Source organism: Castor canadensis, chromosome 5 (genome assembly GCF_047511655.1).
Source record: "Castor canadensis chromosome 5, mCasCan1.hap1v2, whole genome shotgun sequence".
Taxonomy (NCBI): domain Eukaryota; kingdom Metazoa; phylum Chordata; class Mammalia; order Rodentia; family Castoridae; genus Castor; species Castor canadensis.
Window position 1 is genome coordinate 11,499,102 of NC_133390.1, and position 141,968 is coordinate 11,641,069.

The window sequence follows — 141,968 nt, forward strand, 5'->3', positions numbered from 1 at the left end:
GCATAGTGAACATCTGTCTTTCCTGATGTCCCAATCATAACTCAAGTGCGTCCAAAGGTTTTCCACTCTGCATGATGATTGCTCTAGACTTTGGGGATATGCAGTCAAGTTAAGAAAGTTCCTTCACTTCCTAGTTTTATGTGAGTTTAAAAAAAATGTCATAAAGAGGTACTTTTCAAATGCCTTATTCATGTCTTGAGCTAATAGTTTTTTCTTTAATCCATTAATGTGGTGAATTACATAAAGAAGATATTAAATCATCCTTTTATTTCCTGTCTTCTCTAAGTGCATTGTTGGATTCAGTTAGCTAATGTTTTATTTACATACATCTATGTCCATAATTGAAATAAGTACATCATTTTCCTACTTTGTATTTTCCTTAGCTGTTTTTTTTTTCCCCAGTGATAGGGATCACATGCTAGGCAAGTGCTCTACCACTGAGCTACAGCCCTGGCCCCTTGGTTTTGTATTTAAGGTTATATTAGCCTCTTAAAAGACATTGGAATATTTTACTTCTTTTCTGTTTTGTGGAACAAAGTGAATCAGGTAGGATTATCTGTTTCTTAAAAGACTGTTAGAATTTATCCGAAAACTTATTTTTGTCTTAGCTGGCACCAGTGGCTCACACCTGTAATCCTAGCTACTCAGGAGGCAGGGATCAGAAGGATCACAGTTCTAAGCAAATATTTCGTGAGACCCTATTTTGAAAATAATCAACACACAAAAAAAGGCTGGTGGAGTGGCTCAAGTGTTAGAGTGCCTGCCTAGCAAGTGTGAGGTCCTGAGTTCAAGCCCCAGAACCACACACACACACAAAAGAAAATTATCTGTATCTTGGGAAAAGTTTATAATTTTCTTTTAGATTGCTGGTATGCCCAATTTTTCTACTGCTTATTGTGCCAGTTTTTGGATTTTTATCCTCTTCCAGAAATTTGTGGGGCCAGAGGTGTGGCTTAAATGGTAGAGTGCCAGCATAGCAAGTACAAGACCCTGAGTTCAAACCACAATACCACAAAAACGGAAAAAAAAAAAAAAGAAAAGAAATTTGTGCATGTCTTTTAGTTTTGAAAGTTTTTAGAATTTATAATTTTTTTATTATTTTAAAATGTATGGTGTACTAATTTCCTCTTTTTTTTTCTTTTTATCTTCCTAATTCATCATTCTACAGGTTTGTGTATTTAATCTCAAAGACAGAAACAACCAGCCATCCTGAAGATTTATAAATTTTCCTTAATGGTTCTCCCCATTCTTATGTATTTGATTTCTGCTCTTATTTTTTATTTCTTTTTCTTTTTCTTTGGGTTGGTTCCTATTGTACTTTTTCCAGTTTCTTGATTTGAACATATATAATTAGCTCATTTGCTTTCAGTCTTTTTTGCTTTCTGATAAATGTTTTCCTCTAAGTGCTGGGCCCACAGATTTTGCTATGGAAAGTGTTTGCTTTGCTGTATTCCAAGTCTAATAGCTTAGGTTCTCCAAGGATCATTTGGTAGAAATTCTATCCCTCACTCTAGATTAATAGGATTTAAAAAACCCTGTCCTCCTATTATCACATCTTATTGTTTCATGACTAGGGAACATGGTCTGTATAATGTTGATGTTTTGGAATTTATTGAGACCTCCTTTGTGGTCAGTTTTTATGGCTGTTTCATGTTTGCTTTAAAAGAACATGTATTCTCTGCCGGTTGAAAAACTCTCTTATAATCTATTAATTTGAAAACAGTGTTATTCAGATTTTCTTTATATTTTTTTAATTTTTGTCTAATGAGTAAGTTGTTAGTCCAATCTACATATGGCTTTGAAATTTATCATTTGATATTTCAGTCTCTAAATTGGGCACAGCTTTTACTACATTTTGCTGTACAAAGAATCTGGTCATCAACTTAACAACCTGGTATGTCTGAGTGGTCCAGTCTGAGACCTTGGATATCAACACAATACACATTTATTGATGATATAGTGGCATTACCTTTGCAGGACCAGTGCATACTTACTGAATGGATTTTAAAGTATATTTTAAAAATTGAGACATGTCCCAAAGTCGTAAAACGTAGCATGTGGGACAGTGGCTGGAATTCACAGGCATGTTCAGAAGTTCTTTTTCTTCTTTGGCCATGACATACCTTCTTGTTCCCTTTCTCACCCCTATTTAATGCCACAATGACTAAAACACAACTACTAAAAATTCATTTCTAAAAAACGAGAGCCATTGCCTGTACCCGTCGCTCGGGTTCCCAGGGCGCCAGCCTCGGGTGGAAGGCTGGGTCACCGCGCCGGGCAATGCGCGTCCATACAGCCTGTTTCCAGCAGTGCTGCGTCAGACCAGACTCCTGGCTTCTGAGTCCTTCACCTCGCTTGGCCTTGACACCAGCAGTGCGACTTCGCAGCTGTCACTTCGCCCCCGCCTCGGCCGAAGGTTAAACTTGAGCTCTTTTCTACTGGTCTTTTACTTTTCAGGCTCTTGGTCTTTCTGAAAAATCTGCAGGTACTTTAATGCTGGCAATTTAAAAAGATGGGAATCTTCGACAGTTGTCAGAGGATTACGACTGAGAATTCTGAAAAATGCAATGGAATTAAATGGTCATTTTCAATATCTATGAGACTAAAAAAAAATAAAAATAAAAAATAAAAAACAAAACAAAAGAAAATGAAAAAGAACAAAAAATGAAAATTTCATTTCTGAGGTTGTGAATTCCCAGTGTTCTTTTTTAAAGTGTAAAAATATTCAAGAGTAGGCTGCAAATTATTACTGTTTTCCAGCAACATACGGTGAATTTATCAAATTTCTTTATTTTCTAATGACTAGCTGAGAACACTTGTAAGGGAACAGGGGGAAAGAAGAGAGAACATAATGTAGGGAGGGAGGTGGGGAAAAGAATATGTCCACGACAGCTATTCCCCAGGGAGATTAGCTGTGGGAGCACTGTGTCAGTGGGATTGTGGGAAGATGGAGGAAGCAGGAAGGTGCTGTATGCAGGTGTGGGGAGTTGGGTGGGTAAGTAGAGTGGGCTTGGGGGAATTTAAGGAAACAAACTTCATCTAGACCATGAATTTTTTCTTTGAATCAAAACCAGCCTCATGCTTATAGCTATTTGATTCCGTAATGAATAGGGGGGACATTTTCTACTCTTCCTCAAGTTTGGTTGGTGAGAAAGGAAACAATAGACAAACTTGATGCTTTTATTTTTTTCTATTTTTTACTATCATTTCAGTAAGAAGCCTACAATGCCATAACTTGATTATACTAACATGTGTCCAATGCTCAAGTAATTCATTTCATTATCATGTGGCCTTATAACATTTCATTTTGGCTTCTTGGTTCAACTGTTCATTTACACTGAACTTATCAGGTGTGTCACATCCTCAATGACACTGCAAGTCCTTTTGGGGTAGGTATACTGTGCTATACTTGCTTAACTCTATTATGGTTGGTTATATAAAATCCCCATATAGCAGATATTGGTGGATATTGGTGTCTTGTTGACTTGAACTGAGGGGAAGCTAGAGGCTTACTTCTCTTTTCTAGCCCATAGATACTATGTCCTTCACTGGGGTTCATAGCTACTGTCTTCTCCTTGCTAAACAAGCAGATAATTAAACTGTGTTGAAATCAGTAAGGGTCACACTAAAACACCATCACTAAGGAGATTAGAACTTGTATCAGAATGGAGAAAGGAGTGGTTGTATTAACAAGATTTTATTCAGGTGAAATAATGCAGGATAAAACTATCAAGATAACTTCATTTTAGGACTGGGGATTAGCTCAGTTGGAAGACAGCTTACATTGCAAGAGGCCCTGGGATTGATCCTTGCACTACAAAAAACATTACTGCTACTACTGATTCCATCTAGTGTATAAGAATGTTGTATTTCTCATATTCTGAGAGTCTATGATAAACACAGTTGAATTTGGACTTGATATGGGTTCTGACTGAGCTTCTCCTTTTACCTCTTTTCAGAACTTGAATTTAACCTTATAAGACTGAACTGTCTTACACTTAACAGGTGTGAATAAGTGTGGTCACTGGAGATGAACTAGATGAATAGTAAAGGTTGGGCATATCCTTTGGTTAATTCACGATAGTCCAGAGACCAATTCAAAAGCTCATAGATTAAGCTGGATGTGGTGACTCAAGCCTGTAATCCTGGGTACTTGGGAGGTAGATATAGGGAGAATTGGGGTTTGAAGTGAGTGGGGCAAAAAGACCCAGGTCTTTTTTGCAAGACCCTCATTTCAACCACCAATGGCTGGGCTTGGTGGTGTGCACCTGTTATCCCAGCTACATGGGGATGATCCAGGCAGGCCAGGCATAAAGCGTCTCAAAAATAACTAACACAAAAAGGTATGGTGGAGTGGCTCAACTGGTAGAGCACCTGCCTAGCAAGTGTAAAGTCCTGAATTCAACCCCCAGAATTGTCAAAAAAAAAAAAAGAAATTGTATAGACTGAGAAACATGCATCCAGTGGATTTTGTAAACCTGCCTCTTAGGATAGACTTAAAATAAGTGAAGTCAAGACTCTGGTGTATGTATTCCTTCATATTCATATCTATATAGACATTTATTCATTCAACAAATATTGTTGAGCTCTATGTGTGTTACAGACAGTGGAAATGAAGCATTGGACTTTGTTTTGTTACTATACAGTGTACATTTTGGAGTTTGACAGAGAGTATCTAATATCACCCATAGGTGACAAAAGCAATACAGGAAAATAAAGGGTAAGAGATACAGTGAGGGATGAAAAAGAAGAGCCTACATGAAGTTAGAATCTGAGCCACTTGAGAGCTGGCTGAACCTTCAAAGGCCCTGGGGAGGATACCAGCTTAGGATGTCCTAGGAACAGTGATGCTCAGTCTTCAACAGACCACACCATACCTGGGGACAAATAATACAGGGCTTTTGTACAGAAAACTGAGTCACTACTTGGAGTTTGTTTGGTGAGCTTGGTATCTGAACAAAGGCATGAATGATTTAGGGCACGGGCCTGAGTTAGTCTGAAGCATCTATCCGTATGTCTGAGCTATTACGTGCCATCAGGTCTGTCTGGCTAAAGCTAGGATGGGCACTGCTTATTTCTAGTTAATTTGGGGCTAGGATACATTGAAGGAGTCCTAGCTCCATGTATAAGCTGGGTAGTTCTGGCAAGTTCCTCACTCTAATTCTTTGGAAAGTGAACTAGTCCAGGGAGATGGTAATTTGCCCAAGATCACTAGACAGAAACTGAACTCAAGCCTTTTGACTATTTCCTAAACCTTCCTGCTGCTTCTGGATATGCCCACCCTGGCAGAAAACAAATTTGGTGATTGTCAATGAATCAGAGAGGAGGAACAGTGTGGCAATTAGTCAGAAGTCTGTCCATATTAATGAATGTTGCCCTTTATAGTCTAAATTTTGAACATATCCTCTTAATATTGCTACATGCCCTTAAATCTACTGGGGCAACTCCTTCTGTCTTACTGGCCTATAATAAGGGCATTTTTTGCAGGTACAATAGTCTTGCTAGGACATAGGCCCAGAGTCAATACCATGTTTTTTGTTTTTTTAAAAAAAACTACAGACTGAAATCCCAGTAGGCACACAAGGCCACATCTTTCAATGTTCAGAACACATTTGTTTACAAAACACAAGACCGTGTTTCTGCACAGTAGAGGACAGTATGACAGAATTCCAGGAATCAAATTACTCATCCCATGAGCTGGTTCATGATTTATTTAAAAACATACCCAAGAATTGTTGAGGTCATGTATAAACTAATACACCTGCCTGCTTTTATTTATTCATTTAAAATTCCATGTTATTTCAGAGTTTTTATGCGGCTCATCAGTTAATAGCAACTTACAAAAACACTGTGCTTCTCCCCCCCACAAAGCAGTTTCCCTAGCATTGCCTCATTAGCTGCTCACGACAGCCCCAAGGGCTGGGAAGGGCTGGCTTTGCTGTCACCATCTTAATAAGAGGAACTTAGGTGTGGAGGTCCTGCGCTGTGCAAGGAGGGTCTTCACAGACGTTTGCTTACCGGGTTTGATCCTTCCCCAGCATCCTGCTCTCCCCTCTGTTTGGGGAAGCGTGGGATGGAGGTCAGTCTGCGGCGACATCCCACCAGACAAGCCCTCCGGTTCGGGTAGTGACATAAGCTGGGGGTCAGGATTAGGGACACCGGCACAGCTCTCGGCCTGGGTTCCTAGGAGAGCCAGGACTTCCAGCTGTAAGCACGCTTGGGATCAGGCCAGCGGGGAATCCACTCGGGACACCACGCAGAGCCTCGAACTGGCAAACTGTCGACTCCGATCGCGTGCGAAACAAGTTCAAGCGACACCGCTAGTCGCTGTCAGGCTAAAAACTGAACTTTGGGAGGCTACCGCGAGCTGGGGCCCGCTGAAGGAGGTCCTGAAGGCTCTCGGAGTGCTTCCTACTCAGGGGTCCAGAGAGCGCCGCCCGGGGCCGGGGCGCAATGTGCCGCAGCCCGGAGGGGATGTGGTGGCGTCACCGCTCGCTCCCGACTAGCCGGTTGACGCCGATGACAGGCACCAGGGTAACCGCCGACTCCTGTCTCAGGGGGCCCGCCCTCCTAGGCTCCGCCCTCCAGGGCTCCGCCCCTTCCGCCGGCCCCGGCCTCGGGGACCCGCCCCTTCCGTCTGCCTCTCCTCCCAGGCCCGCCTCTTCCGCAAAGTTCCGCCCCTTCTTTTCCGCGTGTGGGGCCTGGAGCGCTTCTGCTCTGCCTGAGTCCTCCGTGCAGGAGGTTGGTGTGTGGTTTCCGTCGTGCCCCCGCCACCTCGGCCATGGGGGTCCCCAAGAGGAAGGCCTCAGGCTGCCGGGGCAGCACAAGTTCCTCCGCGGGCGCTGCCAAGCGAACCCGTTCCGAAGAGTTCACAGGCGTGAGGTTCAAGACTCAGTTGAGGGACCCACAGGGCGTCAGGCCAGGTGAGTGCGGGGCGGCGGGCCCGGGACAGGGAACACGTGCTTGCGAGGTGGCGTCCTGGCTGACCACCATCCACACAGCTCTCCTTTCTGCAGCTTTTGGGTCACTGCCAAGCCTCTGGTTTGGAGGGCAATTGAGGCCCCGATGATTGGGCGTCCAGGGCCCCCAGCCGACGGGGCAGCTCCAGGACTGCGCGCTGTACTTCCTTGCCCCGGGCTGTCATTGGAAACCAGAGGGCCCCGACTTGATTGCTTGTGACATAACATTTCATGTAGTTGCACATTTTCCCTTTCGGGCAGCAAGTTCTAAAACTTCCCGTTGCAGCTGTCAGGAAAGTAAACGAAGGGGCTTCATTAGAATGCTTATTGAGTTCTTCACTGTGAGCCTTCCAGGGCAATTCAGTGAGAATTACCGTTTTCTACGGCTTCCATCCACCAATACTTACACTGACCTGACGACAAACTGCAGAAGCCACCACAGCTACTTGTCAGATGGTCAGGATTGGACCAGTGACTGAAATAGAGCAAAATCTGTATATTAATTGAGACTGATCAGCTTAACAACTACTTGTAGCCTTCTGAAAAGAATGTAGATTAGTCGAAAACCCACAATTGAACATGCTGCCATGTCGAAATATTGGCGCTATGCTAAAATAAAACAATGACAGTGTTTTTCCAGGTTAAAGAAATCATTGACAGACTGTCTTCAGCTAATGATTTTTCTCCTACAGATTTTGTTTTTAAACTTTTAATGCTTGCACTTGCTAGCTGGTGCTAGGAAGATGGTACCTCCTTTAGCACAGAATTATACATTTTACACATTTATTCATTATTTAATTGGGACTGTTATTTGTTATAGTAGAACTAAAATGGTGAATAAAAATTTGACAGAGGCCCTGCTGTTGTAAGTCTTACAGTCAAGTAGGGAAGACAGGCAAGCACAAACCCTCTACAGGAGGTGTACATGGTGCCTTGAACCTAATCTGGAAGATCAAAGAAGACTCCCCCAAGAAAGTGGCTTTTGAAAAGGATTGTAGGATGAGAGATAGGAAGCTTTCTGTGGGCAGGGTGTGTTTCGTTATTGAAAAGAAGCAACTGTGTCCATATTTTATGGTCCAAACCATAGAGCAGCATTCATGTGCTTCATTAATTGAACAGGTATTGGAAGGACAACCTGGTTGACAGGTGATCAGCGTAGGTAAAGTAGTTGAACGACATGGCAAAGCTAAAGTCAGTGAGTGAACACGTTCATCCCTGTGTGAGGCTGTTTTAGATTTGTGTTTAGATTTAGTCTCTGTCTCGAATTTTTTTCTGTCCCTTTTGATACACTTTCAATGTTCTGTGGTTAAAATCACTGGAAGATCAGGGAAGTAGAATTAATGGATAGATGCCAGGAATTTTGTTTTTACGCAGGCATGAAGGAAGATGTCTGGTTATGGTGCCTTCACATAGTGGAGGAAAGAGAGCCATTGGGTTCAATAGGCAAAGGGTCCTCCGTGAATCAATGTCAGCATTAAATTGATCATTGGTGGGATAGGATTCCAGATCAAGAAGGGGTCTGCTTCAAGCCAGTTCTTTGAAAGTTTTGACTGTTAATCCATGGATGATAGAAATGGTCATATTGTAAATATGAGTATGCTAAAGGTTAAACATTTGACCTCCCTATCCTGGCTTTGTTTCTCTGTTCCCCATTGCAGGAAGGGTTAATTCCAGTCACCTGGGTGTTCCTGTGCATACTCTGGCCTTGGTGGTTCTTTTCTTGAGTATCTGGAGACTGTCTGCCCCCCCCCCCCCACCTCCTTCTTCATCATTCTGGTCCAGGCACCATCAGTCCCTGCTGTGACAGTGGCCAGGGCTGCCCAGGATTGTCCTTTTTTCTAGCTCATTTTACTCTCAGCAGTCAGGTAACCTTTTAAAATTGCAGATCTTATCATGTCAGTCCTCTCATGTCATCTTTTGGTGGGATCCCACTGCTCTTAGGATAAAATTCAAAGTTATTGCCACCACCTCATCTAGCCTTGCCTACTGCTCTGTCTTCATCTCAGGCCACCCACCTACCCATTTGTAGCCACATGTATCCTTGGGACCTCAGCTGTCCCCAAGGACAGTTTTTGAAGGAAGAGCATGGACCCTGGAGCCAAACTGCCTGGGTTTGGGGCCTGGCTCTGCTGTGCCCCAATTCATTATAACCAATGTCAGGTTCAGCCTTACTTTTTGGAGAAGCTTTTCCAGCTTTCAACTCTAAATCACATTCCCCAGTTGTAACTACTACACCCCTGATTTTTGCTTCAAAGCACTTACTACAGTTTGTAATATGTATCTATTTAAGTGACTGTGATAGGTACTTAATAAATATTCATGGAGTGAATGTTGCCTCTGCCATTGCACTTTAAGTACCATGTGCGTGGAGACATTTCCAGTTTGTTCACTTGCATATCCCTGGCACCATTGGAATGCCCAGGGCATTGGCGGGTGCTAAGTAGATGGTGAATGGAAAGGTGAGCGTGGAGATGGCACATATTAAAAGCCAGCAGTTTCTTCCCTATAACACCCTGGACTGCCCAGGTTTATATGTTAGAGTTTGGCAAGTGACTCCTTAAAAAAGAGAAAGTATTAGTGCTACTCTCTTTGCAGTAGCATCCTTTACTGTGTCTTGGATTCTGTGTTGTCTTGAAGGAGTGGGGTAGAATATTGTGAGTGACTCTAGGGGATCCTGAGGATTGAGGTGTGATCTTGGGCCACCTCTGTCAGATACCACAACCCTTTCTCATTATCTTTCTAGGCTGTGCTATGGGTGCCTGGACCAGCAGGGCATTCAGTGAGTGTTGAAGGGCTGAGTGACTGACTGCTAGGGAAAATGCTGTGGTAAGGCCTAAAGAGGGTCCAAAAAGACCTTGCAAGGCTAGCAGAGGGCTGCGTGTGAGCTGAGGCTGTCAGGAACTGCTGTGCCTTGAAAGGTTTGCCTTGTAATAAGGTGATGCCAAATGTGTTACATGTGAATTAGCCCCTTTTGCTTCATGCCAGCTCAGTTAGTAGGGGCCGTGCCTGCCTTCACTTTTTACGCAAGGTACCCAGAGCTCAGTTTGGTGACTTGCTCACCACCATACAGCTAATAGATGACCAAGGTCGGATTCATCCCAAGAGGAGTTTGCATTCTTACCTGGCATGTTCATAGTGTAGGGTCCTGCTCCTGGGTCCCAAAACCCAACCACACTTTACAGAACTGGGTAGCACTATGTGTACTTCAGGATTCAAGTCAGATACACACAAAGTGGCTGTCCAAGAAAGATGTGTTGGTCGACTGTGCTCAGCAGATAGCTTTCACCCTAACCAAGTCCTCTTCTAGATCTGATACTTCAAGGGGACATAGATAATGATCTGAACATGGAAGGATCTCGAAACTGTAATCTCTGGAGAGAGGCTGAAGGAGGCATTTGGTTTTTGGAGGTGCAGGCTCTAGGGATGGTAGCTGGTGTGGGACAGAAGGATTCCATCTACTGAAGGTGGTCACAAGGTAGAAAAAGACGGGAGCTTGTGGGGAGGCTGGTGGAATGCCTTGCCCTGCTATTTCCATGAAGATTTGGGTATTCTTAAAGGGCCGTTGGTGTTTTACATTTTATTTCACTGGTAATAACTGTTTTAATATTTTTATTAAAACACAGTTAATTAAATATTTAGTTCCTCCCATTGTTTAAAATAAGAATAAAGGTGTGCTTCTTTTAGTTTGTGCTTTCGTGTATCTTCCTACCAGCCGTTGTGCCTATTATCCTGGTTTGGAGATGTGTGGCCTAAAAAAATAGATCCAGAGGAGCAGTGTTGTAGAATCCAGACTCCAAAGAAAGAGCCCTCAGGGAGCAGGCACATGGGTGGCTCTGCGGTGGTGTGGCACTGTGGCAGGGCTGCAGCTCTGCTGGGGTGTGTTGTTAGAGGAGATGGAATGGAATCTTCAGGTCACTGGGAGGAGGGAACTTCTGGGAGCCTCACGGGGAAGCACTCCTTCAGGCTTTTGAAGAACAGCAGGTTCTGGGCTGGCAGTAGGCCAGGCCCTTTGTGAACAGCACCCAGGTCATCTCACATAGAGTGGCAGTGGTTAGTTCTGTCAAGTGGGCAAGAACTGTCCTGTTTTTGAAGGAAAAGCATGGATGCTAGAACCAGACTGCCTGGGTTTGGGACCTGACTCTTCCAGGACCTTAACAAGAGGCTCAGTTTTCTCATTTGAAGTGGGAAAGAATACTAGTACCTAGGGCAGACATATGCTATGAGAATTAATTGGTGTAACACAGGAGGGGCTCTTGGTAATGTTCCCTTACCATGGTACAGATCTTTTCTTTTTTTATGTCTTTTTTTATTATATTATTGTTGTACTGGGAGTACATTTTGACATTTATGTAAGTGCTTACAAATATCTTAGTAAGTTCACCCCCTCCATCGTTCTCCTTTTCCCTCCTCTCCCCTCCCCGCCCCCCGCCTCCTTATGTTATAGATCTTTCTTTTGCAGTCCCTATCTCATAGGCGAGGGAATGAAAGGTAAGAGGGTCCAGGTGAATACCAGCTAAAGCTAGGATGAAATCTGTGAGTTTTACCTCCTGGCTGACAGCTTGCTTTATTCCTGTACTGTCTTCCTTGTTTTCAGTGTTTTTGTCACATCCAGATGGATTCATCTGCCAGGGTTGCCATAATAAAATATTGTAGACTGGTAACTTAAACATTTATTTTCTATGCTTGTGTAGACTAGGAGTGTAAGATTGAGTGCTGGCCTGGTCAGGTTCTGGTGAGGCTCACTTCCAGGATTGTTGTGTCCTCGCATGGCCTCTCTTGAGAGAGGACTTCTCTGATGTCCTTCTTCTTACAAGGATACCAGTCCTATGACATTAGGGCCCCAACCTTATGAGCCCATTCAACCTTAATTACTTCCTAAAAGGCCCTACTCCCCAATACAGAAATGTGGGTTTGGTGGGGAAACAGTACAGGCAGTTGCATTGTGAGTAGCCTCTGTAGCTGTGTAGGTAGGTTGGGGAGGGTCACAGAACAGGGGAAGCAGGGCTCTGTAGTAGCTGTGATTGTTTTTGAGGAGACTGCCCTTGTTGACCTTTGAACATAACTCTCTTTTCAGCCTTGGAAGCATTTGTGTCTGCTGCCAAGAAGCTACCACAAGAAGATGTGTGTGATGTTGTTGAAGGGTTTATAAAGATATCTGTGGAGTGTGCTGAAGTCTTCCAGCTCCTGAGTGGAGAGAAGCGGCCTGAAAGTGAAGTATGTTGTTCCTTACCTATGAATGTCACTATGGTGATTAGCTAATATTTGATGACTGGTGTCTGAAGATCATGGATTCTTTCTTTTTTCTTGTGCTGGTACTGGGGAATGAACCCAGGGTCTCATGTATGTTAGGCTAGCACTCTACCACTTGAGCCATACTTGTAGTCCTTTTGTTTTTTGTAGTGCTGGGATTTGAACTCAGGGCTTCATGCTTGCTAGGCAGATATTCTGTCACTTGAGTGATATCCCCAACCCCTTTTACTTTACTTTTCAGGTAGGGTCTTGTACTTTTGCCTGGGACTGACCTCAGATAGTGATTCTCCTACCTTACGCCTCCTGTATACTTCTGCTTGTTGGTTGAGATGGGGTCTTGTTAATTTTTTGTCCAGTCTAGCCTCAAACCACAATCCTGATCTCCACTTCCTCAGTAGCTAGGATTACAGGTGTATGCCATGGTATTTGGCTAAGATCATAGAGTCAACCTGTTTTGTTTTAACAACAAAGAAACTGGTAAATGCTTTGTGTTGTAGACTAAAAAAAAACATGCAGAATTGATTTTGGTTCCAAAGAGGGTGAAAATTTAGGATATTTATGGCACTTGCGATCTCAGGGTCATTGTTATAAGCCCATAGAACTGAGTATCCTCAAAGCAGGAAGGCCTTGTCACTAACAGAGTTTTCTCTCATTTCATTTTCTGTAATTGTAAGCAAATTATGCTGTATTTCATCTTTAGAGCTTGGGTCCTAGCAGGTGAGCCTTCAGAGCTTTCCCCTTTCCATCTTTGCTGTGTTGGGCTCAGGATCTGGGAAGGTTTAACTCTGCATAACTCTGACTTACACAAGAGGAGCACGTGTGTACGCGAGGAAAAGAAATGAGACAGTTCATAGCATTTCACTTCCATCTTTGCAGATGTTGTTAATATTTCAAGTTTTCGAGGCCATATTGTTGCGGACAGCCAGTGATCTCTCACATTTTCATGTTGTGGGTACCAACATTGTGAAAAAACTAGTCAACAACCACATGAAGCTCATCTGTGAATCCCTGTATGCCTCGGGTTACAGGTAAGCTGCCTGCTTCTGTGTGGCTAGGGACTGGCCTCTAGGTTTGATCTGTATTCAGCCCTCAGCAAGCAAGGGGCCCTTCACCTTTGCTCATTGAGGAGACCTGAGCTGTTTCCAAGACTGTTGTGACCATGCTTCTGTCCTTTCTCCCGCTGTGACCAGCAGGGTCATTCACCAACTCCTGTCCTACCATGTCCCTGCTGCTTTTCCCACTGCTTCAGGAACAGCCCAGACATGCCCTACATAGCTTGTTCCTTCTGTCTCAAAGGCTCTTCTCCCAGATGACATGGGCTGTCTGTACCCCAGTGCTTTGCAGGAGTGTCACCTCAAGGGAACCTTCATTGACCAGAAACACTCCCATGGTCTTTTCTGTCCCTTTAGCCGGCTTTAGTTTTCTGCATATAGACAAATACCTCTGTAGTTGACAGAATAGTCTACATGTATCTGTTGACTGTCTTCTGCCACTTGAATGCAAGGTGCATGTGGCCCCCTGGGACCTTACCTGTCATAAAATGCTGCCCTCCCAGCATCTGGAACCGTGCCTCATGTGGAGTAGTTGTTCAGTGAAGAACCCATTGCGAGTAACCACAGAGCAGAAAGGCAAGCAAGAGCTCACTTTTGGAGACTTCTTTATGAAGAAGTTGTCCTCTGCCCTGCAGTCATAGGGACTAGATTTGTTCTCTCAGTCACTGATGCTTTATTCAAGAGATAAATTTTCATCTTCTTTGTATCTTGATCCTCTTCAATCTGTTTTTTAGTTTCTTTTGAAGTTTTTGCTTTTTTTTTTTTTTTTTTAAAGAGAGCATGCCTCTCCCTTTCTTTTTCTGCCTTGAGGTTACAAATCATACAGTCAGGTTACAAATCATACAATCATACAAATCATGACTCCCTGGTGAGGTAGCATTGTGCTTCTGCTGTTCCTAACACACTTGGTTTCCTTTGTCTATGCAGGATGGCTCGAGCCTGCCTGGACCTGATGGCTGCCATGGTGACCCAGGGTCCCGAAGCTGCCAGGGATGTCTGCAGCCATTTTGACCTGAATAAAAAGACTTTGTACTCCCTGGTGACCAAGAGGGATTCAAAGGTAAGAACTCTGACTGTTCTGTTCCTCCTATGTCTCCTTTCTTCCTGGAGGGCTATGGTGGTTTATTTTTCTTCATCTTTTGCCTTGGTCCATGCCAGGGTGTGCCTTGGCAGCCACTGGCCTCTATGAGAAGGGTAGGCCTCACACCTGGCTGACGATGGGGCTAGTAGGACATCTGTGGAGGCTTTGGGGCTAAGTGATGAAGAAGAAACTGACTGAGTGCCCAGTGCCTCTCGCTTGTGAGGACGACCTAGCCGTTAGCATCTTCTGAGTAAACAGAATAACCTCCTGTGCCTGACAGCTGTGAGCTTGCATAGCATCCCAGTCCTCTGTTCCTTCCCATCCATTTGGAGAATGCCCTTCGAACTCTTGAGCCAGTGACATCCTCAGAGAGGGTCCTTCCAGCCCTTTGATAAGTGGCTCATGCATCCCAATTATGATATTGTAATGGGTAGGGGCGGAGCTGTGCTAAAGAGACTGAGAGTGTCAATGCTTAGCTCTCAGAACATCTGTAAAAGAAAAGTTTTCTGGTAGTTCTAGAGCTGTTGCTTGGGTTTGGGAGGGCTCTGGTGGGGTGGGCACAGCCAAAATGCCTGTGTCCAACACTGAGCCAGCTGAATGGTGGGGAAATGCCTCTTCCCTCTTGCCATATCGGCTCTTTGGCACTCAGCCCCGTCAGAACTCTCACCTGCTCGCTGAGAGCATGAAGACAGGTATGCCCCTGTCTGCTGAGGTGGAGAACCACTTTAGTAGCCACCTCTGTAATCACAGGCCATTTTGTTCTCTCAGTATTCCTGGGAATTAAGCAGTTTTTCATTGCCAGGAAATAGACTGAGGTTAATAATAACACCAGGTAATATTTATGGGTCTGTGGGATTGGCCTGGTGTTGAGGGCTTTACTGGAATTACAAATAAGGTAGTCTCTGAGGAAAGAGTCCAGGTCTTAATGTCTCTTAGATGCTATGCTTTATTAACATGTCAGCAGATTCCGTTCAGTGACTAATGGCTCCTGACATTTAAATGCATTTCTAATGAAAAGAATGTGTGTGCTGTTTGCACACTAGGGTAGATACCATGATTCTTTGGTCTTGGCTGGTAGTAAGTCTGGTAGTAATTATCTGTCAGCCCTCCCCCTTGCTCTACCACCCCGTCTCTCTTGACCTCAGCCATCCCAATCCTCTGAGTAAAATTGATTTATGTACCCAGGCCGCCCACCGAGACTAGACAACATAGGAAAGCCCACCTTGAGCTTCCCTTCCCAGCCTGGGCTGCACCAGCTGTATCATCTCAGCTCTCGGGGCAAGATATTTTACCTCTCCAGGATCTGTAAAATGGGAGTCAGTGTCAAGTTGAAAGTGTTTTTACTTTCTTTTGTGTAATCTTCTACATCATCCACCTTAAATACTTTGTATGTTATAGACAGTGATGTCTAGACACTAAAATTTTTAAAACATGTATAGGAAATGTCAGGGACATTAAAAAGTAGAGCAGCACAGGGGACCCCTGTGTCCCAGCTTCAGCCACTTGTTACCCTTCCCACTTTTTCAGTTTGCTCTTACAACAAATCCTAGACAAAAGTCCTATTTCACCATAAATATTTCTGTATCCTTAACATAAAAAGATCTTTAAAAAAATACAGCCACATAATGTCACAATTGGTAATTGGTAATTGGTTTGGTCTCTGGATTTTCTTAACTATCTCAAAAGTATTTTTATACTTTGGATAAAAAGTATAAATCCAGGTCCAGACAAGGTCGGCATACAGTATTTTTCAAGTATCTTTGAATCTCTTTTGAATCTTCGAGTTTCCCCTGCCTTTTTTCATGCCACTTAGTTGTTGAAGATTCTGATAGCAATTTCTGTTTTTTAAGGACTATATCTTAATCTTTGGGGAGGGAATTATTAAAGCTCCCTGAAGAAAGCAGATTGTGGATTATTCATCCAGCCAAAGAAAGCTTTGTAAGAATCCTGTGCCAAAGAGCAGTTTGCCAAATGGCGTTGTGGTTTATTTTAGGAAGTGTTTTGCAGAACAGGCTCCAAAGCGTCAGGATGTTTCCTTCCTGACTGTCACCCTGCGAGGTCACAGTGGGGATGCGAGGTAGGCACGTGGCCTCTTTCAGTGGTGGTGGACGCCTTTGAAGGAGAGTACTGGACACAGATTGAAGCCCAGGTGCCTTTGCAAGAGCCATGGTAGTGATCATCCTGGAGTGGGCAGGTGCCATGTTGCTGTAATTGGTCTATTCTAGTTACTCCACTATGTGGGCACCTGAGCTTGGGATTGTTTGGGATGCATAAGATGGGAGCCAGTAGGAGAAAACCAAGTTTCTTTTCATTTCGAAATTCATTGCTAGAGGGAGCCACAGGAGAATTCAGCCTAATGCTGCTGTGTATAAGCAGGCTAGAACTAGAGTGGTAAAAACTTGGACCAGTGTTCCAGGGTCCTAACCCCAAATACTGCTACTTCAGCACCCATCCCTCCAAAAAAAGGAAAAAAATTGTGTAACCTTTGCACTAACAGGAAGAAAATAGAACCTAATTTAATTTTTCATGGCAAATTTAGCATTTAACCAGCATCATTCACAACACAAGGCATGTAGAGGCCAGTATGACAAGTGAACTGTTCTTGGATTGGGTGACATGTTTGAAAGATGCTATATAGCCTAGGAGTGGTGGTTACTTTAAGCCTCCTGAGGGCAGAGCCAATATCTTAGTTTCTTTGCATCCTTTCAGCCTAAGATTATAGCATCTTGAACGTCATGGGGGTTTTATGAACATTGAACTGGTAAGTGAAGGCACAGGAGTATGATTGATGCCTCAGGAATGCAGCTTGTTCTGAACCCTAGTTACCATTGTACCCAAACTCCATACAGTGAAGATGCCAACAGATGGGTCCCCAGAGCACAGAGGATCGTTTTGAAGACCTCAGTATATCTGGAACACATCAACATTGGTCTCATAAGGTCTCGCTGAAGTGCTGAGTGACATGGTTCAGCACTCAATAAACACAACAGATGTGCAAGCCCTGGTCTTTGTGTTTGCATATCATTCCAAATACCCAACAAATCAAGAAGGAATTGGTTAAAATGCTCTCACAGAGATCTAAGTGGTACCAAATATGGTCCTTGCACCTTGAGAAAAAGACTCTTGGGAGCTTTGAGAAGAAGGGAGAACTTCATTTTATTGACTATAAAGCAGCACCTTGGTACAGTTATTTCTTACTATCTCAGGTCTGGTTCTTAGCTGTGTGACCTTGAGTGAATTTTTTTCTTTTGCAGTGCTGAGGTTTGAACTCAGGACTTCACACACTTGCTGAGCAGGTGCTCTACCATTTGAGCCAGCCCCCTTGAGTTAATTTTTAAAGCTTCAGTTTTCCCATCTGTAAACTGAGGGAGTTAAACATCTCCACCTCAGCTTGTTATAAGAACAAATGAGAGAACAGATGTGCATCATTTGGTTGAGTTCCTGCCATGTAGTAAGTGCTCAGTAAGCTCTGTTGTTGTCACCAGCATCATTGCTACAACTCCTCTACTTCCACTGCAGAGTAGGACAAATTTGTCTGGAAGGCAGAGATGACTCCCTGGTCTTTCTTCCCAGGCATTTAGGGCAGTAATTCTCTGTAATAAGAGCTTATTTCTTAGCAGTGAATTCAGGCACCTTAGAGTAACAGTGAATTAAAGTTTCGGCTTAAGTGATGGAGGATAGAAGCACATGTGCCAGTCCTGGAACAGTTGACAAGAGACCTGCATGACTATATGCTTTGGCTTCCTTAGATGTACAATGGGGATAACGAGGCATGGATTTGTCTTAACAACCCTGAGAGGGAAAACTGATCAGACAGCCCTGGTGACTTCTCCAGGAGTGTTGGGTTGTCATGGCCTTAAAGTCCAGCTACACTAGGTAGTGACTGATGCCTGTGGATGGTGTGGGCTACAGTCCTGGAAAGTTTGGGCTGTGTGTATAACATGAAGCATCTGTGCTTTGGTTTCTGGTATGAGTTAATAACTTATTCATAATGTCTAATAAAAACCAAACATCACCACATTGCTTATCAAAAGCAGTACCAGTCTCTCCATGATCTCTGGATTTTTGAAAGCATGATTGGTTGTTTTCATTGGTAAGCAAGGGAATGGATTTAAACAGGTTAGGGTCTTCCGTCCTATACTAGAACAGCCCAAGAAGTAAAGAAATTTATGTGCTGTAGTGGGAGGAAGGGACATAACTGTTTTTACCCATACTTTTGAATTGAGAATAGGGCTTCAAAGAGAAGAAAAAATAGGGAAGACCAAAGAGTAGGGGAAAGCAAAGGAAACCTTTTCCTTTTCATAGAGACCAAGCCTTCTTTTGGGACAAGAATGGGAGGCTGGTGACAACTGTGATGCAGAACCAGGAGGTGTGTGCATGGTGCTATGTTCCAGCTTCCTTTGACTCTGTGAGGTGTATGTGACATTTGAATCTCCTTTGTTCCCCAGGGAATGCACGATGTCCGTCTGGCCTATATTCGGTTCGCCCTGTCCTTCTTAATTGCAGGTGATGACAGCACAATAGGGCAAGTGCTGGAACTGAAAGGTAGGTATTCCCCTTTGTTCCTTAGGAAAGCCTGTTTGTGATTGTTCAGAAACCCATTTCTTAAAAAAGCCTTCAGCCTTTGCAGCTGCTGTGTGCACTGGCATAAAGGATGTGTGGGAAGTAAAGGTTTGGACAGTGCTGTGTGCTGTCACTGATCAGTATGACAGGCTTTCCTGTGAATCTTCCTGGAGTCTGAGCAATGCCCTAACAAAGCATCACTGGAGACCCATACAGGCAGACAAGTGGCTTTATGGCTTTTGGCCCAGAGGACACAGATTCATAGCCCTGGCTACCCAGCTTTCCTTTGTAATTACATTTAAAAAATTAAAGTTTATGGGGCTAAGGTGTAGTTCAGTGGTATGAGTACTTGCCTAGCAGCTGCAAGGCCTCAGGATCAATTCCCAGCACCATAATAAATAAATAAAGTTGAATTATCTTCTTGTCTCTACTCCATATGACCAGACATGGGAACTCTAAGGAACTCTAATTTAACTACATTCTGGTGACTGTCTTCCTAGAGCAAGGCTTGGCATAGTTTATTCAGGCCACTTGTGTTTTATTAAGAGTTTCAGTAAGACATTAAATGACAGCACTAGTTCAGCACATGGCAGTTGCCCGGTAGGATTCTCAGAATCATGTCCTACAACCTTGCTGGAATGCTGGGGGTCATGCTTGGAGTTCTAGGGTGCTATAGCCTAGTGTGACCAGGTGTCTTTCCTTCTGCCTCTCCCAGGGCGGAGACCTGAACACCCTGGAGAATGTGAGGGCACAGGTGGTAGTCAGTCTGTGTGTTGTCAGCCTGATTGTGGCAGAGTGTCGTGGGAAAGGAGATGCACTGTCTGCCTGGTGCCACAGACATGTTTTTCCTGCTCATTGCCAGGAGCTAAGTTTAGGAGCAGTCCTGTTGCTAGGGCTAGGAGTTTCTTTGCCATTCCTCTGGGTTGTCTCAGCCCTCTGGGCTCTTACTGAAGGCCGGGACTTTTCATTTACACTGCCAGAGGGGTGTGGGTGTTGCCAGGGCAGTTTCATCCTAGGCATCAGAACTTTTAAGGTGTTTGACCCAGCAGTTCATGTGTAGTCGTTTGTCTAAGGAAATAGCCAAGGGTGTGAGTAGAGGTTTGGTGAGGGAAGATTCTTCTTCTGTTAGCTAAAAATCTGCCTCCCCTTAACTATGCCAGCAAGGAGTATATTGAGCAAATCAAGTGCTGATTGTAGGATGGAAGACAGCTATTAAAGATGTTGTAGGAATGTGTTCACTAACACCAGAGTTTTCAATGGTAAGTGGTTGGCCATAAGATCAGTTATAAAGCTGTATAGTGTGACATCATTTTACTAAACGTTAAACACAGCTGTGTGGAAATGCTGGAAGGCTAATAGTTAACTCAGATGTTAATAATGCTTGCTTTTGAGTAGTGGAATCAGCATTGCTTTTGAATTTTATTCTTTTGGTTTGCCTGGTATTTTCTGATTTATTTTGTACAACTTATGTGTACCCTTAATGGGAGCAAGTAAAGTTGATCCTGCAGTGCATTAGTAATGACACAGTCTCCAGCTGTGATGGCTGGCTGCCTCCCTGGATATGGAAAAGTATGAAGAAAAAGCAAAAAAACAAATAAGCAAAATCTATCACCAACCAGTAAAACGATGCCCATCACTTTAAATATACCTCAGAGCAAGTCTAATCAAGAGAGAAACTTTATAAGACTGCTGCCCCATTGTATGTTCTCTTTCAAATAGTCTGGATTAAGTTCACCTTACTTCATGGAAGAAAATGAAAGTAAAGAGGCACTGAAGAGTTACTGAGAAAGAAGAACTTTTAAAAAAGTACCTGGCATTGGTTGCTGTACCATGTTAGCAGCAAATCTCTCAGTTTTAAAATGCTCAGTTTAATGTTTTGAAACTTTTACTTTCAGAATTTATTCCTTGCATTTTTAGCTCAGGAGTAAAGGAAGACAGGATTTCCACCATCAACATCTTGTTATCCACACTGAAAACAAAGGTATGTGTTTGGTGGTCTGTGTTTCTATCACTTGTTCTTACGAATGAAGAAATGGTCCCTAGTGTTTTACAGGGCTCTAGAGTCTACCAGTATGCACATCGAGTAGAAAACAGCTTCTTGCACAGAAGCTTGGTCTTGGTAGAGTGAGTCCTGGGGCCAGCAAGTTGAAGAGCTAAAGCAGCTAAGACTGCCCTTTTGTGAAGGTGAAAAGCTGTTAGTTAGCAATTCACAGGAACCCAGTGTAATAATTTTGAGCTATAAATTGCAGATAATACTTCATTTACACATCTAGCCAAGTGGTAGTTTGTGTCATGTTGCATATTCTGTCTTTTTCAAGCATCTTAGAGAAATTTGAAAATTTGCTAAAAGGATCATTGTCTTTAATTCAGTCACATGTTAAATTAAGAAACAATGAAAGTTGTCAAAAGTCCACATAAAAATATCTGATAAATGTGAAAAGTTCACTTTCAGTAGTATTGAAACATTCCTTCTCAACTCGGGGCAATTTGGCTCTCTACCAGGAACATTTGGTGATGTCTGGAGACATTTTTGGTTATCACTACTGGAAAAACAACTGGCCCTACACATCCTTCAGTGCATAAAACAGCCCTAGAGTGTCTGCAGAGCCAAGGCTGAGAAGCCCTAACTTAAAGTGATACAAATAATGGCATACACTTTTTCCCTACCAAAATAGCATTGATCTTTTAGAACAACGATACTCAGTGCTAGCAAAGGTGTGGTGAGTCTAGTACTTTCCTGGAGCTGCAGCCCCTGCGTGGGGCAAAGGCCTTACCTATGTTTACGAACCCTATTTATGGTTGCTACGAAAGGGGCCTTTTCATCAGAGCCACTTAGGGATGCGTTTGTGGACCATCCGCCAGAGATTTCTGGGGTAGCTTTGGGTGGGGCTGTGAACTTGGGCCACAATTCCATTTGTAAGAACCTGTGCCAGGTCCTTGTCCCACAGGCGTGGAAACAGCCTGATTGTGAACTCCAGGGGATGGTGAAATAGGTTAGGAGCCACTCCTAACATGGAATGCTATTTAGCCCTCCAGAATGATATTCCAGAGGAATTCTTAGTGATAAGTAAAGGAGGGACAAAGCCATATTTAAACATATTTTCAGGCAAAAAAAACCTAACCCATCATCTGCATTGTTGTATGGTAGGTGGGGCTGAAAGGAAGCACACAGAGAGGTAGCTGACTGTCCTAAGGGATGGGCATATTGCTGAATTCTGTACTTCTGTATTTCTCTGTATACTTTAACTTTTTCTTTTTTTCATTGACCAAATTGCCATCAGCAAATGTTATTTTTATAATGATAGGGAAACAATGAATGCTATTTTAAAGGTAATTGAATTCTGTGCTTTATTTGTTTTATTATTGTTTTTAGGTAGTTCACAACAAAAACATCACCAAAACACAAAAGGTGCGTTTCTTCACGGGGCAGTTGCTGAATCACATAGCATCTCTGTACAGCTGGAACGGAACTATGGATGTCACTCCAGAAAACCCGGAGGATGCCAAGGTACTGTCACTGGATTTTAGTTGACCTCGTCATGGTGTATGATCCTCACAGTCAGGAGACAGAAGCATCTCAGTGCTTCTTTTTTCTTGTAGTTACATCACTTAATTAATTCTTTACTGGATGCAATATGATTTTTAAATTTTTATATTTCTACAATAAGATTTTTAATCTAATCTTGGAATTATGATAGTAAAATGACTTTTAGAAACTTTTTTGGCAGTACTGGGGTTTGAACTCAGGGCCTCACACTTGCTAGGCAGGTATGATACCATTTGAGTCACTCTATCAACCTGTAAGCTAACTGGCTGAGTGACACCCTAACTTTCCTCACAGTGCTCACCCCATAGATCTATAGGATTCCTCTTGGCTCTCTTTTCTTCCTCTCACTTGGCCTCTTCCTTTCCTTCCTTCCATTCTTTCATATCTGATTTTTGGAGTTGATTGACTCAAGCCCAGTGTACATTTTGCTTTTCTCAGGGTGGTTTCTGAATGTGGAGTTGGCAGTGGAGTAAAGGCTCTCAACTTTCCTGTTAACATTATGATAATGCACCTCTCGGGCTGACTATTTTGCTTCCTTCTATCTTGGAGACTTGCCTGTGTCCACTTGTTTTTAACATGTTTTTATATGCTCCTTTATAAGGAAGCCCCTCAGGCTTAATAAAAAACACTCCCAAATGTGGAATTTCATTTAAAAGTGCAAGACAAATTAAGTCATTTTTAAGCTTTTAAAAATACAGGTTTCAGCTTGCCCCTCCCTTTATCTCAATTAGCATATCTGTTTTGGGGGTGGTTCTTTGTTTGCTTTTGGGAATTATACCAAGTGTTTGATTCCAAGTTTTGTCTGGTGATACTGTCCTGTTTTTATTCTGTAGCTCTTACTGATGTTCCTGGGCTTGGGATTCTTTGAGTTTAGGTTTTTTTTTTTTAACTCTCATAGATGTCTGCTGAAGAAGCAGGGAAAGCCATGGTGAGGGAGCTCGTACATAACTTCCTGACAGATCTTTGCTGTTCGCGCAAGCACGGGATTAATTTTTATGATGCATCTTTGGGTACCTTCGGCAGGTAAAATATAACACTCTGGGGTTCCCCAGTGTATGTGTTCCTTAAAAGCCATCATATCCTGGCTCTCCAGTGGAAAGCAGTTAAATTATGTGGGCGTAATAAGCTAGAGTTGGAGTTGTGGACATTACCTCACTCATCTTAAGGGTGACCAGTGTGAGGCCTGGAGAGCTCTGGTCACTGCATGTCCCCATGGGTGGGTTTTAAAGGTAACAATATATAGACACAGAGAAAATGGTATGTTTCACCGGCAGAGGTGTTATATGTGTTTACCTAATAACACTGATGTCAGCTGGATCTGGAAATGCATCCCTTAAGGGACCCCTCCCAGGGAGGCCCTGACATGGGCCTAACAGTAATTCTAAAGTGGGTGCCATTGTTCCCCCCGATTTGCAGAGGAGGAAAATGGTTACAGAGGGGTCAAGGCACTTACCCAGGTGAGTGGCAGAGCCTGCATCCAATCCGAAAGCCTGGACAGCTCAACATCCCCATCCTTCTGTAGTGATAGGCTCCTGATGAAGTAGGCTGTCATGTGGTGGCTTACATTTTGTTTCCTGTTTCACAGTCATCATAACATTTCATTAGTATGGAAACAAAGTCCAAATTTACTGGTTTCAGTTATGTTCTTTTAGACTTTTGCCTTGTCAGATAACTGTGGTACATATCCACATAACTTTTAAATAAGCCACATGGACCACTGTTCATCAACCTGTTTTCTCTTTTGACAGTAAACATATTGTATACTTTCACCCCGTATTACCACCAAAAAAAGTTGAATGTATTTTCTCGTCACTGAACGATTTTTTTTTTTCCTACCTTGATGGCATAGTATTTTGCTGTAAGAACTCAGATGGTTTGATTTAACTTGTAGTTTCACACAGTTAGGAAATGCCTAATTCCTTCAGAAGGATAACCCCGTGAGAAGTCTTCTATCTGCTTGTAACTTTGGACTTGTTTTTAGATTTTTCTGATGTAACTTGTTCCATCATTTATTTTACTTTTTTTTAAACTTTTTTTTTTTTGGTGGTAGTGTAGCTTTTTCTCATCAGTGAGAATGGGCTCATTTTCCTGCTAAAATGTCTAACTACATACAGCCTAATAACCATACTTAAGACACATGTTTTCCCCCTTTTTCAGTGCATTTTTTCCCTTCATAACTACACCTGGAAAGATGATTACTTACTGAGCATATTGAATCAACTTGAGGGCATGGATCTTTTTGGAATAGGCTGTGGTTTATTTGACTTTTTGAAGCCACTGGCAAACAACAAGTGTTTGTGCTTAAGGGGGAAAAGGGGAGTTGTGGTTGTAGATTGTAAGGGACAGTTAAGAAAATTGAAAGGCATGGCTTGTCCCCTCATTTCATTCAGGTCCCTGCACAAATTCACTGGTGGTTTCAGGGAGGCTGGCCCTGATGGCCCTTTCTGAAATAGCCTCACTGCTTTCACTGTCTGGCCTAGGTTCCTGTGACTTCTCACCACTTTGCATAATTCTTTGCTTGTTCATTGTCTTCTTGGTGAGAACAGCCACTGGTCTGGTCTGTTTGGTTCCCCAGTACCTATGATGGTGCCTGCACATACTAAGTGTTCATTGAAAACAAGGAGTTAAGCCTAGAGCAAGGGTTGGCAAACCTTTTCTGTATAGGACCAGATGGTATCTTAAGCTTGATGGGCCATGCAGTCTCTGACTACTTAGCTCAGCCATTTTAGCGCTGAAATGCCCATAGACATGGACAAATCTGTGCAACTGTTCCAGTAAAACTTCTGTTTCCAAAGATGGGTGGGGGGCTGTAGTGCAGCAGCCCCTAGTATGCATGTCAAGAGAGCAGACTCTCAAATCAGACAGCCAGACTCTGATCCAACTTAACCACAAGGCCTTAAGCAGATTCTGCATCCTCTCTGCTTTGATCACATTTTCTGTAAAATGGAAATAAAATTAGTGCCTGCCAGAGAGGTGACACCTAGTAACTTCCAGGAACAGCATCTGGCATGCATTGCCACTCTGAAAATTTCAGTGCTATTCATTTTATTGCATTGTTTATTGAAATAATGTATGTGTAGTACTTTATCACTTTTGTGAATTTAATGTTCTATAAACTATATACACATTATATATGTGTGTGTATATATTATCTATGTATCATCCTCTCAGAAGAAAAATGCCTTACCTATACTTTTTTATACTCCCAAACATGTGCTTACAATAATGTGTTTTGTAGAAGTCAGTAGAATCTCAAAATGAAATTTGGAGCTGGGCACTGGTGGCTCATGTCTTGGGAGACTAAGATTAGGAGGATCTTGGCTTGAGGCCAGCCTGGGCAAATAGTTCATGAGACCCCATCTCCAAAATAACCAGAGCAAAATGGACTGGAAGTGTGACTTAAGCGATAGAGAACCTGCTTTGCAAGGGTGAACCCCTGAGTTCAAACCCCAGTCTCACCAAAAAAAATGGGAGAGAAGTTCTTACCATAAAGAAATGATAAATGTTTGAAGAGATAAATATGTTTAACTTGATTTAAACATTTTACACTATGCATGTATTGAAATCTTACACGGTACTCCATTAATATGTATAATTTTATATTTTTATGTATCAGTTAAAAAGTAAATTTTAAAAAACCAGTGGCAGCAGAGTGTTCTATTCTAAGAGCATAATTATTCAATAAATGTCCCCTGAATTGAGTGCAGAAAAAAATTTGGGAGAGATTCGTCCCTGCCAGTTTTGCTCTTTCTTAACAGTAGTCTTGACTTGTAGGCAGACTGTAGCTGACTGGGCTTATTAGAGACACTGGCTTTCCGCTTCCTCTTCAGATGTCATTTTGAACTCTGGGAGGGAAGAAGGGAAGCAGAGACAGGGGCAGGACAAAGTAGAGACCTTTTCAGTCACTAGAAGTAGAGGAGGGATATCAGGAAATTAACACCCTGTGGTGGAGAGCTGGAATCTCACAAACACCCTTCTTTGTGCCCTGGGGGAAATTTACCTACTGCCATGTTGCCTGGGTCCCTGAGACTGACTCCAGAGCTAAGTGTATTTGAATGTTCCTTGCTGACCCCTTTGTTTTGTCCTTGTCCCCAACAGAGGAGGCAACCTAACACTCTTACACTTCCTGTTGGGTTTGAAAACTGCAGCTGAGGATGAGCTGGTGGCTGAGCTTGTTGTGAGCATCCTTAAAGTGTGCCCGGACTTGCTGAACAAGTACTTCAAGGAAGTCACACTCTCCTTTCTCCCAAGAGTGAAGTCCACTTGGCTAAATAATATCAAGCTGCTGAACAAGGTACAAAACAGTATGTAGAATCTGTTAGCTAGGGGAGAGTGGAGCATAAGGAGTTGGGGAGAGCTGGGCATCGTGACATGCGGTGTGAAAACTTCCCAGGGATAAAAGGGAGACTTTAGGTGATGGAACTTGGATGATCTTGGCCACTGGAGCATTTTGCTTCCCCTGAGATAAGTTTTGAAGTTTGCTCCTTTGCATCTCTGGAGCCAGTTTGCCTTCTTCATGAATCTCAGCACAGTTAGGCTGGAATTAGTGAAGTGTCTGAACCATACGATGGTTTAACGATTGGATTCAAGTCCTTGGAGCAACTTAAAGCTGTGAAATCTTGAAGTAGATGTGCATGAATCCCCTCGTCTGCCAGAGCAGGTACAGGTTGAATGGCCCTCACTCAGTGCTTGGGACCAAAAGGACTTCAGATCTCAGAGGCTTTCAGATTTGGGAATATTTGCATGGACTTTAGTGGGTGAGCAACCCTGACCCAGAAATCTGAAATCTGAAGTCCAAAATGCACCAAGGTAGGAAACTTTACAGTGCCATCTTGATGCTTGAAAAGCTTTGGGCTTGGGACTTTCAGGTTAGGGATGTACTTACTGTATGTTCTTTGGTGGTAAAGCCTGGCTTGGTTAAGCTTTGTCTTTCTCTCTGATTTATGCCTGCCTACTGGTGAAATACCTGGGATTGTTTTCTTGTGCCTCAGTTTGGACCTGGTATTATCTGTAAACCAGCTTTATCCATGCAGCCTATAACTTTTCCTTGAGGGTCCCATGTGTATCTCCTGATGAGAAGGATGCAGCTTGCCCCCATATGAGGAGGGTGGTCCTATGGTCAGCTTCCTTCCTGAGAGCTGCTTCTGGTGCTGCCCTCCAGGGCTGGCAAGGGCCAAGTGTATGGTGTTTGCAGCCTGACGCCAGTCTAGTCTTTTCTTGTTTTTTACTAGCCACGTGGTCAGAAAAAAATTAACTTAAGTTCAGTTTTGCCATCCATAAGCACATTTTTACTGTTAAGTGTTCCTACTCCAAAGGGCTGTTGTGAAGCATTAAAAGGATGATGTGATCTTCTGGTGCCTGTGGGGCAGCAGTGACTGGCAAGTGAGACTATTGTTAGTACTAGCATAGTCCTGGCAGGGGTATCTTCTCCATCAGAGGATTAAGGGGCTCTCTGGATGCCAGCCATGCTCTGCCTTGGAGGCCACTGCTCTGGTCATGGCCAGCCTTGTGACCTGACTTACATAATCACTGGATTTGGGGGCTAATCTTTCAGAATCTATCCCTTGTGGTAAGTCTGATCTTTATCACTGTAATTATTTGATTACAGCAGCTTCACCATTAGATGCCTACAATGAACTTCAGGTTTAGAAATTTCCTCTGACACCCTCTAAGTCTCTTTTCTCCTTTTCCAGATCTATGAGGCCCAGCCGGAGATTTCCCGGGCACTGTGGACCAGAGAGTTTATCCCCTTGCCACGGCTCCTAGCAATGGTGATGGTGACCACAGTGCCCCTGGTGTGCAATAAGATCATGTTCACTCAAGCATTAAATGTAAGGGCTTGGGTTCCACTTGTGGAACTTTCTCCTGCTGAATTTCTGGCTGTGTGTGTGATTGCTTTGGGATTACCAGCCCAGCTTTGTTTGATTGTTCTGTCAGGGAGGCTTCCAGGACTGGCCTTCATTTAAAGTAGCCCATGAGTTCAGTTCCACTCACGTGCAGTAAACATCTTGAAGCACAGCCCCCTCCTTCCAAGGGTGATTGGTGTCATGTCCTCATCTCTGCTCCAGCACACGGTGGGGCCTGTACATCTCTCCACACTTCTGTAGTCCTGCCTGGGGGTGGGAGAATGTTAGACTCAAAGAAAAGGAAGTTCCTTTATTAAAATTTCATTTCTGGACAGGATGGGACAGAAATTTGCCAGCAAATCCTTTCTTTCTTGGTTCAAGTGAATAGTGTTAAGATTTCTGGGGAACATTTACTTTGAGGATCTGCTATTTTCAGGTATTTCTGGAGGACATGTTTATGGAAAGCTCCGATACTTAAATTTCACATCACTATTTATTTTAGAGGTCCCAGGTCCCATTAGAACCCACATTCTGAGGGGTTTATATATCTTTCATCACAGTATCCTGGGCGTAGGTGATGGCTATGAGTTGTTGGCACACTTTGGTTCTGGGCCTTGCTAGGTAGCCTAAGACATACCTGGGAAGATAAGGCATTCGGAAGACCGTCTCCATCCTTCTGGGGAGGCTGGAACAGCCATGGTGCACTGCGCAGGCCTGAGTGGCTCCGTGGTAGTCGAGGGCACAGTCACTGTGAGGTGGTGTGGAGTCCTAAAGCTGTGCAGTGGGATTTTTGATCCTCATCCAGGGTTTGTGCTGAGCAGAGAGAAGGAGGCCTTTGAGAGATTAGGCAGAAAAGTCTTTTGTTCTGTTTGCCAAATCATCATATGAAAAATGAGGACCTGGCTAGCTTGCCCATCTTTTTTGTGGGACATGCTGATATTTCCTAAGGGGCTAGTAGGAAAATCGCATTGAGAGGAACATGTCGAATGCAGCTCCTTTGAGGCTGACTTCCCCTCTTATGGTGTTGTCTCAGGACAAGGATTGTGCACCTTAGAGGGGTGTCCATACCCTGGATGGAGTTACTTAGAGTAAACAATGACTTGGCTCTCTCTGCTCCTGGAGGCTGCCGTCCTATGCAGGCCTGGGTCCATCGAGCCCCAGTCTTGCCCCTGTGCCCAGTGCCTTTCTCAAGAGCTGAGACTGTTTGCCTATGAATGGGGCCCAATAGTGCATGCAGCTCTAGGGCTGCGATTGTGGGTTGTTTTTGCCTTTCCTTACAGTGTTGCCTGGGAACTTTCTAACAGCCTACATTTTAGAACCGGAAAGAGAAGAGTTAGCTTATTCTGGACACGGGAAATAGGAGGGCTAGAGCAGGATCTCAGGCTGTTGAGCTTTGTGCTCTAGTCCTCTAGGTGCCGTGTGCACGCTTGTTGGTGCCTGCCACTGAAGGAGTTGCAGCACTGGAGCCATCATTGCTTAGAATATGTCATATGTCCTGAAGTGTTCAGTGTCCACATAAAGTGAAACTTGAGTTAACGGGCATGCTGAGGCACTGGGCTGTCAAGGTTCTTAAACTAAAAGTCAACCAGAAGGCCTGTTTCCATGTACTGTGAATCTGCAGCATCCCAGATACGGGTCTTATAAAGATGCACATTGTGCTTGAGTGTGCTGTGGCCAAGACTCTATACTTCTCTGTATACCAGGAGCTCCCAGAGCTGGCCAGAGCCTGGGCTTTTCCCTCATTTTGTTAATATCACAAGTTCTTAAGCCTTACTCAATCTCTGCAATCAGTGAGGATTTTGAAGACCCTCCCAGTTACCATCTGAATAGAAGTAGAGAACTCTGGGTATCAGAGGTCCATGGTATGGGTTACTTGTTGTATTAGTGCATTTTCTGTTGCTAAAACAAAATGCCTGCAGCTGGATACTTGTGAAGAAAAGAGATTTATTTAGCTCACAAATTTGGAAGCTGAAAGTCCAAGATTAGCCCCAACTCTTTGGTCTGTGGCAAGTGCCCCTTAGCTGTGTCACAGCATGGTGTTTCGGTAGAAGGGGAAATAGGGTATGTGCAGAAGGGAGACCATGTGTTAAGACAGAAAGCCGGCGACTAGTGAGGGACCAGACTTTTTGTAACTGTCTGCTCTCTTAGAAGCTAAGCAGGGTCCCATGGGAAGTACATTAATCTCCTCTGAGGATGGCACCCCCATGATCTAAGCACCTTCCACTAGGCCCTCCTCTTAAAGGTTCTACCATCTCTCGGTAACACCACATTGGGGACCAAGCTTACAGCACATGCACCTCTGGTGCATCCCAAATATAGCAGTTGCCTATTGAGTTGGGAGGTTTTTCATCCTGAAGAACCCGGGTGTCCTTGTGCAATCTCCCCACCTGATGCTGCACACTGATTTTAACAGTGGTGATGGGTTATGAGATCTTGGTGCTGTGAGTGCAGATGTCTCAGCTAGGTGGTGGGAGGCAGCTCACTGAAGAGCAGTTCATAAATCAAAACCAACTTCTTTCCTGGCAACTGCTGAGGAAAGGTACAGAGGGTGTCTGGGGGCAAGGTCCCCGGGGCTTCCTCTAACTGACCTAATCAGGGGGAAGAGCCAGTTTGCAGGGCTTGGGAAATCTGTCCTCTTTGTCCTCCCAGGTAACCTGTGGATTAACTCTCTTCTTCCCAGCTGGACAGCACATCGGTGAGACACACAGCTCTATCCCTTATTTCCTTCATTTTGAAGAGAGCATTAAAAACGGTTGACCACTGCCTGAATAAAGAGGCATGGCAAGAATCAGGCGTGTACACAGCTGGGATGATGGAAGAATTCGTGCAGCACTTCAGAGAAGCCCTGAGTAAGGTGGGCACAGGTCCAGGATTAGGTTTCCCCACAGACCTCACCATACACCACAGCAGGGAGGAAGGGCTGCACAGAGGGTGGGAGCTGAAGAACAGGTCTGTGAGGCTGCAGGATGGGAGAGGCTGGTGGGCAGTGTTACGGCACACTGCTAAGGATCAGCTGATAAAACTGCCATGCACGTGTGGGCTTGTGTGTGTGTGACACTTAGAGCACAGTGTATGAGTCCTTGGCTGAGATAGGAATTCAAACGAAGTGCTTGCTTTTCCATGGAAACAGCAGGGTTCTGGGTTTGGAGGGCTCTCAAGTATCATCAGAAGCTGTGTTGTGCCCCTTCCCCTTGCTTTGTGCTGCACACACATGTGAGAGGGGTCCGGATGGCTCAGGGAACCCCTTCTATAATTAACTGGTTCTGCTGCTAAAGAAGGCAAGGCACCTGCAAACCAGCTAGCCACTCAGTGTGCCCAGGTCAGCAGGGCAGTTTCCCTGGAATGGGTCGTAAGGGAGCTTTCTTCATCTCGATGCTGGGCTCAGGTGGAGGAGTTGAGTCCGTTTTCATTATCAGCTCTATTTTACCACCAAATCCTCAGTGTGTACAGTTCTAGAATTACACAGCAGAACAGAGCTTACAATGGCTGTGGGCATGTTCTCACCCTGCCTTTCTGTCTTTCTCTTGCACACTCATGCCCATGTGTTCTGCTTACATTAACACTCAGGCACGCCTAGATGTGCTTATCCACCCCCCCACCCCCACCCCCACCCCCGTTCAGTTCATTTATTCTCTTCGTTGTTTAATATGACTGACTATTTGCTTCTTTTTCCCATTTAGATTTTGCCAGATCTGAACACTATTGTGTGGGTCTGGCAGTCACTTAAAAAGCAAGAGATTAAACAGGATGATGAGAAAGGGAAGAAAAAAGGTGCTGGGACTCCAGCTGCCCATGAGGCTGTCCAGCGCAGTGAGTACTTTGAGGCCTCTGCTGTTTGGGAGAAAGATGGCAGGTAGCCTGTGGGACTGCTATGTACAGCGTCCTCAAGCACTCTTTGTTACAAGGTCCTTCTGGCTGTGAATGTATCTCATGTCCTTTTATGCTCAGGGAGGTAAATTAGAGTGGAATTGTAGATTGAGTTTTAATATATTAGAAATGTGCCTGGGCTTTTTACAGACATGTCTCTGAAGACTTGATGGCTAGGGGCCATGTGAATAGGCAGTGGGGACTCTTGTTTGCTCTGGAGATAGAGGTGGGCTGCATGGCCCCCTTGTATTAAAATGTACTATTGACTGGGAGGTAGTCTGTGTCTAGGTCCTGGTTAATCCTTAGAGCAGCCTGTGTGGGTGGGCCCTGCTGTGTCCCCACTGCTCGGATGAGGACATGAAAAAACAGGCAGGGTAGCTGTACTATGTCCAAGGCCATAGCAACGAAACAGAACTTAAACCCAGGTGCTTTCACAGTTCTAACCTTTTTTACCACATTGACGCCAATGTGGGGATCAGTCTGTAGCCTGCATTCAGCATTGCAGCTGACTGGGATGTGTCAGATGTGGCTTGGCTGCTACGTTGATGGAGGACAGAACAAGTAAGTTTCCTAATTCAAACTGTTTTTTTTGGTGCAGACGATGCAGAAACTATCCTTTTGAAAGCTGTTCTCCTCCAGGTCATATGTCTTTACCAAAAGGTGGTCCCCATCATGGTAATGCAGTACAACTTTGACTTCAGCAAACTCCTGAAAGGTGGGTCTCAGGAACTGCAGGTGAGCCTCCTCTGCATCAGTCAGTGGGGCTGAAGGAAGTGCTGATAAGTCAGAGCTGAGCCCTAGAGCCGAGAATCAGGAAGACTGGCTGGAAGTTTACCTGTGTGCATGATCTGCAGCCTGGTTACTTTTTCTATTCTTTTTATTGTTGTTGTTGTTGTGGCAGTACTGGGGCAGTACTCAGGGCCTCACACTTGCTACGTAGGCACTCTACCACACTTGAGCCAGTCTGTCAGCCCTAACCTGATTAGTTATATTTGGACCAATATTTTCCAAATAGCTGGGTTTCCATAAGTAAATATTATTTGAACACTTAACATAAGCAGTGACGGTGAGGAAAGGGAAAGCCATCAGCCTAAGTGCCCTTTTGTGGATAGTGCACAAACCAGGTCATATCATGCTTATTCTCAGCTCCCTTTCAAAGGTGCAGGGGCACAGAGTGTAGAGTAAAAAAGAGCCCCGTCATGAGGAGGAACTTCAGACATGGTTACCTTGAGTTTTACCTCAGTGAGTCATGTTCAAACAACATCTCATTATGCTTGTCTAATCATGGCTCCCTGATGGTCAAGTTTGCCTAATAAAATCGATTTTACAGTTGGGCTTACAAAAGAAGACTTGCAAAAGTAGCACTCTTGGAATTTTATATAAGCTCTTGAAACATCATTTTCAAGAGCAGTAATTAGCTTTGTACTCATTTGAAGGTGAAAGGTTCTCTTTTCAGTGGGAACATGAAATTTACAGTGTGTGACCTTTTAGGACTGAGTAGCTGTGTGCTTCCCAAACAAAGGAGAGACTCGGAGACCAGGCTAGAGAATAAGGCTCAGTGGCCACAGTCTGTGTCCACAGAATGCCTGCAATTTGAGCAGCAAGGCCTATGCACCATACAAGGGGCACCACCCATGTGTAGTGTGATTCTAGGTGTGGGATGGGATCAGCGTGGGCTGAGTGGTAGGGAAGGGTTATTATGAGCAAGAGTGGTTTGGATAGACTGGGGTCGGAGAATGTGGGTAAGGTGTGCGTCATACAGCTGGATAAGGAGGAACAGACCCACGTCCCTCCTTTGTCTTGTCTTCTCTGGGCCTGTGGGCCAGGGCAGCAGTTGCTGGGCATCCACTTCTGGGTGACTTTGTCTGTTTTCCTCACTTCATCCACAGGTGTCATCTCTGAGCAGGGCCTTCGTGAGGAGGTCCCTCCCATTCTGCAGCACCACATGCTGAAGGTGGCCCTGGAACTGCCTGCCAACAAATTCTTGTGGTTAAAGGCACAGGTAGGAAGCCTAGATCTCCAGTCTTCTGTCATTCTCTAAGCTGCTAGGATTGTTGGCTTTTGTCTCAACTCTTTTACATTTTTCTTACCATTTTAAAATGTTTTTAGAAAGAAAATACATTCTGTTACCTTTGTCCTCATTCTGGAAGGACTTAAGACAAAGATGAGAATAGACACTATGCCAGCAGAGAGCTGAGGCTGATGGAAAAGGCAGCAGATGTGACTGGCAGTGTCTGTATCTTCTGTAGCATCTTCAGGACTCTAGGAGAACACAATGTTGACTCGTACAGAGACGCTGAGGATGTAACCAATGTTCACCTGTGGCTGTGAGCCCCAGGTGCTGCACTAGTTGTTCTGTGCAATGAGGGGGAAATGACAACCAAACTCAAACTTGTCTTAGTGTGCGTCTCAGTAGCTTAGATTGTCCTTTAAAAGGTTTAATCTTATGTATGATTTCCATATGGAACCAGTAGCTTAGAAATGAGTGCTGGCATTTATACATGTGATGTTTCCAGAAAGGCCTAAGAGTGCTGTGGCACTGGCGTCTGTGGATCATCCCATGAAGTCCCCTTTCTCAGCTTCTCTACAGTGGAGTTGGGAATAGCTCCTACTGAGAACTTACACATTTCAGGGTGCATACATGTGCTTTGCATGGTGCCTCAGCTCACACTGTGTAAAGTCAAGACGCTGAGGCACAGAGCAGTTAAGACACTTCTACAAGGCCCCAAATGAACGTGGTGGGTCCAGGATGGGGACCAGCAGTGCTGCCCAGAGCCCTGCTCTCAGTACATATGCCATGCTCTGAGGTCACTGCCTCCATCCCACAAAGCAACAGGTGGGATATTGCTGATTAATTTTCATGCCAGCTGAGCTGGGCCAAAGGATGTTGATGATTTAGGTGGAAAGTGAAGAGAGGCCTCTTAATGTGGAAGAACTGGTATTAAGACACAGCCTGCACCCACATTATGATTCTGTAGGATGCATCTGCTGGTGTGCTCAGGTGCACCCAAGCTCAGGGGCATCTTCCCTGCAAAGCACAGAGAGTTAACAGTGAATGTGGGTGAACTGGAGCTCCACGCACTTCTCTGAGGCCTGTGTTCAAAGCCTAGAAGCCTTTTTAGGGGCCTATACCATGCCTAGGGAGTGGATTATATTCACTCTGGTATCCTGATGCATTGCAACTAGTGCAGATTTGGATGGTTTCAGGCAACCCAGGGTACCTCCTCATCCATTGAGTGCATAGTATCTGCACTGAGCTCGGTCCTCAATTTCCTCATGTCAGATAGGGTAACATCTGTGCCACCTCCCCAAGTTGAGGGAGGATGAAGTGAGTTGAAGTGAAGTGGTCAGGACCCCAGAGTGTAGGCATGTGGAGAGGGCTGCCTGTGCTTGCTGTTGTGACTCCATCACCACAGTGTTGTGTGTGGCTTTGAATGAGTTACCTCACCTTGAGGCTCCCTCTATGTATATCCCAGGACTGGGATCTGACTGGTAGTTAAATCAAGATGGGGTGAAGAGCCTGGGAGTGTTCTGGGCATGCAGTTGCCTGTTTGCTCCACAAGTAGTGGCCCTTGTTATTTTTATAATATGTAATTATATGCTAAAATTTTATGTATATAACTATATATGTTGAAGACATATAATCATGTTCAAACTGTAGGAAGGCCCGGATGCAGAAATTATTGGAGGAGACCGATCCGTGTTTTACTTACTGATGAAGATGTTTGTGACCAGTAGCCATTTACACCTCAAGTCTTCCACCAAACTTCTGATCGTGAAGGTCAGTGTTTTCTACTAGTTTCCAAGTCTGAACTTGTTCGAGTGGCTCTTCCTTATAGTAGCTTGAGTTCAGGATTTATTAGGACAGTAGTAAACTTTAATATATTTTGTTTATTTGCAGTACTAGGGTTTGAACTTAGGCCTCATACTTGGCAGGCAGGTGCTCTACTACTTAAGCCCTGCCCCCAACTTTTTTTGGCTTAGTTTATTTTTCAGATAGGGTCTCACAGTATTTGCCCAGGGGCCAGCCTCGGACTGTATTCCTCCTACCTCTGCCCTCTGTATAGCTGGAATTACAGGTATGAACCACCACACCTGGCCCCATAAATTTTTAAATAAAAAGTTTTAGGTTTTAATGTGGTGTATGTTAAACTTAATTGCATTCCTGAGAGGCAGCATAGTGAAGTGGTTAAAATCATGGGCTTTGAACTCTGATTCCTAGATTTGAACCTTGGTTTTACTCCTTCCAAGGTGATATTGAGAGAGGGTACTCTCTGAACTTAGTTTTCCCATGGTGAATGGAGGGTAATAAAACCATAGGGTGACAGAGAAGATTAAGTGTGATTAAAGTTGTAGCACATTACAGGCACAATAAATACTGTATTCCACTCTTTGGGGAACTGTTGTTAGCTATGCCTCTTCCCACATTCCTGGACTATGGGCCTTCTCTGAGACTTTTAGGCCTTTTGACCTTGTCTGTGACCCACAGGGCAGGTATTCTGAATCATGGAGGGAGGAGGACTCAGTGCGCTTGTCTCTTTTGGATACCGTGCTGTTTGGTTTTCCAGGGTTGTGGCAGTAATGCATCTGTGCCTCGTTTCTGCTGTGCAGCAGACATGTGAACATGGTGGGTGCTATATGAGTCACATTCACTATTTTTAGGATGCAAAGATGTGACTGTCACCTTTACTTGAAGAGCTGGTAATCTCATTGCCTTCCCCCCGGAGCTGCTTAAAGATTGTGGCTGCCTGAGTCTTTGCCTCCACGTTGCCTTCTCCTCATAGGCAGTGCAACTGTAGACCCTACCCCAGCCAGATTTCATGGCTGCTAGCTACAAAAGTGGAAGCATCGCATTCAGGGTTTTGATGCACAGTGTTGCTGCTTAGCCCCCAAGTCTCGTCATCAGGAGGTCATTAGCAGGGATATGGCTTACTCAACACTGCACATTCAGATCCTGCCTCATACCATGCTCTTTCTGGTGGAAATAGAAGCTTCTTGCCCACATCTGAGTCTTGAGGTGCCACATCCAAATGGTGTGATGTGACTAGCTCCTTGGAGAATTTCCTACAGGCCAAGGGTTGAGTTGCTATAAGGCATAAGTCTTGGACATTTACCTGGATCTTTGTGAAAATCCAGATAGAAAACTAGCCCTTCTGTGTAGCAACTGAATCTTTTCCCTTCTTACTACAAATTTAGGAAGTGAGGAAAAGAAATTACATTGTGATGGGGCAGCCGTAACCTCTTTCCCTGGTGTTCCTGGACAGTGGGGTTGTCACTTTGAAACAGCAGCTTGCAGAGTAATGTTTGGCTGCCATGCTCACCTCTTTGTGCTTCCAGGTCTCGTGGTCTGGTGTGGCATGAACCCCGCACCTCCCACTGAAAGTAGGTTCTGTGCTGACCTTTGCTCCACATCTGCTTGCTGACAGATTCTGCGGGATACAGGCGTGTTTGAGCACACCTGGAAGGAGCTGGAGCTCTGGCTGGAGCACCTGGGTAGCACCGTGGAAGAGAGCAAAGAAACTGTGATCCAGTTTCTGGAACGTGTAAGCACAGGTGCCCCAGCAGAGTTGCATGTCCGGGACAATTACACTCCTGTACCCTTGAGCAGAATTGATGCCCAGTGCCAGGAAGACACTTGTGGTGGCTCACGCCCTATGGGCTGAGTTTCATGGTCCCCTAACTTTGGAGCCTGCCAGACAGGAATTCGTTACTGCATGTCTGTTAAGCTCCTTTGCACGTGGGAGTAAGCGGATCCTAAAAGCAGTAGCATGTTAAGAGGAGATAGTTTTTGAACTGTGCAACAAAAGTTTTTTTTAAAAATCTTGGCAATAAAATTTTTGTTGTTACTAAGGACAGCCAACATGTTAGCACTTCCCTTGATCTGGAGCAGAAAGTTACATGTCACTTGTAACCATCTCAGTGTTTCTCACATGGCTCTTTCATGCCCAGGTTTTATTGACGCTGGTGGTGAATCCCTATCCATACACAGACAGAGCAGCTGACTTTGTCCAAGAAGCCAGCACACTGCAGGCCTCTGTGGGGAGGCAGGACACGGATGATGTCAGCATTCCCATCTCCCACATTGACGGTAGGTGCCTCGCCCTACTGCATGGCTGGTGTGAACAGTGAGCGTGGCAGCAGGTTAGACAGAACAAGAACTGCACTGATGTCCTCAGCAAAGTGCAGATGCCCCGTGTCTTTCTGTCAAAGGTCAGCCTGCTATGAAGATGGGTTTGCCTTGTTTGTTTACATAATGGGAAATGTGTGTAGAAACTACTTGCTGGATTATTTTTATTTGTGAAGTGTTTACTATGTGCCAGGTCCTGTTTTAAGCTCTTCACAAGACTTAACTCATGTAAACCTCAAAAGGGAGGAAGGTATTATTGTCCTCTTTTTCTACATAGCTAAGGCAGCTGAGGCACAGAAAGGTTAAGTAATTTGCTCCAGCTTGTACAGCTACTGCATAGCAAAATCAGGATTTGAACCCAGACCTGGCTGTGGTTTGTGCTTTAACTCTCTCACATTTTGGCTCTTTTGCCTGAATATCTAAAGTTCCTGGGCTGCTTCTGTCACTTGAAGAAACTTTATCCTGTTATCAACTGAGCTGAAGAGCCTGCATTTTATCAGATAAAGATTGTAAAGCCTTCATGGGCAATGCCTTCATCTGCTTAGGATCAAGCTGTATAAAGCATTTTTTTCCCTGAGAGAAATTTAGGTGTATTTTTTCTCTTTTTTTGCAAATATGCTCTTGCTTCTCCCTCCCTGTGGGCTGTTTATTGTGAGGTCCTTTGGTGACACTTGCCTCATCTGAACTCCCCCTTTCTGTGTCAGATGTGCTTGACATGGTGGATGTCCTGGTAGAGGGCAGCGAAGGCTTGGATGAGGAGATTGGGTTCTCATTAAGTGAAGACATGGTCCTGCTCACGTTCCCGTTCAGTGCTGTGGTTCCTGCAGCCCTGGAAGCCAGGAATAAGTTGCTCCTTGGGACAGAAAATGAAGCAGGTATTGTGTACAGTCAGGACACTCCAGCTGCAGTAGGTCAGCTGGGTCAGTGGGGGCTGGGAGATGGGACTCTTAATGGTTCGGGACACTGTCTGAAAACCCTCCAGAGTGACGGCTACCTGACCATGGAACTCACAGTGCAGGGTCAGATCTTGAGGCTGTTGCGAGAGTGGTTGCTTGAGGGAGGAGTATGAAAAATGTGTTTGCTTGGCTTCACAAACACCAGATGTCACACTGATGTCTCACTATCCATTTTTGATGTCTTGATGATAAGGCAAAAGGCTTCATATGCTTGTTGGGTTTTCTAGCCAGCTTTGACTCAAGGAAGCACCCATAGGCCACAGTAGTGTAATTAATTTGGTGAGCTTGGGCCTTGCTGCTGTAACAAAAAAGTCCCCACATATCAGTGATTTAGAGTTTTCTGATTTTTGTCAGTGTCTAGGCCAGGCCAGGTTTCTCTTCTGGGTGTTGTCCTTTAGGAGGTAGCCCATGAGTCCCTGTTTTATCGCTGTGTCATCTCAACATGGGCTTCTAGAGTCACTTTGGAAGAGAGGGAATGGTTAAGCAGGATGTTACTACTAGAAGACTAACCCTGGCATGTGGTTCTGCCCAGCCTGTAGGAGAGGCTCTTGTGCCATGCAGAGAGAAGGGATTGGTGAACCCTGGCAGGTCCTGGGTTTAGGATGCCTCTTTGATGCTTGGGACTGTACCTGTGGTCCTCAGGACTTGATGTCTGACCATGTATTGTCTGTTAATAAAGTGGAGCCTAGGACACTGTAGTAGCCCCTGTCTTCCCCTGTGGGCATGTGAACCCATGTGGAGTTGGCATGAAGTTTTCTGGGTCTATATTGCATTTATGTAGGAGGAGATGGTGTTGGATTCCAGAAGGGCATTTCTAGCAGGCGTCTTCCCTCATGCATCTTGTTCTTCTGCAGGAGAGACCATCGTGGCATATCTGACAGCAGTACTGACTGACCTCCTCCACACCCAGAGGGACCCCCTGGCTCTGTGTCTTCTGCTCCAGGCTTATGACAAGTTTGAGCCTCAAGGCTCACCTTGCTGCCAACAGCTCTCCCTGTTCAGCAGATACTACAGCCTCTGGATCCCAGAGCAAGCCAGGGAGGCCAGGGTGAGCTGCAGTCCCTGCTCCTGCCAAGGGGGCCTTCCTTGGCCAGCTGTGTGGCTAGAGTTGCAGGGAGAGATTTCTTACCCTTCAGACTTCCTCACTGTTGAGAGGAAGCTGAGTAGTATCCCGGCTGCTGCTCTGATGTGACTGAGACAAAGGACGATGCGCCATACACTTCAGTTTTCCACCAGCTCCCTGGTGACAATTGGCCAATCTGCTTCAGCTTGGGACAAGAGGTTGCCTTTCCTCTTTTTTCCTTACTGAACGATTTGGGACACATTTATCATGCTACCTTCTGCAGCCCTTGGCATATACCAAGTCTTACCAGGCTTAGCTGTCACACCTGAGGCCCCAGCAGGCTCCACTCTGTTAAAGCTGGGAACGCATAGTGGCTCCTGTGCAGCACATTTGTAGAATCATGTGGGGCAGAAAGTTAACTTTGCTGTGGAATTTTGTGGATTCTTTGAGTCAGCTGCACTTGAGAATGATAGCCCAAGGAAGATGTGTTTTGTCTGTTTATTTTGTATCATGTATTTTCAGCCATTTAACCTGCCAGTTGAGAAATAGGTAAAGACTCTCCACCTTTATACACATGGGGAAACCGAGGTGCAGAGCAGGGTTTGGTCTAGGCAGTTTGGCTGTTGCCACCTTCCTCCATACAGAGGCCAAGGTTACAGCCAGACTGCAGGTAGTGTGGAGCTGACGGAAGGTCAGTACCGTCCCTCCTGGTTGCTAAAGTCCACGTGTATCCTCTGGTGGCTCACCCTGCAGGATGTGTGAACCTTCCTAGGGAGGGTTGTTCACATTCAGCTGCTGGGCCCCATCCCCACAGTGTGACTCAGCAGGTGGGAGCCTGAGAATTTGCATTTTCACACCGTCTTAGGTAGTGCTGCTGCCACACCTTTCCTGGGACTACGCTTTGAGAACCACTGAGCTTCAGGGCACCTGTGACCTCAAGCTTATTAGTCTAAGGAAGTCACATATTTGGAGTTAACATAATAGGAGTGGGGGGTAGATTAAAAACAGTTTGGGATTATGTTAGAAGAGTGAACAACTTTTGTTTGAGGCAGGAATGCCTCAGAAAGTTGTCTTTGTTCTGTCCCTCTGACATTCTTGTCTTTTTTGACAAGGTATTATGACTGAGGGTCTTAGGGAGGCAAGTAGCTCACAGTGTGAGGTCCACTGGGAACTGTGGTTTCTAGCAACTCATCCTGGGACTTCTGTGATGAAAGTCCCACCTCTGAAGCATGGGACTCCCTTGGCACTGCAGGACCATTCCTACTTCTGCTGGGTGCCCTAGCATCCCACCAACATGAATGCACCCTAGTAAGATATGGTAGCCTGGTAGTGTTGGGATATTCACTTAAATAAAATGCACATGGCCTTGCATTTTCTAATTTGACATGATTACCATGTAGTGTCCCTTGTTGGGTGCTCTCCCCGGTCTGTCTTACCAGCAACCTTTACATTGTGATTATTTGTCTTTTCCCTCCTGTCTCTTGCTGTCTCCCTCAGGTGTTTAGTAGCCCTGTGCCCTACACTCCCCACTCAGCCTCCTGCTTCTCCGCCCTGCTTCAGGCAGCCTATGAGAGCCAGACACTCGGGGACGAGTGTGTTCAGACACAGCTGCAGGATGCCCTTCCGCACCTCGCCCTGCACCAGGCTCTGCGCTCTGCCAAGCAGGTGCTGCTCTACCTCAGAAGCACTGTGGAGAACTTCAGCCAGGTCAGCAATGTCCCTCCAGTCCCCATGCTCCTAACCTTCCACCTTCAGAGAGCATGGCTTTCTCTGAGCCAGGTCCACACTTAAGGACAAGATTTTTTTTATGGCCCCCAAGGCCTCAGGGCAAGCTGGTGACTAAGGAGCCTGGATTCCCAGCTCTGCTGCTCCTGCACTGCCCCCTCTTGTCCCTGAGCAGATGTGCAGGGACAAGGCTGTTCTCTCCACGTTGGCAGACAGGAGCCAGATGCGGCCTCTCCCAGCTTAAAGCAGGACAGGGCCCTTCCTGTGGGAGCCTGCATCAGTGACGTGGCTGATTCCCTCTTTTCATGAGTTTGTTAATTCACTAGGCGCTATTGAGTGCTTTCCTAATGACGTTTATAGATCTTCAGTTTAGGCTTTGAGGCTGGCCTGTTCGCCTCATTCTAGCCAAATACACCTTTGTATTTCATCAGGATTTGGGAAGATGAGTCCCTTGTTGAGAGGTGACTCAAGATGATGGAATGGGCACTTAGAAACACTGAGTGTAAGGCTTTGCCACTTCAGCTCACCTGTCAAGTCTCTTCTGATGACACAGGGACCTGGCAGTCACTGTTCTGATGACCATCAGTCCTTCCCAGCTAAGGCTCATGTGGCTCTCATCCCCACAGCTGGGCAGAAGTGCAGGCCCCCCCCTTCTGCAGCTCTTCCTGGATCTCCTCACTCGCCTGGTTGTTCACTGTGAGCAGCTGGATGCCCAGAACCAGCAGAAGTGTGAGGCTGCCCGTTCCCAATCTGACCTATTCTTGGACATGGATTCCATGGCCTCGCTGGAGTTAGCCAATGACCAGGTACTACTTCCCTTTTCTACAGGCAGCCTGTTCATCCTTTTCCCATAAAGTCATGGATAATGGCTTTCTCTCCACTTCTGATTTTTAAAAATGTGTTCACCAAAGAGCAATGCAGAAAACTGCAGCAGAGATACTGAAAGTCATCTGTGACCCCTGCCCAGGGATAACATCCATCCTCCTAGCAGCTCCTCACAGTCATTTCCCCTCCCAGGCTGCTGCCCCTGAGCCTCTGCCCTGAGCCTGTTGGGAGCAGGCGAGCACTCTCCTCTGAGTTGGTGCAGCCTGTGCTGGCTGGGCTGGGTGGTGGAGGCCTCTACAGACCAGGTGTGTGGGAAGCAGTCTGTCTCCTGTCACTCTTGCACAGCAGACTTAATTGACCAGGTGGAGATTTTCCTCACAGTGTGCCATGATGCTGTTTTACTGCTTCAGGAGACAAGTATGTTTTTCATTTCACAGTCTTGTTGAAATGGATACTTCTTCCTTTGATCTCCTCATTGGCTTTCTGGGAGGTGTCTTCTGTGTTTCTAGCTGCAAAGCTCTGTTGGGAAGGGTGATTGGCTCTTTCCTTCTCTCAAGAATGAATAAGATAAGAAAACCCATTCTGTCCCTGGCGACTGGTGGAACTTCCTGGCCAAGACTCATGTTGAGCAAGGCTGTGTAGGACAGCTGGGCCAACTCATCCTCTAACTGCCAAGGGTATTGGCTGCTTTCTGGTTAGTGCTTCAAACTCACTTAGTTGTTAAGGCCAAAACTTACTTCTCAGGGTCACTTGAGACCTGGTATTCTTCTGAAAGTGGTAACAGGATTAGCTTCAGTTTGCTATTGTGGACATTCTCAGTGACGTTAATCCCAGACGTGGTCTAAGCTGTGACCATTCTGCCCCACTTGTTAGGAGACACCCATGTCCCTTTGCCAGATTTTCCTAGGAGGGCAAGACCACCAAAGAGAGACAAGGGGTGACTGATTCACATTTTGTTGTTTCTACATGGCCTTTGTTTTCATTGGGTGGGGACAGCAGTCTTACCACACTGGTCCACTCCAGCTGGATTCTTTAGTCACTCTGACTTGGGAGGGGGGCACTTACCACATCCCATGATGGGAGACGTTTTTGCAGTCTGGCAGTTCTGCAGTGCTGTGGTGAGGTAGCAATCCAACACTGTGAGCCCCTAAGAGTTGCAGTGAACCTGGATGTGGAAGAGGTGAGTTAGCAAAACCACTTTGCTCTCTGCCTCACCAATAGCAGCAAACGCTTCCTAGTGACTGGTCTGTCCCTGGCTTGGTGCCTTGTGTGCAGTCTGTACCTGTCCTTGTCTTTCAGACGCTGGAGGACGTATTGGTAGCCATCCTCAGACACCCCACACTGGAGGGCTGGTTTCTGGCCCTGGAGCAGCAGGCCCTGCCCCCTCATATGCTTAGCCCCATTCTTGTGAAGCTTCTGGCTGCCCACTTCAGTGCAGGGGTCCTTCAGCTGTTGGTGGCAAGTGCCCCGATCCTCCGCAGCATGGGGCGGCTGGGCCTCCTGGTCAAGTACTTGAAGGCCATCACCCAAAGCGTGTTGCGAGAGCTGCGAGCCAGGAGCACAGGCCAAGCCACATCATCCTCCAAGAGCCTGCCACAGCTGGCGGCCCTGCGGGAACTGCATCCGTACATGGAAGGTGCACAGCTCCGTGAGATCACCCTGGCACTGTTGGGCCTGCCTGAGGTTTACCTGCTGACCCAGCGACCCCCAGAGTTCCCTGGGAAAGAGCGACACCTGAGCACTCTTGGGAAGACCCTGGTGCAGCTCTTAGCTAGCAGCCCCCAGGATCAGCTGCATAGCGGGGAGCTTTTCTGGTCCTCCGAGTATGTGCGAGGCCTCGGAGCTCTGCTCCCCGTGCTGTCCGTGGATGAGCTGGACACCACATTCCTTCACACTCTGCAGAGAGACCCCGTGCTGGCCCCCGTAGTGGCAACTGACTTGCTTGACTACTGCCTGATCCGGAGGACGCGAGCCACCCTTGACATTGCTGGCTTGCTGCTTCAGCAGAGCTGCACCCACTTGCTAAGATTTGAGCTGTGGTGTGGGCAAGCCAGTGCAGGGCTCAGCCTGAGAGAGGACCTGGATGACTTCCTCCCCCTTGTCCATGTGTACCTCCAGCACAGGACACAAGGACCCTTCACACGGCCAGCCAAAGGTAAGGGAGAGGCTGGCTTTGTATAATGGGGTTGTAGGTTGGAGAAGCCAGGGGGATGAACTGCATGTGGTTCTTGAACCCTTCCACTCCCCGGTCTTGGCTGTGGCTTAGTTCCATTCTTCCTCTAGGGTCTGAGCAGCTCTGAGTATTGACAAGGGTTGAAAAATTCTCAACACCTCTCTGGTCTCTCAGCATTGTGAAGTGAGGCATAGCCCCCATATCCTGTCAATTCCTATGTGAAGTGGGTTGGGATGGGCAGTGGTTGGGGTTGTCTGTGTCTTACTAAGTAGAGGGAGTCATTTGGGGCTAAGCCGTCCTATGTCTCATCACACCTCACTGCCTCAGGAGACATGGTGAGTTTGTGTCATGTGTATTAAAGCAACATGAGAGCAGCTTTTTCTCCACCTGCTGGGTTTCATGTTTGACACTGATTTCCTCAACATTTAATTTAATTCTGTTTCAGTGATTGCACAAATGATTTTTTTCATTCACTGCTTTGCCTGTGTTTTGCATAATTTTTTATCAGTGGTGACAGGTGCTTTAAAAAGTAAGGCAGGGCCTGGCACTGGTGACTCATGCCTGTAATCCTAGTGAGACCCTATCTCAAAAATACCCAACACAAAAATGGGCTGGCAGAATGGCTCAAGTGGTAGAGCACCTGCCTAGCAAGCCTGAGGCCCTGAATTCAAACCCCAGTACCACCAAAAAAAAAGTATAAGGCAGCTCTGCAGATAGGAGCCCGCTGGCCATTGCTCTAGATGTCCCTCTCCTGAGCCACCTGCCCAGTCATGTCCTGTGCCTTTGGAGAATGATATACATAAGAGTTCAGAACTTCAGCTCTCATGATCTTGGGAAGTTAGAGCCATGGTCTGTATTCAGGGCACACAAAGGCTGAAGAGCATCTGTTAGGAGGGCTGACCATTGAGATTGGTCCACTATTAAATCTCCCAAAGATTTAATAGTGGGGTCTTGGGGGAGAGTGATGTAATATTTGCCAGTTTGCTTGGTGTTAGTACTCCTGTGATGGCCAATTTCAGGCTGCCAGAGTGACTTCACCTAGGTCACATAATGCCCAAATAGAGAGCAATCAGCTCCTGTGAGCTGGTCTGAGCTGGCTGAGTCCACCAGTATGTGCAATGACCTCTGCTTTGTGTCTGTGCTCTAGTGTCCTCTGCTGTCATTCCTGTCTTGAGGAAGGCCCTGTGGAGACAGCTGCAGGACCAGCTTCTCAGTACTGATGGGCGCCCTGAGTCTGGGCTGCACCAGGAGGTCCTGGCCCAGCTGGTTCCATTTGCGAGAGCCAAAGATCTGCGTGTGCTCATGGACCACTTGCCCAGCTTGCTTCAGACTCCAGGCAGTCGAGAGAGGTATGACTGTTCCCCTCTTAGCTTCTCTTTTCCCTTTAGAATGTATAAAGTGAGTTAGTGAAAATGGCTGCCTTCCCATTGTGCCATTCAGTGAGGTGGCAGTCCCAATGGGAGCTCTTCCTTCCTGCCATCCTGGCCGAGGATGCATTTTTGCAAGTAGACAGCCAGGTCTGACTCCCTGAGAGAGGTGGTGGTGAACTGGCTGGGGGTGGTTTCTCTGGGGGATGCTTGGCACTGTGTGACTTACTCATTGTTATGACTGGGGTGACAGATGTGGCTTCTGGCATCAGAAGGCAGAGGAGGCCAGAGTGCTGCTAAATAAGCTGTATTGGCAAGACAGCCCCCACGTCACTAGTGCGGAGGCTGAGAGACCCTGATATAGAGCGTCTGCACAGACCTGCCCTTTCTCTGTGTGCTTGTGCTGTTGGCTATATGAACAGTTTGATGCACCTTTAATGTTCCAGTAAAAGTGAAGAGCAGACCTTGGGATGTCTGTCCCATGTGGGCCTTTGCAGTGTTGTATCACAACCTCTAAGTCTGGACTCTGGTATCCCTTGCAGTTGGATGGTGGCAGACTCTGTCTCAGCAGCCCTAGAGGAGTCAGCAGCAGAGCTGCATGCCTGGAGGAAGACCCTCCTGGAGTCCTGTGTGCAGTGGTTGCTTATGTCCTTCAGTGGTAGCGAGCCAGGAGGTGACAGTATCCAGGATCAAGAGAAGCACATGCTGCTCAGACTAAGCAAGTTGTTGGTAGGTGTCTTTTCTTAGCAATTCTGACTATCTTTTTAAGCGATAGTGAACTAGACCAACCAAGCTTTACAGAGGCAGTGCAGCCATATAGCATGAATGTGGCTTGGCAGGAAATGAGAAGGACTGTTTCTAGGGGCAGTGTGGCAGGTGGGGCAACCCCTGAATTGATGAGCCATTTTTTATCAGTAGTGGATGCTAGATTTTGTCATCTGCTTCTTTGCATCTACCAGATGTCTTGTCTTTTTTTTTTTTTTTTGGTCTGTCAATAAGGTGAAGTTTAGCCAGGCCCTGGTGGCTCATGCCTTAATCCTAGCTACTTGAGAGGCAGAGATCAGAGGGATTGTGGTTCAAGGCCAACTGAGCAAAAAGCAAGATCCTATCTCAGAAATACCCAACATACACAAAAATAGGCTCAAGTGGTAGAGTGCCTGCCTAGCAAGCGTGAGTTCAAACTCCAGTACTGCCAAAAAGTAAAGCGAAGTTTATTAATTGAATGTTAAACCAACCTTGCATTCCTGAGATAACCTTACTTCATCATGTTTTCTTTTTGTATGTTGTTGGATTTGATTAGCTAATATTTTGCTTAGTTTTTGTTTCTGTATATGTAAGGGATGTTAGCTTATAATTTTACTTTTCCTATAATATGTTTGGGTCAGAATGAGTCAGATAGAGTTCACTGGGTTTCAAATTGTAAGATGATGGTTTATTTTTTCCTTAAGTATTTTTGAAAGTGTTACTTTACTGTCATCTGGCTTGCTTGGTTTCCAGTAAGAAACCTGTTATTGTAATCTTTGTTCCTCTGTGTCTTTGTGGGTTTTTTTTTTTTCCTCTACTTAATTTTAGGATTTTAAAAAATAACTTAGAATTTTTTAAAGCAATTTGATAATGATGTACCTCAGTGCAGTTTTTTGTTTTTTTCTTCAGTTTTCTTATGCTTGGGTTTCATTAAACTTTTTGGTCTGTGGGGTGATAGTTTTCATAAAATTTAGAATTATCCACCATTATTCTGTTATTAACGTATCCCCTTTTAAAAATGTTATATTTTTGCACAGAACTAATTAATATTCTGAAGGTAGCATACGTATGTGAGTTATTCATTTATGCATGGTATAAAATTTCATTAATAGTCTTAGAGTCTGTGACTGGTGTTTAAACTCTGAACCCAAGACCAGTCACCTAAAGCAATCCTCAGAAAAATAGTTCCAGGTAAAAATGAGCAAGTATAGTAAGACAGACATGTGTAAGTCCTGGAGCAAGCCACATGCTCACTTAGTCATTTTAAGGGACTGTATAACCTGTACTCTCAGACCTAATCGTGTGTCACATGTTTGTGAACTGAAGGTGCACAGGAACCCAGACATGGCAGGACTGAGGGGGGAAAGGTGCCCGAGACTTGGACAGAGCTGAGCCGTGGAGGTGGTGATGCTTAACTCACCAGCCAGGCAGAGAATGCTGCAGGGCTTCACAGCAGCCCCTCCATCCAGTGACAGGCAGTGCTCTCTTAGGCACAGGCCTCCTCCTCACTCCACTCTTGTTTAATTGAGGTAGAGTTTACCTGAATTGAAAATACGTGGCTGTTAAGTGTTTGGTTATATACCCATGTCTCCCACACTCCTGTCTTAAGATTTCCAGCTCAGAAAATCCTTGTGCTACTTCTCCAAACTGACTTCCCTCTAAAGTAACCCATTAGATTATTTTGCCTTTTCTTATTGTATTATTTATTTAGATTTTTTTTGAGGCAGACGTAGCCCAGGCTGGCCTTAAACTAAGGTTCTCCTACCACAGCCTCCCAAGTACTGGGATGACAGGTGTGTGCTGCCACACCTGATCTACTTTGCCTATCTTAAATCTTCACAGATTTGAAATCATACGCACCCTTTTGTGGGTTTGGCTTCCTTCCATTAAATTGTACTTTCCAGACACATCCACTGTGGGAAGGAATAGCTTACTGCTTTTCATTGCTGAGTAGTATTCCATTGTGTACTTCCCCCAAGCCCCTGAAAACTTAGAGTTACTAGTGTTTGTGATTATAAAGCTAACAAATACACCCATTGTAAATATCAACAATGCAAAAAAAAAAAAAATCTAAAGAAGAAAGTAAAACATTTTCCATTACCTGGAAACACCCCTTTATAACTTTGGTGAATATCCTTTCAGAGACATTGCTGTATATCTGTGTGTGTGTGTGCTTAAGAGAGAGAGAGATAGTTGAGAGAGAAAACTAAGTATAAATTTTTGTACTAATAGTATCTTATTATGCATGTTAGATGTAGCCTATGGGTTTTGTTTGTTTGTTTGTTTTGTTTGTTTGTTTGTTTTTTTCTTTTGCAGTACTGGGGTTTGAACTCAAGTACTGGGCCTATACCTCAAGCCACTCCACCAGCTCTTTTTTGTGATGGATTTTTTCAAGATAGGGTCTCACGAACTATTTGCCCAGGCTAGCTTCAAACTGCAGTCCTCCTGACCTTTAAGTAACTAGGGTTACAGGCGTGAGCCACAAGCACCCAACTTTGTTTTGCTTTTTAACACAATACCATGTTTTGCAACCTTTTTCCCCATGCCGATGACTGTGGACCTTCTCTGACCTTGGTAATGGACTGATTTTCTAGGTAAGTGAACTGCACTTAATGTCCACTGCTGGACCTGTGGATGGCTTTCCAGTGTTTTGCTCTTATAAAGAATGCTGTGATGAGTATCTCTCGTGGTCCCTGCACACATGATCAGTTGTTCCTGAAAGAGGAAGTGCTGGAGCAAAGAGGATGCATATCTAAGACTGTGTGATGAGCAGGAGGAGAGCCTCTGGGAACAGTCTGGGGTTTTCTTCATACTCTGGCACTGAGGTCTCCACTGCTTGGCCAGCCGAGGGTAGCCACAGCCAAGCACACACTGCCGTCAGCTGGTCTCTGCAGCCACACTGGTCCTCCAGTTCTACAGACTGCCTTTTGTGCAGCCAGAGTAGTTTCCATTGACTAATAAAAGGCTATTGTAGGTCTATTAGCATGTCTGAAGTAGTAGACAAGGAAAATATAACAAGACTATTCAGGAAATTTCCTTTTGTCCATTTGATGAGCCTAGGTATGTTAAAAATGTTAGCACTAATAGTAGAAATAACCAGTTTTTTAGTTCAGTGAGATGTTTCATACACATTTCTTGCTTGCTTTATACTAGCATGTACTCAATGAAATTGACCCTGGCAATTGGCAGAAATTGGTGAAGACAGGACTCAAGTAAGTTGGTTTTATTTTCTTGGTGCATTTATAAAGGTGGGAATGTAGCTGGCAGAGTGGCACAAGTGGTAGAGTGCCTGCCTAGCAAACATGAGACCCTGAATTAAAACCCCAGCACTGAAGAAGAAGGGGGGAAAAAAAAAAAAATATATATATATATATATATATATATATATGTGTGTGTGTGTGTATGGTAAAGGTGGAATGTTTTCCACCATGCATGTCCCCTTTCGCACATCCCCTTTCGTAGTTGTAGCATGGGGTCACCTCATTTCTAGGGCTAAAAGGCAAGAATTTTTGAGACAGCTGATTCACCTATTGACACTCAAGGCACGGCTAATGATGAAGAAAAGGCAGCATTTGAAAAGTTACAGATCTTAAAAATACTGAAATGTACAGAGAATAATAGCTGTGCCTAAATGTGATAAATGCTGCAGTTTCTGTATTTGTCCTAATTCAGTGTCATCTTCTCTCTTCCCCACCAAAGGTCATCCCTCTTCTGGGACTGCACTTTGTCTTGTGCATGTATATTTTGTGTTCATACTTCGTCAGTATGCGTCTCAACAGTGCTATTTAGTTTGTTTAATGTTTTACACAGATTAACATTCTTTGTATGCCTTTTCTTCATTCAGGCATTCCTGATTTACCAGTTTGACTAGTATAGCTCTAAGTAAGCCATTCATTTTTACTGCCATGAAGTATTCTGCCTTTGGGCTTTACATGAGTTTATTTAGCCAGACCTTGACTGCGGATGTCCACACTGTTGCCCCAGTCCTCCCTGCCTTTTACAGTCCTGCAGTGACTCCCACATGTCTTCTGGCACACAGGTAGCAGTGTTGGAGTGCGAGGGGGGTGTACTGGCCGCTAGTATCAGCATATCTTCAGTGTCACTGTGTGTGTGTTTACAAATTACTCTCCCAGGTTGAGTGACTGATCCCAGCAGGGGGTGTTCAAGAGTTCATTTGCCCTTACAGCCTTGTTGGTGCCTGGTTTGGCTAAACTCTTTAGTTTTTGGCGTTTATGAAATGATGTTGTGTCTGCAATTTTCATTTCCCTGATCATTCATGAACTTGCAGTAGTCAGAAAAGAACATCTCACACAGAGGAGAGAAAGAAGTAAGGGATGGTCTTAGGTTAGTGGTAGCCATAAATGACTATCATGGAACAGTGACATTTCTTTCTGTCTTTGGTTAATTTATGTTTCTAGAGTGCCCACCATGTGTTGGCTGATTCTTAACATTTTCACATAGAACTTACAGGCTTTTTCCTAGATATGTTGCTTCTTCTTTTCGTCTGGTGGGTTTTGAAAGGATTCAAGAAATTCCTGAGCCCTGTGCTAGAAGTTCTGAGGGGCTGGAAGGAGGGAAGGAGGGAGAGAGGCTGAGCTGGCAGGGTCAACTGGGGCACCAAGTGTCTCTTCTCAGACTCAGCAGTTCTGCTGCCTCCTGGTGTTTAACCTACACAGGGTGTAGTATCAAAAAGAAAATTCAGTCACATGTCACATAAGATGGTTCGGCCAGTGATCACCTCATACATGGTGGTGGTCCCATGTGAGATTATATACCTTAGCAGTGCCATAGCTGTCTTAGTTTATGTGAGTGCCCTGTGCATTGTTCATATGGTGACAGTTGCCTAATGGCACAGTTTTCAGAACATGTCCTATTGTTAGCGATGTGACTTGTAAATGCACTGTGTCCCACGTTGCTTTTAGAAGCGATCCTTGTGTCTGTGAACAGGCAGGAATGTGAAAAGGCAAGTAATATGTCAGTGGTGGAATCCAGATAACAGATCCAAAATTCCCAATTTGTGCTGTGTTTAAAAGTCTTCCTAATAAAGTTCTAAGAAGTAAAAGTTTTATTGTTTCCTATAAACAAACTTCCCTTCCAGTTAAGCTCTTTACTTTTGGTTTGCCTCCCAGATTTCGGTATCAGGACCACACCTTTTTAAAGACCCTCCACACCGCCACGCAGCTACTGTATGGCCCGGAAAGTCCCATGTGCCCAAAGCTCATTCAGCTCCCAGTGGTCCACATGATGCTCACCCAGCATTCCCTGTTTTTGCCAACCCTGCTGACATCCGAGGAAGAGGGAAACCCAGACAGTCAAGTAAAAGGTGACCCTTCTCCTTACCTATCCAGTTTACTTCCCACTTTTATTTCCTGGTCGCATCAAAGTAGCCGTGTGCCAAAACTTCTCCCGGAGTTGTTTTCAGAGCCAATCAGGCATTTGAATTGCCTTGTTTCTGTCAACTCCAATGTCAAGATAAAGCTCTGTCTCCAGATCAAATAGCAAAGGCAGCCCTGTTTTGAAGGCCTTACCTGGGTAACAGAGGTTGTGTTGGAGATCTCACTGCCACATCATGCATGGTGTTGAAGTTTGGGAGTTAGGGGAGGGTAGGAGGTGTAGGAAAACATGGTATCTAGGACTGCAGGTGTGGCTCAAGCTGTAAAGCACCTGCTTTGCAAGTGTGACAGCCTGAATTCAAGCCCCAGTCCCACCACAAACAAACAAACAAACAAAAGAAGTGTGGATATGTGACCTGAGATAAATTGATAAAAGCTGCATGAATTTCCTAGTGGGAAGATGGGAACTTATCAAGGGAAGAGGCTAGAACTTGCTCATTCTCTTCTAAAGCCAGATCTGTGCTCCATCCCCAATTTAGTAAGCATTCACTGTATACCCAGGAGTCCAGAGTATTGGGTAGACTATGTCGAGAAGATGATCTGAATGCTTCTGTCCTCTTGCAGCTGCACCCCCACACCATAAGTCACCGCAGGGTCAGTCTAATAAATTGCTGGATTGGCCAGGCACAGTGGCTAATACCTGTAATATCATCACTTAGGTGGGTAACAGTTTGTGGCCAGCTCAAGCAAAAAAATTTGCAAGAGCCCATCTCAATAAATATGCTGTCTTCCAACTACTCAGGACACAGGTAGGAGGATTGTGGTCCAAGACTAGCCCCAGGCAAAAACATGAGACCCTATCTGAAAAATAATGAAAGCAAAAAACAGATGAGATTGTGGCTTAACTGGTAGAGTGCCTGCCTAATAAGCACAAGGCCCTGCGTTCCAACTATAGTACCACCAAAAATATTAATTAAAAATAAAATAAACTGCTGAATTGAGACCAACTATTACACAAATTACTAGTATAGATAGTAGAAAAAATGAAAAGGGCTATACCTTCTATTCAGGCAGAAATTGTGGATATTTTGGTAGTATAATCGTGGGGGAGAATGCTCCCAGGCTTATCACCTGGTAGGGGCATGAGCAGAGACTGGTTTTTAGCCACAAAGATCTAGAAGATGGTGACTGTGAAGACACGTTTATTTTAAAAATACGTAACAAAGGGGAATGGGCTAGACGGCAGCCCCAAGTTGAACATTGTTCAGAGAAGGACACTTCAGACACGTAAGTGTTCCCTGAAGTGCTTCTCTGCTTTACCTGGAATATGTGTCCCTGCAGTGACTGACATTTCCTTGTCATTTCTTCCAGAAGCGCTGGTGGACCTAATGTCGGCAGTGGTGAGGCTGTGCCCATCTGTCTGTGAGAGCAGCCATTTTGCAGTACTTCTCGGAGCCTATGGTGCCACCCTCAGCGTCCTTGGTGAGGGTTTGAGGAATGGGGAGGGAAGGAGGCTGGTTGGTCACATCTCCTTGTGTGTTGAAAGCACTTGGCTTCCTAAAGTGACCCTCATTTGACTTCCAGACCAGAAGATTTTGCTTCTTCTCCGGGCATATGAACAGAACAGTCTCAGCTTCATCAACTTCAAGTGAGTGTTGAGTCTACAGATGGATGGGAACCAGTAGTAGATGGTTCCCATCTACTACCAATGAAGGCATTGGTCCCAGTGGTGCCTGCCACACAGTGAGCTCCAAGTTCAAGATTCTGTTCATTTGTTTTTGATCCTTAGGGCAGGGGTGACAGCAGAGCTTCTCTAGTTCATACACAGTTCCAACCAGGTTGTAGGGGATGACTTTGGCTTTGAACTGAGGTCATGTCTGTTGTAGGGACCCCTGCTCTGCCCACTCACGGGTGCCCCCGACTCACTCCTGGCTGGTTGATCTCTGAGATTGATTTTTCTGAAAACCTTTCACTTCATGCTTTGCTGTTTGGAGGACTCATGATGGGGAAATTTGGGGAGGAGAACAGAACATGAAATCTACGCTGTTGTCTGTCTGCACGTGTGTGTGTCTGTCTGTCTGTCTGCTGTACAGGTCTGATCCTGAGCTTCTGGGTTGAGTTTCTAGCCTTTCACTGGGGGCCCTGCAGGAACTGACCAAATGCACCCTTGATAGAAAGCATTATTGAACTCTGTTGCCTTGAATTCTTTTCCTTCTCAGCTTGTGGAGCCAGCACCTACCTTCACATCTGCCCAATGCCACACAAGCAAAGATCTTGTGTGTTCAGACAGGAAGCCGCTACCTGGACTAAGAAAATGTTCAGGAGGGCTCTACAGGGAAAAAACAAAACTATTTACCTTTTAGAACACTTTGTGTAAAGATAAGCAATGTAGGCCCAAACACCACTCCCAACCTCAAAGAAAGGAAACAGAACCCAAGTCCTACACAGAGACGTTGGCTCTCCTTCCCCTCAAACATTGGCTCGCTGTCATTGCTTTGGGGTTGGTGCTCTGTCCGTTGCCCCTTTTGGAATAGGATCATCCCTGCATGAGGAAAAGTCAGATGGTATGGTGGTCATAGGCCTGAGTATTTTCCTCTCTGTTCAGGAGACAGTAGAGAGCTGATAGAAGTCTAGGAACAGGGAAGTAGCCTCCACAAAGCTGGGTTTTGGGGAGCATCCTGGCAGCAGTGGGGAGGCAGGTAGCAAGAAGAGAGAGTCACAAATCATTTTCTAGGTAGAAGGCGAGGTGGGCCTCTGGATGGCTGAGTGGGGACTGGATATAGAGCGTGTGGCTACACAGGGAAGACAGGAGATGGGGCCAGCTACAGGCTCTATTGGTTTGCTCATATCTCCTGCAAACAGCAAGCAGTCTGGCTTCTGCTGGGCTAGCCTAGCTCTGGAGCCAGACTCCCAAAGTTTGAATCCTGGCTCTGTTACCAGCTGGCTCATATCCAGCCCAGCACCTTTCTTAATCCTCTCTCTGCCTCTTTTCCTCATTCACACAAGGGGGTGATAACAGTACCTCTTACGAATGGGGTTGTTGCACAGGTTAAGTGAATTAATGTATGCAAAGGTCTTAGAGCCCCATGCCAGGCACGTCATAAGTAGCGTGTGGGAGCTGGCTGCTGTCATCACCAACTGTCACTGCAGTCAGCTTCGCCATTACCACCGCCTGCTTCATAAGCTGTGTAGGGGATCTATTGTAGATCACACGGACACATCCAAAACAGTCCTGGCATGAGCTGGCATCTTCATGGGTTCTGCCCATGTGACCATTGGCATCATTCGTGTTCCCGTGGGCCCTGTTGCCAGTCTGCCTTCCCTTCTTTGGCTCTAGGGTGCTGCTCTGGGGTCCCGCAGCTGTGGAACACCACAAGACACGCCGGAGTCTGGGCAAGTCACTGTGGCAGCAGCCGAGTGTCGGGGACATTCTCTGCCTCCTGGATCAGGACCGCATGATGCAAACCATCCTGCACTTCCCCCAGCACCGGAAGCTGCTGCCCCCTGAGGTGCGGCTGCTGCTGTTCTGCGCCTCCCCCAGTGCTCCATCTGCACCCTGGCCTTCCTTTTTCTTGTTAATTTTTTTTGGTAGTACTGGGGTTTGACTCAGAGTCTTGTGCTTGCTAGGCAAGTGCTCTATCACTTGAGCCATGTCTCTAGCCCTCTCATTAATTTTTAAGTAAAATTCCAACTATATATAGAAATACAGACTGGACCCCCAAGTTCCCATCACATAACTCAGTTGTTATGCTGGGCACCCTGTTTTATTACCTGCCCCTATTTAAAAAAAAAAAAAAAAACTTATTTTGAAGCACATCCCAAAGATCATATCATGTCTTGGATAAGCACTGCTTTTTACAGAAGTGCGTTTTGCTTTATGCTCTTAAATATTCAAAATAATTTGAGCTATGGCAATAGTGGGCTAACATAAATAATGTGCTGTTACATTCCAGAGGTTGAATCATGCATTTTTGTTGGTTTCGGCTGTTTCAGAATGCACAGGAGTCAATATATAAAGACAAGAGCGTGAAAGTGGATCTTGACAGCCTTTATGACCCCTGCTTTCTCCTTCAGCTCTTCGGGGAGCTGACCAGGCCAGGTAAGCACAGCCACCTTCTTGGGGTCAAGCTGGCCTTGTGGGTGCTGGAGTCAGAGGATGGTGGTAGTTGATGCCATGACTCAGATTAGGATGTGAATCTCAAAAATCATTCTTTCAGGGTCTTCAACTGTCTTCTGACCTTTCATTCAGTGATTTTTCAGCAAAGTCACATTTTTATATTTTAAATATACAGTGATGTTTTTTCCACCCCTCTTGTACTAGGAATGAACCCAGGGCCTCACACTTGCTAGACAAGCACTCTACCACTTGAGTTACACCATCAGCCCTTTTGTTTTGTTTGGTTTTGTTTTGTTTTGTTTTGTTTTAAGATAGGTTTCAGTAACTTTACCTGGGCTGGCCTCAAACTTGAGATCCTCCTGCTTCTGCCTAGAGGTGCGCACCATTAGACCTGTCTTTGTACAACAGTTTTTTATAAAAGTATTTGTAATCTTAAAACCTGAGAGTGTCCTTGAACAATATCGGGGGAAGTCCGGCTGCCATGAGGCCTCCAGGGAGCCTTCCAGGCTGGGCGGGCAAAGGCAGTGGTTACTAATAGGGCTCTGCCTGGTCATGCTGAGCAGAAGTGAAAGTTCTCACTGTCCCCTAGGCTTCCTCTGACACCCTCCAGGGAGCAAGAGGGAGTTGTCACTGTGCAGTGGGAATAAGAGGCCTCTGCTCTCTGCTCTCTTGGTGTGGGTAGAGGGGAGCTGGGGGCTCCTCCTTACAGCCTGGCAGGGTGGCAGTCTGAACGCCCTCTCTTGCTTTGCTTTCATCATGGGGGCAACAGGGAGGTGTTGACTGGAACAGAGTTGTTGCTGTCTGAAGTTTTTTCTCTTGCTGGGCTGCCCCTTGGCCCAGAGAGAGTCGAGTCTTGGCTCAAGAGAGCAGGCTTTTATGTCTGCGCCTATTAGGTTGCTGACTTCTTCAGTTCCAAGTCTGGGACACAGAGCACGAGTGCAGCCCAGGGATAACTGCCTTGCCCTTCCCTGGGTCTCAAGGCCCCGAGCTGCTCTTCATTCTTTCTTTATTTTATATGTAATGTTCAAAGTCTTCAGTTGTATTTAACAGGAAGAATAAGAAAAAGTATGTGTAGTCCCATCTCAGAATAGGGAGTCATTATTTAATTAGTTTTGATGTTAGATAATTCATGCAAATTCAAGATTCAAGATGGGCAGTGAAAATCTCCCTCAACCTGACTTCAGGCCATTCCTCGTTCTGGAGGAAACTCATCTTACCAGTGATGTGTGTTCTCTGCAGTCCAGCTTGCTTTTAGATACCTGTGAGATTCTGTTTGGACCTTCAAGAAAAAACTAAGTGTCCTGGGTCTGTTGGGGGCATGGAGGTGTGTGTTTGGCTTCTGTGCTCCTTTGCACAGCCAGGGTAGCACATAAAAGGGGCTCCTTTGTATGAGACTTCATAGATGGATAAGTTTAGGTGGACTGGGAAGACCACGTCCCACTGTTCATCCACTTTTCCCCCTTTCTAAACTTGAAATTTTCTTTTTTTACATGCACATGTTCCTATCTACAAACAGACATGCTGTACATCCACCACTGTCCTTTATACCCTCTTTAAAAGGATCAAAGGGGCCTGACTTTTCATCCATATTTCCCCATCAGTGGCCCTGTGTGCTGGTGCCAGCTCCCTCAATGATTTTTGTGCTTTGTTGCTAAAGCTGGGTTTTATTTATAAGAGAGCAAGGGCATTTCATACAGATGTACATAGGATGATAGCAGATAGGTGTCTGAACCACCCTGGTGACCATTAGGCAACAAACTTACTGAGGTAGAGTCACTACTCTGGCAGGAAACTCTTCTGACCTCCTACCTCTGCCTTGATGGTGCTGGTCAAATCTGTTCTTCATAAAACAGGAAAATAAATTTTCCACAGTCTGAAAACCTGAAGTTGCTGGGTATTATAACTTGAGTGAATTCTAACAAGTCATTTAGTCTATTCCTATCTCACAATGGGGCTTTTAGGAGATACACAGTGACTTGGTAATAGTGTAAGAGGGTATTTTTCACAAAATCTTAAACATTGTTCTTTGTTTCTCCTTTCTTCTTATGGAGGCTGGAGATGGGACTGAAACTCAGGGCTTCTTACTTGCAAAGCAAGCGCTTTACCACATGAGCCATGCCACAAGTCCATTTTCCTGTGGTTATTTTGGAGATGGGTATCTCACAAACTGTTTGCCCTGCCTCACCTCCAACTGCAATCCTCCCTATCTCATCCTCCCAAGTAGCTAAGATTGCAAGTATGAGCCACTGGTACCTGGCATAAATGGTCTTTTAAAGTGGGAAAGTTCTGCTCCACCATTCTTCTTACCTTTAAGTTTTTCAATACAGCCTATTTCAAGTCTTAGTGATATAAGACAGGTAAAAGTTTGCAGAGCATATCCATCCTCATCTTAAAAAGGATTTGTGATAGTTTGGCTGGGTGTGTGGCTCAAGTGGTAGAGCACCTTCCTAGCAAGTGTGAGGTTCTGAGTTCAAACCCCGTACTGTCAAAAACTGGTGATACTCAAGATTCACATTGAAATAGAACATTTCAGAACCCATAGAGGTACAGAGGGAAGTAGATATACCAAAATCCGACACCACCAAAAAGTAGGTTTATTAGGTATTGCTGTGGTTTTCTTGTCACCTCAAGCAAAAAGTGGGAGGCTTAAACTGCCTTCACTGACTTCTGGTTAGAAACACCAGTTTGTCAGGAAAGGACTATTCCTAGCAGTAAAATGAGTTAATGTGTGACATAAAGAAAGTACACAAGTCATGTTTGCATGGGTTGAATTTTGGTGGAACCACCAGTCAGATGAAGGAACAGAGCATAATAGGTGGCTCTTCAAGCCCCAACTGCCCAGGAGGGGCCAGTTCTGTATTTGAACTTTATGAAAATGGCACTGTCCATGATTCCATGTTGCATTTGTAAGATTCACCTATGCTGCTTGTAGCAAAGGTCCCAACAGTATCCTTGTACTCCACACCTGGCCCAGGTATTGCTAAGCTTCCTGCAGTCTAACATCAGCTTAGTCCTTATGTGTGGGTCTTCAGAGACACTGTATCTCTATCTACTGCTCTAGTTTCAACCCTTTGCTAAAAGTGGGAACATATTTTCATAACCTTACTACCTCCCTTCTTTTGAGTCCTTGGCCAAGAACAAGGACCAGCAATGGCAGTGACAAATGCTTTTTCCACAGCAAATTCTTATCCTCAACAGAACAGGGCAAATCTTTAGCTCATAATTCACATCTGCCACAAAGCAGCCAACCTGAGAAGGCCTACTTGCAGTTCTCTGAGCCTCGTGTACAGACAACCAGCATGCTGGGCCTGTCTACTCTTCTCCACTGTGATGAGCCCCACCCCGTAGTTCATCTCTGGAGTTGCAGTATACGAAGCAGCTCAGGAACTCTTCCTGACACTTGCACTGACACAAAAGCCCACCAAATCTGGACACTTTTGGTTTTAATCCTCCATAATTGTCCTGGTTAAGCCATTTTGATCTGAAGATGTTTTTGGAAGGTCATCTTATTATTCATGAGGTTCTTAAATCAGAGAATGGCATTTACAACTATTTTTAAATAGCCTATTATATTTCAGATCCCAAGGGCAACTCTTTTCCATAAGTACTACAAAGCCAAGACTTCCATAGAGTAGCAGAAGTGGCCACGAAATCTGAAGTTGACTTTTGCTCATGGACACATGGAAAATTCATTTGTCTTAGAATGTCAGTGATTACCAAAAATACCCCAACCGAGTACTGGCTCATTTTAGTGAGTGTAACATTAAATGTTTAGACTGTTCCCTCCCCAAATTTACTGTACTTACGTGGATTCCTTATGTAGGTATGCAGGTATCTGTTAAACATATCCGTTGTCTAAAGCAATACCATTTCGTCCATGGTGTAATTCCTTTAAAACTTTTTGGTTCTCCTCCCTCATCAAGGAGAATCACTTGTTAGAAAGAAAGCCAAGTCCGTAAGCTGTTGAAACCCAAAAGTGACGTGATTATTCTTTTTCCATTCTTCACCCTTAGTCTTAGGGTTTTGACGTTAGAAATGGGCTTCTGGTAGGCAGCATGCACGCGAGCCCTGTCTGACCTGACCATCTCTGTCTTACATTTAATGAGGTTGTTGATCTGACTCCATTTTATCTTGTAGCTTTTAACAGCAACATGTGTGTGTGCACATTTAGTGTTTGCTTTAGGGTTGATCACAGTTTACCTTCCAGTGAGATGATTCTACTTCATGCATCGTGTAAGGAACTTATATCAGCATAGAGCCATTTCTCCCTTCCTGCCTTTTGTGCTATTCTTATACATTTTATTTTACTTTCGTATCCATAAATTTCACAGTATGTTATTTTTACTTCAGTTTTTCTTTTTTTTTTTTAGTTTTCACTTTTTTGGTGAGACTGGGGTTTGAACTGCTCTTACAAAGTAGACACTCTGCCACTTGAGCCACACCTCTAGTCCATTTTGCTCTGGTTATTGTGAAGATGGGGTCTCATGCACTATTTGCCCTGGCTGGCCTCAAACTATGATCCTCCTGATCTCAGCTTTCCAAAGTAGCCAGGATTATAGGTTTGAGCCACTTCACCCAGCTTTGGGTTGGCTTTTTAGATCTCCCATCTCTCCATTTAACATGCTCCATCTTTCCTCTAACTTTTTAAGTTGCTATTTGTGATATATATTTTATTGGTAGTATAGCCCCAGATTATTCATTTAGGACAGTCTTTTCGTTTGGCTTGTGTTTTGTTCCTTGTTTAATTAGGCGACTGGTCAGTCAGTCTTGGGTAACTATCATGACCAGATTAATCAGTTTTAAACAAGGTGACCTGTCTCTGTTGTGAGGTTCTTTTGAGCCAATTTGTCTTGTAAAAAGGCTTGAGTTCTTGTTGAAGAGGAGTTGAGGTGTTCTGAATTCTGCTACTGAAAATCAGGCCCTTTAAGTGGTGGAAAGGTTGGCTTCCCCATGTGTTTGGCCTTCTGTCTCTAGGTCTAGGCCTTGTCCTCTGGAGCAGTTGGGAGCACCTCAAGGCCTCCCAGATAGCAATTGGATGTCAGCCAGCAAGCTCTTTTTTTTTCTCCAGTGCTGGGGAATGAATGTAGGCAAATCCTTTGTTAAGTTGACAGGCCAGGCTCAATTGGTCACACTAGCTGAGTCTCCTGGCTTCTGCTTCCTTCTCTGTTTTCCTCAGTGATGCTCACACATGGGAGCCATGAGGCCCTGGCTGAATGAAGCAGAGCTGAGAGCTGATTCCCATGCCACATTCCCTTAGCTGCAGGCATGCCAGATCTCGTGCAGGTCTCTACTGTTCCAGCTTACTGGGTGTTTGTGGAAGTAATGAAGTAACCCTGATTGGGTTCACCAGCATCTTAGAAACCAACAGCATGGTGATTATTGTCACAGGCGGGAAGATGCTCTTTTGCTCATCCTTTGAGGGGCTACTAGAGAGAGACCTGCTTCCTTGTGTGTGACACTGGTAGCTGATGGAAATCAGCTTCTCCGGGATGAAGCACAGTCATGAAATCCTGTTGCATGCTTAATGTTTTATTTTACTTCCTGTAGAATTTGTGGTAGACTGTCGAAAATTTCTGGATTCAAATGCTCTGGGCCTGACTATTGCGGCTCTTAGCAGCTATGACCCCCAGATGCGAGCTGCGGCCTACTACGTCTTGGCATCCTACCGCTCACACCTGGAGGGCGCTCGGTTCCGGGAGCAGTCCCAGGTGCGTAGGAAGTGGGGGCTTCCGACGAGAGGCAGGGTGGGGGCCTGCCAGGATTCAGGGACTTAGCTGGCCACATAGTCTAGTGGGAGGATTTACTGAAGAACACGGAGCTGGTAGGTTGCCAGGAGACTTTCTGCCGAGGAGTATGTTTGTTCTCCTTGGGAGGTAATGAGGTGGGGGGTTGCCTCTGATTCTCAGCTCTCCTGTGGGTAAACAAAATGGTTCTTTGGTACACACTCAATGGTGAAGGTGGTCATTACCCCCAACACACAAATCCTCAGAACCCATGCCCTGCCTTGGGAGAGGAACAGGAGTAGATTGGACTTCTGGGCATGGACTGGATTGGGCATAGTGCCAGACTTCTCTCTACCATTGAGCACGGGCCTACCTCCTAAAAGAAAAGTAAAAGACAACAGACACCCCTGATGTGGTGGCAAGAGTGGCCCACTCCTGTGGCTTGGCATCTGGTGTCCCTAGGGTAGGAGAAAAAGGCACACCCTGCAAAGTTGTGGTCTAGCTTGTGCAAGACGAGACAATCACAGTTCTAAAAATGCTCATCTTTGTATTTTTCTCTCTGTTATTCAGCTACTTTACCTGTTGGACATAGTCCGAAATGGCATTCGAACTCCAAACCTGAGACTCACTTTTACATTGGCTCTCTTCATTGCCAAGGCAGCACTGCAGATTTTAAAACCAGGTACCCTGATATTATCCATTTGAGGGTAACCCAAGAACTAACAGCAGGAACTTGCGCCAGTCTGCGTCGGATGTAACTCTGCCTCAATTTCTTCACTATACAACAGGGGTGATGAAAGCACCACTGCTTGTGGAGTTGCTGTAAGGTGACACAAGTCGTGCACATGAAAGCCCTTGGGTTGAGGGGGTGCCTGGCACAGTGAGCTTGCATGCAGCGCCTCTTTCACCATCGATGCTGTTTATTAATCACTGACCTGTGACTGGTGAATTCAGAGTTTGTGTGGCTCCTGGCTCCTCAGCTCAGAAGCATGTGAATTATACAGATGCCACCCAAGGTGTTAGATTATGGCTCCGTTTTTACCCACAGGGGAACAGGGATATCTCCACCAAGGCAATGTGAGAAGAAGATGTAAAGTCATTGCAAGGCCATGTTTTGGGGTTATTCAGAGAAAAGTAATGTTGGTACCATTCGGAACACAGGGTTCTTTTAGTCTAGTATGACCATGTCTCAGGTGAGGAAACAGCCGCCCAACTGAGCTCTACCACCTGAGGCCCCAAAACCGGATAAACGATGCATCCAAAGCCCTGCAGTCTAGCTACTCTTAGAATTCCAGTCTATCTTCATCTGCTCCCACATAGTTTTTATTACAGGGATTTTCCCGGCCTTGAAAACTTGGGGAGGAAAGAAAATAACCACTTGCAGATTCTAAAGGATAGAGCCGATCATGAGAAATGATAGCAGACCACAGTGTCTGTGGTCCTAGCCTCCGGTTTAGTCCGAGACACCTGCACATAGCCATCCCCCATCAGGCAGAGCCTGTGAGGGGCAACAGTGGTCCAAGCTGGGCTCTGAGGCTGCAGCAGGAAGAGGAGTTGTGTGTCCACCTCTGCCTTGTACTCAGTAGCTATCCATGCCTCCCCTGCTGCGGCAGTGAGGCTGGAGGCGGGTGTACCTGGTGGGTGTGGTGTGAGCTCTGGGCTGACATCCATTTGGCCAGGGCCAGGTCCAGCTGTGGTCTCTGAACCATGAGAGAAGGCCCATGTGCAGAGGCCACCTCAGGTGTCTAATCCTATTCTTGTTCTTGAGCACCAGTAATCCTGGTAGGGACTCAGAAATTTTGTGGGGACAGAGATTTATGTCTGACACCCAGAGTGCTCCCGCACACACTGCCAGGTCATGGGCTGTCCTGTTGAGGCCTGTGGTCAGTGACTGTTTGCCTGTATTTTCAGAGGAACACATGTATTGGAAGATCAGCAAGTTCCTGCTGTCACACGAGTACTTGAACATGGACAAAGTGCCAGGCTTCTACCAGTTCTTCTACAGCTCTGACTTTGAGGTAATGCTACCAATGTTCTCCATGTCCCCAGAGACTCCTAAACTAGATCACTTAGCCACAGCGGTCATCCTAATGTATTCCCTGTTAGTACAGTTTGCCACACAGCCCACACAGTGCACAAGTGTGTAGAGCAGGTCGGGAAAGGAACGAATCATGCAGGTCTCTGAGTAGAAGGCTCTTCCATTCCTCTCATTGATCTTTATGTCACTTCTCACACCTTTTATGCTGTGTTGGAGCCCTGAGTCTTAGGGCATTCTGATAATTCCTTGGTAAATCCCTGGATTATGTATTGAATATCCTTGCATGGAATATCAACCCTGACTTAACACAGCTCAGGCGTTAAACTTGACTTAGTCCTTTATTCCTGACCTGAGTAAGTGTGATCAGGGATGAGATGGAGGGTTTAATAGAAACAGAGGCCAGGCCCTGTGTTTCAGTCTTTGTTATCTCTGGAAAACGGTGTGACAAGTGTTGTCAGATAACAGGCTTCAACTTAGTTAACACTTCTTTCTTGTTTGCCTGGGTTATAGCAAAAAAACGAGCAGGAGTGGGTATTGGGAATTCTGCGGCAGGGGATTCGCGACAAGCAGTGTTACGAGCTATGTGCCAGACGAGGGATCTTTCACATAATCCTGTCCTTCTTCAGCAGCCCGTTGTGTGACGAAGTGGCACAGGTAAGCAGCTTCTGCAGGTTTATTTGAAACTGAATGGTCTGTGCTCTTTCTTGTGGTTTTATTTGAACATCACATCCATGTGAATTTTAATCCCTGCCTGGATGTGATTGTCCTAAGTCTGGCTTTGAATTAGGGAAAACAAGAGTCCATTAATGCCTGTCCTGTTGCCTGCATGTGGTGCAGACTGAGTCATTTGTGGACATAGAATGTGACATCCAGTATAGTTTGTCCCCTGATGAAATGCTTTTCAGTGCAGCCCTCTTGCTGTGCCTTGGCTGACAGGAAGGTCTCTACTTTGCCATCATGAGGGAGGTACTAATTAGTGATTATGAACCTGTGGAGCTAACCAAAAGCTGAGAAGTAAATTATCCCACAGAGGAGCCACTGAGCCACCAGAATTTCATTTAGTGCAGAGAGGCAGGAAAGAAGTCGGGAGTTTTGACCGCCAGCTCTCCTAGCTCATTAGGAACCTGTTTGTCCAACTCTGCCTCTAGCATTGAGAGCTCATGTGAGGTTTTTGCACACACAAGTTGTTGGAGCCTGATAGCTTTTGTTTCTGATGTTATGTAAAATGTGTGAGAAGTAAGACTGAGTCAGGATTAAGAAACACATTAGAATATGGAATCTGGGCATAGTATCTTTCTATTTCTGTGGTGTGAGAACTCTAAAGCATAAAGTGGATTGTCTGGAGCAGTCTCATGTTTACAACCCCTGGCTGCTCACAGCTGGTCTAGAAGTGGGCCTGTGTTCTCTCCCAGCTGGGCTGCCACATATCTAGGACATATGATTTCTGTGTTGCATCTTTCTTGTGGGTTGGTTCCTTATGATGTGACAATCTCCCCAGGCCTGTTGGTTGCTGGAGGTCGGTCTGGCTGCCACTGGTGGGGAAGACACTGTCCTGCACAGCCACCACTCTGACAAACCTAACACAACAACCACTTGTCATGGTGGCGAGCCATTACCTTTTGAAATCATTCCTTTGATCAAGTAAGTATGGTTTTCCACTGAAGAGTATCTTTTTGTTTTGGATATTCAGAACTGGATTCTAGAAATTCTACAGAATGCTGCCCATGTTGCCAGATCTGCCTATGAAATCATACGGGACTATAGCCTCTTAACATGGATTTTATACATCCTCGAGAGCAAGTAAGTCCCTTTTGCATGAGAGATGTGTGTCAGGTGGGAAGAAGGTAGGATGGTGACATAGTCACTACCGCAGGCTTTGGTAGTGATGGGAGTGCACAGTAGAACCCATGCTCTCTGAAGTAGTTTCCCTGGAGACCCCCATATACCTGGCAATTCCACTTCTGGTGATGCCCAAAGGGCTTTTTCTCCATTTTTCAATGTCTCTTGTCTGCCTTGGAACAACAGACACCAGCTGTCATTCACACTGGCAGAGACCCCCCCAGTCTTCCTGTCTGTGCCATTTACACTCCTTTGCTGGGGGGTCTGGCCAGCTTTCTAATGTGTGACAATAGTGCCCTGTCCTCTGAGGATTGACCAAGTGCAGCCCTTCCTTAAGTAGGAACAGGAAACCTCCAGTTTTAGGAAGACTCTTTAAAGACCCCAGTGTCCATCATGGGGTCTGGGTCTGGGTTCTCAGTGCTGCAGCAGTGTCTAGTGGCCGGTGGAAGATTCACTGTGACTCCTGAGAACCTCGGAGGGTGAGGCTGGAAGGCCAAGGACCCTGGCACAGCAGGCAGTGCCTGTGGAGGGCTCTGTCGTTCACCAAACTGGACCAGGGGTCTCTAGGCCCTTTTGCTCATTTTTTAAAGGTTTTTTTTTTCTTCTAAGAGGAAGTAATATCCTAAATCTTACATGTCTTTGAAGATCCACCTGAAGACTGTTTCATATTTTTAAAAGGCATAATTGGCTAGTTATCTGTTCCTTGCTAACAGCTCCATATTTTGCAATTCCAGGTGTTTTCATAAATAGTCTGGAGAGAGCGAAGGCAGGCCTCTATGTAGAAGGGCATGGAGGTGGCACATCCTGTGTCGAGACCACATTGATACATCAAGCACCCTGTTTCTACTTAAGAGGATGTGCTTTTGGGGGATGTGCAGATGGGGCTGCCAGGCCACCAGTGTTCTGTTCTGTCTTCGATATCCCTGCTCCACCTCCCTAGACTGGTCTTGCTGGCAGGAGATGATATGGCAGCACTGGACCACTGCCTTGTTTGGTTTCAGGTTTCTAGAGACTCAGCTGCTCTCTAATGTGGTCTCTTTGCTGCATACGCTGTGGGTGACCAACCTGGGAGACAAAGGAATGGAGGAGGAGAGCCAGCCACCTGGGCAGCCAGGCTCCCGAGAGCCCCGCAAGCTCCTCGCCCTGCACCTGATCACCGAGTTCCTTTACATCCTCATCGCAGTCATGAAGCACCTGAGGTGAGCTAGGAGGTCCCCTACTGTGCCTGAGGCTGTGCTGGCCAGGGCCATTTATTCTTTTCTGTCACCTGTGGGCACCGTGTCTTGGTCACAACTCCATAGTAGGCTTTGAGTCATGGCTTGGTATGGATTGGGCCAGAGTGCCGGTGTCAGATATGCGTGGTATCAGGACATCTACTTTCGCTCTTTTCTTCTTTTCATTTCAACTTCATGAGGCTTTGTTTTAAGGCCTTAACAAACTGGCATACTTTTAAAATGTAAAATACATCATATCAGGTTGTTTTTAGCAGACAAACCATCTGCCTGGTGTTCAGACACTTAAATATAAGTGAAGTTTCACAGAAGAGCATATTTTTCTGTGACCTTAACCAGAGTAGGCATATTTCCAAGCTTTCCCTCTGCCTTTGCTGTTCTGCAAAGACCCAAGTGTCATGAACTTCCTTGCATATTTTAATACTTTCTTCTAATCCCTTGGACTCAGGCTGTTGGTTTTGCTTAGAGAGCTAAACTCTCCTCAGATTCCACTGTGTTATAGAAAACACACCTTATGCACTCATATTTCCAGTGTAGGACCTGGCATGTGCTAACAAACCAGAAAATTGATAGCAAATAGAGTGCTCAGAGTGAATAGGGCATTTTGTTTCAAGTTGTTCCAAATTAAGACACTGCTGGCCAATGGTATTTCTTACTTTGGGATTGTCAGGAGACAGGTTGCTGTCTGAGAATTGATTGTTTTGAAAGAATGGCTTCACTTTTAACACCATATGGAGCAGATGCTATTAAGTTTCTTGGAGCTCAGTTAGGTGTATTTACAACCCCTGACCATTAGTCAGCCTTTGCCCATGGTGGTGATGCTGCATGAGGGCCTTCCTGGGCCTTTTTCACTTGAGTCTGACAGCTCCTGGTATGGGAAGGAATCGGCAGTCCTAGAGTGGAGCTCTGTGTGGCTCCTGGGGCCTGGCTCTCAAGCTTTCTGCTTGGCTACTCTGTTTAGTCAAGGTTTCTTAAAGAGATTTCTCTTCCTCACGAGTAGTGAGCACACTCTGGGTCTCCTTTTCTGCCTCCCCACAGAAGCTCTTTTGTCCTCTTCTGTGACCTGAGGTCCATGTTAGGTGTTTGTTTTAAAGGGAAGCCTGGTTCCCAGATGGACTGTTTATGACAACAGCTTTTGCTCAGTCTGTGTCATCGTCTTCCCAACAGGCCCACCTTGGCCTCTGCCCAGCTGACCAACTTCTTTAGAACACTTGACTCTGTGCTGAGGTACCGGGCCACCGTCATGAAAGCCTTCAAGGACATGGGCCGATTTACTGTGAATGAAACAGTGCTTTCTACCAAAGACGTCCTGGTCCTCTTGCACAAATGGAGCCTCATTGAAAGAGATGTCAAGCTCCAAGAAGACGTGAGAGCAGCCATTGAGAAGTGCCAAGTCAAAGACCTAATGAGTAAGTGTTGAACCTGTGGCTCTGCAAGTCCACCCAGAGCAGCCAGCATCTCTCCCGCTCTACGCTGCATTTCCAAAGATTATGAGGAGAGAGGAAACCTGGGTTTGAGTTCCAGCCCTGCACTTAGTAGTTTTTTGCCTTTAGGTGTGTCACAACTGAATGTATTAGTAAGCTTTCTGTCTCTGTGACAAAATACCTGTCTTCACAATTTCAGAGATTTCGGTCCATGGTTAGTTATTAGTCTGGGCCTGTGGTGAGGCGGACTTCATGATGGATTGAAGCTGATCACCTCATCACAGCCAGGAAGCAGAGAGAGAGAGAGAGAAATGGGCCTAGGGTGAGCTACTCTTCAAGGGCACACCCCCAACGACGTACATCCTCTAGCTAGGTTCCAGTTCCTAAAGTTTCCACCAAAGCCCTCCCTCTGAATACGGACGCCCTGGGGACCAAGCCTTCAACGCAGGAGCTCTGGGGGACATTTAGATCCAAACCATAACGCTGAGTTATCAACGTACCCACCTTTAAAGGGAATAGGAGGTAGCTAAGAGCTGCTTGTTCCCAACTTGTCCTATACTACGCAGTCATAAGAACAGACTGGAGCTGGATCTCCTAGACTCAAGCTGTCCGTGCTGCCACCTACAGGTCTCTATGTGTTTATTTTATCCATCTATCTCTCTATTTGTCTATCTATCTGTCTGTCTATCTGTCTGTCTATCTATCTATCTGTCTGTCTATCTTTCTGTCTATCTATCTATAGATAGATACTGGCAGGGTCTGGCTATATTGCCCAGGCTTGTCTTAAATTCCTGAGTTAGAGTGATTCTCCTGCCTCAGCATCCTGAGTAGCTGGGACTATAGGCGCACACCACAGCATCTGTCTTTCCTTTTACATTAATGAGTGCATTGTAATAACAATTGCAGTGATGGTGTTACACACACAGGAGAGGGCCTGTTAGAGTGGTGCCAGGTGCCCAAGACCTATGAGCTGCCCCTCTGTCTCCTGAGGAGAACCTGTGTGGGCATGAGGACACCAACCTCACTGCCTCCTTTCTCTGTACTTAACAGAAATGCTCAAGGATAAGAACAAACCTGGAATGCCATCCCGAGCCAAAGGCCTTCGAGGCCGCAAGAAGAGGCCTGGGGAGGCAGAGGAGATGGCCAACCCTGAGTTGGAGGCATCCAGTTTGGAGACTTGCAAGGCCTTCCTGAGGTCCATACTGACCCACTGGGGGCCAGTGGTCCCTGGCCCTGGACCCACTCAAGAGCCTATGGACTGGGTCAGCTCTAAGAGTGAAGCACCGAGCCCTGTGTATGCTGCCACTTCCCTAGTGGTCAGCTGGGTGCTGCGGTCAGTGGCGGAATGCCCACTCAGCAGAGCAGAGGCTGCAGGGCTTCTTGGTTGGCTTAAGAAGCACATTTTACCACATCCAGTGGTGGTGACTGACCTTCTCCAGGACAGTGCTGTGAAGAGTGACCTGTTTAAGCTGTATAGTCGCCTCTGTAGTGCCGAGGGGCTGGTAGGGCCTACACAGGATGTGGTCTGCCTGTTCAACACTGTCATGCTGCAGTTGGTGGCTGCCCAACACCAGGCAATGAGCCCCTTCCATCTGGCAGTGGAGGCCCTGTGCACTGCTTCTCTGAATGAGAAGGATGAAGCCACACGAGGTAACGCTGTTTCTTCAGTCAGAATCCCAAAAAATGCATGAGTGGGTGGGGTCAGGGGCTTCTTTTCCTTAGAGGAATTTAGGCCTCTGCCAGACAGCCTCAGTTTAATGAAGTATTTAGGTGGCCCTCACCACAATTCTGAGGTTGTGAGTTTGCCATTTGGTAGTGAATGTGAAAGAGAAGAATTCTGCCTCATTAGTGATACTGTGTATACAGTGAAACCTGAGAACCTCGGTGTCCCTCCAGGGACTCACCCTGCAGAGCAGAACCGTGTGGCACACGATGGCCAGGCAGGCGTGTGGGTGAGCACACAGACTTACCTCACACATACGGCATGCACAGTCTGTGCTTGGCCTTCAGCAGGTACCCAAAGCTTTGGATACTGAAGCAAGTGAAGGAGTGAACTGTGCTGGCTTTTATGAACTAGGGAGGGCAGGTGTGCCTCCTCCATCCCAGAGGGCGGTCTCTTTCACTGAGGGACGGAAAGGGTATCCAGGGAGGGGAGGGTCAGCAGGTGGGTCAGGCGAACTCTCCTGGGAGCAGAGGGTGACCCTCCTCAGCTGGCCACAGCCAAGGAATTGAGTCTGGGCCTGTGAGACCATCCTTCTCACCCGTGCTGTGGGATAGATGATAAGAAAGGACCTGGGGAGGACTTCTTGGACCTCACTGGTCCTTTCAGACCAAGAAAGGACCTGCCTTGTAGTGGTTCTTTTTTCGGGTCCACACATATTTATCAGAAGAAAGGTACATTTAAAAAAATTTTTTGGCAGTACTGGGGTTTGAACTCGGGGCCATCCACTTGCTAGGGTGATGCTCTAGCAACTGAGCCATGCCCTTGTCCCTGAGAAAAGCACATTTTTAAATAAACAAAAAGATGCACAGAAAAGTTAAGCCAAGACAAAATGAGTTTTTTTATCCATAAATTCACCTTGGGTTGCCACAGATTTGTGGTGCAATCCGTTTGGTGATTTAGCAGAGCCATGGTACATTGTGGCTGAGTGGCTTGCTTTGCAGCTGCGTGGGCACACATCGTAACAGCCTTGTTGTCTGATTCTTCCTCAGCCTCAGCAGCCTTCCTGGTATCTCTGTACATTAAGGACATTTGGCTGGGGACCCAGCGGCCAGGCACCTTCTTAAGCCACATTCAAATGGTCTGTGAGGCCACAGAGGACGCACCAGGTAGAGAGGAGGCCATCAGTGTGCACTGCAAGGACATTGCTACTTCAGCCTCGGATGCTCGACACCCTGCTGTGACGCCTTATGCTGACTCCCTGCTGACTGACACCCGAGCACCAGGCTCTAGGTCACGGTTTCCAAGGGAAGTATGAAATGACAGGTTCAATACACCGACTCAGTTCTCTGACAAGAAGAGTTGAAGGGACTTTACTTAAATGACCTGTAAAGGGACTGTGTGTGTACCAAGTAGTCAAAGCCGAAGTGCCCATGGGGTGCTTGGGCTCCAAGGGCTGTCAGGGGTTCAGGCAGACAGGCCCTCCTTGTCCCAGGTGTGCTGCCCTTCAGTGGAAATTCCTCAAGTTGAAATGATACTTGTGAGTGTGGGATGGATTCACAAGCTCAAATGTCATATTTTTTGATGAGCATAAAGAAAGATATTTAAAGTTTTTTAAGGAGTAATAACAAAAGTTTGTTTGACTCTTAATAAATGAGTTCCTGCCAGTTTGCTGATCATTTTATTAAGTCAAAGGATGTTATGCTGAATTATTAAAGAGTAAAATAACTTGATCTCTGCTTTAGAAGATAGCCTGTATTTTTTTAAATTGTGTTTCAAAGATAGGAGTTTGAATTTTATAATCTCTTGATAATAAATGTCTATTTTTGTAAGGCTTTTGTGTTTTCCTTTCCATTGATGTTAACGGCTATTTTTATTCCAGAGACCTGCATTTTATAGGTCAGAATTTGACTTCTAAGTTTCATCTGTTAGTATTGTAGCTGACAAAAGTGAGTACAAAATGTCATGGACTTTACAAATAAAATGCTGGTGTGGGTCTGTGGAGGTGGTTCTGTTATGTAGGAGATAGCTATCTGATTTGTCCTGTATACTCTACATAACACTGATAATGGTGTGGTTTTGTCTTAAACATTTACACTTTCAATAGCCACCAGTGTTCTTTAGAATCTTGTTTGTTTTAAATGACAGGGTTGTAAGCAGGCAAGAATAACGCATCTGTGTATAATCCCTTTACCTCAACTAAGACTGGCTGTCTAAAGTAAGAATCTTTCACCTCTCCTTTCCTCTCCAGAACAGTATTCTTTGAAACATTCTGAAGTTGATATCCTGCTGTTAGCTTCAAACTGGACTCACAAGCACTCTTCCCAAAGGCCACGTTTCCTGTCTTCCGCACGGCTGCCTTTGTGCTGTCACTTGTTTACTGAGATTCCTTTGTGTACCGTCCCCTCTGACTAGCATGCAGAGGGGAATTGCAGGCAGAGCAGGGCTGGGGACATGTCCCTACAGCTCAGGCCTTGGGGAGGAAAGGAAGGGCCTGTCTTGAAAGGCTGTGGGGAGGTGGAGGTGTGGTGGAGAGAGCTGGCCTGGCAGGGCAGACACTTCCTTATCTCTGGTCACTGGGCATCAGTGGAGAAAGTGGGAGCTTCGTGTGGGCTTCGCCAGCATCCTGACAGGTACAAAGCAGGCTCGAGGCGATAGTGCAAAAGGAACACTAAAGCAGCATAGAAAATGTTAGTATATGTGTTTAGCTCAATATATGTACTTTATTTCCTACTCATCACAAAGCAAGCATAAGCAGTAAGTGATCAGGTCTAAGCACGTAAATAAAATCAATAATGTCTGGGGCGACGTCTCTGCTTAGAGGGGCCATTGGCAAGCCTTTGACCAATGCATGTGGTATACCTCCTTAGACATCGTTTTTGACCTGGTCACACTTTCTACCACAGGTAAACAGGGTTAAACAGATGTGTGTGTCCAGGTTGGTTTGATTTCACCAGTTCCCTTGGCTGTGACTGGCTTACTGGCCTCAATTCTAAAAGAGGTTCTGTTTCCAAGCTCACCCTACCGCTGGGCTTATTCCTGACATCAGGTGGTGCCTTGCCCCTCCCCCACCCCCAATCCAGGGTCTATTCCTCTAGGAGAGTAAGGGGTGCTGTGGGGACCACGGGGTGAAGCAGAGGCTCTCCCTCTATAGCCTCTGGTCAACACCACCTCCACTTCCAGGTTCCACTGCTGTCCCCTGGGAGGTCCTCCGGAGGCAGGAGGAAAGGTTGAGACTGTGACTCCATGGGCACGTTTGGTGGTGCTGGGAGTTCCTCCTGTTGACAGAGCAAATGGAAGGCAGCGTCAAAGGAGCTGGCTAGGGCCTTTCCTGTGTCGTGTGTCCCCCTCACCTACCCAGAGCCCTGAAGGAAGGCCCAAGGAGCAGAGACCCCTAGGGAGGGTCTACCCAGCTCATGAAAGGTGCTATTGCAGAGAAATCTGAGAAGAAAGGAAGAGTCCTGTCAGGATCTAGGCCTTGTGTCTTCCCCTCAAGGTTACTTCATGCTCCTATGTTCATTTCCAGTGGGCCAAGGGCTGGCTGACCTTCCATCCAGGCACGTATCTAAGTGAGCTCATTTCCCATCTACATTCCAAAACAATTTGTGTCAGCTGAGAAACCCATCTTCCCAGGCTTCTCCTGCCCTGGAGGTGCTGGGGACAGTGGACATGGATGGCTGCCTGGCATGAGTCCTGGCCACCACTTTCCACCTGTCTTGATTTCATCTACAAAATGAGATAGTAACTGCCTCCTTGGTCCCATCAGGGTGAAATGCAGCCGCGTGCAGGTGGCTGTCTAAGCTAGAGAATATATTTCAGTGTGGTCACAATGTTAATGTGAACGAAAAATGTGGGAGAAGAACCCACTGGGGCCGAGTCCCTTCCTTTCAGATGACCCTCATGAAAGACAGCCTTTCATTTCTTCTCCTCCCTTTTCCCTCCCATCCTTCTGTGCTTCCTTATGTGAAGAGCTACTCCTCAGGGAACCACTGTCTTTCCTAAATCTTACTGCCTAAGTATTCCATGTCCCTACAAAGTGCTTTGAGAGCCTTTTCTTTGGTAAGCTAGGAGCTGGTCAGGAGAAACAATGTCATGAATTTGCCCCTGTGAAAATATACCTTGAACACTGCTCTGTCCACTGGTGCTGGGCACTGAGTGCTCACCAGACCAAGGACCTTTCCACCAGGAAAAGTACAAGCCCTCTCGAACTGTTCCAGGCCACCAGGCATGCTGGAAAGCATTCAGAGGGATAGAAAAGAAAGGTGATTTCCTTAGTTTATCCTCCAGGGTCTCTTGGGGTAAAAAATCTTAAATTTGGTGTGAGTAGGGGCTGATGGAGTGGCTCAAGTGGTAGAACACCTGCCTAGCAAGTGAGACCCTGAGTTCAAACCCCACTACTGCCAAAAAAAAAAAAAAAAAAATTAGTGTGAGTTAAAATCTGAAAGAGAATGGATTTCTTCATTGCTCAAAAGCTTGTCCCTGCCTACCATGTAGGACCAAAGGCAACCTGAATGACCTAGTGAGTGTGCACTGGGCAGATGAAACACATGGGGAACAGGAAGGAAAGGGAAACGGAGGAAAGAAGCAGATGCTCCTTTATGGTGGCTTCGTAACTACACAAGTCCACAGGTTCCTCACTGGAAGTGGCCTGGAACCCCCTTACAAGTAGGGGCTGCCCTTTTGGGTTCTTTCAGGGGCTCTAAGAATCCTCATCTCTTTATCTGTGGGAAGTGGCAGTGTTCAGGTGCCAGTGGCTCACACCTGTAATACCAGCTGTTTGGGAGGCCAAGAATGGGAAGATTGAGGTTCAAGCCAGCCCAGGTAAATATTTTACGAGACCGCATCTCCAACATAACAACAAAATGAGCTGGAGGTGTGGCTCAAGCAGTAGAGTGCCTGCTTTGCAAATGCAAAGCCCTGAGTTCAAACTCCATCCCACCAAAAAAAAATTTATAAAAGAGAAAAAAGAAAGAAATGGCTCTGCTCATCTTTCTCTGCTGACCACCATGTTTTTGTGGCCTCCATTCCCCAAGTCTTCTGTCCATAGTGGACATACCACTCCGTAATGTCACCCAGTCCCACCTGTCCCCCTGGACCAGTCCGTGCAGCTTCCACAGCTACCTGGTCCATCTCTCAGGATACCCATTTCAAGTGTGAAAGACAGGAATAGGTCTGGCCCCCGCTCTCCTGCCAGGGGATGTTTTCCACAGGTGATGGTCCTCTCTTGCAGGAGTCTTCATTGTGTCAGTTGCCTACCCCTGATCCCTTCAGCCACAGCAGGGTACAGGGGCCCTTGTAAGAACAGTCAGTAGGACAGCAGCAGCTGTGGGGTGGAATAACCTAGAAAGGACAACTGGGTATGCAGGCCATTGTCCAGCCCTGAGTTGCCACATAACAAGTTAGGTTTAAATAACTTGGAGCTCCTAGATTTTACCTCACTGAGGCATACAACACACATTCAATAAGAGACAGCGAAGTTAGGGTCTCAGATTCTGGGGAGCTGATTGACAACACTTACTGTCATGGAGGTTATTCTGGCTTTATTTTCTTTAACACCTTTATCGGATACATTATACATACTGAGTTCACCCACTTGAAGTATGTAACTCAGTGGTTAATGTATTTACCACTGAGTGAGTGCAATCCTCACTCTAATTTTAGAACACTTTTACCATTACCCAAAGACACTCATTAGTGTCTCATCCCTCCACCCCCAACCCACCCCACCTTCCAGCCCTAGACGTCCATCAGTCTGCTTTCTGTCTGTATGGATTTACCTATGCTGGACATTTCAGGTAAAAGGAATCATACAATATGTAACCTATTTTTTTTTTTCAGTACTGGGGCTTGAACTCAGGGCCTTCACCTTGAGTTTTTTGTGAAGGGTTTTTCAAGATAGGATCTCGCTAGCTATTTGCCCGGGCTGGCCTTTTTTGCACCTGGCTGCTTTTATGTAGCACGATGTTTTTGAGGTACACCCATGTATCACTTAACAGTGGGGACATGTTCTGGGAAGTGTGGGTGGTTTCTTCATTATGTAGACATAAACTGTGCTCACACAACTAAGATGACTACGGTATACCCAGGAGGTACAGTCCTACAGGACCAGCAGCGTATCCATGGTTCATGGCTGACATGTGGCACATGACAACATCCATGTTTTGGCATGACTCGGCACTTCTTCCTTTTTACCGGAACTTCCGTGGCATCAAAGTCCTAAGCTGTGACACTTCAGCATCCGAGTTACCAAATACCCCTCTTGCTACTCACCTCATCTGCAGGGAGCCTGGCCAGGACGTATACAGCAGAATGAGGAAGAGGATGACCACAAAAGCTGCCAGGCTCACCCAGAAGGCGATGACGATGAAATCTGTGGAAAGAACAGAACCCTCTCAGGGTCGTCTGGCCACAGCGTTACCCACAAGCACAAGGGCTAGGAAACCCAAGCCTTGCAGAACCAGGGCCCTTGGTGTAGCTGTCCCCTCTTCTCTCAGCCTCTCAGCTGTCACCACTAGAAAGATTTTCCAATAACAGCCTTGGAAAGGATCAGGGAGGCAAGGAAGTGGCTTTTGCCCAGAGTACTTGGGAAACCAGGAAACGCTTAGCCTCTTCCAGGTCTGGGGTAGAACCTGGCAGGTCAGGAGGTACCTTTGTTTGGGGCTCCAGGTCGGGAACTTTCTCAAGTTGTTTGGGAACAGCTAGCATGGGGGTTTTATCTGTTGCTATTCGCATGGGACATCAAGCACTTAATTAAAGTCTGCACGTATCTTAGCCAAGAGCAACGAGATGATGGCAGGAAACGATGCCAAGCTGAGAGAGTCTAGACACCGACACGAGTTACCAAAAGAGGCTACAGAAGGGTGCTAACTCCCAAGTACTCAGTAAGCACCTTCCGCCAGCCAGGCTCTGCCGCAGGGGCTGTAGAGGATTTGCAGGGACCAAACCAGCCCCTGAAACTGCTGATGCCCTTTGCAGGCAATGCTCTGACCCCGACCTCCTCCTCTGAGCTCCTACAGTACTACTTCCCATTGGTGTCCACACCATCCCTGCTCAGCATTATGGTATTATGGTGCATCTAGCTCTAACAAACGAAATGTCCATCAAGAAGATATCTCTGAATGAGTGAGCAAAGGAATGAGCGAATGAACAGCCAACGAAAGAATGATGGGGTGTTAGAGATTTAGGAGTGAGCTAAGCAGAAATAGGAGGAGCTGTGGCTCTGATTCATGCTCTCGCCCATCCTTAGGATTGGCTCCAGGGCCCCGCTTTGGGTACCCACATCCTCAGATGCTCCAGGGGCATGTACTTGCGTATAACCCACTCCCCTCCTTCACTTCAAGTCATCTCCTGATTACTTATGATACCTAATCCCGTCTAAATGCTCTGTGAATAGTTGCTGTATTGTGTAGGGAACAATGACAAGAGAAGAGCCTATATATTTTCAACACAGATGCAGTCTTTTTTCAAACATTTATCATCTGAGAATAACAGAAGACTGACTGCTGTACTTATGTTGAAAGGGCCTGGTGCCAGTGGCGCACACCTATCATCCTAGCTACTTGAGAGGCTGAGATCAGGAGGATCTCAGTTTGAGACCAGCCCAGGCAAATAGTTTTCAAAGACCCCATCTCTAAAATAACCAGAGCAAAATGAACTGGAAGTGTGGCTCAAGCAGTAGAGTTCCAGCTTTACAAGTGCAGAACCCTGAGTTCAAACCCCAGTCCCACCAAAAAAAAAGAAAGAAAGAAAAGTGTCATTGGAAAAGGACTTGTAACAGTTGATCCTGCACGTAACAGTTAATGTCAAAAGCAGAGTGTAATAAATGGTACTGTTCTTGCAAAAGGAATCATGAGTGCTCACTCCCTTGTGATGCCTTTGCACTCCAGGCCGGCTCTCACAGCTTCTCTCCTTTCTGTTCCTGAGCCAGGAAACTGATGGTGGCACCTTGTACCATTAAACTGCTTAAGGGGACCTCTGGGCTCCTGGGAAGTGGGAAATGAGGTCCTGAACTCAAGGACTTTTTAAGGCACCTCTAACTTTTCAGCGTTCCTTCGTGAGAAAAGAGTCTCTGAGCACTTAGGGTGAACCTTCAATAAGAGGGAACAGAAAAGTGTCATTTTCTTGGCATTCTTTTCCAAAAGAACACGATGAGAGTGAATTTAGTGCCTTCTCCCACACTCCCAGGGTTATGATTTATTTCATAACCTTCCAAGCGTGAGAGTGCATGTGCTTTCCGGAAATTTGGTTTGGGATTTTATTCTGTAACAGTGTTTTTTACTTCTGCAGACACTACTGCTATTTTTCCCCCCCATAAAAATAATGCAGGTTTTTAGGTTCTTATTACCTAGATAAATTCTGCCAGACACACTAACAAAACAGCTTCAAATTGGGGTGTGGTGGTGCATGCATATAATCCCAGCCCTCAGGAAGCTGAGGCAGGAGGATTGTGAGTTTGAGGCCAGCTTGGGCTACAAGAGCGCACCTTTCTCACAGACTCACACATGTATTGTCCCCAGATTCTGAGCAGGCAATGAGATGACTCCTTGCATGGTCACATTGTCTTCAGATAGAGCAAAATTTAAATTTTGTCGGACCAAAAAGATGGACCAGTAATCATTGGTCATTTTCTGCACTAAATTCACTTTCATCCTGTTCTTTTGAAAAAGAAAGCCAAGAAAATACTGGTTCTTATTCTCTTTCACCCCAAGTGCTCAGAGGAACATTTTGTTCCAAGGGCAAGAACTGTCACCCCCAGCACTGCAAGTGTCGTGACTCCCACAGGCTTGTTTTCATGGCAAAGAGCCTAGGCTAGGCTGACAAAGAAACTAGCCCATTCCTTCCTCTTCCCTTTTCTTCCTTCCCCCTTCTTCTCTCTCCTCTCTTCTACCCTTTCCTCTTTCCTTCCTTTCCTGACCACAATGCTGGAATGTAAAGAAATAGACATTTTGGGAGCAAATTCCTGTAATCCCAGCTACTCAGGAAGCAGAGGTAGGATTGTAGTTTAAAGCCAGCACAGGCAAAAGTTAGGGAGCCCCTATCTCAGGAACAAGATGGGCATGGTGGTGCATGTCTATAATCCCAGGTGCTCAGGAGGCAGAGATATGAGGATCACAGCCCAAGGCCAGTCTTAGGCAAAGTTAGCTCAATACCCTTTCTGAGAAACAAACTTAGAAGCAAAAGGACTGGGGCATGGCAAAAGCACTGAGGAGGTAGAGCCCTGAGGAACTGAGGTCAATTTCCAGTACCACAAAAAAAAAAAAAAAGAAAGAAAAAGAATTAGACATTCTGATATTCTTGTCTGTAGACTGACAAGAAAAGGTTCTGAGCTGGGTGCAGTGTTACACATGTGTAGTACCAGCTACTTGGGAGACTAAGTCAGGAGGATTGCTTGAGCCCAGGAGCTCATGGTCAGCCTAGGCTTTTCTCTTAGAAAAAGAAAAGAAAAATGGCTCTGTACCCATGCCTGGTCACTTCCCCTTGGGGAGTTTATCCTCCTAACTTGGAGTGTATTAGTAAGCTTTGCATCGCTATGACAAAATACCTGAGATATACAGCTTAGAAGGAGGGAAGATCATTTTGGTTCATGGTTTCAGAGGCTGCTGTTCATGACTGTTTGGCCCATCACTGTGGCCTGGGGTGAGGCAGAACAGCAAGGAGCATGATGGAGCACATCTGATCACCTCATGGCAGCCAGGAAGGGGAGAGAGAGGAAGGGGCCAGAGTCTCAATATCCCCTTCAGGAGCATACCCCCAGGGACCTAACTTCCTGCCACCACGCCCCACCCCTCAGGTTCCACCACCTCCCAGGAGCACCGGAGGTTGGTGATCAAACCTTCAGCAGAGGAGCCTTGGGGACACTTCAGATCCAAAGTGCAGCATGTTTAATAAATCAGTCCAACCCGAGTGCTCTCTAGTCACAGTGGGCACGTCAGTTTTGTTGAGTGAGAGTCCTCCAAACACTACGAACATTTGGGTTCCAGAGTCCACGTAGATCAAGGTTTTTCCCTTATTGAGAAATAGCAAGGTAATTAAAGCCCACTCCTCAGGTGAGTAGTTTTGAGTTTAACTTCTGACTGTCATTTCCTAGCTATGTGATCTTGGGGAATCTGAGATTTTTACATCTCTAAATTTGTTTGCTTGTCTGTGAAAGGTAGATGATAGCACCTATTATATTAGGTATTAGGGGATTAAATAAAATAAATTATGGCATAATTTCTTGCCTAATGATTGTAAGATGACTTATTAAGAGACCTGAAGGGATTGCTTCTGCTAGGAAGGATTTGTAGCAAGGGACATCACTGTAGCTTCCAAGTTCACTAAAATGTGTTAAAGGGAATGGTGGCATAGACTGCTATTTGTCCATCCTAGGGTCCACTCTGTGTGCTTCTCTACAGTAGCACAATCCTTGCTTTCATCTGGGTGCATGGCTGCCTGGGATAAAAACTACATTTCCCAGCCTCCTTTTCAGCTATGTAGGACCACGTGACATGGTTCTGTCCAATGAGATGTGAGAGAAACTGTTAAGGTGCCAAGGAAACTGGTTTTTCGGGAATTCATGGATCCCACAGACTTTCATATGAGAGGGGCAATCAGCATCTATCTCTCTGCTACTCTGTTAGCTGTCATCAATGTTCTTTACCAAGTCAGTGATGAAACTGGCTTGCTCAGTGAACATACCAGAATTAAAAACCCAAATGAAGGCTGACCTTCAAAACAATCATTCTTTCACAACTACAGATGGATTTTCCTAAAATTTATCTACTGACCAAGCATTTCTAGAACTCTTTTGGGATTTTCTTCATGAATTAGTCACGAGTGATGACTATCATTCATACACACATGATTTTATGTTTTGAGATATTTCATTTTTGATCAACTTAGTCACCCATTTCAACTGTCCAATTTGTTTCTGGTCACCCAGAATTACTATTTCCAAGAACTATGCATAACTTATCACACAGATGTTTCACAGAATGTGCTGTGATTAGTCAAAGTCAGTTTTTTTAAAAAAAGGTACCAAGGAGTTTTTGAGCAATACCAGAATCATTCCTGTGTAGTCCCTCTTCCTGTGGCCACTTGATGCAAATTTATTCAGAGCAAACACTCTGACGTCTTTGTTTACAAATCACTTCCAGTACTTACATCACGTCTGTGGGATGGACCATTGTCTGAAGACATTGAAGTCATGGTTAAAGTTGGGACCTGAAATTGATGGCACAGAATGTGAGAGACCCTTTGCTCTGTCTGTTGGATTCTCTACACCGTGTTCAGAAGAAAGTATTATTGGTGTGTTTCTGTTCTTCTGTCCCCAGCTCTTAGAGCAGCAGGTGAGCAGACCACACTATTGAATCTGCCTGAGGCAAGGAATCAGCAGAAGTCAACGTGGACTCTGACAAATTCTTCCTAACCCATAAATACAGGGAAGGACACAGATGGACCCGAGAGACAGTAGAGCACTGAAGTCAACACTACTCAAGGGAGAGCAACCCATCTTGCTGTCTTCTGAAAGGAGAAGTTGCTGGGGATCCGTCTCACTAGAGTAATCTGTTTTGTCACAATATGATCGGAATATGGATTGTTTTTTCCCTAAATTTAGCATCTGAAAAGAGGACAGGTAGATGATCAAACATACACATCAACTCAAAGAAGGCCTCATAAAGCAGGCTTGTATTTCCACCTTCTTGCCAGCAGTAGGGAGACACTGCCACACCACAAAACAATCAGAAATCATCCCAAATCACAAAGCTAAAAATCCTTGTAAAGTGCCTATAAACTAAATCACCCCAGGTTCTGGGATGATTTGTCTCTGGCAAAGGGCAGCTCACAGCCCTCAACTCAGCCCTGACTGGCCCATATAAAAATAGGTGTAAATCTCCCCAACCACAGTGGAGTGTATTCCAGTGTGAGAGCATGACCACAAGAATGTTGAAATCCTTCCTGCTGGTTAGGCTAGCACATGAGTCCTGGGTATTTTTCTTTCCATTTTGTCTCCTTCTCTACTCAGCACAAGAGTCAAACCCAGCCTAGCCTGACACATTTCAACCAACTACCCCTGTCTTTGCTGTGCATGCTACAGGGAAGGCTGCAGAACTGGAATGAGATGCTTTCTCTATGTCTGGCCTGGAAGGAGACCCAGCCCAGAGCAACCAGCCAAGTGAGAAAGTTGTGTTTACCAGCAAGAAAGCTTCAAGGGTGCCATCAGTGTTGTGACCTCCACCACCCTCACCTGGGTGCTCCTTACCCCACCTCTGATGCCTGACTTTTCCTGATCGTTACAGGTAATAATAGTGACATAGGGACAAAGGCACCAGAGAGTATGGAGAGTGAAGCTAACTGGTTTTATATTTTTCATAACATGTTTTTACTTCAAATATTGAAAATGTAAATCTGCAGGTTATCTTCCCTTGACATAGCATTGTTTATAATAGTGAAATCCTAGAAACATCCTAAATGTACACAGATACAAACTTCTAGAATGGCAGGTAGCTGTTTACAGCGTTTTCCTGAAAGGATATTTAATGACATGTGGGAGCAAGATATTGTAAGGTTGCTATGGTTTGAATATGGGTAGTGCCCCCAAAGGCCCATGTGTTAGACGCTTGGTCCCCAGGGTGCTGTTGTTAGGAGGTTCTGTAACTTTTAGAAGGCGGGGCCCTAGTGGGAGATCCTTAGATCATAGGAGGTGTACCCTTGAAGAGCACTGTGGGACCCTGTCCATTGCGTGGTTTACAATACAAGCAGTTTTCCTCACCCTGCCCTCCCTGACATTGCCATTCAGTGCTATCACCAGAGACACCAAAGCAATGGGACCACCTGATCTTTTTAGACTGGAACCTCCAACACTGTGATCTGAATAAACTTTTTCTCTTTATAGGTTAATTGCCTCAGGTATTTTGTCATAGTAATATGAAGCTGACACACAATGAGCACAGAGAACAAAACACATCTATAATGAAATGCTATGTAAAATACGGGTAGGAAATGGATAATCGATAGTGGAGTCTTTCTTCCACTGAAACTGGACAAAGGTCTCATTTTGGTCTGAATGTTTGCATCCCCCATCATTCATATGTTGTAGCATTATGCCCCAAAGTGATGGTATTTGGAGATGTGGCCTTTGGGCAGTGATGAGGTTTAGATGAGGTCATAAAGGTGGGGCACCCATGATGGAATTAGTGTCCTTATAAAAAGAGACATCAGAGAGTTCTCTAGTGTGTGCACTCACTCTTTGTCTTTCTCGTGACCTTAGGACACAGCCAAAAGATAGCCAGCCGACTGCAAGTCAGGAAGTGTGCCCTCACCAGAAACCAAAGCTGCTGCCACCTGATCTTAGATGTCAGCCTCCAGACTGTGGGGAAACAAATGTCTGCTGTCTCAGCCTGCCGGTCTTTGGGATTTTATTATAGCAGCTCACAGTCAGGTGCGAAGTACTTAACCTCTGGCTTTGTGAGTCTCCAAAGAGCTTTTATTACTATTATTTATTTTATTCTTGTTGTACATTTACAAAAGTTCTTACAATATATCATAGTTGAATTCACCCACTCCTTCATTCTCCTCTAACCCCCTTCCTCATTCCTGAAAGTTTCAACATGTCTCATTTTTCCATTTTCTTGAGTACGCAACATTTCCACCACATTCACGTTCCTCCTACACCCTTTCCTTATATCCTCCCCCAAGCGTTTTCTTTAGAGATAACAGGCAGGTGCAGAGCTCCCACCACTCTCACCCCCTAGGAGAGGATGGGAGCTCTTCCCCTGCCCTGGGGTCTGTGAGGCCTCCATAGAGCCCTCCTAAGTGCCCTTTGCAGTGGGTGGAGCACAGTGAACTGGAGTCTGACACAGGCTTGAGAAAACCTTGGGAACAAAGGACTCAGCAGTCAGTGCCAACAGAGCACAGGCAGCTCTGACCCAGCATCGAGGGACAAAGTTGGTTGTAGTCCACAACTCAGATGAGGCCTTGGTGCAGGTGAAGGGCCAGCCTAGAGAGGCCTGAAGGCAGAAAAGATGGGCCTCTATGTGAGATTGGCTCAAGGACAGCCCTGAGGGCAGTAGGGGACAGTGTAATCTTTGGTGGGGAAATCTCAATAAGCCTCCACCAGAAAAGAAGGAGCCTGCTTGATTCACTGCCCTTGACAGCGAGTATCCAGTCCACCCCCTGTGACAGCCCAGCTCCATGAGTCAAGCCCTGCCAGGGAGGGGGAAAGAGCTGGCAGGGCAAAGCCGAGAGAAGCACCCCCACACACCACAAGGTAGGACAAGAGGAAGTCCTAACTTTGAGTGGAATTCAAGGGTTGTCTGTTTCTCAACATCTTTAAGTTTTATTTCATGAGTTTGGACATTTCCTTTAGCAACTTTTAAGTTCTTTTATTTTTTGTCAGTACTGGGGTTTGAACTTGAGATCTTGTGCTTGCTAGGCAGGCACTCTACCACTTGAGCCATGCCCCCAGCTCTCCTTAGCAACTTTTAAGTGTGGACAGCACAGCTGTGGGGCCTGGTCAAAACGTCACTGAAGGGCAGAGAAAGGCAGCCCCAGTAGGTAGGTTTGCAAGGAAACTGGAAGAAAAATGAAAACAGCTTTCTCATTGCATTCTATGACTCATTCTTCCACACATTCATTTATATACATTTCTCCAGGAGTGGAAAAAAAAAGACTGAAAGAAGAATATTGTCACAGTCTAGGTACAATCAGGAGACAGAAACCACGCAGGCAGTTCAGTATGAAGTACAATGAGCTAGGATAAGAGTGACTCTAAGATATAAGGAGCTGATGGAGTGGCTCAAGTGGTAGAGTGCCTGTCTAGCAAGTGTGAGGCCCTGAGTTGGAACCCCAGAACTGCCAAAAAAGCCCCCCAAAAACTCAAAACTATATATAAGCCAAGCACTGGTGGCTCACGCCTATCATCTTAACTACTCAGGAGGCTGAGATTAGGAGGACCTCAGTGTGAAGCCAGCCCAGGCAAACAGTTCGTGAGACCCTATCTTAAAAAGACCCATCACGAAAACAATCTGGTGGAATGGTTCAAGGTGTGGGCCCAGAGTTCAAACCCCAGCACTACAATAAATAAAATAAAATAAATCAAAGGAAGCTCTGTGACAAACCAGGGGCTGGGGGGGGTTGTAACCAAGTGTGTCAGTATTGCGAGCACTCATGGTTCATTACCAGTCGAGTATGGGTAACCAGTACTCAGGAGACTCTTACTCAGAGAACAGGATTTTATTCAAACAAATCTACACGGCACTCCCTCACACAGATCCTAATGTCCTGTCCTCTGTTACCCAGCCAGCCAGGAATTTACTCAGGCCTTCCCCAAGCCTCGCTCACCGTGTGATGTCTTCTCAGCCGATAAGGGGAGTCCAGCTGAGCCCCGGGGAATCCTTACAGTGATCTAGTTGCAGGTCTGGTCTTGTGGTTCACTGGTGACACCCAGTGGTCAGCGGGAGAGGGGGTGGTGCTCTCAAGCGGAAGCTGCCTCTGCATCAGAGCTTCAGGACAGGCTCTGACAGCGAGCTCTCCAGTGTTCAGGAGGCGAGCGAAGAGTGGTAGCGAGGCTCGGGTTTTTATGCTTGGTGGTGACCTCATAGTTGGTGTTATCGGTCTAACCACCTTAGGGTTGGCTCATTTGCATATTGGCCTGTCATTCTCTGGCTTGGTTTCTTAGTCCTAACAAACACTAGCTAATAATTCTTATTATAACAGTTCTCCATACTTTAACACAACACAATCAATCAATACAACAGCAATCTTATGTGTGTTCACCACAGTCAGTTTGTTCCCTCTGTGTTTTAGGCAGTTTTCTGTTGCTAAAGCAAACTATGTGCGATTGAGTAATTTATAAAGAAGACTTTATTTGGCTCCTGGTTCTGGAGGTGGGGAAGTACAGAGCATGGCAGTACCATCTGGTGAGGACCTTCTTGTGTCATAATATTGTATAGGGAGGCTGGAGGCCTGGCTCAAGTTGTTGAGCACCTGCCTAGCAAGCACAAGGCCCTAAGTTCAAATCCCAGTACTACCCAGAATAATATAAATTGTGGAGGGCACCATATGGTCACACAGAGCAAGTGCATCTTGGGTCTCTCTTCTCATAAAGCCACTAATGCAAACATGGGGGGTCCCACCCTCATGACCTTGTCTAAATCCTCATTACCTCCCAAAGGCCCCACCCCAAATATCATCAACATAAGAATTGGGAGATTAGATTTCCAACACGAATTATTGGAGGAGGCTGCTGTAACAAAATGCCACAAACTGGGTGGTTTACACAACAGAAATTAATTTTCTTATGATTCTGGAAGTTGGATCCTGATATTGGGGGGTCAACAGTTTTCTTCTGAGGGCTCTCTCCTTGGCTTGAGGTTGGCTATCTTCTCTCTGATTCTTCTTTGCTTTGTGTATCTGTGTCACAATCTTTTTTTTTTAACCACTCAAGCAGTAGAGTGCCTGCCTAGTAAGTTTGCCTAGCAAGTGGTCTACCACATGAGCTGTGTCCCTAGTCCCCTAACCTCTTCTTATAAGGAGCCTAGTCATGTTGGAGTCAGGCACCCTAGTGACCTCATTTTAACCTACTCACTTCTGTAAAGATCCTTTCTTCAAATAAAGTCACACTATGAGGTATGAGGGATAAGTCTTTGACACAGGAATTGTGGCTTACACACCCAGGAAAGATAAACTTGGAAGGAGTTCAGAGTCCTCAGAGGTGTTGACATGGATGTTGTCTGGCTAAGCCAGGCCTAGGCTGGGATGGTGCTGAGAGAGCAAAGTAGATAATGCTGTAAAATGCTAGTGGGGACCAAGCCATCAATAACCAGTGATAAGAGTGTTGGTGAGAGTCTGACCGGGAGGTGGTGTGTGACCCAGGCCACAGGTGGCTATGTGCAGGCTTCATGGGGCTGAGACTTCCATGTCCAGATGGCTACATGGTAGATATTGCCACTCTGAGGCTGAGACTTCAGAGGGAGTTCTGGCTAGTGACTGGGGCCAGTTCCACAGATGTTCTCACACCCATACTGTCAACCCCCATGCAACCTGGCCCTCCTCTACTGTCCCTCAGTGACCACTCCCGGAAAAGCAACACATCATGCTGACCTTGAAGGAGAAAGGCTTAAAGGAAGCCCATTGTTTATCACAGGGCACCTTTTGAAGAGTGCACTCAGAGCTGAGAGGTCATAGATTGATAACTGACAGGCATAGTAATTTGTACATTAGTTTATTTGCCCATCCATCCACAATCCATGGATTATGTGCCTACATGTGCTGGATCCAAGTTCCTGTTCCCCACACCATATATTTTGGTGAGAATTTACCCAGTCACCACTACAAGTATCCTGGGAAGAAGCCTGGAGGCTTTGGAGCCTGGACTGTGACTAGCTGGGTGCCTGTGAGCTAGTCACATGGCATCTCTGGGCTTCGGTGGTGTCCCTATATGTCTTTCTGGTTTAGGACACCATAGCATGCTCACTTATTTAAGCTGGCCTCTGCTTCCCAGATTGTGAACCCCTAAGGGCAGGAATCTTGTCAACTTGAAATTTCCAGCCCCAGCCATCACCTGTGGTCCTGCCCAGGTGTCACCCACCACTCTCTAATTTCTGTTTTGTTTTAGCAAGCAAATTGGACCTTGTGTCTTCCCTGCTCCTGACATTAGGTGACTCCCCCCAGGAAGTTCTATGAGGCTGACTTGTAAGGTCAAGGCCTTATGTGGTCTGTAGTTCTCAACCATGTCACTCTTCCCAAAGCATCCCACTTGTCAGCCTCCCAGAGCACCTCCTTTATCCATGGGAGGAAACTCTTCTCTACCCTGGGCCAGACCTTTATCATTCAAGCAAATTCCTATTGATCCTTTGTGACTCAACTTAGCTGCACCTTCTCTGGAAGGCCTTCCTTTTCCCTTGGGACCATCCCTTCTTGACCTCTGACTTCTCCCTGTGGGTGGCCTCCCTTCTGCTTCACAAGCAACCTTTGCAGAGCGCTGGCACAACCCCATCAATGGAATAACAGCTTGTGAATGATGTGGATAAATACCAAGGAGCCTGTTTGATTCCCTTCAGCAGTGTCCTCTGTGAGAAGGACCTCCTCTAGAATAAAATACTTGAGGACTTTAAATGTGGTCCATCCAAGTGGATGGCTCAAAGCAGCTCATTTGGGGAAAGTTGGATTTAGACTGATGTATTAATCAGCTTTCCATTATTGTGACAAAATGCCTGAGATATTCGACTTGGTTAAATTTGGCTCACAGTTTCAGACATTTCAGCCCATGGTCACTTGGTCCTGTTGCTTTGGGCTTGTGGCACAGTACAGCATGGCAGGAATGTGTGGTAAGGAGCCTGTTCACCTCAGGCACCTGGGAAACAAAGAAACAGACAGGGAAGGACTGGGGTCCCAGAATCCCCTTCAAGGGCATGCCTCCAGTGACCTAATTTCCTCCCACTAAGCCCTACTTACTAAAGGTTCTACTGCCTCCCAACACAGCCATAGATTGGTGACCAAATCTTCAACACAAGGGCCTTTAGGGGACAGTCAAGAACCAAAATATAACAACTGAGCAGTAAACAACACTGTTTTTTTCTGGGAACATAGCAAATCATAACCCATTACTGAGTGAAAGACCCTATCTGTAAAATAATTGAGGCTAAAAGGGCTGGAAACGTAGCTCAAGTGGTAGAGTGTTTGCTTAGTAAGTGTGAGCCTCTGAGTTCAAAACCCCAGTAGAGCCAAAAAAAAGAATTATTGAAATGTTTTAGGTGTACCAATGCTCTAGTTTTTTACAAAAATTTTATTATCATATTATTGTTGTACTGGGGGTACATTACAAAAGTTCTTATAATGTATCATAGTTGAATTCACCCCTCCATCATTCTCCTTTTTCCCCCCTCCCCCCATTCTTGGAATAGTTTCAACAGGTCTCATTTTTCCATTTGTATACATGAGTACATAATATTCCACCACATTCAGCCTCCTACATCTTTTCCTCCTCCATCCCATTGATACCAACTTCCAGACAGGAACTATTTTGCCTTCCTGTTCTTCATTTTTTGTAAAAAAGACATTTTTATTTGTTTAAGATGGATACCCAGGGAGTTTCATTATGAATATATGTATATATGTATTATAACCTAAATTGGTTCATTCCCTCTCTTTTTCTCCTTTCTACCTTAGTCCCCTTCTGTTCTTCTAGTTTCTAATAAAGCTTTTGGTAGAGGAATGGCAGGGTGTCTATAATCTGCTTAGAAATACATAATCAAAATAGATACACAATAAATAAAATAATGAATGAAAATGACTAAAGGCATAGATTAGTCTTTTTACTTTTGTACTGCCAGCTCCCAGAAGTATGGCTAAGCTATAGCAGATGGTATGACAGAGTTTTGACTGTTGCATTAAACATAAGACAGGTATGATGGCAGGAAAAGCCTAGCACGTTCCTGGCATGGAGAGGAAGTGAGTCTTATTGGGAAGAATGGAAAACAAAATTCCAGGACCAAGTTTCAGAGAGACCACCAATAAGAAGGAAGGGCAGAGACAGGGATACAGGAAGAGGACACACGGTGGAGCCTGGAGTCCCTCCTATGCAGTGACACTGTGAACACTTACACAGGTTGTGCACTGTTCAAGGGCCCCAGCTGAATGGGTTGTGATTAACTGTGTGCCCAGAGAAAGCAGTTTTCTAACTTCCTTTAAGAGATGGGTTATTGGCAGTCCTGTTCCTATGTTTGTGGGGCTGAAAGAAAAAGAGGAGAAAAAGGTGACCATTTTGGTGTGCCTGGGGCAGTTCTGGGCAAACCTAGAAAGAAGACTGGTCTCCTGTCTTCCTCTGTCCAAGATGCTATACCAAAATGCCACAGACTGTGTGGCTTTCCTGAACCACAGTCCTCACTAGGTATTTCAGTGGGCAAGAAGCTTGCAAAGAAAGAACATTAAAAAAAAAAAAAACTATCATACTACTTAGAGTATATCACTACTTTTCCCAGAAACAGAAGATATTTGTAGGGAATAGGCATGGGGCAGAAGGTTGAGCTTGTGGGTTCTAAGATGATAAACCATCTTCACTTCAAACAAGTGAAGTTTGGGAGCCCAGGCAATGGCCAAGCATGACATTTGGCACACAAAAAGACAACAGTGTCTGAAGCTGACCCAGAACCTTTTCTAATTAGTGTAAATTTTTAAAAGACCTTTTTGAAGGCAATCCTACATTTTGTCCAGATTAATGTGTATCCTGAAGTTCTGAACTTTTGACAATATTTACAAAGTGGGAATTTCAATCCTACCACTTTTTCCATGTGACTCTGTTTCCCTTACTGTGACTCATATATACAAAAACCTGCATTTCAACTTCACAATGTTCTACTTGCATCAGAACCCGTGCACCAAAGCCACCGTCCCCCTCAAAAGCTTTAGTATGATCTGGGGACATGGTAAATCCTCAGCAAACATGGATGGGTGACTGAACTTGAATTTCAGAAGCTGGAAATGAACTTGAACTTGAAGCATGAACTCCAGATAACAAGGTATCCTAGAAGCCTGCCCCACGAGCTCTACCCAGGCTTTACTCACTTTCTTGAACAATAGTGTCTGAATGTCTTTCAGTTTTGAGCTGGGATTTCCAGATGAGAAGCAACCCATCCATTCTAGCAACTTCATTTACCTTTTGGTAGACATTATTTTATGATTATTGTGAGAAAAATAATCATGAGACCCCAGATTTCTTATGAGATAGCCAGAGGGGAGGCTCAGTCCAGGTTTCGTTTTTCTTTTTCTTTTTCTCCTTCCTTTCTTCCCTCCCTCCCTCCCGCCCCCTTTTTTGGTGGTATTAGAATTTGAACCCAGGACATCCTGCTTGCTAGGCAGGTGGTCTACAACTTGAACCATAACTTTAGCCCTTTTTGCTTTAGTTATTTTTCAGGTAGAGTTTTGTGTTTTTGCTCAGGCTGGTCTCAGACTTCCCTCTTCCTACCTACAGCCTCCTGTCTAGCTGGGATGGCAGGTATGCACCACCACATCTGGTTTATTGATTAAGATGGGGTCTTGCATCTTGCCCATGCTAACCTCAATCCATGATCTACCTATTTCTGCCTCCTGAGAGGTGGGATTTACAATCACGAGCCACTGCATCTGGCCTTGGGGGTTTTGCTTTTCTTGCTCATTTCCTCTGCTGACTTGTTATCTTGACTGAGTAGCTGGACTGATCAGTGCCAAATTAGCCAAGAGGTAAAGAACATGAGGTCAGATGACCAAACAGATGTTAACTCATGCTTATCCTCCCTGAGCGCTCCCCTCCCCAAAAAATTAAGCATCTGTTGGCAATTTAGTAGAAACCTTGTCTTACATCTTAGGGAATAACTCTTCCAAATCTAGCTATGGGACAATGCCAAAAGTAAACTGCAGTTTGAAGAAACTCACCCAGCTTACTGGAGCCCCAAACAAACAAAACTTCATGAAGAAATCCATCTTAAAAGAATATTCTGCTTCATTTCACAGCAGGTTAATTCACAAGCTTATTATAAAAGATTGCAGACGCACTTTGACTCCCAAGTCTATTCTTTTTTATCTGTGTGGGCACAGGCTATATTGTTCTTAACTGTGATATCTTCTTTCCTAAAGGAAGTAAGTGACTGACGACAGAGCTAGGAACATCTGTGAGTCAGGCCAGCCCCCAGCCTCTGCCTGGCCAGCCTCCCTGGTTCTGACTTACGTTTGTTGGCTTTTAGCTTCTTCTCATCCACAGGAATGAGGTCCAAGTAGTCTAGGTAGTATTCATAGCTGTAGTACGGAACAGAGATGTTGGTCCTGTTGATCATGACTGTGGCACTGGGAGCCGGCCACTGGCCAGCAGCTCACATCCGGAGCTGGACTGTGTCCCTAGAGATGGCTCAACTAATCTCTGTAAGAATCACCCAAGTGTGTCTTTGGGTCTCCAGACCCAAGGCCTGCCCACTTATCAGAGCTGCTTGGCTGGAAGAAAGGTCAGGGGGTGTGCCTGACATGTTCAGAACACAGCAGGGCCTCTGAGCTGCCTGTTCTTGGACAAAATTCCAAAGCAAGCAGAGCCAACAAGAGTGCAATTCCACATTGCCTCTCTGAGGAAGGACAGGGTGCTGGACAGAAAGACAGCCACCCGGCAGGGCTATAAGATAATCACTTTTGCCTTCGATCTATGAAAAGTTAGTAAAACCCCTGTGAAAGCCTGCAGTGCCCTTGGCTTACGTTGGCAGTGTGTGGGTGCTATTAGGCAACCAGAAAATCCCTGTCTACATTAATTTGTGAAGGCAGAAGTTGTGTGAGGATGGCCCTAAAGTGTCATGTACACATAGCCAGCTAATTAAACCCAAAACAGCCCACTGCCTCAACTGAGGGCACTCCCAGCTTTTCCCTAGGCCCCCCTCTCACCCCCCAGAACCATGCAGGTGGCTGCATTTGTTCAGATGAAAGACTGTTTGTCTGGCCCATGATCTCACAGGACTGAGCTCTTGGGAAGTAGGGTGAGGAGTGCTCTTCTGGGCTTCGTAGGGCCTGACTGCAAGTTACACACTCACTCTTCTACGAGCCTCTGACCTTGTCGAGGGGAACATTCCTAGATGAGCAGGACAACTGTGAGAGGAACCCTAGGACTTTGCCTTTGGGAATTAGGAAGTCAAAATACATAGTTATGGGGTCTTTGCCTCTGGGATCCCCACTGCCCAGCACTGTTGATTCAGGTGTACTCTGCTGGCATTGACAGAGTAGGTGGTCTACCCAGACAACTTGAACGCTGCTGATTTTGATCAGGCTGCTGTGCCAAGATGCTCTGCAGAGAGTCCTCCCAGGCCAGTTCTACCGACTGGAGAGGGGGGATGAAGAAAAGGAGAAAGGCAGTGAGCTCTTGGGTTTCCAAAATGAGGAAGGGAAAGTCTCCTGGGAAAGCAGAACAAAACCCCTGGTTCCTGTCTACACCTTGGACACCAAGTAATATCCAACAAACAGTGAGCATGTGCCTTACAATTTAGCTCAATTCTGACATTAACCACCCAGAATTGTCACTGACACCACAGATTATGGGCCCAGCCACACAGAATTGCACACGTCCCTCCCACTTCAAAGGCCAATCGTAAGTCCCAGGCTGTCACCTTACTTCTTTTTTTAGCAGTACTGGGGTGTGAACTCAGAGCCTCACACTTGCTAGGCAGGCTACCTGAGCCACTCCGCCAGCCGGCTATCACCTTACTTCTGCTCTACCAGCTGTACATCAGGGTTCTGTCAGTCCCTCCCCCTGGTTTGGTCAGTTGCTAGACCTGTTCACAGAACTCAGGAAGGGGGCTCACTTACTAGATTACCAGTCATCACAAAAGGATCCAAGATCAGCTAGTGGGTCACTTTGCCCACTGCCCGCTGTGCAGGCACTGAACTACACGTGCTTTTAGGCTTTTGCGCAATTTAATATCTCTTTATTCAATTCATTACAATTTTTTTCTCTTCTCATTCCAAATTTAGAAGGTTAGAGTGGAGAGATATTAAATAGAATTTATAGGAGGCCATTGTTTGGGATGAAATTCCTGTACTAGGCCCCAACAGACCAGACTAAAAATCAAAATGGAGTCATTTCTACTGGGATTCCATGTCACTAGACTGAGACAAGGTGGCCTTCTGAGAATTCAAGAGAGGGAGATAATCTCCAAATTTCTCAAACTAGCCAGTTTCAGTCAGCAGGAAACTGACTCTCTTTGCTTTAATCCTTACCAAAAAAGTACCCTGTTGTTAACCAGCCAGTTATTTTTCTGTTGTTCTGTCTCTTTACCCATGAGTCACAAGGAAAGTAACATTGAAATAATGAATCTGCTCTTTGCTCCCAGTTCTGCTTCCTTCAGCCCTCTTTCTCCCCAAAGCCAACAGCCTCTGCTCAGTCATTGGAAACTTCACCCTATTTTATGGAATGAAGTGTTGCCTGATTCTAGAACCACAAATAAAGCCAATTAAGGTCTTTAAAGTTGTTGAAATATTGCATTTTGACAGAGGATCTGGAAATTGTGAGAATAGCTAAGTCCAGGGGGCATGCTCGCCCCTCTTGTGGTGAACCTTCCTCCTTCAGCTCCTTCCAGCTGAAGTTCTGAGTGGCCAAGGCAACCTCCCCAATCCTCCCAGGCCTCAGTGCCCTCTCTTCTCCCCTCCCCCATCTCTTGCCATCATTTAAAACATTATTTTCAAATCAAGGTATAACTTGTAGATAATAAGGTCCTAAGAATATGATAAAACTCACACACTCATGTACACGTACACACACACACGATATAGACACACACCTATGTAACCATCACCCAGACCAAGATATGGAACATGGCTAGGACCCAGCAGTCCCCTCCTTCTCCTTCCTGTCATTACAGAAGAGTTTTGCCTATTTTGCACAGCATATAAATGCAATCATACAAAATAACCCAACACAAACCTTCTCTATCTGGCTTTTTTTAGTCAACAGGTTGCATATAAGTCATTTGTTCTTTTTTTCTGCATAGTATTCCATTATATCAACCTGTAATTCACTTATTCATTCTCCTGTTGATAGACATTTGGATTGTTTTTGGTTTGGAGCTATTATGGATAAAGTGACATGGACATTCTTTTTTATGTCTTCCATGTTATAAGCACTGATTTCCCCTGGATGAGGACTTTGACGGCCCTGGGTCACAGGTTTAGCTAACCAGTTTTATATTTCTGCAAGCAATATATTTGTGTTGGTCAGCTTTTCAACACTATAACAAGTACCTAAGACAATCAACTTATAAAGAGAAAGCGACTGGGTGCTGGTGGCTCACGCCTATAATCCTACCTACTCAGGAGGCAGCGATCAGGAGGATCATGGTTCAAAGGCAGCCTGGGCAAAGAGTTTGCGAGACCCTATCTTGAAAAGAACCAACACAAAAAAAGTGCTGACAGAATGGCTTAAGTGGTAGATGCCTGCCTAGCAAGTGTGAAGCCCTGAGTTCAAAACCCCAGTACCACAATAAAAAAAAGAAAGAGAAAATATTTATTTGGCCCACAGTTTGGCCCACAGTTTGGAGGTTTTAGTCCATAGTTGGTTGGCCCATTGGTTTTGGGTTTGTGGCAAAGCAGCAGGTGGCAGAGCAAAGGTGGTACCTTGTGGTCAGGAAGTGAAAAAGTGAGGAGTAGAAAGGGCTGGGGTCCTGTTATTCCTTCCCTTCAGGGCCATGCCCCCAGTGACCTACCGACCTCGCACTAAGCCCTGCCTCTGAGAGGTTTCACCCTCTCCCTATAGCAGCACACTGGGGACCAAGCCCTAAGACATGGGTCTTTAGGGGACGCTAGTGTTGGGTGTGACTTTTCATATTCTCATGCAAAAAAACTTAAGAGTATTTCTCTACCTCTTTTTTATGGGACTTAGGTTTGAACTCAGGGCTTTGTGCTTGCAAAGCAGGTGCTCTACCACTTGAGCCACACCTCCACTCCATTTTGCTGTGGCTATTTTGGAGACAAGATCTTGCAAACTATTTGTCCAGGCTGGTTTGAACCTCGATCCTCCTGATCTCAGCCTCCCAAGTAGCTAAGATTACAAGTGTGAGCCACCAGCACCTGGCTTTTCTCCACCTCCTGAATGTGGGTTGGTTTTCTGACTTGTTTTGGCTTTGAGGAATTGATACAACTATTAAGCAGTCGTGTTGACTGGGGAATGGGACTCATGGTAGAACAGTTGCCTGACATGCAGAAGGCCTCAGATTCATTTCCTAGCATGGCAAAAAAAAAAAAAAAAAAAAAAAAGTTGTGTACGTTCCAGGCCAAGGTCTTAAGAGGTTTGCACATTCCCACTCTCCTGGAGATTTGCCCCAAATTACTATGTGAAAAAATAAGCATTGACCTGCTGAGACTTAGGACAGTTCATGCAGTCACAGCAGTCAATGCCAGAAGTCAAGCTCCCCACACAGCTGACTGCAGACACGACTGAGCATAGTCCACAGCTGACAGCCTACGCTGGTAATCCACAGAACTGTAAGATCTGGAAGTAAGTGAGTGGCTGTTCTGTTAAGTTGCTAATCTTGGAGTGATTTTTCATAGAGCAAGAGTTTCTATTCACATTTGATATTTTTAGTTCTTTCAATTTTACTTATTCTGGTAAGGTTCTGCCATATTTTTAAATTCACTTCTGTACTTGTCTAAACTTCTTTTACCATTTGTGTGTGTGTGTGTGTGTGTGTGGCAGAACTGGGCTTTGAACTCAGGGCCTTACACTTGCTAAGCAGGTGCTCTACCACTTGAGTCACTCCACCAGCCCTTGTCTAAACTTCTTTAGTTACTTTTTTAAGTGTTTAAAGACAAAACTACACTTTACTCTGTGCTATAATGTCAGAATTTGTTGATAGTATTAATCAGAATTAAAAGCTTCCATAAAATTAAAATAAAACTTATTCCTAACCAGACACCTCGAAGTTACAAAGAATGCTATAACTTTCAATCAATCAAAGTTATTTATATGTAAAATTAAAACCCAGTCAAACTTTTCTTTTATAATGTTGCAGTAGCATATATTCCACCAACAGTTCCTCAGATAAAAACAGCAAAATATGGAGAAAGAAAAATATGGCAAGGCCAGGCATCAGTGGCTCATGCCTGTAACCCTAGCTACTTAGGAGGAAGAGATCAGGAGAATTGAGGTCCAAAGTCAGCTGGGCAAATAGTTTGTGAGAACCTATCTCAAAAAAAAGCCATTACAAAAAGAGACTGGTGGAGCGGCTGAAGGTGTAGGTCCTGAATTCAAACCCCAGTATCCCTCTCCCCCCAAAAAGGCAAAATTTGGACAAGATATGATAAAGCAACTACTCAGAGGCACTGAAAAGTGATCAAAAGCTGTGGAAAGTGAAGAGAAGTAAACACTGAAAGAAGAGAACTGTGCTGTGTGAGATTTGCATTTATTTGGTATTTCTCTTGTTTCTTCCTCAGTCATCCCAGCATAAAAAACAAAAGCTTTATTGGTTTTAGGAGTACAGAGCTTGGGGCAGCACAATAGTTGGAAGTGGGGGTGGAGGATAAAGGAGTCTGGTAGGGTAAGGGACCATAGAAAAGAGAACCCCACAGTCAGTTCATAAACACTGCTAGAGACTGGGGGTGAGGTTCAGTAGCACAGTACTTGCTTAGCATGTGCAAAGCTCTAGCTTGAATCCCCAACACTGCAATAAAAAAAAAAGTTGCTCAAATCCTTGACTGATCTATAGAACCAAAACGAAAGAGGTCACAATAGCCAATAATTGAATTAAATAAATATGCAAGAAATATATATAATTTAATATACATAATATATCAACATTAAGGAAAAGTGTATAAAAATCATATGTAACAATAGTACTAAAGTACTATTTAATCCATAGGATAAAGTAATGATCCCTGGACCCATCATGATAAAAAGCTGAGTCAGTAAACAAATGTGAGAGAAAAGGTATCTCTTCCTGGCAGAAGAATTATAATTAGTAAGTGGAGAAGGAAGAGCCAAAATAGAAAATCACGAGCAGAATACCAGAATGCTAGTTGTGGGCAAGCAAGAGCCAAAATAGAAAATAATGGAGTAGAATACCAGAACATTAATTGTGAGCAAGAGAGACCTTAGCAGGCACGCCAAGATGGATGCTGAAATTACTAGGTGAAAGTTTTTGGTGAAACAATAAATCTGCTACAAGTTATTAATCAATAATTTACCATACAAAACAATATTGCTTATACAGAGGAAATTAAAAACTATAGAGAAGAAAACCCAGCAGATGACACTTTACACCAGTGATCAAGGTTAACACCGTCAGTAATAAGAGATGGTGACATCACGTGCCCTTCAGATAATGCACTGAGAAGGCCGGCCACATCATCTCTGTAGTGTTCCTGGTGAAATGCATGACCTCAATCTACATATGATAAAGCACTAGGAAAAGCTGAATCTATGAAACGATTGGCCAGTGTTCTTTGGGAGGGTGAAGTCAGGAAGGCGAGGAAAACCTGCGGAAATGTCACAGACTGGCACAGACTACAGAGTCATAGTAACTATTGCAACATGGCATTCTGGGTTGTATACAAGAACAGAAAAAGGACTGGATAATCTGGTGGAATTAGAATAAGTCCATAGCATAATTAATAAATAGAATTCTAACAATAATTTTTTTTATTTTAATGAAGCTGGGAACCCTTTAGACTATTTTTAACCTCCCCTTAAGTTTTATGTTATTTCAAACCATAAAGATAAAATAAATCTTATCTGATTCCTGAGCTGTGTACATGTGAGGGGAGGTTTGAAGGTACCCAGGGGTACAAGTGACAAGTGACAGGCTGAAAGAACTGAGTGGAGGCATCAGCTGCTTCCTGTTTCAGGAGAAGTAGAGTCTAGAGTTTGGATCTAGCAAAATTAACTGTCTATCCATCAAAAGCAACAGAGGATGATAAAGAGTCTGGAGTCTTTACAACATGTCATCCATAAAGCCCAATATATAATGAAAGATCACTAAAAGGACAGACTCAGGAAAAATATGATCTCATGTGGAGAAAAGCAAGTCAACTGAGGCCAGTTCTGAGATGGTGCAGGTATTGAAATTAGGAGACTAGGACCTTAAAGCCACTGCCATAAGTATGTGCCCTAAGAAGGAACCGCGGGGCCCCATCTCTCTTTGGCTTCCCATCTTGTGATATGATCTCTTGCTTCTGATGTGCTCCACCATCGTGTTGTCTGCAGTGATGCTTCACTAGAGCCTGGACCCACAGGGCCACCCAATCTTGGACACAGAGCCTCCAAACCCTAAGCTGATTAAACCTCCTCTCTTTAAAAGTAGCTGCTTTAAAGTGTTTCATTATAGTAACAAAAAAACAGGTGACTACAGATGACCATCTGAAAGCTGAGGAGAGGGGCCTCTGAACGAAACTGGCCCTGCTGACATCTTGACAGAATAATACAAATACCAACTGTAGCCATCAGCCGCAGAATATATATATATATATATATATATTTTTTTTTTTTAAGTGTAACTTATGCCTTTTGATGCTATTATTTTTCCGGCTAGTATCAGAAAATTTAAATACGGTGAGCATCGTGATTTATGTCTGTAATACTAGTATGTGGGAGTTGCAGAAAGATCTTGAGTTTGAGGCCAGCCTGGGTTACACAGATAGTCTCTCTCATATAGATGAATAAAATCAGCAAAAGATGTATAAAACAAAAACCTGTAAAATATTACTGAACAGAAATTAAATATGACCTAAAACATAGAGATCCTGGGCTCATGAATTGAAAATCTCATAATTATTAAAATATCAAATGACCTCAAATTGATCTACACACTCAATGCAATTGCAAACATATTTACAGTAAATCTTTTTTAAAAACCCAATTTAACATATTGTTAAATTATATTTTGCTGAAATGTAAAACTTCTGTTTACCAAAAGAGATCAAGTAAAAAAAATGAATAGGTAAGCTATATACTAGAAGCAAAATTACATATATATATATAATATATATGTGTGTCTGATAAATAATTTACATACCAAATATAATACTCAAAAATAAAAAGGCAAGCCAGGTGTCAGTGGTTCACACCTGTAATCCTAGCTACTCAGGAGGCAGAGATCAGGAGGAACACGGTCTGAAGCCAGACTGGGCAAACAGTTTGTGAGACCCTGTCTCAAAAAAATCCCATCACAACAAAGGGCTGGTGGAGTGGCTCAAGGTGTAGGCCCTGAGTTCAAACCTCAGTACTGCAAAATAAATAAATAAATAAATAAAATTAGTTACTTAATTTAAAAAAGAGACAAGCAACCCAATTTTTTTTGGTTGGGGGTGGAACTGGGGTTTGAACTCAGGGATTTGCACTTAGAAATCAGGTGCTCTGCGCTTGAGTCACACCTCCAGTCCATTTTGCTCTGGTTATTTGGGAGATGGGGTCTCACAACCTATTTCCTCGACCTTCCTGATCTCAGCCTCCCAACTAGCTAGGATTATAGGCCTGAGCCACTGGCATCTGGGAAGCAACCCAATTTTAAGTATTGGCCAGAGACTTGAACAGATACTTCACAAAGAAAGATGTCTGAGCAGCTAATAAGCACAAGAAAAAGTGCTCAGCATCATTAGGAAAATGCCAAGCAAACCAGGCGATGCCCTTACACCTAACAGAATGGGTAAAATTTAAAGCGCTGACAATGTGAAGCGGTGAATATACAGAACAGTTGAAATTTTGCTCACAGGTGTGTGAAACAGTATAACCCATGTAAAGGAAGGAAGACAGGTATAGCCTTGTGCACTAAGATTCCACATCTATAAAAGGCTAGAATAGGCAAAACCATGTGAAAAAATATTTTTAAAGTAGTTGCCTCTGGGCATGGCAATTGGAGAGATTGGAAAGGGGCACAAAGGAACTTTTTGGAAGTGGTGGAAATGTTTCATATTTCAATACAAATAAGAGCCGGGTGCCTGTGAGTCACGCCTGTAATCCTAGCTACTTGGGAGGCAGAGATCAGGAGGATCATAGTTTTAAGTTAGCCTAGGAAAATGGTTCGTGAGACCTCATATCGAAAATACCCAATGCAAAAAGAAGAAAAGAAGAAGGAGGAGGAGGAGGAGGAGGAGGAGGGAGAGGAGGAGGAGGAGAAGAAGGAGAAGAAGAAGAAGAAGCAGTGGTGGAGTGGCTAAAGTAGTAGAGTACCTGTTTAGCAAGCATGAATCCCTGAGTTCAAGTCCCACTAGTTCCAAAAATAAACACACATATGAATTACATGAATCATCATGTTTAAAAACTCACGAAATTGTACACGTAATATTTGTGCTTTTCACTGTATTTTATCTTTTAAAAAGCTATATACAAATAAAATAAATACTGTTTTAAAAGGGCCATTTTCAAAAAAGGGCAAACCCAAAAGTATAAAGAAACTTGGGTCAATTGCCTCTTTCTTCAGAGATTGCATTTGCAGATTTTGGAATTTATAGGGCAGTGTTGAGGAATAAATGAGCATAATTCATCTTTAGGGTATGACAGAGCTCTGACAAGCACCGGGGACATCACCAGGTGTGCCTGTACATATGAGTCAAAATCTTGTGTCATTCCTGTGGCCCACATCCAGAGACATGAGGCTGAGTCACAGAACAAACATTGTGACTCTTAGGGTATAAAAGCAAGACTGGGGGGCTAGAGGGCATGGCTTAGGTGAAGGTCTTCAGAGAAGTATAGAATTTTCTAGAAGTCACCAGGTTTCTGTGAAGTAAGTAAATCTAGGGATTGGAATTAGGAGGTGGGTGAGGGGAGATTTTTCACATCTTTATGTAACTAATTTGTTTTGGCTATACCAAAGTTTGAACTTGCATAACTATTTTAAATTGAGGAATTATAAATTTACTTTTTATATACATCCCTCCCTCCCTGTCTTCCTTCTTTCCCTCCTTTATTTTCCAATTGAGCATCATTTAAATTTGATTAGTTTAGAATTTCCTTTCTGACAAAATACTGATTGTTAAGGTAAATTTATTGGTATGACAATCATCTTGATTTTAAATAAAGGACCCTGGGAGGAAACAACTTAAACGTTTTCCCCCTTTTACATTAGAAAGAACTAATCTCCCATCAAGGCCAGCTCTCTGAGATAATGATGACATATCTATATTAACAAATACCTCCAAGACCTTGACTGCTAGTGTTGCTTTTCTCTAATTTATAACCCAAAGCTTGAAGGTGACTTTTTTTTCCTAGGGTGTTTTATGTGTGGCTCACAAGCAACACAGGACTATAGGGGAAAAGGTACAGGAAGAGGCCTGGAAAAGGAGGAGAACAAACATTCATTCCAACGATGGCCTGAGCAAGGTGCTCTATGTGACTTTTCCAACACCACCTCTCAGGTGCTGGGAGCTCCATGTTCCAATAAAGAGCTGGCCACACTTTGCCCAGTGGCCCTGGGTTTTGTAACTGGGGTGCATCAGTGTCCTGTGTCTGTTACAAGAAATTACTGCCAGCTCTATGGTTTCAACAGCACAAGACCGGAAATTCAAAAGGAGGCCGTAGGGGAGAAGCTGTGTCCCTGCCTTTTCCAGCTTCTTTGGCTGTCCTCATTCATTGGCATGTGGTCCCTACGAAATCACTCTTTCTTCCCTGCGTCCGTTATCATATCAACTGTGCAGTCAAATCTCTCTTCTTCCTCCTCTTCTTCTTCCTCTTTCTCTTCCCCTTCCCCCCTCCTCCTTCATCTCTTCCCCCTCCTCCTCCTCCTCCTTTTGGTGGGACTGGGGTTTTGAACTCAGGTTATTTTGGAGATGAAGTCTTGCAAACTCTTTACCCAGACTGGCCTCAAACCACGATCCTCCTAATCTCAGTGTCCCAAGTACCTAGGATTTCAGGTGTGAACCACTGTCACCTGGCTAATCTTCTTTCCTTATACTGACACTTGTGGTTGATCACATTGGGCTCGCTCAGCTAATAAAGGATAATGTCACCACCTTGAAATCTTTACCTTAATCCTAGCTGCAAAGTTCCTTTCCCCATATAAAGTAAAACTCACAGGTTTCACAGGTTCTGAGATTTCAGATGTGAGTATTTTGGGGCCATAATCAGCCTACCAAATAAGTCAGTGTCACATTATGGGTGTATATGTCCTTAAAAGAGACACAGCAGTTCTTTTGGGAGTGTCAGGGCTTTTCTTTCTTTTTTTTTTGTTTTTTTTTGCATAAAATTTATTTATTTTTGCGGTACTGGGGTTTAAACGCAGAGCCTACACCTTGAGCCACTCCACCAGCCCTTTTTCATGATGGGTTTTTTCAAGATAGGTCTTACAAACTGTTTGTCCCGGCTGGCTTCAAACCGAGATCCCCCTGATCTCTGCCTCCTGAGTAGCTAAGATTACAGATGTGAGCCACTGGCCCCCATCAAAAGTTGTATTTTAGAATAGAAGTAAACACAGGCCTATTACAGAGTAAGCAAAAATTCTGTATGATCTTTTAAAAAATACATTAAATTTTTGTCATATTGTCAAACATTTTCAAAGGCAGCAAAAATAGCACAGTGAGCTGGCGGAGTGACTCAAGTGATAGAGCTCTTGCCTAGTAAGCGTGAGGCCTGGAGTTCAAACCCCAGCACTGAAAAGAAAGAAAGAATAGCACAATGAAACTCCATGTAACTATCCTGAGCTTCAACGATTACCAAGCTGTGGTTAATTTAGTCTCATCTGAACCCTACCTCCCTCCCATGCTGGATTACTAAGCAAAGTCTAAATATGTCATCAATCTGTAAATACGTGTTTGGAGGAGGATTCTATTTATTTTAACAAACTTATGTTATTGCAATTAAAATTTAACAAAAATGGATTGGTGGTGTGGCTCAAGTGGTAGAGCACCTGCTTTGCAAGCATGAAGCCCTGAGTTCAAACCTCAGTCCCACCAACCCCCCACCCCCAAACAAAAAACCAATTATAATATCTGGTTAATGTTCACATTTTCTCTATTTGTACTATTTCTTTTATAGTTAACTCGATCAAATCAAGAACAAATGATGTCCACGTGTTGCAGTGGTCTATATGACTCTGGGTAAATTTGTAGTCTACCTCACCCTCCTACTCTCCATCTGTCTGTCTATTTCTGCCTTCAATAACCTTATTTTTAGAGCAGTTTTAGATTCATAGCAAAATTGAGAGAGACCGAGATTTCTCATATATTCCCAGTCCTCCCCCACAGCTTCCCCTTATCAATAGCCTCCATCTGAGTGGGACATTTTTTTAAAATTGAAGAATCTAAATTGATACTCCAGAGGCTGAGATTGGGAGGATCAAGGTTTGAGGCCAGCCTGGGCAAATAGTTCTCAAGAGCCCATCTCCAAAACAGAGCAAAATGGACTGGAGGTGTGGCTCAAATAGTAGAGTGCCTGCTTTGCAAGCATGAAACCCTGAGTTCAAACCCTAGTCCCACCAAAAAAATTAAAAAATAAAAACAAAGTTACTCAGCATAGTTTTTCTCTGTGGAGTTATGCCATCTACTGGATATATTCAATATTGCAATATTTAGAGTTTTTTTTAATTACTGCTTTATAATTATGTAAAATAATCACGATTCCAAAGTTGAATATACAAAACAAGGTGTATTTGTAGAGCTCTAGCTCTGATTCCACTCCTGTTTTCCCATTACTTTCGCCTGCCTAAGCACTTAAAATATAGTTTTTGGTGTAACCTTCAATTTTTAAAAATAATCTAAAAATGAGTCTATATTTATGTTTTCTTCTACCTATTTTTAGCCTGCAAATTATGTTAAATACTCTTTTTGATGGCTGCATAATTCTCTCCTTGCATGGATATCTACAGCTTCTTCATTCAGCTCCCAGTTGATGCATGTTCAGTCTTGCTGTTGCAAATAATTCTGCAATGCCTTGTGGTCATGCTTTTACCATATCTTTGCCAGTATACCTTGGGAATAGATTCCAGGAGGTGATATATATATACATATATATATATATATATATATATATATGTATACATATATATGTATATATATATATATATATGTATATATATATATACATATATATATATACATATATATACATATATATATATATATATATATATACTCTATAAAATCATGTATGACTTAATGACAAAATACATTAGCTGATCTCATCATGGAGCAAGCATCATAGAGTGTACTTGTACAAACTAAGATGCCTATGATGTCCCAGGCGACATGAACTCATATGTGGTCCATCGCTGACCTGTTTTTATGTGCCGCATGACTGCCTATGTCAGTATTTATATCTATCTATAACATGTAGATGTCAAAAGATATACATCTGAACCTATAATAGCTTTCATTCCTATCAGCAATATATGAAAGTGCCTCTTTTTGTTGAAACAGATGTGTTATGAAACTTCTGGATTTTATCACACTAGTAGATGAGCTATTTGGGTATCAATGCAGTTTTTAAATGAGCATATTAGAGAGTCTTTTCATATATTACATATTTGCTTTTCTTTTACTGTGACCTATCGTCCCATATCTTGTTGTATTATGTTTTCCAATAAGAAAGGATGCCAAAAAGGTAAGTTTTTGAAGTTCAACTATTTCTGAAAAAGTCAGCTGTGTATGAATCCTGATTTGAACGGCTATGTAACTCTAGTCTGAAAGTCATTTGACCTCTGAACTTTGAACTTTTTAGCTTTTGAAGTCAGGTTGTTGATAAGAAGTCTAATTCCACTCTGACACTCACGCCTTTCTCTTTTCCTTGAAACTTCTGGAAACTTCTCTTAAGATTCTAAAACCTTGGGGTGTAGAATAAAAATAAAATGAAAACAAAGACAAAGAACAGAAAGAAAATAAAACCGTGGAGTGTAGCTCAGAAGTGGGGTCAGTAATAGAGGGCATATTTGCCATGCAAAAGACCCTGGGTTCCATCCCCAGCAACAACAAATAAATAAAACATTCCAAAATCTCACAGTGATATTTTACAGTGTTACGCCTTGGTGTGAGATTATTTCATTCTTTGTGCTGCATAATTAGCACCCTAGTTCAATCTGAAGATTCATATCTTTCAGCTCTGGGAAATTGTATTATTTATCTCTTCTCCTTTATTTGGTCCTTCCTGAATATTTGAACCACTTAGTGGTCAGACGTTGGACATCCTGGACAGGATGCGTGTGCTCTTCTCTCCCACCTTGTGCATTTCTGAGTTACCATATTCTGTCCTCTGTGGTACGGACACAATGTTTCCTCAAATCTCTCTAAAAATAATTAATTTGTAATACTTAAGTATCTCTGCTATTGTTCCAGACTCCAAAGTCACAGGCCTCACTTTTGATTACCCTGTGTTGAGTTTAGAGAACACATGTTCAGTTAGTTAACAGGGATTGCTATAGGTGTTTGGTGTAAGCATTAAAAACTACCATTCCTGGGCTGGAGGAGTGGCTCAAATGGTACAGCGTCTGCCTAGCAAGCGAGAAACCCTGAGCTCAAACCCCAGTACCACCAAAATAAAATAAAATAAAAACCTCATTCCCTAATCGAGACTTTCCTCTGTGTGTATCCAGAAAAATGGAAAGAATTAGAAAGAACTATAGGAGTACTTGGAAAGCAAATGAGGAGCTAAGAATTCTATACTGGAAATATATTCTTCTTTTATACAACACTGTGACCCTTAAGAGTTAGCATCCTTTAAAAAGTGTATTTTGAGACCTATAAGCACTGCCATTAAATTTCAATGATTTGGTCTAGTGATGTGTGACCTCTGTACTTAGAGACCTCAGTTCTAGACTGGAATCTGAGTGGCAGAAACCCAATTCCAAGTAGTTTAAACACCAGTGGAGTTTGAAGGAGCCATATCGACAGAAGTAACCCAGGGACTTATAGGGCAAGCAGTGGGAAATAGGGTGCTGTGATAAGTCTGGGTCTCTACCTCACACCTTGCTTCTCTGTGAAGGTCACTGTCAAGCTGTTTCATATGGCTAGGGACATGGTTGATGACAGCTCTGGAGTTGTGATTCAAGAGAAAAGGGTGAGGTCCTTCCCTCTAAGCTTTGGCATGAGAAGGGGATGGGGTTGTGACTCACTGTTAGAGTGCTTACCTGACATGACAAATTCCAAGGACTGACGGGCACTTGCTCACCTTGAGCCAACCAGTCACTGGCCAGGAAGGTGGTGGTGGCTAGTACTGATGTGAGGTCTAGGGCATAGCCCATCTGAAGAACAGGATGGGAATGAGGTAAGACTTTGAAGATAGGATCCCATGACAGCCCATTATTGGGGGTAAGGAGAAAAGTAGTTTTCTGAGAAGAGTGTGAGGGTACATGACATACAACCTCCTAGACTGTCACACGTCTCTGCTACTAGCTAGATCTGTGACCTCCTTCCTGCCTTCCTTCTTTCCTCCCTCCCTTCCTTTCTTCCTCCCTTCCTTCCTCCCTCCCTCCCTTCCTTCCTTCCTTCCTTCGTTTCTTCCTCCCTTACTCCTTTCCTCCCTCTCTCTTTCCTTCTTTCTTTCTTGGTGGTACTTATGCTTCCTAAACAAGTGCTCTCCCACTTAAGCCATGCCCCCAGTCCTTTTTTTTTTTTTTGCCTTAGTTATATTATTTTTAGATAGGGACTCATGCTTTTTGGCTGACGCCAGCCTCCGACTATGATCTTCCTACCTTTGCCTTTCTTGCAGCTGGGAATTACAGGTATGAACCATCATGCCTGGCCAGATCTGTGACTCTTGAATACAAAGACCTCAGCTTTTGCATCCTTAGAGTGAGAACTGTTATTTAAGATTCGTGGGGGCTGGGGGAGTGGCTCAAGTGGTAGAGTACTTGCCTCGTAAGTGAAAGGCCTTGAGTTCAAACCCTAGTACTGGGGGGGAGGGAAGCCAGGTGCCAGTAGCTCATGCCTAAAACCCTAGCTACTCAGGAGGCTGAGATCAGGAGGATCATGGTTTGAGGCCATGGTTTGTGAGACCCTATCTCCAAAATCACCAGAGCAAAATAGACTGGAGGTGTGGCTCAAGCAGTAGAGTGCCTGCTTTTCAAGCACTAAAGCCCTGAGTTCAAACCCCAGTCCCACCAAAAAAAAAAAAAAAAAAAAAAAAAAGATGTGTGGATCCTTTCCCAGCTCAAATATATTATAATTTTTCTGAAAATCACATGTTCTTCTCCTTATTTAACTTGCACGAAAACCAAATATCTAACAAAGACCTGAAAATTGTGATTTCACTTATTATCTAGAAGAATAGAAAATGAACTATTTAAAGAACAGCCTGAGCTCTAGCTAGGCATGGTGGCTCATGCCTGAATCCCAGCACTGGGGAGATAGAAGCAGGAGGAATATGAGTTCCAGGCCAGCCTGGGCTATATAGTGAGAACTTGTCTCAAAAAAACAAGGATGGAGAATGTAGCTCATTGGTAGAGACTTGCCCAGCATGGGTAAGGCTTGGTTTTGATCACAGCACTGCGAAAAACAAAACAAAGCAAACCCACACTGTCCTGCCTCCTGCTTCTGAGGATTTTTAAGAAGCTGAAATTCCTGTCGTTATTGTTTCACTCCTTGAACAAAAATATAAGTATGACCAACACTTCTTCCCACCGTGCATTTCATCCTAAGGAGGGCCTTCACTGTGGCAGAAGGTCTCTGGGGGCTGAGGGCCCAGCATGACAAACTCAGTCTGGAAAGGGGCAGCCTCACACCCAGACACATTCCCCCCACCTCCACCCACCCCAGACCAAGAGTTGGATCAAACTGTCCTCAAATGCAGCTGCAACTAACCCTCCACCTCCTAGAGAAGTCACTTGCCTGCCTGGCAAGGGACCCACAATCACCACTATTGTCATTCTTATGGGCAAGTGGAAGGAAGGGCCTGCAATTAAAACCCAGTCTGTGATTGTAATCATTAGCCATTAATTTCCACTTATCTTCAATTGTCAGAGCACTTAAAAAAATCCATAATTCAAGAAATATTTAAAAAAAATCCAGACTTGGGAGTGCTGGCTCAGCCCTATAATCTCAGCTACTCAAGGGGTGGAGATGTGGAGGATTGCCATTCAAGGCTGACCTGGGGAAAAAGTTAATGAGACCCCATCTCAACAAAAAGGCTGGATGTGGCAGGTATATATATCTGTCATCTCAGCTATGTGGGAAGCATAATTAGGAAGATGGAGGTCCAGGCTGGCCCTTGGAAAAAAATGTGAGACCCTATCTAAAAAATAACAAAAGTAAAAAGGACTTGGGGTGTGGATCAAGTGGTTGAGCTCTGAGAGAGGCCCTGAGTTCAGATCCCAGTATTGCCAAAAAAATGCCCATAATTCTTCCAGCAAATAGTCACAATCTCATTCATTCCTTCTCCCCTTTTCTTACTAATTTTCTCCCCTAGCTACACATTGTCTCCCCCCACCTTGTCCCCTCCACTCCCCCATTACTAGCAATTGACACTAAATTAGAAAAGCATTTGTTCGTTATTTACATCAAAACTTTTGAGCCATGTTAGATGTGAGCTTTGAATCAGGCACTCTGAGCAACTGGCACAGTGAACAGGAAAGCTATAAGGTAGAATAAAAATGGAACTTTACATTTTGCTTGGAAATTATTTGGTGACATTGGCTTCCCCTTGCCCCTGGATGAACTCAAGGGCAGTCTGTGTGTGGAATTCCTGCTGATCTGTTTGCATCCTGCTTCCTACCGAAGGAGACTGACCTATAAGGATTACATCATATATTCTGGGCCCTCTGTTTTCTGGTTGGATTTGGACAATGGGGAGTAACAGCAGAAAACCAGAGGGAGGGAGGAGAGCACGGTGAGGGAATTTAATCTCCTGCCTGTATCCCTTGGGAGGTCACCTCAGTTTGTGCCTTGACTGAAAGGTCTGCTCTTTGCCTTTGGATTTCTAAGCCTCTCTCTCTCTCTCTCTCCTGGCCTCCCTGTGGTATGGGGGAGAGGTGGTGCAGGCTCCAGTGTTGAGGATCCAGGTTCCTGCTCTACCCCTCGAGCACACTTGGCACTTTGTAAGGAAAGACAGAGTACTGGAATTTGATGCTGAGGTCTGCCACCCTCTAAGGGAACAGGCAGTTCTGCTACCACTTTACCTGTGAACAGAATCTCAATGAAGAAATTGCCAGGTCCCAGTGGCTCACGCCTGGAATCTTAGCTACTCGGGAAGTAGAGATCAGGAGAAAAGAGGTTTGAAGCCAGTCCCAGGCAAATAGTTTGTGAGAACCTACCTCAAAAATACCCAACACAAAACAGGACTGGCGGGGTGGCTCAAGTGGTAGAACATTTGCCTAGCAAGCGTGAGGTTCTAAGTTCAAACCCTAGTACCACCAAAAAAAAAAAAAAAAAAATGCTGAAGCAAGAGAATCACTTGAGTCCAGGACTTCAAGGATAGCCTGGGCAACATAGCAAGAGCCCATCTAGAAAAAGAAACAAAACCACAGTTCAAATTGGCTTCCACAATAAAGAGAACTGACTGGCTCATATAACTGAAAGCTGGTGAACGGTTTCTTTGTGACTGTCTCAGCTGTGGCCTTCTGCAGGCTTATAAGATGGGTGCCTGGGTGTGTGCTTCCTTGTTTAAATCCAGGAAACAAAGAGGACATTTCTTCCACTGAACAAGAGTACTGAGACTTACTCCCACTTGATATGATTAAACAGCTAGGTCAAGTTGTCAATCAAAGCCAATTCCTATCACCAGGGGAGCATCACACTTGTGGAGTGGCATAAGCGTAAGTAGTCTTGGCAGGCAGATAGGTAGACGCGAGCAGGAACAGGAAATGCCCCAGGCTACACAATTCTATTCCCCTTTGAGGAGGTGGTATCATAAAACCACAGAGGGCCCATACCGCGGACCAATGACTAAGATAATGACACCGTATACTTTTTCTTTTTTCTTTTCTTTTTAAGTATTGGGGTTTGAACTCAGAGCCTCACACTTGCTAGGTGGGAGCTTTACCACTTGGGCTACACCTCTGGACCTATGTTCTTATGGATCACGCTCAATGAATGCCACATATGCACTTTGAAGGTGAACTTCAAGGGGACGCTAGACCAGAAAAGGCAAAAGAAGAGTGAATGCACAGGTGCCTGTCCTCACTTTCTCAAATGTATAGATGTATGACTTTCCACACCCAGTCACTGCAGTCATCAAGCCACAAGGGTGTCAATTTCATGCCATCAAGTAACTCCACCCTATTGGATAATAAAACCTCACATCTCAGAAACTTCTTGGTAGGTGGCTGTTACTAAGCTGCCCAAGTCATTTCTCAAGGTGTATTTCCATTTTGCTAAGAAACCATTCTTTGCTGTCTTCCTACACTTTGGGGTTCTTTTGCTACACCTGGGGCAGGCAACCTAACCCTCGATTTTGCACTCAAAGAACTAAGGAACATATGGAACACCCCAACCAAAAGTAACAGTAGATACTGTCCTTGTACCAATCACCATGCAGACAGTGGTCTAGGAAGGCCATGCTTGGCTCCACAAAAGCAGCAAGAGGGAAGAGAATTGGACAGAGATTGGTTGAAACCTCAGGGACCTATTCCTGGGATGGTGGGTGATGTGACTGAGTTGAACTCAACATTATCTAAATCTCCTACTTGTGTTAACTAGGAGCTACTACCACTATCCAGTCAAAGGTCATCTTAAGCATCTCATTTTGCCCCCACACAAAATGTGATTTTGTGCTCCCCAATTATTTTATGTCCACAACACAAACTAAAGGAGCTTATTTTGCATTTCAGCTGGCTTTTCTATCAGGCTGACTTCACTATCCTCTTGTGAGGCATTGTGCCCAGGATGGGCCCATGAAAATATTTTAATTTCCTTAAAAGTAGAAGGAAAAAAGTCAACTTTAGGCTAAAGAAAATGGTTTTCTACATAGTTCATTTATTATAAATATATTCATCTTTATAGCAATTCATTTTTTTTATGGAGGAAATGATCCATGAAGGTTGAAGGGTGGGGGGGGGCGCTGAAAGTCATCCTGTAGCCCTGTTTTGCATTCCTTCTTCAGAGCAGTTGAAGTTAAGCTTTAGTCAGCTTCAGTTATCCCTGGTTCAAAAAATATGAGGTGGAAAATTCCAGAAGTAAACAATGCATAAATTGTAAATAATGTTTATTATAGTATATCATTATAGTTCTTTTTATTATTAGTTATTGTTGTTAATCTCTTAAAGTGCCTAATTTATACATTGTACTTTATCATAAATATAATAAAGAAAAAAATGTTCTCTATAGGGTCTGGCGATACCCCACTACAGAATTGACATCAGGAGCCCCAAATCAGAAGCAAAGATATCATCCCTTGAGTTCCAAAGTTGCTATCCACTTACTTGAATAACTCATGTGAGTCATATTAGTGTTGTACTAGAGATAAGTGCTGGAGACGTGGTCTAAAAGCAGCAGCAGGGAGAGAATTCTATGGATGGGAAAAAAGTGCCAATTACTGAAGCACTGTCTTCCAGTTGGAGGCTAATTAACAGGGGAATGGCTGCTAGAGTTAAAGTATTTTCACACATATCGTGTACTTGATCCTCATTAACAACCCTGTGTGGGGAACCGATCCATTTAATCTGTGAAGAATCAGAGAAGACATAAGCAGTTTCCTACATGGTTACCACCTTATGGAGGGAGGGGTAAGTCAACTGATGACAACTGATTCCAAAGCTTCTGCTTTTTGATAATGACCAGGGGCACTAAACTAGGAAGTAACTCTCATCTAAGTAGTTTATTTAATCAAGCAAGTTGGCAGTGACTTGGAGAACACCTAAAGTGCAATACGAACAGGTGGGGTAGCTTTCTTCCCAGATACGTTGCCAAGGTTATCTGTGGTGCTGTTCTCCTGTCCCCCACGAGGTTTCCCTCCTGATCTGTAGTGTTTTGAGACCAGAGTGGCCTTTCTGAAGCAGCTTCCTGCAGAAATCTGTCCTTAGGGTGCTGAAGGGATGCTCACCCCTGGGAAGGTGAATGGCTCTCTGATCCAGACAGACAGGCACCTTCTCCTTATTCACAGCAACACCTATGCTACTCATGTCAGCTTCTTCAACTTTTTCGTTTTCTGTGGCAGTATTAGTTTGAACTCAGGGCCTCGCACTTGCTAGGTAGGAGCTCCACCACTAGAGCCATGCCTTCAGCTCTTTATGCTTTAGGTGTTTTTCCAATAGGATCTTCAGCTTATGCTCTGGCCAGCCTGGATGGCAACCCTCCTATTTGTTTCCCAAATCAGCTAGGATGACAGGTGTGTACCACCACATCCAGCTTTTTTGGGGAACCTAACTTTTTTGCTTGGGCTGGATTCAAACCTCAATCGAAACTTAATCCTCCTGATCTCCACCTCCAGAGTAGTTAGGATTACAGGTGTGAGCCACCATGCCCAGCTCAACTGTTCCTTTACAATGCTAGTCTGAGTGATCCCAGGTCCTTTGTGGGCCTTTCTTTATAACTAACAATGCAAAAAAGAACGTGTGACGAGGTGGTTCACCAACAAACTCTGCCTTTTCTACCTTATGAAAAGTGGAACCCCAGAAGCAGAGAAACTAGAGTGGCAGAATCAAACGTGGAGTTGCCAAGACCGACAACATGGAATGCCCAGGAACTTCTGGAAATGTAAACTGTCTCAATGCTCCACACCCATCGCCTGAACCAGAGCCCCTAGATCCCCAGGAGAATTTTTAGGCACGCTTAAGTTTGAGGGGGCTATAGCATCTCATGGTGGGGCAAGGCCACAGAAAATAGAGGTGTCCTCCTCCTAACTCCTCCATCTGGGTGGGGTGCGGCGTGTATTCACTGTCACTAACCACTATGAAGGTCTACGTGAGGGGTTGGTAATTTAATTTGGGGCCAGAAACTTTCCCAACGACAGCTGCCTCCCATTACCTTCTGTTAGATGTTAGGGTACAAGGACAGGGTGACACAGAAGGCCATCCGCATCTGCCCTCCCGTTTGAGACGCTGAGAAGCTGCAAGGCTCACACGTGGATCTCAAGTTCCTGTGGTTTTACGTGGGAACTGGAAGGCTTAAGGGACCTACTCATCTCTCTGCTGGTGACGCTCCCTGAAAAGGGGAGAATAACTTTCCCTACCCGGACAATCCACCACCTCCTCCCCAACGCGCTCAATTGCCAATTTATGGAAAAACTTGACGCTTGCGCAGGCGCAGTGACCAGCCGGTCCGCCCAGCCTGCAGAGGGCATGCGCACTAGGTGGGGCAGCCGTTCTTCCGCAGGCCCCGCCCTTCAGGCCTTGGTCCCTCCCCGGCAGCCCCGCCTTCCCCCGCCCCGCGCATGCGCAGAAGGCATTTCGCCCGGCCTCTCGCGGGCGCGGGAGATTTGTAGGTAATGGCGGGTGCTTGGTCACCGGTTTGTTGCAGAGGATGCTCCTCGACTTCCTGTGTATGCGACCGCAAGAGCAAGTGGAGCGACTCCTCACTGTTGGGCAGGCGGCTGTCCGAAGACTCTAGGCGACACCAGCTGCTGCAGAAATGGACGAGCACGTGGAACTCTACGAGCCGGGACGCGTCGGAGGCCGGCGCGGAGCAGGCGCCGCGCGAGGAGGAGGCGGCGGAGGACAGGCCGCTGGTGTTCCTGTGCTCCGGCTGCCGGCGGCCGCTGGGCGACTCGCTGAGCTGGGTGGCCAGCCAGGAGGACACCAACTGCATCCTGTTGCGCTGTCAGTTGGGGCCGGGCCGGGGAGGGCGCGGTGGGGGCCGCCTTCTCCCCAGGTGTACCACACCTCGGCGTCCTGAGGGAGCAGAGGGGACCCTGGCGCGGCCGGGGGCTTTGAAGCAGGAAAGTCTCAGGAAACGGGAGGGGGAGGGGCTTACAAGTGACAGGTCTTTTCCAGGGGTTCCTGTCCCAGAAGGGCAGGGATTGAACCAACATCTTCGGGAGCTTTTTTCAGAATCGCGTAACTAAGCCTGAGCGGTAGGGCCACGGAAATTAGCGGGCTGTTAATTAGTAAATGGGATTGCTGATGGTTTACTTAAGAAATTAAGCGTCCCGCAGGGGAGTGTCATGATTTATTTCGCAGATCTTAGGGGCTCCATCAGCGGATGCCTTTACAGCATCAAGTGTTAAAAACACTGAGTGCTGTGGGGGTGGGGGGAACTTGAAATAAATGCTCCAAAAGCCCCATCAAAATGGGAGAGGAAGGAAGAAGAGTTAAAAAGTAACTTAATTCAGTTACTTGTTTATTTACAGTACTTAGGGCTAACATGGTTCACTTAATGTGAGTTCTTAGGTTTTTTTTTTTTTTTTTGTGGTACTGGGGACTGACCCACGCCCCCAGTCTGTCTGTCTGTTGGTCTCTTTCTTTCTCCTCCCTCCTCTTCCCTTCTCCTTCCTCCTCTTCTCTTTTTTCTTTTTTTTGGAGACAGGTCTCATTATATAACCCAGGCTAGTCTTGAACTCTTGCTTCTCTCCTGCCTCAGCCTCCTGGGTGCTGAAACCACAGGCCCTTGACACAACACCTGGCTGACTTAATAAGTAAGACGTTTACGCTGTTTGAATTCTGTACATATTTTGGTGGTAGAAACTCACCATCAATTTACTGAACTCAAGCTGGGCGTGGTGGTGCACAGCTGTAACCTCCAGCACCTGAGAAGCTGAGGCAGGAGGATCTCAAGTTTGAGGCCATCCTTGGAGTTTGAGGCCAGCCTGGGTTATATGGGGAGACTCTATCTTTATGGAATGCTTTCCTGGGGTGTAATGCTAAGAATAAGGGAGAAAGTTAAATTTAGTGTTTTCCATAAAGATATTATTAATGAATAATAATTGTTCATTAATAGTTATTGCTGAGTATTCTTGTAACGTGACATCTGAAAGGAGGTAATGGAAGGCAGCTTCCCGCTGCTGAGGTTTTTTCCCCCCAGTTTACTTCCTGGTTCTAATGTCTGAGTCTGGCCCTTTTAATATTAATTTTAATTTCCCTGTTTCTTCATCTATCCTGCCTCAGAAGGGGCATTGTCAGAGAGAAAGTTGCAGGCTCCAAATTAAGTTGCTAACCTCTTACCTCGGCCTTCACAAGGATTATTAAGGACAAAAGTCTCCTTACTTACCCAGATGGATCCTGGGTAAGGGATTATCCCTTTGCCTTATCGAACAACAACGCAAGAAGGGTGTAAATGTAAGAAGGACTTATCCCCTGACCTCCATACTTAAATTGTTCTAAAGTTACATGTGCACCCTTCCAGATATGCTCCATGCATGTGTATGTATGAATATGTAAAAGTTTTAAGAAACACAAGATTGTATTCATATTGTTAAGGCTAAATGACCATACTCGTACCTTTTTTTTGGTGGGACTGGGGTTTGAACTCAGGGCTTCATGCTTTGCAATGCAGGTACTCTACCTCTGGATTCCATTTTGCTCTGACTATTTTGGAGATGGAGTCTTACAAATTATTTGCCTGGGCTGCCTCGAGCCTCTGGATCTCAGTCTCTCAAGTAGCTAGGATGACAGGTATAAGCCACTGGTATCTGTACTACTCTCCTTTAAGTCCATGCATGTATTCCAAATACTCTTTCATGTTAGTGAATATGGATAGACTTCACTTTTAGCAGCTGCTTGCTGAGAGGCAAAACTACATGGTGGTAGAGGCTGCCACTGCTTCTGTTGGAATGGTGGCCTGCTACTGACTAGCTGTGTATCCTTGGCAAGCTATTCAACCTCTATCTGACTCAGTTTCCTCTTCTCTAATACAGGTATAATACTCCCGTGGGGCAGTAGTGAGGATTAATCCAGTTAATGTTCAGAATAAAGTTCTCAAATGAGGGTGTTGTTGATCCATCAAGTCTGTCTCTTTCTTTTTTTTGGCAGCACTGGGGTTTGAACTAAGGGCCTCACGCTTGCTAGACAGGTACTCTACCACTTGAGCCATTCCACCAGCCCTGTTTTGTATTGAGTATTTTCTAGATAGGGACTCTTGAACTATTTTCCTGGGCTGGCTTTGAACCATGATCTTTCTGACGAGTAGCTAGGATTACAGGCATGAGCCATTGGCACCCGGCACATTCTGAGTCCTGATGGAAGCCTAGGTTCTCAGCACTGCTGACATTGGAGCAGCATGTAATTGGGTTGAGATTTTTGATACTGTAGAAGCCCTTGCTTTTAGTAGGTGGGTTTACTTTTTTGCCACAATGGTTTCTTTTCTTTGTTTTATATATAAGAATGCTATTTTGATTTCTTAGCTTTTAATACAAATGGCTATTAAATCTTAAAAACTTTATATAAATATCTTGGTTTACAGCTTTAGGTAATTTGATTTACCCCCAGCCCCATGAAATACAAAAAAAAAAAAAAAAATTGAACTCTTGGATTAATTTCTCTTCCTTGCTGCCTTAATCTGAGTTGTTTACTTTCTTCAGGTTTATAATATTTACATTCTTTTTAAAATTATTTTTTCTGTTTTGAAATGATCTCACCCAGACTGGCCTTAAACTTGTGATCTTCCTGTGTCAGCTTCCTGAGTAGCTGGGATTACAGTGTGTACCACTACACCTGGCTTAACGTGTATATTCTGTTTTGTAGCCATGGCATGTCTGGGCCATTTAGCCTTATTATTTATATGAATTCATTTCTCAGTTCTGGTAGTTTCATTAACAGAAGAAAACTCACTAGCAGCTTTCCCATCCCTGAGTTGTTTCTTTGACCTCCTCAATCCCCAAGGAAACATAATGTTCCTCTTATCCTTTTTTTTTTTTTCTTTTTTTTTAATGCAGCTCTGGGGCTTGAAGTCAGGTATCACTCCTGTGACACCTTGAGCCACTCCACCAGTCCTTTTTTATGTTGGGTGTTTTCAAGATAGGGTCTCACGAACTATTTTCCCAGGGTGGCTTCAAACTGCGATCCTCCTGATCTCTGCCTCCTGAGTAGCTAGGATTCCAGGCATGAGCCACTGGTACCTGACCAATAGAATTTAAAGTGTCATTTTACTTTTACTTTTTGGTGGCTTTGGAGTTTGAACTCAGGGCCTCACGCTTGCTAGACAGGTGTTCTAACACTTGAGCCACTCTGCCCGCCCTATTTCTGTTATCTTTGTACATGAATCCTAACTTAGCTGTATGTAAGATTCTTGAGTCCTGATCTTTGTTTATTGGCAAAAGGCCTCAGGCTAGTGTGGCCAAAGCATACGATAAAGACAAGATTTATTGGAACCAGAAAATTCAGAGACCTGTAGGTTGTTGTAAAGAATAGGAATCCATTCTAGTGAGAGAAGAGGCTGTGCAGGGGAGTGTAGGGGCCCCTTTCCTTGGGAACAAATGGAGGGGCTCCTTAGTGTGATGGGTCTCTATTACAGTGCAGTGGTTCCGGTAAGAGGTGGTGTGGTGCTTTGAGGGCTGGAGTAAGATTTGCAAGGTAGAGGTTACCATGCCAAGGCTCTGGCTGTGACCCCCCCAGAACCAAAAAAAAAAAAAAATTTGATACTCAGTTTCTGATTTGAGTATATGGGAAGGTGTAGTTAAGGTAGGTTGGTAGAAGGAGGTGAAATCCAGTCTGTTGATAGTTTTACAGCTGATTGCCTTTCTTCATTTCCCTCCTTTGGGAGTGTTCGCTGCTCCTGGTGAACAGCTGTGACTTCACCCAATCCATGTCCAAGTAAAAGATGTTTGGCTGGGGCTCTGAGGACTCTCAGTTACTTTGAGAGAAATAGGCTCTGTGCTTGGATCTGGAGATGTGTATGCTGGTTTTGATCCCAGTTTCACTGTATCTGGCAGACACTCTGTGTAGCCTGTGATTTGAGGGACTAATTGCTTCAAGTTCCACTACTGATGGAATTTTCCCCTCTAATTTTATTCATTTTGTTAAAGTCATTTTTCAGGGAAGGGAATGAACTAATTCCTACCCCACCATCTTTTTCCAGAAGACCCCCGTACATTTAGTTTTGAGCTACCCTTGGGTATGCTTGTGACCTTGGGTTCTTATTTTTTCAAGCCCCAGTATTCTGAAATAAAAGTTGTGTTGGAAGTTTTCTGAATGTCTGCCTGTATATTATCACAAACCACATTAACAAAGCATTGTTACTTTTTTTGCAGGTGTTTCCTCTAATGTTTCTGTGGATAAGGAACAGAAATTGTCCAAATGCAAAGATGAAAATGGCTGGTGAGTAAGGCTCTGTTTGTATGACTATTATGTTAGAGAAGATATTTTCTTTAAAGTGAAAATCTTCCATCATTACCTGGGATAAAACTATTTTCATAGTAATAAAATCAGTTTGAAGAAAATTCAAATGTAGAAGGAAATACTTGTATCATAAACTCTCAGACTCAGAGATGCCTAGATCAGTGACCTTTTTATGTCATGTCACACATAGAAAATGCTAACCCCCCCACCCCCACCCCCCAACCTGTGGCCAGAAACAACCAACCCTGGGTTTCCAGCAATGCCAGGTCCTATGTGGCCTCAGCAAGGGTTGAAAGGACAGATACCTTGCCATACCTGTCACCTTGCTATCAGCTTCAAGTGGCATACAAGCTACTGGTGCTTGGCTGGCTGCAGAAATGAGAAGCACCTCCCACTGTCCCTAGGTGAATGGCAATGTGAGCTGTTTGTCTTGGGCGGCTCCCTTTTGCTTGATAGCAGGAACAGGCATTTAGTGAGGACAAGTAATTCACATGCTAAGCAGGGGTTAAAATACTTTTGAAATAGTAAAACTTTATTGTCAGCACTAGATGTAAATATCCAGTAATCATCAATTTGGTACGTGTTGGGAGTGTAATTTTGATACAGATATTTATAGAATGGTAAATGTGCATGGGCCAACTTGACAAGGCTTTTGAGAGGTGGTAGATTCTAAGCCAGGTTTAGAGAAGACGGGAGTGGGCACAGAGGGAGAGTATATTCAGATGTGCAGAGCCTGCATTGAAAAGTGTCTACAATGAAGGGATAATGCTAGTCCATTAAGTAAAATCCTCACCAGTTACCTGTGTAGGACACATCGCTAGCTGACAGAAAGGCATTTGTGTCAAAGTATAATCAAAAAATTCCTAGCAGATATGTAATGAACATACGTCAAAGGGAAGCAGAGTGTGGCAAAGCTGGCTCAGGGGAGGATACTGCTGTGGGAAGAGCTGGTTAACAGCCTGGAAGACAGTATAACATCAGCCATTGGGGTTAACTTTCCTACTTGCAGAAATGCAGCTTTCCACCTTCAACTTTCAGTCATCTGTCCAACTTCAGCATCTTTTCTGAGTGAACAAACACTGTTATTGTCCACTAGAGTAGGGCTGGCAAACCGTCCTGTGGGCTGGGTCCCTTTTTTTGTGAGTACATTTTTATTGGAACAGAGATTATTCAGTTTTGCCTTGTCTGTGACTGCTTCTTTGTCATGGGAAAGTTGATGTCAACAGCAGTTACCAGATGGCCTGGAGGCCTTAGCCATGCATTGCTTACTCCTGCCCACTCCCTAGAGTGTTAGTGACCCTTGGCGGGCCTGTTAGTTAGACAATGACATTAAAGGACATGTAGAATCTTTGTGGGATTTCCAAGCTTTAGATCATTCTTCTTAACACGAGTTCCTGGAGTTTACATTCTGGGAAATTGTTACCTCAGTATGCTCTCCTTGTCATTAGATGCAGCAAGCAGTGTGGCCTGGAGATGAGCGTCTTTTTCTTTTTTGCATTTCTGTTGTATGCATTATACCATCATATATATATATATATATATATATATATAGAACTTAAGGGTTTAAGGATTTTAACCAGTGGGCTTTCACTATTGTAAGTGGCTGCTTTGCTCCCTGAAGTGATGATATTGCTTTTTGGCAGCATTCTTGAGACTTTGTGCTGTATGGGCTGCTCCCTCACCCTCGGCTATGTGTACAAATGCACTCCCAAGAATCTGGATTACAAGAGGGACCTGTTTTGTCTCAGCGTTGAAGCCATTGAAAGGTAGGTTTGATGTACAAATGTCTGTCTCATAACTAGTTTCTCAGAAAGTTAAGTTTGCAGTAAAACTGGTATGAAAACATCAGAACCATGTCAGCACTGTTTGCTTAAAATATATTTTTGAGTAATAATTTCTGACAAAGCTAGTGATTAATTTTTCTTTTTTTTTTTTTTTTTTCAAAAGCAAAAAAGTCAGGCTCTAAATTATAGGAGAAAATGTGAGAAATTGTTTTGAGGTAAAAATATATTCAATTTTTAAAAATAGAGTGTAGTTCATTGGCCTTTTAAGATAGGAAACACAAAATTAGATAAATCAATTGATCCCTTGATTTTCACTTCTCCTGGGAAATGTTTAACCCTTAAGACTTTAAGGATGCTAAGAAACTTTATATAACAGGAAAGAACAACTTGAGGAAAGAAGGGGCTTATACTTTCATTACTTGAGGGATTTTTGTTTTGTTTTTGTTCGGCAGTACTGGGGTTTGAACTCAGGGCTTTGCAGGCACTGTACCACTTGAGCCACGCCTCCAGCTCTTTTTGTTTTGGTTATTTTTATTACACTTTTTTTTTTTTTTTTTGTGATACTGGGGTTTGAACTCAGGGCTTAACACTTGCTAGGCATGTGTTCTACCACTTGAGCCACTCCACCAGCTGCTTTGGTTATTTTTGAGACAGAGTCTTGCTTTATGCCTGGGCCACCCTGGACCAGGAGCCTCCTATTTTGTGCTTCTCATAGGCAGCTGGCACATGCCACTGCATCTAGCCATTGGTGGAGATGGGGGTCTTGTAAACTTTTTGCCTGGGCTGGCCTCAAAATGCCATCCTTCTGATCTCTGCCTCCCAAGTAGCTAGGATTATAGGCTTCAGCAACTGTGGTTGGCCTACTTGAGGTATTTTATCATGCTTGAGCATTTCTTAGACTTTTAAAAAAATTTATAATTTTGTATCTAGATATTTCTTGATAACTGCAGTCTTGCCAATTTCTTGAAACTAGACAGGTTTAGGTTAAAATTTAACAGTCTACTAACTCTTCATAGCCCTTGCACAGTAGAATAACATGAAAAGTACTGTTCCTTGTTGTAAACCATGGAGGTGTGTCTGAAGACATAGTTGTTTTGGTTTTAATATATGAATAGAAGATCCAGAGGTGCTTCATTAAAAACTCCATGAGACTTTTACCAAGGTAAAATTAACTCAAGTATAAAAGATACAAAAACTTTAGCCGGTTCTGGTGGTATATATCTGTGATCCCAACACTCTGTAGGCTGAGACAGGAGGATTATGAGTTCAAGGCCAGCCTAGGCTACACAGCAAGACCCCCATCTGTAAAACTAAAAGGGCCGAAGATACGGTTCAAGAGGTAGAGCACTTGCCTAGCACGTGCAAAGTCCTGAGTTCACTCCCCAGTACTGCCAGAAAAAAATAATAAAAATAAAATTTTAGTCCTGTAAAGTTGGTATAAAACACTTAAAGTCATACCTGCATAAAAGGAAAGTGTGTGTAAGAGTTTGCCCCAGAATATCATGATATTGAAGTTATTTTTCTTAAACAGTTGAATTTAATCCAAGGAATCTGGTTGTGTTTAGAAGGTAGATGCTCTCTGTAATGTTTACTTACAGTTTGATGTATTACTCAAATGACATTTCATTTTCTACTTCATCTCCTGTTTTTGTCTGTTTGTTTTTCTAAATAGGATGTTAAACTGCCGTCTATGATTTTGCCCACCATTGCTGTTTTTCAGGAATGAAATCCATAGGATTTCCAAGGGAAAACTATTTGATAAAAGAAGTGACATAATGAAATTGCTGCTTGTAATAAAACTTCTAAAGAAATATGAAAGTTCTTGCTCTTCTCTCCCCAAAGTTGTGGGGAGAGGGGAGAAAAAGAAATGCAAAAGACTCAAGTTTTCCTCCTTATGTTTAGATTTTTCTGGTTGCCAACCCTTGGCCTGTTTTCCTCCCATTGCTAGACCATGTTTTCAGCTGTTTAATACTTTTCCAAACCATAGCATTTCATCCTCCTAGAGTTGAGCAAAACATGACTTGGAAGGTAACTGTTAAAGTCACCTAAGTTTAGATAATCAGTTGTTAGTAAAGTTGCTTTTTTTGGGGAACCAAACTCTGAATTAAGATAAAGCTGTATTGACAAAATAATGACATTTCATGCCCAAATCAAAATATTTAATATTCTTGAAATATTAAAATACAAACATAGCTTTGAGTCTTACCAATATTTTATTTGTTCAGTTTGCTTGGTATGAGTAGACTTCTTGCTAAATGTTAGCACCTTCTCATGGCAGATTTGGCTCCACAAATTATTACTTAGTAAAAGTCAAAGGTTTCTGAAAAGTTATATAAAGAAGAAAGCAGGGCTTCTTTGGAATCTTTGCGCTTGTCCTTGGCGTTTTGCACTGTGGCACTGTTTTTTGCCACCCAGCTTCCTAAAGAGAAAGTTTATTCTAATAGTGAAGTATTTATAATGGGAATTAATGTGTAGAAATAGCTGAGCAATGCTGTTATACAGAAATGTGATTGTATGTTGTATTGCTTCCTAAGTAGGCTGCCATTAGCAAAGGTAGTTGTTTTATTCATTTACTTCATTCTAATATGTAGTATTATGTATTTACAGTTTTAATATCAATATTTAATATTTATAAACTTAGTACTTGCTCCCTTTTCATATTTTAACCTTGTACTGCACTTCAGTTATACTTTAGGGTCCTCTGAAAAGCAAATTGAGCCCGAAGATAAAGAGCTTTTTAATCTTAAGAGCAGAGTTGAAATAGAAAACTCTCTAAAACAGGTAATTTTATTCTGCACATTTTATTTCTTTGTTTGAACAACTTCCTGTCAGTGAATGAATGCTCCTAAAATAGTTGTCATAATGTCATCTCTTTGATCTTAGCACTTTCACAGAAAGAGAGTGTTTATATTTCAGTTGTTAGTAAAATTGTTTTTTTGGGGAACCAAACTCTGAATTAAGATAAAGCTGTATTGACAAAACAATGACATTTCATGCCAAAATCAAAACAGTATATATTCTTAAAATAATAAAATACAAATATAGCTTTGAATCATACCAGTATTTTATTTGTTCAATTTGCTTGGTATGAACAGACGTCTTGCTGAGTGTTCACAGCTTCTCATGGCAGATAAGCAAGATGGGATGAGTGCATAGCTGTGGATTCCAGGTTGACACCTATAGTTAATAGAGCTGTGTTTTATTTAAATGAGACTTAGGGCTCTAGTTTTGTTAAATATTGAATATCTGCTGTGTGCAAATGTCATTCAAAGTTGCATTCACAGTGTATATTTTAATCACTTAGCCCTGTACAATTTCAGTCACATTCGTATCTGTGTTTATATTCTCTTTCAACTCAGATGGAAGACGTCTTGATAGCACTACAGACGAAGCTATGGGAGGTTGAATCAAAATTGTCCTTTGACAGTTCCAACAGCTGAACTGTGCTCTGTGTTTCTCATCCTGCTCTGCCTCCCTTTCTTTTTTTGTTCTTTGGCCCTTCTTTCTTTAATGAGAATTGTAAATGTTTCTGTAGATAATTTTATGATAAAGATGTGACTATTCATTTCATTTGGATTTTTTTTTGGGGGGGGGTGGTGGGACTGGGGTTTGAACTTAGAGCTTTGCAAAGCAGGTGCTCTACCACTTGAGCCACATATCCAGTCCATTTTGCTCTGGTTATTTTGGAGATGGGGTCTCATAACTGTTTGCCCAGGCTGGCCTAGAACCTCAGTTCTCCCAATCTCAGCCTCCCAAGTACCTAGAATGGCAGGTGTGAACTAACCAGTGCCAGGCTTGAATTTTTTGTTTTGTTTTGTTTTTCCAGTCCTGGGGATTGAACCTAGGGTCTGGCACATGCTAGGCAAGTACTCTGCCACTGAGCCACACCGTCAGACCCTCTTATTTGAATTTTAAAACCATTTTATGATACTCAGTGTAATTGGAATTTAGGAGTTTTTATTTTATTAAGCAACTGGGGTGATTTTCTGAACCATTTTTTTCTTTGGGTCCAATTATCTTTTTTTTAAAAGCTTTGTCACTTTTAATACTTTGGACAATATTTAATAGTGAATTGTAAGAATATCTTAAGAGAATTTTTCCCTCCTACTATGTGGTTCACTCTTTGAAAACTCATGCTTAAAGTTCTCTGGAAAAGATGGTCTCATGCTTAAAGTTCTCTGGAAAAGATGGTCAGTTGAATTATTTGTCAGAACTATTTTGAAAATTTGTGCAAGGGCAAAATAGTATATATTTACTTCTTTGTGTTAAAAAAAACCTGGAAGAATACTTACTAAAGACAGTGATAGTTATCTCTGAGGGTAGGATTCTAGGGAGATTTTTGTATTTTTTATTTTCTCTAATGAAAGACTTATAGGGAACATGTATTGTTTTTATGATCTGGAAGAGAATAAAGATTTTAAAAAGTGCTTTGAAATTGATTTTTACAAACTAAATTGTGGTATTTACCTGAGATCAGAAATCCACACATTCACTGAGCACATTAGCTGTGGCAGGCCTGCTCTGGCCTGTAAAGCTAAGCCCAAACTTCTCAGGCCTCTTCTGTGTTCTCATTACAGGACTCTATCTGAGAACTCACTCAGCTTTTGCTCAGACATTCCCTAACTATTTCTGAGACTACTAGAGTTATCATAGCAAATTTTTCAAGTCAAATTGACTTGATCGTTCGTGATTATTGAGTTTCTTTTTGACAGATTATCTGTGACCTCTTCTGATTGTAAAGGAGTGAGGCCTCTAGGTATCTTTTCTCACAGATTTGCTAACAGGTAGAATATGGCACTGGGAAAGTCACTGTCAACATCTACTGACAACAAGACGCTTGTCCTGCTTCAGTAAGCTTGAAATCCCATGTATCTGTCCACTTAGATGCCTTGGAGGCACCTTGTGTGAAAAATTCAGCTAGAACAGATTGTACAGTGTTTCAGCCACTTTCTGATTGGTCACCCCAGTTACAGAACAGTCCAGCAGTCATTTTGAGGAACTATTCCACAGATAGGCACTTCATCTCCCTAATTCCTTATATGCTGTTTATGCTAGGAGAGGAAGGATTGCAGTGTTCCTAGCCAGTCCACACATCTTGAAAACTTATTTCACCAATGAAAAGTAACTTGTAATATCTATGGTGATAACTAAGCTCTTATTGTGGATCAAGAGATAGGTGCTTCAGCGGGTCCCTCTGGGGCACGCCTTTGATTGGCTTCCACCCCTGTGTTTGTATCACACACAGATCACTACCCACTCCTAGCATGTAGGCGGAAATGAGCTCACATGCATTTGATCTCCACTGGATCCTCTAGAAATTGATTCCAGGAAACACTGTGTCAAGGCTCAGTCCCTATTTTTGGCCTCTGCCTGTGACATTAATGAAGGAGTGGCCTTGCTACTACCATGGGTGAGGGATCCCTGAGGCTTTCAGACTGCCCACCCTGATGGATCCAGGTTGAACTCTAGCCCCCATGTGCCACACAGACTTTTAGGAGAAGGGTCTTTCTCCCACTCTAGGCTACTCCCTCTTCAGGCCACCTGTTTTCCTGAAGCCTGTGGTGGCCTGGCTTTCTGGCTCTGTGTGAGGTCTCATCAGAATGCTGGGGCATTTTTGTTTTGGCCTGTCTAGCCACCTACTAAAGCCTAATACTTGAGGCACCAATTCTGTTCCTGGTTGTGAGCAGGATGGGGAAGCAGAAACAGGAAGCAAGTGTTCCAGCCAAAGCACACAGGACCCATTGGGGATGGTCCCTGCAGCCATCCCCACAAATGGTCTTCCCCATTTCTTTAGGGGGAAGCTGTGGAACTGATACCAGAGCCTGCTATGTGGCTCTTAAGGACTGTTGTAAGTAGGTGTGTGGAGAACAGTCTATATGGCTTTCTTCCCAGAGAGCTAAGTTCCCAGCAAATTCTGTCACTTACACGCACTGCCAAGCTGAAGAGTCCCTTGTGCATCGTTCTGTGCAGCATCCATGCCAGGACAGAGCATGGCCTACCTCCGGTGAGGGTGTTTAATCTGGGTGAGAGCAGGAGAAGACCTCCAGGTAGGTCAGGCCTAGGTATTCAGTAGGAACTTCAACAAAGGAGCTGGGAGCAAAGCTTTCTTCCTGTGGATTTTGAAGGAAGGTCTTAGCAGAAACCCAGGGTCAAAGTCATATGGTAGCCATTTTGAGCCTCTGTTTTCTTGTCTATGAAATGAGACTATAAATAACCTGCCTTCCTTGCGTCAGTAATGATCAACTCAGATAATCTGTTTAAAAGTAAATTAAAACAGGTGTCACAAAAATAAGTGGTGGAGGTTTAGCCTTCAATAGACTTGATCCAACTCAGCCTAGCCAGCCTACCCATGAGTATTGATGTAAAAGGAACTGGAACACGAAGAATAACACACACACACACACACACACAAAATAACATTTAGTCCCTCTTCAGTTATGAATATAATATATGAACATTGATGAAATTAAAACAAAAACAGCACAAACAGGATGTCCATATTTCTTAGCAAGGTATAATGCAATATCCCATGAGGCCTGGGGGTTGCTGTAGGCTATTTCAGGAAAGTAGCCACACAGCAAAAAAGGTAGTGTGGCCACATTGGTTACTTTTGAATGGGCATTGGTTCATTGTATCTCTACCTTTGTGTAAGTTTGAAAAATTTTATGAAACCCAAAACTAAATGCACTCTCATCTTTGGGCATTGGTGGTATCTGGCTGGCCCAGGTGGCTTCCTGCCTCCCTTGTGACTCTACTGGCCACTCTCCTTTCTCCTGCTTCCCTGGCTTCTGCTGGTGGCCTTGTTTCTGTCTGCACAGTCTCTTGACTACTGCCCTGCCATGGTTTCACATCTACTCCCTTTTGCGTGCATGCTGCTTCCTCCAGGAAGTCTTTGCTGATCTAGCAGGATGTCAGCTCTGACTTCACCTTCAGAATATCCTTACCTTAGTACTTTGATCTTATATTCTAGATCTGTGGGACCTGTTCCTTCAAGATCAGGATATTTTCCCCCAGAGAACTGACTCATTGTGGGACTTCGTATGCTGGATGGAGGCGATTAATTACAGTTTTCAAATGAGAGTGATGTGTACCCCTTGTCTATTTTGTAGGTCAGTTATGATGGTAAATGGAATAACTGAAAAAAAATGGTTATATCAAAATGTTCTAAATTGCTTATACTATTTCAGAATTGACATGTCAGAGTAAAAAGAAATGAATCCTAAATGCATTGGTGGTATGGCTTAGCATAAAATGTTAACTGTGTAAATAAAGGAATTCAGGGAAGATTATGAAATTGAACTCATTTACATGTGTAATTAGGCACCTGTGATCATTCTGTCATGTCTATTCCATCCCACACCCAGTTAAAAATACTTTATATTAAAATTTTTTTCTAACCAAATACATTGAATTCTTGGAATTGGGGTGTAACTGCACCTCCTGCACTTAAACCAGGATGCTGGAGTCAGTCAGCCTCGGGTGCGCTGAGTGAGCAGCAGATGGCATGCAAACGGCACCGCAGGAGCAGATTGGGCAGTAGAGGGTCTGGAAGAGCCTGCTGCATTCAATGCTTGGAGCATCGGGAAAGAACTGAGGCTTTGGCTAATGTACAATCCAGGGATGCAGGCAGATGCCAGCCTGAGGTAGCTGCTCCTCCAGTAGGAGGAGGTGGCTTGTCTCCCCAGAAGGACGCTTTCCTGGGGGGAAAGGATGACCTTAGGCAGAGCAAGGGTGTAGAAGCAGAAGAAAGAGGTGTCTTGGCTTCTCCGTGTTTGAGGCAGGAAGGAACTGTGACCCCTTGAAGGCCTGAAGCATAGTGAGGATTCTGTCTTAAGGACCTGTAGTCTCCAGAGTGAAGAGCCTCAGATGGCACTGCCCTGGGTCACCCCACTGGCAGGGGCCTTCCCCTGGAGACCCCAGCAACTCTCAGATTGGGCATCACCTTGGGGGCTCATCAGAAATGCAGATTTGCTGAGCACAGTGGCTCAGTCCTGTAATCCCAGCTACTCAAGAGTCAGAGATCAAAAGGATTAAGGTTCAGTCCAGCCTGAGCAAAAAGTGAGACTCCTATCTCGACAAGTATGCCAGCAAGGTGGTGAACACCTGTGATTCCAGCTAAGAGAAAGGCATACGTAGGCGGATGGAGGTCCAGACTGGTCCTGGGCAAAAAGTGCAAGATCCTATCTGAAAAATAATTAAAGCAAAAAATGGCTGACAGCATGGCTCAAGTGGTAGAGCACCTGCTCACAACATGACCCCAGAAGCACCAAAAAACAAAACACACCCCCCAAACCGAACCTAGACTCTTGGGCGTCACTCAGGCTGCTGAACCAGAAATGGTGATTCCAGGAGCCCCCAGTGGTCCCTCCCATTCCAACGTGAGCCGTGGGCCGATGGGAGGTTGGGCAAGCTGCCCAGCTTTCTTGAACGAAACAGTCTTAGGGCACCTAACTACCCTAAGAAAAGTACTGTGGCCTTTTCTTCACCACCTCCTTGACTGCATTTGTGTCACAGGTCGAGTTGGATGATTACTTTTTTGTCCTGAATCAGACCACCAGGGGTCGCATTTCACCACATAAATATTCACGCCAGCCTATTCCCAGCCACAGTGCAAAACGCCACTAGGTAGGTTGCTTCATCACAACCCGAGTTTCTCCCTCCACATTTGTAACCAAGCTCCTTAATTAAAATAACAGGGTACCCCCCATACAAAGTCCCCCCATCGGATTGCCAATAGTCATTCACTATTCATTCCTAAAATTGTTTACACCTATGCTCCCGCAAGCATTTTCCCGAGAGACTCAGCTGTTACCCGGGAAGTTAATTATGGCTTCTCTTTCAGTCACTTCCTAGGTTTCCATGACTCAGGTTCATTACTAAACCCTTCCCCCGCTCCCTGCCCCATTGTCAGCTAGGGTTTGGCATTGTCAGCCGGGAGGTGCCAGACTTCAGAACACTTCACTCACCTTGCTAATGTGCCTGACTCAGGAGATTTCTCAGGAATTCTTCCTTGTGGTCTTCCACCATGGATGCCTTTGGAAAGAATCAGGAATAGTGTTATCTCATTCTGGGACAAGGCACACAAAGCATAGTGTTCGAAGAGCCCATCTTCCACGACTTAAGAAAATTACAGCCAGCTCTTCCTAGTTGCAGGTTCCACACCCACCCGCAAATTCAAGCAGCCACGGGTGGAAAATATTTTAAAAACTGCATCAGAAATGAATGTCTACAGACCTTTCCCTAAACAATGCTATCTAACACTGATCTGCATAGCACTTACATTGTACTGTGACCAAAGATGCTTTAAAGTGTATGGGGTCGTGTATAGTTTATACTCAAATATCATGTCATTTTATGTAAGGAATTCAAGGTCCTAAAACCAATCTCCTGAGGATCTGAGGACTGACTGTATTTTATGTCATTTTTACCCTTCCATTCACTGAAGACTTCAATATCATGCATTAAACTATACTTGTGCATTAAGTTATTATACTCAACAGAATGTGGCTGGGAAATCCCAGCAGTCGGGAGGTGCTGTTGTGCCTCTAATTGGTGGGACAATTCACAGTCTTGGTCTTCATCTCCTAGTTTCTGTCCTTTCACCTACTTAATGAGGAAGTTGGATTCGAATGACTCGTAAATTTCCTTTTCAGATTAGTCTTCAAAAGCAATCTGAAGTGTTTTGCTTGTTTTATCTTGTCATTTGTTTTGTTTTGGGGACAGCATCTTGCTATGTAGCCTAGCCTGGCCTAGAACTTGTCTAGATCCTCCTGCCTCTGCCTTCTGAGTGCCGGGATTACGGGTTTGTGGCACAATGCACAACTCCTTGTTTGTTTACTTAAGTAAAGGTTGATGAGCTCTAATCTGAAAATATGAAATCTGAAATGCTCCAAAATCTGAAATTTTCAGAGCATTGCCATGATGCTACAGGTAGAAAATTCCACACCCAACCTCGTGTGCTAGTCCAATAAAAATGCTGAATGAAATGACCTTCTGCCTATGTATATAAGGTATATGGAGCTACGATGTCATGTTTAGATTTGGGTCCTATCCTTAAGATATGTCATTATATATCTGTGAATATTCCAAAATCTAAAAATCTGAAATCTGAAACGCTCAGATAAGGGACACTCAAGCTATACTGATATGAATGGAAACCTTGATGAAGCTGACAAGAGGCTCAGACAAAGGCTTAGATGGACACTGATGGTGTCCTTGGAGCACGGAGACCACAAAAGAGGCTTAGAATAGAAGTGCCACCCATGCCGGCTGCTGCTGCTTCATGATTAACAGTTGTAGGTGGCTGGCAGGTGGCATGTTTTGAGATATTCTTGAATCAGCTCACGGAATTCTGAACTGAATTAAAACAGGGGCACGTGAGCACTTGATTCAGCATCTTTGGCTCCCAGCATCGTAATGATCGTCCATCACTTGTGGTGTATTCCCTGAGAAAGATAACTAGCTGTCTTGTTCAGTTTCTCCTGCCCTCTCCCCTCCATCACTGCATCCCAAACAAAGCCATAACCACCCCAAACTTGAATTAGTCAGCGTGGGTAGTCAGCCGGGGGAGCAGGGCCAGCCAAGTCCTTTGATGCCAGCCCGCCGGCCAGTCTCCAAGGCAACGGCGCTTTCTCTCCGAAGGAAAATCGAGGAGATTCCAGCTCTGGTGTGGCTCTTCGGAGAGCCAGTGAGCAGGGTGGGGGGAACCATCTATGAATGGGGAGATGCTTCTAGCCTGGTTTTGTTCTTTTCTTGGTAAGGATGTGTCTTGTTCACACTTATTTTTTCTCAACCTGAAATGAATGTTCAGATTCAACTGTGACGGGCTGTTAGCAATATATAAAAATATATACAGACCACCCATCTGAAAAGCTCCAGGTGATAGTCCACATTACGAAATGTAGAGTTCTCACCAGAAGAATAAAAAGCAAACAAGTTTCATGTAAGATTTGGCACTAAATGTAAGATGGTTATAGATCAAGATTCAGAAGCAGGAAAAAGGACAAGGGACAGTCCTCAAGCAGAACAGCTCCTTGTCATTACTAGGACTATAAAATTTATTGTCCAAACCAGGGCACATTATAGTGAGAGGAAAAGTGGGCTTTTAATAATTAAGGCAGGATGATAGACAAACTGTCCCAGGCCATTTAGGAGGTTTATCAACCCTCCTCCTGTGCCTCACAGTAAGAAATCTTCTGAACAGTGTTTCCTCAGTGCAGGGAGTTTGAAAGCCACCAGGCTTAAGTGATAAAGGAAGATCAGAGCCATCTGCCGAGACCTGGTCAGTGGACTGGATAAGAGGAATGAGCACTATGGGTGGATGGAGTAGTTCAGGGACCAGGCAGAAGTGAAGGAGGAGGCCTTTGTGGTGCTCGCCTCTGATGAGGGAGAGAGCGCCCTTTGAAGGTGGCCAGGGCAGTGGTTTTGAAACTGTCCATTGAGTTTGCTTGATGTTTGAGCAGTGCTATATAAGGTTTCTGTGAAAGCAATTCCGACACAGTGCTGTTTGTGAATAACCTTGTTTCCTAAAGGCATCCGCTGAAAGTAGCCATCAGTAAGCTTGTGAGATGGACTTACTGTTATCCTCCATTCATAGGCAGTTAATGATGAGATAAGCTGAAAATGCTACGTGTCCTTTAATCATGAGAGCTTCCTGATGAAATACTCTTAAAACTATGAAGCCAGGCATGTGGTGCATGCTTGTAATCCCAACTACTCAGGAGGAGGAAGGCAAGAGAGCTCAAATTCAAGCCCAGCCCTGGGAGAAGTCAGAGAGATCCTTTTTATCTCAAAAACAAAACATATAAAGCAAAAAGGGCTGGGGCGTGGCTCAAGTGATAGATTACTTGCCTAGAGGGCATGAGATCTTGCGGTCAAGCCCTAATACTGCAAAAAGAAAAAAAAAAAAACCCAAGAAGTGCACTCTTACTGTAGAAAAACCAGGTAATGAAGACAATAAAACCACGTGTAATCCAAGCACCTAAAAATAACCACGAGTAACTTTTAGAACATATTTTTTCACACTGTTTCCTATGCATTTTATTTCTACATAGTTACAAAAGTGACAGCATACCGGCCACATTCTGTATTACCCTGACATGGACAGTTTTTCATGTCAACAAACACTCTTCAGTAACTTTGTTTTAATGACAAGTATGGAACAGTTCAGTTAACCAAATTCCAGGGCAGCAGGCCTGTGGTTGTTTCCAGGCCTCCCGTACTGTAAACAACGGAGGGGACATGCTCCAGGGACATCTTGGGACACAGGGCCAGTGAAGGTGGGTTGTGTGAGTTTGGGCTCTGTTTATGATTCGTGCGTGAAGTGAACACACAATAAGAAGGAAAGAGGAGACCTGGGTTGAGCTCCTGTGCTGACATACAACCACGAGAGCATGTCACCTGGTCTTTCTCTTTTAGCTTTTGGGTTTGTGACATTATGAAAAAATTGGAGAAAACTAATGAACTTGCCCCTTCAACTGGACTCCTGAAAGGATTAGAGACAGTAAGCCATCTAACGTAAAGCAATTTCCTTCTTGTGGGAATTTATTATTTCCTTTTCAAAACACTATTTTAAGAAATTCCATTAAAACTATTTCCAATTTTCAATCAGGATAACTGATTTTTAGGAGCCAACCAATAAGTGTCAGGTGATTTGGAAGTTGGGGTACCCAAATGGAAGTTTTCCAGAGCAATCCGGCAGGCCTGTCTTTTCTTCCTTCTCCTTCTCCCTCTCTCCTTCCTCTTCCTCCTTTTTCTTCTGCTTTTCCTCCTCCTTCCCCTTCCCCTCCTCCTTCTCTTTCTTTTTTGTACTGGGGCTTGAACTCAGGGCCTCACACTTGCTAGGCAGGTGCTCTACCACTTGAGCTACTCTCTGCCAGTCCCTGTCATCTTTCTGAGCTGTCATAAAACAAAGCCAGGTGGAGCAAATGGTTTGCAAAAGGTCCCTCCTGAGCTGGTGCCGGTGGCTCATACTTGAAATTCTAGCTACTAGGGAGGCTGAGATCTGTTTGAGGCCAGCATGGGCAAATGGTTTGTGAGATCCATCTCCAAAGTAACCAGATCAAAAAGGACTAGAGGTGTGGCTCAAACAATAGAGCACCTGCTTTGCCAGTGTGAAGCCCTGAATTCAAACCCCAATGCCACCAAAAAAAAAAAAAAAAAAGAAAAGAAAAGAAAAAAGTGTCGTCCCGTGGACCATCCCTGGCTGTGTGATGCTGGGGGCAGGGGTAGGTGTCACTGGCACCTTCCCTCCCACACCCTTCCCTGGGGATGTCTGTGCACAGGAATGCTCTGAGTATGATTTGTGTCTGATGTTGTCCAGCTACAGGGACAGAGGCCAGTCTGCTGTCAAAGATAAAAACAGCCAGCCTCTGAAAGGGAAGTCTGGGAAAGTATTTTAATAAAGAATCCTGGGAATTCCAGCCACAGTTGAGAGAGGACCTGGATAAGGGGAGTGGAGGATGTGAATGAAAACTTTGCATCCTGAATTAATCCCCAAGAGACGATCCTCTAGCTGGAAACTGGGTGGATCTCCCACATAACCTGTTTGTCCCTTATCAGTGGGATGGGAAGCCTGGGGAAGAAACACCACTGACCACACATCAGGGCTTGGAGCCCTCCTTGTCCCCAGTGTGTTCATCACAGGCTGTCGATGCACAAGTTAGGTGCTGATTGGTCCCATGGTGTCTGAGCGCTGCACCCCATCTCCCTCCTAGCTGGAAAGATCCTGAGGATGCTTCCTTCTTCAGTCCTCCTGAGTCTAAGAGAGATCTGGGCACACAGCAGAGGCCCACTGTGCCCTCGCTGAATGCACAGTAGGTAGCATGGAGTCAGGAGAGGGGAGGCCAGAGATGTCCTACCACCCATGGGAGGTCGAGGTACACCAGCCTGCCAACAATGCAGCTTGTAGGAATTTCACAGTCATTCCTCATAAATAACTTTTACTTATTACTTGTTTATTTATTTATTATTTATTTGTGGTACTGGGGTTTGAACTCAGGGTCTCACCTTGAGCCACTCCACCAGCCCTTTTTTAGTGGTGGCTTTTTTCGAGATAGGGTCTCACGAACTATTTACCCTGGCTGGCTTCAAACTGTGATCCTTCTGATCTCTGCCTCCTGAGTAGCTAGGGTTACACCAGCACCTGGCATAAATAACTTTTATTCCCACGTATGCAGGAAGATATCTTGGGTTAGAAGGAAATAGGTACTTTCAAATATATAAAGGCAACAATTTTGAGTCTTTCTGGAAAAAGCTAACATACTTTACTTTTCTGGATAAGCCCCAAAACTTGAGCTTTCAGGGGTGGGATCAATGTAGGCCAGGGTGGGAGAGACAAGATGCTTTTGGGCTGTGGTTCAGTGGGAAGGGCAGGAGTGCCCTCATTCTGCTATAGCAGAGATGGGCAAATGCTAGTTTTCTGTCTTTTTTTCCTGTGAGACTGAGGTTTGAACTCAGGCTTCATGCTTACAAAGCAGGCGCTCTGCCCTTTGAGCCACACCTCCAGTCCATTTTGTTCTGGTTATTTTGGAGATGGGGTCTGAAGAACTCTTTGCCCAGGCTGGCCTCGAATTGTGACCCTCCTGATCTCAGCCTCCCAAGTAGCTAGGACAACAGGTGTGAGCCACTGGTGCCCAGCAAATGCTTGCGTTTAAAAAAGATTTTTCTTTGCATGATTATAGATGTCTCCCTCAAAGTCATTTAAACTTCTTGGACTACTTTAACTATGAATGAGGAAGGAAATTTACCAAAACACTTTCGCCATTTTAAAATTATAGTGTTGAAAACGTAGACAAAGGGGTGTCCTTCTTTTTACTTTTTTTTTTAAGTAGTGCATATTAATTATACAAAAAAGTTTCTCTGTGGCATTTCACACATGAATACATGCTACATTGATCAGATTCACCCCTCTATTGCTCTCTCTTCCCCCTACCCTCACTCCCTCCATTTTTCAACAGCTTTCAGTGGCTTTCCTTACACCATCTTCATACATAGACACAGTGTAGTTCCTGTTAAAGTCCAAAAATAGAAAAAAGGTTTATAGACTCAGATCAATTTAAGAGGCCGTATTAGCCGGGCACTGGTGGCTCACGCCTGTAATCCTAGCTACTCAGGAGGCAGAGATCAGGAGGTTCGCAGTTCAAAGCCAGCCTAGGCAAATAGTTTGAGAGACCCTATCTCGAAAAAACCTATCACAAAAAATTGGGCTGGTAGAGTGGCTCAAGGTGAAGGCCCTGAGTTCAAGTCCCAGTACCTCAAAAAAAAAAAAAGCCTGTATCAGATGGACTATAAACCTCCTCCAGTAGATAGAGCCTGGAGAAGGAGGTCAGTCTTCAAATACTATTTCTACTTTCATTTGATGACTTCATCTTTTTAACTGTTGGCAAGTCACAAAGGGAGGGACAGCTTTATTGGGGTTTATTCTCTTATGTGACAAGCTCAAGAAAAGATCTGCACAGTGCCGTTTGGAAGCTAAGAGGGTTGAAGGCCATACCTGTGCTTCAGCTTCTTAAATGCTGGCATTAGGGGCTTTGGGATGGGGAAGAATGAGGTGGGTAATTGAAGGGTCCACACTGGTTTCTTAAGGGGAAGTGGCAGTGAGTGATCCAAGGATTCAGGATTAGCCAATGTGAGGAGAGCAGACTGTGGGAGAAAGGAAGAGAGAGAGCAAAGGAAAGGGAGGGACTGTGAGTCAAACTGGCATATTTAGGAACCCCCAACAATCTTTCTGCAACACAGTTTTCTCAAGGCCTCTGTCCTGCTGGTAGAAGATGCACTGGCACAGCCTTCCTGCAGTCTGTTGACTCCTTGGCTTTTTCTTGCGCCTCCAGGGCCCACAGTTGTACTGAGGAAGTGAGAGGAGGGAGGCCGCCCAAGCAGCCTTCTGCCAGGCCAAGGAGGAGAGAAATAAAACTTGACCCATGTCTGTCCACCAACCTATGACAAGTAAGTTTCCTTCCAGAAACTCTAGGGGAGCCAGTGATGGAGAAGAAGGGAGGCAGCTGCCCCTGGGTCATGGAGAGGGAGCAGCTGTGCCTAAGCTGTCTGAGGAGCTCAGAGAAACAACAGGGGGAAGGGGAGAGGGAAACAAGTCCTGCAGTCCCTAGGGGGGCCTCAAGCTGAGGATCCTGACCATCTGGGTCACAGTTAAGTAAGGGTGTCCTTGCTTGGATCCCAGCTGGAAAGGAAAAGTGGAATGTGCCAGCTACAGCTATGTGTATAAACATGACTGGTAACCTCCAGGGCTTTTGTGGGGACAGAAAAAGTTGTTCAGTAGAGGTTTAAAAATCATTTAAAAGTTATAGTTATTAATGAATGGTTATTGTACATATTAATGAGTTACACTGTGCCTTTTTTCCCTTGGCAGTATTGGAATTTGAACTCAGGGTCTTGCGTTTACTATTCAGGTGCTGTACCACTTAAGCCATTCCCCCAGCCCTTTTTGCTTGGTTATTTTTCAGATAGGGTCTTGTGCTTTTTGTCTAGGTCAGCCTTGGACTGCTATCCTCCTACCCATGTAGCTGGAATTACAGACATGCACCACTATGTCCAGCTTATTTTTTTAGATAGTTTCTCACTAACTTTTTGACTGGGCTGGCCTCAAATCATGGTCCTCCTAATCTCCACCTCCTGAGTAGCTGGTATTACAGGCATGAACCATTGAGCCCAGCCTTCACTGTGACATTTCCGTACATGCACAGCACTTTGGCTGTATCCGTGCTCACTATTATCCTTTCTTGACGTCTCCTCTCTCCACCCTCCTCCAAGTCCCCATCCCCGTCCCTACTGGTCCTTCTGGTACTTTCAGATTGTCTTTTTAGAAAACAATTCTAGCTTCCACATAGGAGAGAAAATGTGATACTTGTCTCTCTGCATCTAACTTAGTTTGTGTAACACGTCCTCTGGTTCTATCCACTGCCCTTTTGCAAATGACCTGATTTCGGTCTTCTTTATGGCTGAGTAATAGTCCATTGTGGATATGTACGTTACCATTCATCTGCTGGTGGGCACCTATGCTGTTTCCATAGGTTGGGTATTGTGCAGTATACCATGATAAACATGGGGATGTGTTTTATAATTAGAAAAAAACCCAATATAGGTATTGCCAATTTGGGAAAAAAATCATTGGGGCAAGATTCAAGGTTCAACTAAGTTCAAATGTTGTGGCCTGGGGAGACCCACACTGTTGGCTGGCTCACAGCTGGCCACAAGGCAAGTGAAAGAAAGTTGAGTTTGAAGTCAGAAGAAGGGGCTTTTGTTCCACCCTGCTCCCTTCTGTCAGGAGGCAGCTGTCTCCCGGCCCTCAGTTTTCCCCTCTGTGAAAGGGAGTGCCAAGAAAGAATCCCTTCTTGAAGAGTGATTGGAAGGTTTCCATGAAAACCAACCCCTCACAAAAATTGCCATATAAAGGGCAGTGACTAGAACTTTGGGGGTACCAACCAGCAAATTGGTATGTTCCCCTGCCCTACTAAGGATGGACTATCAATGGTTTCGTCTTCTAGTCTCCAGTTAATAATGGGTTATGGATAACAGAACCACAAACATTGCTGATGAGTGCTTGTTGAGTGTTTCTATGGTACCTGTACTGTGCCTTTCCCCACTGCTACCCCATCTTACTGGGTGGAAGGCGAGGAGGGACCAGCCCTATCTCTGTGTCCACTCTAGGGTATGGCATGGCTGGCTGCTACCTCAGAGAATGGCAAGCTGCTGCCTTGCGGCTTTGAGAAGTGACCAGACAAAGGCCCCTTCCCCACATTGGGGCACCCAGGCTGAAACTGAGGATGGCAGGGCTGTGTCAACTTCTGTTCTCTCTGCCAGCTGACCTTAGAGTCCTGGTTGGCCTGGGAGGCTTAATGACAGCTATAGAAGTGGTGTTGGGTTTATTTTGGGGTTTTTCCAAAGCAAGGGGAAAAGTAATCTTATTTGTATAAAAAAGAGAAAAATGCCCAGAAACCCATCCAGTGCCAATTAAGCCCTTTCTTTGCCATTTTTCTGGTTTCTTGGTTCCAGTAACTTCCTAAGCCAGGGGTAAGGAACAGTTACTACTCCCAAGAAAGGGGTAGTCTGTATCCTTACGCCATAAGACAAATGGGGCAGGGGAGAAAGTAGAAGAATTCAGGGTTCAGAACATTCTGAAGAACATGAAATTCTGCCAGAGAAGCGGCTGCCCTGATCGTTGATTAAACAAACATTGCACAGATGGGAAGAGTTAGAGAGGACCTGTGAATTCAGGAGGGTCACAGCTGTGTAATGGAGTCACCGAGTGAACCGAAGACTTCCACGGAAGCATGGATTCAGATCTCTGGCCTCCTTAGGAGAAGTGGGCTAGCACAGCTTCTTTCTCTTTGGCTCAACGTTTGAACAAGCAGTATACTCTTCTGTCTTTTGGTTGATAATGGAACATAGGTCCACGTGATTAGTTCCATTTAATACGCTTTTCTTTTTGGCAGTACTGGAGTTTGAACTCATGACCTCACGCGTGCTAGGCAGATGCACTACCACTTGAGCCAGTTCACCAGCCTCCATTTACTGGCTCCTAGCTGAGTACAGCAGGGGGATACCAAACCAACAGAGTATTGAAAACAGTGTGGAAAGAGGAGCGGCCATGAGGACAAATCCCTAGTTTCACCAGTCTGTGACCTTGGTCACAGCTATTTCATGTTGGTTCACTCTGGCCACAGAGCAGGCTTCCAGTGCAGAAGCAAGGGTAGACGGTGGAGCGTGCATCTGTATTATTCTGCGAGGGCAGCCATAGTGAAGCACACAGTCTGGGCGGTGGAGTTTTTGGGTTTTGGGTTTTTTTTTTTTTTTTTTTTTTGTGGAACTGGGGATTGAACCCAGGGCCTCGTGCATGCTAGGCAAACATTAAACCACTGAGCTATATCCCCAGCCCGAGTTTTGAAAAATAGATACTGGTTTACTCACAGTCCTGGAGGCTGGGAGCCAGAGGTCAGTAGGGTTATTTTTTTCTGAGAACTCTCTTCTTAATTTGTGGATGGCATCTTTTCCCTTTGTCTCCTATGTTTTCTCCAGATGTTCTCACAAATCCTTTCTCTATGTAGGGGTCTGTGTCTTAATCTTCTTACAGCAACACCAGTCATTTTAGCTTAGGGTACACTATAAAAGATCCCATTAGAACGTAATTATCTTTTAAATCCTCTAGCTCCAAATATGGTCACATTCTGAGATACTGGAGGTTCAGAATTCAACCTATGAATTTTTTTTGCTCACGATTACGCCTGTGACACCTTCCAGCAAGGGTCTTGTTGGGAAGATAGCCCCCAAAGTGTCCATCCAAGTAACGCTCTTATGCCAGCTATGGAAACATGGCAGACTTTTTTGGTCGTTTTCTCTTCTTGTCTCTGCAAAACACCAGCTTTCTGCATTAAGGAACTTGTCCTCCTATAAGAGCGACGGTGTCTGAAGCCATGAAACCAATCCCGAGCTGTGGAAGAGTGAGGACTTCAGGAGGGGTCTGGTCTGGCTTATGCCTCTGCTTACCAAGTGGGTGAGACATGTCACCTTTGGAGATATTTTCTCTTGTGTAAAATGGGGTGAGTAGGGGGAGGTGAGTGGGCTCAGTGATCCGATGACTCGGAACCATGCCTTGGTTCAGGGCGTGAGGCCAATGGGAGGGTAAGTAATTGGTGCTGGCTAGTGTTACTGGGAAAGGTTTTGTGTTTGCTCAGAATGGAGTGTTTCCCATAATCTCTGTTTGGACCGGAGCCAGGCATCATCCATGACTGACTTTTTTTGGTCAAAAGCAACTCATCTCTTTTTCTTCTAGGAAAAAAAAATCTGGCCTTCTGAGCCAAAGCAGCATATGTTGGGGGGTGGGGGGGGTTGTCTCAGAGAAAGTCTCTTTTTTGCTCTTTCCCTTCAGCTGTCGCCTTCTCTGCCTTGGCTCCAGTCCTGCAGACACTGTTGGGGTCTCTGCTCAGACCTGGCTGCTGTCCTTGGAATTGAGAAAGTCAGTTACTGAGTGAAAGGGTCGGTGAGGACTCTGGTGACAAAGTGACAGAGTTAGAACAAGAGCCAGACAGAGACTATGGAAGAGAAGGACGTCTTCCTCAATGCTGGCTTCTGCAATGAATGTTTCTCAGGGAGGTACCACAAGGACACAGCCCTTGGTTTACTGTTCACATGGATGAATCTTGAGGCTTTTATTGTGTACAAGGAGCCACTTGCTGTGGTGCAAGGGGCTCTGTAAATCATACCCCTCGTCCTGGTCAGAATCTCAAACCATCTGAATGGTAAGACCAAAGGGAAGGAGGCCATGCCTCAGTGTCCCAGTACTGAGTTTCCTAATAGAATCTGCAGAATTAGAGGCCTGCAAAACTGATGACAGGAAGGAATAGCCCAAGTGGTCTGGTCCCAGATCTAGAACTGATTAGAGCTAAAAGATATGTGGGGACAGGGGACCAACAGCTATGTTAGCCCTGTTGGCTCATCCCAACAAATGAGAGCGGGATGGCCGCTATGGTTGGGATGTGGTTTGTCCCTCAAAGGTTCATGTGCTGGAGGCGTGGTCCCCAGAGTGGCGATGTTAAGGGTGGTGGAACTGAAGCCAGACATTGGACCATGTCTCGTGACTGATCCCTGTTTAACCTGGAGTAGACCAAGAAAGTGACGATCTTGGATCATGTGTGTGTCATTTGGCCTCCACCTGTGAGAAGGTGTCGACAGGTCTGTGATCACCATCTCCTTTGTAAGCCACCCCCCAAGTCAGCTTCTTAGTAAGATGGTTCTTTAGGGATGAGAATTTCCCCTAGCTTATCATGATAATGTTCTTTCTGTACCTACTCTCTCTCCCTCTCTCTTTCCCTCTTATTGGGGATTGAACCCCAGGACTTGAGCACGCTAGGCAAGTGCTCTACCACTTGAGCTATACCTTTATCCCTCACAGCTTTGTCTCTTGATTAAGCGGCTTGCATGGTATAATGAGCAGAGTGAGTCTTTTGCATGGTGACAGAACCTTTAAGAGGCAGTGCTTAGTGGGAGGTCATTAGGTCACTGGGGTGGGCTAATGTTAGTTTCATGAAATGAGTTAGTTCCCACAAGAAAAGGTTGTTGTAAGAAGAGTGAACCTGATCCCGAATCCTCTGGCTTCCTGTCTCACTATGGGGTCTCTTCTGCACGTG

The 141,968-nt window shown here is 44.6% G+C and overlaps 3 protein-coding genes, 2 long non-coding RNA genes and 1 other non-coding gene across 10 annotated transcripts in view; 3 read left to right on the forward strand and 3 right to left on the reverse strand.

Annotated features, from left to right (window-relative positions):
• Positions 1–1,734: 1,734 nt before the first annotated feature.
• LOC141423200 (uncharacterized) lies at positions 1,735–6,592 on the reverse strand. The gene is made up of 2 exons (XR_012447874.1): positions 6,019–6,592; positions 1,735–2,555 (listed from the first exon to the last, which is right to left on the reverse strand). It is a non-coding gene; the product is annotated as an uncharacterized lncRNA (long non-coding RNA).
• Positions 6,593–6,685: 93 nt separating this feature from the next.
• Positions 6,686–72,301, forward strand: Urb1 (URB1 ribosome biogenesis homolog). 3 transcript variants are annotated; one of them, XM_020165702.2, is made up of 39 exons: positions 6,686–6,923; positions 12,034–12,173; positions 13,086–13,237; positions 14,189–14,321; positions 18,791–18,887; positions 20,801–20,886; positions 22,279–22,413; positions 23,351–23,475; positions 26,551–26,746; positions 28,146–28,283; positions 30,979–31,152; positions 31,979–32,108; positions 32,764–32,880; positions 34,055–34,167; positions 35,827–35,946; positions 37,592–37,708; positions 38,115–38,253; positions 38,997–39,167; positions 40,103–40,296; positions 41,809–42,018; positions 42,663–42,842; positions 44,161–45,016; positions 46,182–46,383; positions 46,944–47,130; positions 50,299–50,357; positions 52,275–52,468; positions 53,850–53,960; positions 54,063–54,126; positions 55,816–55,987; positions 56,472–56,577; positions 62,143–62,303; positions 62,889–63,000; positions 64,230–64,336; positions 64,867–65,010; positions 66,047–66,156; positions 67,197–67,394; positions 68,595–68,836; positions 69,902–70,501; positions 71,564–72,301. In XM_020165702.2, exons 1-39 carry the CDS (start codon positions 6,782–6,784, stop codon positions 71,827–71,829), a joined length of 6,900 nt encoding a protein of 2,299 aa, XP_020021291.2. In that variant the 5' UTR covers positions 6,686–6,781; the 3' UTR covers positions 71,830–72,301. The 3 variants fall into 3 exon arrangements, with proteins under 3 accessions (XP_020021291.2, XP_073928908.1, XP_073928909.1); XM_074072807.1 differs by lacking the exons at positions 6,686–6,923; positions 12,034–12,173; positions 13,086–13,237; ... (4 more) ...; positions 23,351–23,475; positions 26,551–26,746 and adding an exon at positions 26,763–28,021; XM_074072808.1 differs by lacking the exons at positions 6,686–6,923; positions 12,034–12,173; positions 13,086–13,237; ... (4 more) ...; positions 23,351–23,475; positions 26,551–26,746 and adding an exon at positions 26,763–27,112.
• Positions 72,176–92,423, reverse strand: Mrap (melanocortin 2 receptor accessory protein). Its single transcript, XM_020165691.2, has 3 exons — positions 92,194–92,423; positions 76,782–76,881; positions 72,176–73,789 (listed from the first exon to the last, which is right to left on the reverse strand). The coding sequence occupies exons 1-3, from the start codon at positions 92,297–92,299 to the stop codon at positions 73,660–73,662; spliced, it is 336 nt and encodes a 111-aa protein (XP_020021280.1). The 5' UTR covers positions 92,300–92,423; the 3' UTR covers positions 72,176–73,659.
• Positions 92,424–103,795: 11,372 nt separating this feature from the next.
• Positions 103,796–103,868, forward strand: Trnaa-ugc (transfer RNA alanine (anticodon UGC)). Its single transcript has one exon. It is a non-coding gene; the product is annotated as a tRNA-Ala (tRNA).
• An 8,014-nt stretch (positions 103,869–111,882) lies between these two features.
• LOC141423030 (uncharacterized) lies at positions 111,883–114,056 on the reverse strand. Its single transcript, XR_012447693.1, has 3 exons — positions 113,802–114,056; positions 112,259–112,344; positions 111,883–111,977 (listed from the first exon to the last, which is right to left on the reverse strand). It is a non-coding gene; the product is annotated as an uncharacterized lncRNA (long non-coding RNA).
• Positions 114,057–114,227: 171 nt separating this feature from the next.
• Mis18a (MIS18 kinetochore protein A) overlaps positions 114,228–141,968 on the forward strand; it is a 42,530-nt gene continuing 14,789 nt past the window's right edge. The window contains exons 1-5 of one of the 3 annotated variants that reach the window (XM_020165690.2): positions 114,228–114,592; positions 118,957–119,023; positions 120,688–120,810; positions 123,513–123,609; positions 127,799–129,205. In XM_020165690.2, coding sequence (XP_020021279.2) covers positions 114,262–114,592; positions 118,957–119,023; positions 120,688–120,810; positions 123,513–123,609; positions 127,799–127,906 — 726 coding nt within the window. In that variant the 5' untranslated portion in view covers positions 114,228–114,261 and the 3' untranslated portion in view covers positions 127,907–129,205. Of the gene's footprint in view, positions 114,593–118,956; positions 119,024–120,687; positions 120,811–123,512; positions 123,610–124,187; positions 125,256–127,798; positions 129,206–136,658; positions 136,774–141,968 lie in introns of those variants that run through there. The other 2 variants (XM_074072810.1, XM_074072811.1) reach the window with 2 other exon arrangements.

What these genes read in the sequence shown, in the direction of transcription:
- Urb1 (XM_020165702.2), top strand. Translation starts at nt 6,782, where the DNA reads ATGGGGGTCCCCAAGAGGAAGGCCTCAGGCTGCCGGGGCAGCACAAGT. An exon ending in ACTGCAGATTTTAAAACCAG is followed by an intron (nt 63,001 to 64,229) that starts GTACCCTGATAT and finishes CTGTATTTTCAG; the next exon opens with AGGAACACATGTATTGGAAG. An exon ending in TTATACATCCTCGAGAGCAA is followed by an intron (nt 66,157 to 67,196) that starts GTAAGTCCCTTT and finishes GTTTGGTTTCAG; the next exon opens with GTTTCTAGAGACTCAGCTGC.
- Mrap (XM_020165691.2), bottom strand. Translation starts at nt 92,299, where the DNA reads ATGATCAACAGGACCAACATCTCTGTTCCGTACTACAGCTATGAATAC. An exon ending in GAAGCTAAAAGCCAACAAAC is followed by an intron (nt 76,882 to 92,193) that starts GTAAGTCAGAAC and finishes TTCTTTCCACAG; the next exon opens with ATTTCATCGTCATCGCCTTC. An exon ending in CCAGGCTCCCTGCAGATGAG is followed by an intron (nt 73,790 to 76,781) that starts GTGAGTAGCAAG and finishes CTCTGTCAACAG; the next exon opens with GAGGAACTCCCAGCACCACC.